At 42.7% G+C, this 129,365-nt stretch overlaps 1 protein-coding gene and 1 long non-coding RNA gene across 3 annotated transcripts; both read left to right on the forward strand.

Moving 5' to 3' along the window:
• Window positions 1-42,649: 42,649 nt before the first annotated feature.
• Window positions 42,650-90,220, forward strand: LOC117054301. 2 transcript variants are annotated; one of them, XR_004427474.1, is made up of 5 exons: window positions 42,650-42,813; window positions 59,916-60,026; window positions 67,095-67,246; window positions 81,262-81,366; window positions 89,558-90,220. It is a non-coding gene; the product is annotated as an uncharacterized LOC117054301 (long non-coding RNA). The 2 variants fall into 2 exon arrangements; XR_004427473.1 differs by lacking the exon at window positions 81,262-81,366 and having other exon boundaries at window positions 89,558-90,218.
• An 8,412-nt stretch (window positions 90,221-98,632) lies between these two features.
• BTG1 (BTG anti-proliferation factor 1) lies at window positions 98,633-102,407 on the forward strand. Its single transcript, XM_033163448.1, has 2 exons — window positions 98,633-99,075; window positions 101,751-102,407. Exons 1-2 carry the CDS (start codon window positions 98,928-98,930, stop codon window positions 102,113-102,115), a joined length of 513 nt encoding a protein of 170 aa, XP_033019339.1. The 5' UTR covers window positions 98,633-98,927; the 3' UTR covers window positions 102,116-102,407.
• Window positions 102,408-129,365: the final 26,958 nt, after the last annotated feature.

Here is a 129,365-nt window from a genome sequence, read left to right on the forward strand (position 1 = left end):
GACCCTGTTCGACAAGACAGAGTAAAAGGAGCTTGACCTACATAGGCTAGCAAACAGAAGCCTGAAAGAAGGCATAATTGGATTCCAGAAATGAATGGGGGAAGCAGAGAGTGGAAGTAGCACATCTATGTCAGTTAAAGGAACTCAGAAGAAGAAGTGTACGTGTGTGTGTGTGTGTGTGTGTGTGTGTGTGTGTGTGTGTGAGCGCGCATGCTGTTTCTTAATACATTCAATTAGGAGGCCAAAGGAAGGATTTTGACCCCTAGCAATGAAATTCTTGAACTGCCTGTTTTCAAAATTCATTAAAAATACCCGAGTTAACAGTTTGGGATTTTTCCACTCTGCTGTTTATATTATTGGGAAGAAAGAAAAATATTCGGTTTTCTGGGCCTGATAATGTAAACTCAAATTACTGTTTAGCTATAGCTGTTCATAACATCAGTGTAAACTAACCAGGGCGGAATGAGGATCAGGAAACCTGTGGGGAGCTAGCACTTATCCTCTTAAAACAGCAACAGTTGCAGGAAAAACAGGATGTTTGGGGTAGCTTTAGGTATGCCCTGGGTTGAAATAGTGTGGTAGCTAGTGAGCTATTTTCTGAGGAAATGCTTCAGAAGCAAATAAGAGTTTAAATGAAAGGTGAAGATCTGTCCTCCAATATATCCAAAACCCAGTAAAACCCAGATTTCTATGTGGTGGCTATGCTTAAAAGAGCAAAGGGTGACATTTTATATGCAAGCAGTGGTTATTATTTCAAACATTTCTATAAAAATCAGCCCATATCATTAAACATACACAAAACAATTCCTTATGATTATGAGAGTATTGCTGATGATTGATAATTATGGGGCTGGATCAAAAGAGATCCTCCCCTTTTCTTTATTCCTGTGCCCAGCTAAATCTGTTCTGAAGGGCTTGAGTGACAGTAGGTCAAGCAGGAGACTGAAGAGGAAAGTGGTGAAAATCACTCCCTGCCTTTCTGGGAGTGGGATTGCTATATTGCCAGCCCTTCTGTGAATGGAAAGCATAAAGGGGGTCAAAGGCAGTGTACTATACAACCATCTAGATTTCATAGACAGGATAATTTCCATCAGGTTTGGAAATAGTTTCTTATACATTCTCAAATATCTCCGCATGGAAATTGCTACATGTTTGTTATTATCAATATTATTATTGTTGGTATTATTTCAATATACTAGCCACTTGAAACAAAAAGGGGTCCCCTTTGGGGGTGGCGCTGTGGGTTAAACCACTGAGCCTAGGGCTTGCCGATCAGAAGGTTGGTGGTTTGAATCCCGCAACGGGGTGAGCTCCCATTGCTCGGTCCCTGCTCCTGACAACCTAGCAGTTTCAAAGCACGTCAAAGTGCAAGTAGATAAATAGGTACCGCTCAGACGGGAAGGTAAACGGCGTTTCTGTACGCTGCTCTGGTTTCGCCAGAAGCGGCTTTGTCATGCTGGCAACATGACCCGGAAGCTGTACGCCGGCTTCCTTGGCCAGTAACGTGAGATGAGCACTGCAACCCCAGAGTCGTCTGCGACTGGACCTAATGGTCAGGAGTCCCTTTACCTTTACCAAAGTACAGCTTCTGTTGGGAACAGGACACTGGACTAGATGGGCCTCTGTCTTGATTCAACAGGAATCTTATTATGTTATTATGTCCTTAATGGAATAATGCCTGAGCAGAATTCAGAGTGCCATAGAGATTATTGGTGGGTTGTGGGTAAAGATTTATCAGCTTTCTAAACCCCATGGAAAGAACATGGGTTTATTGGTCAGATTGTAAATACTAGTTTATTAGCACCACTACCGGGAAGCCACTACAGTTTTAAAGGTACCAGTCATGTTTGACCCCACTTTTAAGCTTGAAGGATGACCTGTACAAGGAGTCTCTATCATCCTACCAGGCCAGACTCTTCTGGTTCAGAAGACTTACTCCTCAGCAGTTTCTGTCTCCCCCACACAGTAAGAGTGAAAAGGAGTGGCTTGCCTTGTTGGGGGTGTAGGGAGCTTCAGTGACTGCCACTTTCCAGGAGTGGGTCAGGTAGTGGTGAGGTTGGGGCTGTGTGGTTGTACCTGCAGAAAGCCAACCCACCACTTCTGCCAGTTTGTATGGGCAGTCCCAATCTCCCTGCTGCCATGTCCTCCCACACTTAGTATGCAACAGAAACACCAGTGCTAGGAGGTTATTACTGCAGCCCCAATCCTCTGGGTGAGCCACTCCTGGTGACCTGTGGCTGCATAACAAGGCAGTGTTCATTAGTATGTGAATGATACCCAGCTCTACCTCTCTTTTAAATCTGAACCAGTGAAGGCAGTGAAGGTCCTGTGTGAGTGCCTGGAGGCAGTTGGAGGGTGGATGGTGTCTAACAGATTGAGGCTGAATTCCGACAAGTCAGAAGTATTGTTTTGGGGGGACGGGACGGGTGGGTATTGAGGACTCCCTGGTCCTGAATGGGGTAACTGTGCTGCTGAAGGAGCAGGTGCACAGCATGGAAGTAATTTTGGACTCACAGCTGTCCATGGAGGCACAGGTCAATTCTGTGTCCAGGGCAGCTGTCTACCAGCTCCATGTGGTATGTAGGCTGAGACCGTACCTGCCCGCAGCCTGTCTCGCTAGAGTGGTGTATGCTCTAATTATCTCCCGCTTGGACTACTGCAACGCGCTCTATGTGGGGCTACCTTTGAAGGTGACCCAGAAACTGTAACTAATCCAGAATACGGCAGCTAGACTGGTGATTGGGAGTGGCCACCGAGACCACATAATACTGGTCCTGAAAGACCTACATTGGCTCTCAGTACGTTGGCTCTCTCCACCTCCATTGTTCAGCCCGGACATTGAGGTCCAGCTTTGAGGGCCTTCTGGTGGTTCCCTCACTGCGAGAAGTGAGGTTACAGGGAACCAGGCAGAGGGCTTTCTCGGTGGTGGCGCCCACCCTGTGGAACGCCCTCCCACCAGATGTCAAGGAAATAAACAACTACCTGAAGGCAGCCCTGTTTAGGGAAGTTTTTAATGTTTGAAGTTTTATTCTGTTTAATATTCTGTTGGGAGCTGCCCAGAGTGGCTGGGGAAACCCATCCACATTTGGGGGTAATAAATAAATAATAATAATTATTATTATTATTAGACCATCAAGTGCACAGGCATATCCTGGCCCACTTCCCTGGAGCTCAAAACCCAGCAGGAGCAGGGCACGCTTGCACCAGTGCAATGAAGACCTATACAGTGGTGCCCCGCTAGACGAAAATAATTCGTTCTGTGAGTTTTTTCGTCTAGCGGGTTTTTCGTCTAGCAAAGCGGCAATGTAAACCGCGGTTTTCACTAGACAAAAAAAAAAAAAAAATGGAAAAAAATTCGTCTTGCGAGGCAGCCCCATAGACTTTTTCGTCTTGCGGGGCAGCCTTCCGCTAGACGAATGCCTTCGTCTAGCGAGTTTTTCGTCTAGCGAGGCATTCGTCTAGCGGGGCACCACTGTATAGTAATATCCTCAAGACACCGACAATACTGAGATACATTCATATATCCTTGTCATAACCCCTTGCAAAATGGTCTTCCTTTTTTTTTCATAGTCATCAAAAATTAAATGAGTTTCCTTTATTTCTTTATTTATAGATGCTTAAGCACATGCATGCCTTAAAGATTCTGTCATACTTGACCTTTCCAGCTAATGCATCCTTTTGCCAAATCATCTTCTTATCACATGCTGTAAACTAAATGGTGGGACAGTAAGGTTAATAGCAATGATTCAGACTATTTAAGTGTTCTGGAACTTGGAAGACATGCTGAACGTTATGTCTCAGAAAAATTTGAATGGACCAGCACGACAGGGGTTGTGGAGTGATGAAATTAACTGAGAGTCCATAATATGAAACCAAAACCATATGCAGAAACTCTCAGACAGGGATCAGCTGAGAGACGGCACTATGGGTCAAGTGGTGCCTCAGTGTGGAGTGTCACAGCTCAGTGACAGAGCATGCAGCAGGGCCCATGATCAATCTCTGGCATCTTCGGTTAAAAGGGTATCAGGTATCAGGACTGGGAAAAGCCTTTGCCTATGACCTTGGAGAATCACTGCCTGTCATAGGCAGTACTGGGCAAAGTGAACCAATGATCTGACCTACTATAGTCTCCTGGACGTATTATTCACAAAATGCATACTTTGCATACATTGTTACTCAAACAATTCATCTTTAGAGGACATTTGGTACATATTTTTTTAGCTGTACTACAAAATTTCAAGAAGTGCAAAAAAAATAAAAATAAAGAATTACTGTGTAGTATTCTGCAAAGTGTGAATTGGGCTGGTCACTTAAAAATAAGAACTAGGCAAAATCTTTGAGGATTCCTAGTACTTTCATATGCTCCAACTGAGGACAAGAGATGCTGCCCTCCAGCTAGAGATGGTGGAGAAATTCAATTCAGTTCATATTCAAAGGCAAACTTACTTAATTCATGCTTTGCAAAACAAGGCACAAACCAAAACACAGTCGTTCCTCAAAATTTACCCTTCACTGAATTTTGCAGTGCAGTTCTCCAGCCTAGTAATGTGTACAAAAATGCACATTGCATAGTCCATGTAAATAACATTTAAAAATGTGTTTTAGTAGGGAAAATTGCTTGGAAGAGATTTGCACTAAACTCTAAACTGCTGATGAATTTTCACAATGACTTCTCTTTTAATTTTTTTTTGGAAACAACAACAACAACAATTATTCCCAGGTTAAAGCTCTTTAGCTCTAAATTAGAGCAAATGTAAATCCACGGAAAACCCGAATTGCCATTTGCTCCAACTGAGCCCTCCAACTGAGCACCTGGTTTTCCCTAGGGGAAAGCAGCGGAACAAGAGGAGGTGTGGCTAAGCCCTTAATGAAAGACCTCTGTCAAACTATATGACAAATGTCAGATTTGTTGGCCTTCAGAGCCAAGCCCCAAACTCGTGTATCTTAAAGGGTGCATATCAATGGCAGGTTTTAATGCCTCCTGTCTTGGTCTTGTTCAGTTCTTCAGGTATGCTTAGCAGGAAGAAACATACTCAGAGAAGTGAGACAGACCTCATACCCAGTGAGACAGATCTAGTCCAGTGCTATCTGCTCTGATTGTCCAAGGCTTTTTCCACCACCCAAGATCCTTTTATGTGGGGGTTTGGGGGACTGATGCAGGGATCTCCTGCTTGCAAAGAATTTGCTCTTCCACTGAGTTAGGTCCACTTTCATTTCACCCTGTTCATGGTAATTGAGTTCTATCTGACACCCACCACACTTTTAGTCTGATTTTTATTTTTATTTAATGGAAGCAGGATGGAACCAGAGGTGGGTAGTGGGTGAGCTGAAATACCACAGCACAGTTCATCACTTTGTTTGGGATCAGGAACCAGCCCTATTTTGCCCCTTGACAGAATGTGTCCTCTTCTCCTCATCTCTGGGGGAGGCTGACAATGCAGGCCGGTCCTTGAAAGCATGGCTTGCAAGATAACTTCTCTTCTGCGTTGTCTTTCTACTGAATTTGCCAGCAGTGAGTCCATTCATCGCTCCCCTGGCACAAGATGTATATTTTCATTGAGGCTGATATCAAGAGTTAAGTAAAGGAACATAATGAGGGAAACAAATCCTTTGAACTCTGCTTTCCTGTTGCGTACTTTGCCCAACACACTGTGGCACGGTATCCCTGGAAGGAGAACTGCCAAGCTCTTTTCATCTTTTAATTGCAACACAGTTGTCCTTTGCGCTGGGGTTGTGCTAATGAGAGAACCATTTATCTCACATTTCATGATAGCCGTGTGTGTGTTTGTGTGTGTTTTATTTGAAGTGTGAAATGGGAACACTAGAGTGTTTATTTAGCAGGGAGAAAATGCCAGACTGTTGGACTTTGCTTAAGATGAACTGGGTTCAGCCTGTGATTGCAGGTCGGAATGCCCTGGGCAAAATACCACCCTGTAATGCTAGCCAGCTCATATTTACAAATATCATGTATTTACCTTCACCCTGACCCGATTCTCTGATTCGCAGTGTGGATGGGAGGGGAGGTCTAATTTGTTTGTTTGCTTTGGCTTGGCTCCCAAAGCCTCTACAACAGGCAATTTGAAAGTCAAACAGAAAAGAGGCCCAGATAAAAATAAAAAGGAATTTCTATTAATGTTTGACCATTAACCATTAAGTGAGCCTTTAATACTGACCACATAATGCCTTCTTTTTTCTGTTCCTCCTTTTTAAGGTCTCTGAAATCCAGTACTGGGTGCCTATAAAGGACAGTAGGTCAATGCGCGTGCGTACACACACACACACACACACACACACACACACACAGATTGAGATTGAGAACATGTGGGCAAGTAGTTAATCTAAGATGCTCCTGAGACTGTGGGTAGTGTTGGTTCTGTCCCAAGAATGCAATTGTTTAAAAAGGAATAACAGTAGTATCATACAACTGAGGCCTGATACCTTGGTTTAAGAACAGCTTATATGTATAGATGGTATGCATAGATGGTATTTAACTCCTGTAAAACTTGCAAAAATGTATCATACATCAGATAATAAATGTTGGAAGTGCAAAGAGAAAGAAGGAAGCTTTTACCATATGTGGTGGACGTGTCCCAAGATAAAGGACTTCTGGGAAAGGATATATAATGAAATGAAAAAGGTGTTGAAAAACACTTTTATTAAGAAACCAGAAGCCTTTCTATTGGGAATTACTGTATAGGGGAAGAAATTCCTAAAAAAGACATTACTTTCTTTCTGTATGCCACGACAACAGCAAGAACATCAATTGCCAAGAATTGGAAAAACCAAGAGATGCCTACGGTAGAAGATTGGCAAATGAAGATGATGGACTTTATGGTGCTTTCCAAACTGATAGCGAGACTACGCAACCAAGAAGAGGAAACGGTGCAGGAAGATTGGAAGAAATTTAGATGTTGTTTGAAAAAATAATTTTTTATATAAATTTTGTTTACCCTAGGGAAGTCGTTATAGGTTTTCGGTAATGATGTTGGAAATGAACTTTTTAAGACAGAAGGTTAGAAGGAAATATTAAGAGGTGATTGTAATTATATGAAATTGCCAATGAAGATTGACATTGAAATTCAGGAGGAGATCAGGGGAAGTCACCTTTAAGATGTGACAGGGAAAATGTTAAGAATATATAAGAAATTTTAGTGTTTGTATTTGTATTTGTTATTTTTTGTTTGTATTTTTCTTGAAATACACACACACACACACACACACACACACAAAACTTGTGGTGTGTGTGTGTGTGTATGCAACTTGTGGTGTCCAGAAAAAGGGCTTCTTCAGTAGTCCTTGGAAAAATTTACTCTCCAGTGAAGCTTGCCCAACACCGTGGCCAATATCTTTTCTTCAGCAAGCAGAGATCTACTTATTTCCCCATGTCTTTTAGATTGTTTGTTTTATGCTGATACTTTCCTTGTTGTTGTTACTTTTTTATTTTATTGGTTCTACCATTCATGGGTTTCTAATCTTTTCCTGTAAGCCACCCGCAGAATTCTTGCTGGATTGAAAATGTCAAATTGCTTCTGTACATAAAATGAACTGAAATGTGAAATGGAGCCGGAGATAGGGAAGAGGAAAATGAAAAGGTAAGTGCATGTGTTTCGAAGTAAGTGTAGTATGTTTTAAAGACTGCAATCCTATATATGCTCACGTGAGCTTAAGTCCCCTGCAACTCAATGAAAGGTACTTCTGAGTAGACATTTTTAGGATTGTGCTGTAATTAAAATTTTAGTGCTTTTTTTTTTTAAATACAGTAAATAACAGGCAAACATAATAATGGACATGTGAGCTAATGAAAGTGCTGTGAAGGTAATTTGTATTTATACCTTGTCTATACAAATAATGGTTTAACTGTGCAATTCTAATCTCCAACAATGAGTGAGTATGATCTTTTTAAATGCTCTGATTGCTTTTTATTTTATGCTAGTTCATAAAGCTCGAATCCCCCAGAGACTTACCCCAGAGTACAGGGGGGTGGGATGAATACTTCTCACATATTTGTTCCTCTTTCTACTCCTCCGAAGCTGAGATTTTAAAGGTATTTATGCACACTAACAATCACTTCTTATTCACCTTGCTTTGGTGGTTGATTTCAGTGTGATTTTCTCTTTTAGCAAGCAATGAAAGCATTAAATCAAACACACCTCTCTGGCAGTGTTATTTTCTCCTTCATCTGCTGATAACCGAGCAAACACAGTTTCGAGGCTGTTTTTTCTCCCCATCTCATTAGAAAGAAAGAGGGCCTCTCCCTCCCCACCCTGATTCCTGGAGTACATTAACTTGACCAACACATCACTATCTTCCCAGCAAATTCCCCAAGAGGCTTCTGAGGATAAAGTTAGCCATTAGTTGTTTCATACTCCCCAGGCTCTCCTTTATGCAGATAGCATGAAAGATCAGTCAGGCATGAAAGCCTTTATCTGTGCACTAAAATTAAATAGTGTTTCACTTCTTGGGGATATAGCAGGCACTGTACATGATGGCTATTTGCTATGCTGCAGTGGTTGGCTTTGAAAGCGTGGTTGTCCCTTCCATCCCCAGCCCGGCCAATGTATATCCTATCTGGCTGGCTGATGCTGTGTCAATCACTTTTTGATAATGAAGGTTTGTCATCAAGTTAGGTCAGGAGGTTGGGTGATAAGTGAGATGCTGCTACAGCCATCTCCTGTTCTTTTAAAGTTTACTCTGCCCATCTCCAAGAGGCCCATCCCCAAGCTCCAAGATGGGAGCTGCTTTCCCTTGGAGTGACCCCATGCTGCTCTGGTAACACTGTGTGTGAGAATTAGACAAGCACATTGTCAGGGCAGGGGCGTTCCTAGCCCCTTGGCTGCCCGGGGCGGGAAGCCAAGAGGCACCCCTGGGGGCGGGCGGGGCGGGGGGCGCGCGCGACGACGCCCCGCCCCCATGGGGCGCCGGGCGGGGGCGGGGGGCGCGCGCGCGTGGCGACGCCCCGCCCCACGGGGCACCGGGTGGGGGCGCGCGTGCGCGCGCGGCGGCGACCCACCCCCACAGGGTGCCGGGCGGGGGCTTTTGGAGCGTTTTTGGGCTGCAAAGAGTCCTGAAGCCGCTGCTGTAGCACCCCATTTGTGCTACAGCAGCGGCTTCGGGACTCTTTGCACCCAAAAAGCCTCCCCAAGCTCCCGTCCGGCATCCCCGGGGGCGGGGCATCGCTGCGTGTGCGTCATGACGCACGCACACACGGCGACGCCCCGCCCCCGGGGGGTGCCGGGCGCGGGCTTTTGGAGCCTTTTTGGGCTGCAAAGAGTCCTGAAGCCGCTGCTGTAGCACAAAGGGGTGCTACAGCAGCGGCTTCGGGACTCTTTGCAGCCCAAAAAGGCTCCCCAAGCTCCCGCCCGGCATCCCCAGGGGCGGGGCATTGCGGCGTGTGCGTCATGACGCACGCACACACGGCGACGCCCCGCCCCCGGGGGGTGCCGGGCGCAGGCTTTTGGAGCCTCTGCAGCCCGCGAAAAGCCGCTGGAGGGCGCGGGGGCTATTTTGGGTGCTGCCGGGGCAGAGCCGCAGGAGCGGCCAGCGAGGGGGGTGACACCCCGACTCGCTGGCGGCCCCTGCGGCTCCACCCCGGCAGTGCCGAAAATAGCCTAAAAAGAATTTTTAAAAAAATGTAGAAAAAAGCCCAGTGGGTGGGGCAGCCCCCCATGGGTCACCCCCAGCAGGGGCGCTGCCCGGGGGCCCCCCGCCCCCTCCGCCCCCCCCTGCGACGCCCCTGTGTCAGGGACATGAGCATGGATCTTTCCCACCCAATCTCAGCACTCTCCAAAAGTATGCTAGTTGGCTGGGAAAGAGTGGCAGGATTATCGTGCTTTGCAGGCAGGAAGTCCCAGGTTCAGTCTCTGGAATCTCCAGTTAAAAGTACTGGATAACAGGAGAACCATTGTCCATCAGAGTAGACAACACTGGACTGGATGGACAAATAGTCTGAGCTAGAATACCACAGTTTCCCGTGCCTGTTCTGTCCATGTGGTCATTTAATTGTGAATGGCAATAAAGGGATGGATGCATGAGTGGATTTAAATGGGACCCAATGTCGTTTAAGATCAATTCACAGTTAACATAGACCAGTGATCAAGGAGAACCCCAACAGTCTCTGTGTCCCAAGGCCTGGTGAGGCTGTCCTGCCGATGGCCCTAAGGGCCCACCTCAACAGAAAATTGTCTCTTTCATGGCAAGCCTGCTCAATTCCAGAATGAGCTGAATGCCAGCCAGAAGAGCAGCTGCCCAGGCACTGTTACCCCAGCAACCACCCTACCAGTCCCTAAGGCGGGTGACTGCCTTGGGAGCTGTCTTAACTTCTAGCCTGCCATTTAGCAAAGTTGTTACCTCCCAGACTCTTATATTGTCTAAATGGCTCCTGCTTGATCACTGGCCTACCTGCCAAGGTGTGGCAGATGAGTGAGTCAATTGAAGCCAGATAACCCCCACCTACCCAATTTCGCAAAACATGCAATAATTCCTTCGTGGCTCCCACAGGGTGACTTAGGGCAACAGCCTTAATTGGAGGGGGCACAAGGTGGAAGATGAGATACCTATCTAGCCCAAGTGACTGAGAACAGGGCCCTACTTAAATACTCAGTTTCCCTTGTCCTAGTCTCATGAAGGACGCTGGTCCTTGCTATATCCAAGTGGTTTCTGTAAACATTAATGCTCATCTGCATGAATGCCATTACTTTTACTGGCTCTCTCTTAGACATTTCAGTGATCTCACATGCTTATAATGACAGAGGTGAGAGTTCATGGAAGAACACAGAGTAGCTTCTGTGAGTGGTAGTGGGTGTTTCTGAATCAAGAAAACTGCTTTGGCTCACGATTCACTTTCCATATATAGTCAGGCTTTCTTGGAAATTGCCATCAGGACTGGTTGTATGAGCCTGGCCAGTGGGGAAGCTTACTTTCTTCATTTTCTTGAAACTGGCTGCCAATTTGGTCCATTTTTAAAACCCCTCTGTGAATATCTGCTCATGCTTAATTGAATAGCTGGAGCTTTCTCTTGTTTGCCCCCACATGTTTTATAGTCCTTGCTGAGAATGTGATTTTGGCACGCGTAGAACAAGAGGGGACCATATGTAGGCGCTCAATGGGGTGCTTGCGTCATCCATTTAAATTAGAAAAGAGATTTGCCCCTGTCATTGTCACTGTAATTCTGTCACTCAGTGGCGCTTTTATCTACAAAAGGGTCTATAATTAAAACGATGAATTAATCATAATGTAGGCATGTGGTCAAGAAGTCTAATCTTTCCCTGACAGCCCCAAAGTGTTTTGACATTAATACACACACACTGTGAGCACAATTCATACAAAGCTTCACTGAAATGAATGGGCTTGCACGATGCCTGCTCATGGCAAGGCTGCTTGGGCAGGGAAAGTTCCAGAAGGAATATGGGAAAAGTCCTTCAGAAAGATGCTGTGTGCCGCCATTCTCGGAAACTCCAGGCCTTTGTATTGGTCCAGATTTCCAAGGGCTTTTCACGCAGCAACCAAGCTGAGTGATCTGCTAATTTCTCTTGGAGAATTACTAAAGCACTCTTTAAAGACTTTCCAAATCAGGGCAGGGTTTTTAAAACATGGTTATTATTAGTTTGGCAATCCAAGTGCATTATACCGAATCTTGCTCAGCCACAGGAGCAGCCCTTTGACTAATCTGCAGATACTTCTGGCACTGGATGGTATGAGTCTAGGTTCCAGAATCATCCTTTGAAGGGCAGAGAGTCAGGCGTAACTGCAAGTGGACTCTGAGGCTGTTTGAGTGCCAGCCCAGAGAACACCTGTGGGTTTGGTGTGATGCCTGAAAAGGGACACCTGCACAGCACACCTACAGCTTGTTAGAAAAACACTGGGGGCTAAAATTAATAGTAGAATGTCTGTCATCTGGTGGGCGGGGCTTTTGTGTTGTGCTCCAGAATCTGCCCCTCCCTTTGGGTGTTCTGCTAAGTTCAGTTAGAGAGGCCAACTGTCATTCTTGCCTCATGATGTTATCTTAGTTTCTCTCAGATAGTGTGATTGTGTAACAGTTTTCTTTATTATTAAAACTTTGTTTGACATGTACATGAGCCGCTTACTTTGCTGGAAAAAAAGAAACTCTGCTGAAGAATGGTGGAATATCCTAAACTGCTGAGTGAGGGGATATTCTCAGTCTGACAAGAGGATTGATTTTTTAAAAAAAATCACCCCACCCTCCACAACACAGCTGTCAGATGTCCATTTCAGATGCTGAGCTGATTGTGTGGACCACAGAAGGGCTGAGGTGGCAGGCATGGAATATGATGTCAGGGGAGGGTCCTACAGGCATGGTCCTGCTACCCCTCCATGGTGTATGTATAAGGTGATCTTCTAAGAAAAAGAGGCTGGTGTCATTGATTCACCTTGTGCCCAACATCCAGATTCAGCCTATAGATCAAGGCAGACATGCTTCCACCATTTTTGTTATTTTGAGATTTGGTTACTGTTTGCTTATTTCTTTATATGATCTCTTACCCAATCTTCACCAGAAGGTCCCTGAATAAAACTATGGTCTCAGGGTGGGTTACAACATTAAAACACAACATTAAAAATAGTTTAAAACAACTTACAGTCACGAAAATAAGGTGGTCTCCTAAAAACATACACCTCAAGTTTCAAAAGCCAGGGTGAAGAGTTGTGTCTTCAACCTTGGCCAGGATCTGTACAATGAAGGTGCCAGACACACCACCTCTAAGTGTGAACAAAATCTAGTGTTTTTGCTTTTTCAGATTGATTTCCAACTTGCTACCATTTTTTCCCTCCTTCTGTGTACTTCTAGTGGCAGTGTGCATGTTACAATGAACAGAAATAGCTCTGCCTTAAGCAAACATTTTACTTCTTATCATGGAGCAAAAAGTATGTGTAGGAAATGGTGTTTGTCAGATAAGAGCTGCTAATTATTAGGAAATGGGTGAGCTCAGGGTTAGTTATCATTGGTATTATCACTTCCAGTTCGCAAGTACATTTTTGAGATATATGTATTTTGACTATCACATTATGTGAAAGCCCCTCTTTAAAAACATTGGTTCAGGGTTTTAAAGCAAATAAATGTGTGACAAGGCCTATCAAAGCGAAAAGGTTCACTGTGATACTTCATGAACAATATAAATATTTTTGTACATTTCTGTATTTAAAAAAAAATTATTTTATTATACAATACAGTCGCAGCAAAGTAAAGATCATAACATTTTGTTTATGGCATCATTTTAAAAGGTCTTAAAACATTGGCAGCCTATATAGGTTCTCCACAGAAAGGTTTGTGAGGCTGGTAGAAGAGCTTTCCTTTCTTTTTCCCTTACGTATGAAAAAAAAGGGAGACCAGATTTCATCAAAGGTATTTTCCTTTATAATTCCATTTGCAACTCTTCCAAGCTCAGTTAGTCATTCTGAACTATGTATATCCCAAGTATTGTTGAACCAAGTCACGAGAGGTAGCTCCACCTTGGCTTTCCAGTGATACGCTACCGCTAGATGTGCGGCTACCAATAAGAATTAAATCTTTACACTGGGTAGTAGGGTTGGAATCTGGGTTTAGTGAAAGCAGGGCTAAGGCTGGGTTCTGCGAGGGAGGTTGTTTAACAATTTTGGAGATAATATTGAAGACTGTGCTCCAAAATATATTTTAAAAATTGCATTCCCGCCAAGCATGAAAATGTGTTCCATATTTAAGTGTTTGTGAAATTTTGTAAGGCAAAACCAGAAGAAAATAGTACTTGCAACTGGGACAAAGTAAATAGGATGTGTAGTTTTCAGCAAATGGGGGAGCAGCTGAGTTTCTACAATATTCTCTTGGAGAACTCAGGCTTATTGGTTGATTATAGATCATCTGCATTGATTGTAAAGTCAGAAGTCCTCTGGTTTAGTCAGTAGTCCAGAGGCAAGAGCTAAGTTTAATTTGCCACAATTATTAGAATTTTGTCTGAAATGATCTGGAGTGAAGGAAAGAAGTGTGGCTTGGCTCACCTACCTGAGGAACCCATTTAACTCCTACACGGTTAGCTTTGTGTAGTGTACCTCATTAGCATGTGTGCACCCTATCCTGAACTGTTGTTTGTAGTTTAATCTGAGTATCAGTTATTTAGAAAATGTATAAACAACTTTAACATTTTGGCAAAAAAACCCCAAGCGGTTTTCAGAAATCATAAAATCAAAAGACAGTGAGTCCAAAGGATCAGAATGCACGGGACTCTCAATCTCAGGGCCATGGACTTGAGCCCCATGTTGGACAGAAAGACGTTGCAGGGTTGGACTAGATGACCCTTGTGACCCCTTCCAACTCTACTGGCCTATGATTCTATGAAATACGTTGCTGCCATTCCACCATTTAAAACAGGAAGTCAGCAACTGAACAGGATAACATTCTCAAGCATCTGTATAATAACAATAACAACAATAACAATTTTATTCTTTATACCCCTTCCATCTGGCTGGGTTTCCCCAGCCACTCTGGGCAGCTTACAGCATATCTAAAGGCGTAATAAAAGTATCAAGCATTAAAAACCTCCCGATACCGGGCTGCCTTCAGATGTGTTCTAAAGTTGTGTAATTCTTTATCTCCTTCACATCTGGAGACACCATAGGCCAGGTTAAACAAAATGAGTTTTTAGGAGACATTTGAAACATCCAACAGATGGAACTTCCCAATTCTCTTTTGGGAGTGTATTCTGTGAGGCTGGTGTTACAACAGAAAAGGCCAATTTATTCTCTTATTATTTTTTATTTGCAGTTGTAAAAAAAAAAAAAAACTCCAATTGATTATTATGGTGGTGGTGGTGGTGGTTGTTGTTGTTGTTGTTGTTTTTTTAAAGCACTATCCTAGGGTTGCCATATTTCAAACAGTGAAAATCTGCACAACTTGCACCAACATGAGCCTGCCTGGGACTCAAGCTCAGCCTCTGTGACTCTGCTCGTAGACTTACAAGGTATACAAAAAAAGTATCAGATGTTATAACGATTATAATACAACAAAACCAAAACACTAAACCGGCTTGCAAATATAAAGAACAATTTTACTCAGTTAAACACACTAAAGTGCAGCGTGCATGTCAAAGCCTGGAGATACTTCTAAACAAATAGACAACTAGTGGCACAACTCTGCCAATAATGTATATAATAATAGTGTCATAAAGGTAAAGGTAAAGGGACCCCTGGCCATTAGGTCCAGTCGTGTCCGACTCTGGGGTTGCGGCGCTCATCTCGCTCTATAGGCCAAGGGAGCCGGCGTTTGTCTGCAGACAGCTTCCGGGTCATGTGGCCAGCATGACAAAGCCGCTTTCTGGCGAACCAGAGCAGCGCACGGAAACGCCGTTTACCTTCCCGTCGGAGCGGTCCCTATTTATCTACTTGCACTTTGACGTCCTTTCGAACTGCTAGGTGGGCAGGAGCTGGGACCGAACAACGGGAGCTCACCCCGTCTCAGGGATTCGAACCGCCAACCTTCTGCTGCAGATAGTTCTTAACTGGACGTGCAAAGTCATATAAGAGGGAACAGTCACAAGAAAGGATTCATCACATAGCCATATGTAGAGGCAGGGGTCATACATGGTGGTGGCTGCAGACAGGCACCTCCTCACCATCCCTCAGTGAAAATGGTACAAAAGATCAGAAGCTTGGGGGTCACATAACTAGTTAGTATGCCAGAGTCTCGCTCATTATCGGAATTAACCAGACAAATCACTCCACCAACTAAGAACAGCCATGCACCACCACCCACAGAATCGAGAAAGAGCTATCAATCTGTCAATCCTTTCCGTGTCTGGGCCGGGTGAGCTTTCCCGTGCTTGTAGACTTGCCACAAGGAAGAATTTGATTGGCCGGCCCAAGACACAATGCCTTTTCAGTGGTGGCCCCATGCACATGAAAGTCCCTCCCTAGATTTGCACGTATTACATAGTTCCTACATTGATGGCTTTTAAATGGACCTTGAAAACTTGCTTTTATATTCCAAATGACGTTTGTTATTTATATTGGTACTGCTGCTAGTCTTTTAATGTGCTGTTTTGCTGTCTGCTTTTACACTTGTATTGTTTTATCTATACTTATGGCGATTAGTCCTTGCTCTAGTTTAAAACTGGTTAAGCGCTGCCGAATGATATTTCCCAAACCAAATGAATGTCTGCTGGGCAACATTTTCATGGGCAGAATTATGAACTGGCATGAGAAAATTTCCCTACTTGAGGTCTGTGTTGCAGTTTTCCACTTTAATCACTTCTCATACAGAATCGTAGATGCTATTGCTCAGTATGCTAAGAGCATTCCTTAATTTCCTCCTAGGTAACTATCACTATATGAGGATGCCCAGGAATGTCCAAATTGCCACTGCTAAAATTGAGGGCTATTAGCTGTATTGTCAATATCAGGAGAAGGACGAGGGAGAGTGGATGCAGCAAATGCAATTAAATGGGAAAAGATAGAAGGGGGGAAATCTCTATCCATTATTTAGTTTTAATGAGACAAGAGAAAAATTGAATATAGAATCTATTATACAATTACAGTAGCTTCTTAAAAACTAGGGGTCCGTGGTCTATATTTGGCCTAATATAATGCTCATTTTTTGCTGTAAGACAGGAGAGATAATTACTTCAAGTTCTATCATATTCCATCTGCACAGATCTGCCTAATTTCTCTATTTCTCTCCCCCCCCCCCCATCGATCCTCTCTATCTTTAAAGACTTTGGAGTGAGATGTGAGGAAAGAGACTCAGGAGTGGGAGGGTGAATGGGTATCAAGGGATGGCTAGGGAAAGCAGCTGGAGGTGACATTTATTGTGATGAAAGTGCTTTACGATGAGACACATCAGTACAGAGACAGTGTGGGATGCATGTGTGCAAACGGAATGGCTGCATATGTGTTGTGTGGGTGGTGTGGCATCAGTAGTCACTAGGGATGTCTGAGAATTCAGATGGAAATGGCAGTAGAAATGGCCGGTGTTCACTTATTTGTCCCACGTCCAGAACAGAAATCCATCCAGCAAATGGTATTCTTAATCACTGCTGCTGCTTTCAATCCAGTAATGATGGCACATAATCAAGCATTTCTCCCTTTGCATTGCATTTCCTTGCACTGAAATGAATGGAGTGGAATAATACAATGACAACATAATTAATTAATTAATTAATTAACACAATTAATGAGCTCCATAATTTCAGTGAGACGAATAGTGCCATTCTTGGTGCAAGATGAACTGCAGGAGAATGGAAACAGTGTTGCATGTGACGAACACGGGCTGGAATAGAGAACTATGCCTTCTTACATGCCTAGTAGTCAGCACTCAATTCAATAGTCACTGACTGAACCATTCAGAATCTATTTTTCAGAAGGAAAAACAGATAAGGTGTTCTCTGGAGGAGGCCGGGCTATTACGGAACATGCACAAGCATATTTATTTATTTTGAAACATCATAGGAGGGGTGTTTCCAGCTACACACCCCTCTGCCTCTGGAAACTTCATAAGAAGCTGCTGCAGGAGAACACCACCATGGGAGGAGTGTTTCTAGGACTAAGATGAAACTGCAAAGCTCCCTTGTTATTTTTGCTATTGGATGTTGCATGTTGTTTCAGTAATCCTGTTATATTTATGGTATCAACATATGGGTTTTTTTTTGGTATGTTACTATAGTTTTGTTTTGCTATGTTATCATGAAATTGTTTCGTAGTGCTTGTTTGAAATGCAAACCTGTTTCTTTGTCGTTAGCCACTTTGAACATTTCTTTTTGGTGGAAAAGCGGCATACAAATAAACTGAACGAATGAATTTTGCTGCTGCGATTGTAGCCATACAACAATCATAGTCAGCTGGCTATTGCCTATGATGCCATTTATGGCATGTCATAGAATCATAGAATTGTAGAGGTGGAAGGGACCCACAGGATCATCTAGTCCAACCTCCTGCAATGCAGGAATTTGCAGCTGTCCCATACAGGGATCGAACCTGCAACCTTGGTGTTATCAACACCATGCTCTTACCAACTGAGCTATGGTACAATGTCCTTCCTCCCAGCGCCACCTGTGAGGTTTGGAGCAGGACACAGGATTGTGTGTGTGTTTTTTTTTAATCCTATCTCAGAAGAAAGTCCTATAGAGTTCTATGGGACTTGCTCCCTGTTAAGTATGTATAGGAGTGTAGCTGAAATGTGTCTTGCTGTGCATCCTCCAGACTACAAAAAAGGTATTGAAGTGCTCAGCTATTTTATTACAAAATATACTTTGGCAAAGAGCCATTGTTGTTTTATTTCCTCTCCTACTGTCCTGGATTTTATTTTAGGCTACACATCCCTCTTCAAGTGTGCTGGAGAACACATCTATCCAGAGTTAGAAAGAAATTAGAAAGGGAAGAAGGGTGAGCCATTACACAGATTCTCTGCTTACACAAGGCTACCCAACCCTCCTCCATTTATCTTTTATGTTAGGGCTGGACCTATCACTACTGATACCAGAATGAGACTTGCAGAAGTATCATTTGGGATTAGTTCCATCTAAAGAAAGCTTTGTTTAGTTTTCCAGAAAGGTCCAGTGTGGCGATATTGCAGATGCTGGCACGGCAAGAGAGATAATATTGTATGTGACAATGCTGAGTCAATGCAAAAGCTAGAGTATATTTGTAGCAGGCTCATCTCTAATGCAGTGCACTTTGTAGGTGAACCCACAAACCCTCTCCTGGTGCCCTTCTGTCTGCCATTTACTATACTACTTAGAGATGAAAAACTGGGCGTTTTAAGAGAACTGTTTGACTTAAAATGGTACCTTTTATCTGTGCCATAAAACACAATAGCAGCTGATAATGGGATTGAAGGGAATGCTTTGTTGCTGATCATTTTTTGTTGTTCAGTCGTTCAGTCGTGTCCGACTCTTCGTGACCCCATGGACCAGAGCACGCCAGGCACGCCTATCCTTCACTGCCTCTCGCAGTTTGGCCAAACTCATGTTAGTAGCTTCTAGAACACTGTCCAACCATCTCATCCTCTGTCGTCCCCTTCTCCTTGTGCCCTCCATCTTTCCCAACATCAGGGTCTTTTCTAGGGAGTCTTCTCTTCTCATGAGGTGGCCAAAGTACTGGAGCCTCAACTTCAGGATCTGTCCTTCTAGTGAGCACTCAGGGCTGATTTCTTTGAGAATGGATAGGTTTGATCTTCTTGCAGTCCATGGGACTCTCAAGAGTCTCCTCCAGTTGCTGATAATACAGTAGATGTATTCCAAAATAATCTCTCTGGTCATGTGATGAAAATGCTTAATTTCAGGGCATTTTTATACTGGATCCCATTTTATCAAATGAGAAGAGTCCACCAGATGACTGTAATGTGACTGACATGTAACTGTAGTTTTACTACAAAAGTATATATTGTTATATCTGATAAAGGCACTCTTATTTCTTTTATTTATATACCACCATTATCTTACAAAGGATTTCAAGGTGGTGTACATGGCTCTCCCCCTCCACATTTAATCCTCACAACAACCCTGTGAGGTAGGTTAGGCTAAGAGATGGCGATTGGTCCATGTTCACTCATGGTTGAGTGGAGATTTAAACCCTGTCCTAGTCCAACCCTCTAACCATTATGCCACACTGGCCCACTTCACACTCACCAGTCCTTAATCCTCAGAGCCTGGTTACTTGGGCCTATTTCAGTGCCTGCCATACAACTGGGGACAGTTTAGCACAAAAATTGGCTTTCCAAAAAGGCACGGTTCAGGTGCAGCAGCCTTCTTCAACCTGGTGCCTATGCTGCCTGGTTGCTGTAGTCCAAAACATCTGGAGGGCCCTAGGCTGGGAAAAGCTGAGATACAGCCTCCTCTCTATACTCAAAGTTTGTGCCTTAGAATAAATCACATAAAGGATACAGGGGTTGCATGGAACATGCTGACATAGTGATAATTGCAAGCAACATTTCTGTCAGACTGCCTTGCTCCTTTCTCCTGGTCGTGATCTTGTGCACAACATCAGTACACAACCAAGGATATGTGAGATTTCCCTGCTGGGTCACAAGAATGGTCCATTCAGCTTTGTTGCTGTTCAGTCGTTCAGTCGTGTCCGACTCTTCGTGACCCCATGGACCAGAGCACGCCAGGCACTCCTAGCCTTCACTGCCTCTCGCAGTTTGGCCAAACTCATGTTAGTAGCTTCAAGAACACTGTCCAACCATCTCATCCTCTGTCGTCCCCTTCTCCTTGTGCCCTCCATCTTTCCCAACATCAGGGTCTTTTCTAGGGAGTCTTCTCTTCTCATGAGGTGGCCAAAGTACTGGAGCCTCAACTTCAGGATCTGTCCTTCTAGTGAGCACTCAGGGCTGATTTCTTTGAGAATGGATAGGTTTGATCTTCTTGCAGTCCATGGGACTCTCAAGAGTCTCCTCCAGCACCATAATTCAAAAGCATCAATTCTTCGGCGATCAGCCTTCTTGATGGTCCAGCTCTCACTTCCGTACATTACTTCCGTACATCAGCTTAGCATTCTCCTTATTGGAGTCCCCTCCTCACCATTTCCTCTTTGTTCCCCCTGAATACAACTGTATTGTTAAGTTGTTGGTTGGTTGGTTTTTCTTTCTTTTAAGAATGATTGAAATTTGGACATTTACTGTAACAGTCCCCCTCCCCTGGTACAGGGGTGGTTTGCAGGTGCCCATTTTACCTCCACCATAAAGTAATGTATGATTTGAGTGCACTTTGTAGAAGACTGAAAGTATGGTTGCCCCATCTCTTTTTTTAAGATCAGAGAGGAAAGAACCATGCAAAACCAGCAGCTGTGCCTACAGAAGTGCTGTGAGCGGATCACCTACAGTATATATCAGTATATATATATTATATACCAACTTTACTTTATCCCTGTGAAACATGGAACACTTATAAACGCCATCTCCAGCTCCTCGAAAGATTCCATCAATGGTGTCTCTGAAAATTTTTACATATCACTTGGGAAGATAGGCAAATTAATGTCAGTGTACTGAAAGAAGCAACGTCACCAGCATCGAAGCAATGATTCTTTAACATCAACTTTGTTGGACTGGTCATGTTGTTTGGATGCCTGATTATTGTCTTCCAAAGCGCAACTACTCTGTGCCCAATTTAAGAATAGAAAGCTAAATGCCAGTAGACAACAAAAGAGGTTTAAAGACGCTCTCAAGGCAAATCTAAAAAAAAAATGCAGTATAGCATGGATAATTGGGAAACACAGGTCTGTGAGCACTCCAGTTGGAGAATAGCCTCTACCAAAGGCATCATGGACTTTGAAGAAGCACAATCTCAGGACGAAAGGGAGAAGCAAGCTAAGAGAAAGGCATGTTTTGCAAATCCTCACTGTGATCAACTCATGCGTGAAAACCTACGTCCCCACTGTGGAAGGATGTGTGGCACCAGAATTGGCTTCCACAGTCGCCTACAGACACACCATTACAACCATATTCAACAAAGACAATCTTACTTGGCCAAGAGTGATTACCAAAGAAAAGAAAAGAAAAGAAAAGAAAAGAAAAGAAAAGAAAAGAAAAGAAAAGAAAAGAAGAGGTGGCCAACAGGGGTGGCCAACACAGCACTCTCTAGATGTTGTTGGATTGTAGCTCTCATCATTCCTGACCATTGACCATGCTGGATCGGGTTGATGGGAGTTGGGAGTCCGACAGCATCAGGATGGTACCACATTGCCTTCCCCAACCTATTTTAAACATTACTTTGAGTCTTGCATAGCAGAGGGAAAGGGTACGTTTGCTACACCTCTACCACACAAAGCTTTTATTGCCTAGTAAAAATCTGAGCCAGGGCTTAGTAATTGGATGGGTTTGTAGCAGCATGAGCTTTTATAGGCAATGTATGTACCCCATAGGGACGTGGGTGGCGCTGTGGTCTAAACCACAGAGCCTAGGGCTTGCTGATCAGAAGGTCGGCAGTTTGAATCCCCGCGACGGGGTGAACTCCCGTTGCTCAGTCCCAGCTCCTGCCAACCTAGCAGTTCGAAGTGCAAGTAGATAAATAGGTACCGCTCTGGCGGGAAGGTAAAAAGTGTTTCTGTGCGCTGCTCTGGTTCGCCAGAAGTGGCTTAGTCATGCTGGCCACATGACCCCGAAGCTGTACGCTGGCTCCCTCAGCCAGTAAAGCTAGATGAGTGCCACAACCCCAGACTCGTTCGCAACTGGACCTAACAGTCAGGGGTCCCTTTACCTTTATGTACCTCATAAGGTACATATATGAAATGCATTCCCCAACCAAATTCCTTTCCTATAAGCAATTATTTTTGCCTACCGTCCATTAGCAATTTGGAGAGTGTAACCTACCAAGGGCATACTGTAATGCAGCTGCATATGCCTTACTTTCAGGACCAAGTGGAGAAGAAGACCTGTGTGGGCTTTCTACATCTTTTAATGCATTTGATTCCACATTTGTTTGAATGAAAATCTGCAGCAGCACAGAAGATCTTTCATTATACAGAGCCAATCAGAGAAGCAGAGAGTGCTCTTAAAGGAAAAGGGGAGAACGGATGTGGTTTAGTCTAAACAGGATTTATTTAAGGTTTAAGCAGACTTTTCTCCCTGGGGGAATTAAGCTGCCATTTAAATGTTTATTTCTGAATATTTTACACATCACTGCAATCACTTTCAGATGACTTAAACATATGCATGGTATTATTGTTTATGCCTTCTGTCATCTCATACATTTCTCTTCAGCTGTTCTTTATTTTGAAAGTACTTTGATGTCTCTTGATTTAGGACTTGCCAAGATGGGAAATCTTAATCAGGGGAGCCACTGCTTCAGAAGGGCTTTTTGGCATTCAATCACAGATTTATTTCTTTTTAAAAATAAGGACGGGTATGAGAATATATACACTGATCTGAGCTGTAGGATTATTTGATCTTTCTAATACTGCACCAATTAACATATATGCATTCTGGTAGATTCACTCCTAGAAATCCCTGATCTTTTGGTGCATTTCTTGCTGTTATCTTCTTCTAACATGTGTCATCCTTCTGAAAACTCATAATGGAGAAGACTCCTTCAACATTCCTTTTCACTAACAATGCATTCTGTATTGCTTTCAAACATATTTATATCATTATATGGAGGTTGCTGAAATCATGCAAATTGTTGGAAACCTGTTTTGCAGACTTCCAGTGAGTCATCAACTTGTATGGGTGGCATGAGAAAATATCACTTCCCTGAAATATATGCAAATGTCCCATTGCTTCTCAGTTATCGTGGCCTTTCTAAACTATGATTTTTTTCCCTACACACTAAAACTGCAGTTGTTATTCATTCATTGCAAGAAAGCCAGATGTATTTACTCACAGAACGATTTATGTTGCTAAGAAATCACATTTCCCCCATACTCCAGCCACAGTATTTTGTCAGTGAAAAAATGTCATTCTTTCTTCACCTTGAAAGTCAATAGAATGCAACCTTTTCAGATGTGGGACGCACCAGTAACAGCAAGCTGCAACAGAGAACTCAGTTGTTTATGTAAAAAAAATATCTATTAATCTACTGAAGACTTTGAAAACAACTATATTACAAATGGTATAACACACCATTGAATATGCCCCCAGAACCACTGGCCACAGCTGCAGGATCATGAGGTGGTATATTGATGTCTTTATCTTTAAGTAAAGATAAAGGTAGTGGAGGCTGGTGCACTGTGGAAGCAGTGCTATTTTTCATAAATAAATAAATAAATAGGTGCCAGAACTCACCACGAACACCTCCCTTGTTCTCTTATACTAGCAATGACACTCACCTGAGAGATGCAGGAACTGATTTCCAGCGAGTTGCAGCTGAAGAAAAGCCCTGAATACAACCAGTCCACGCAGTGGGTCTGACTGCCAGCACTGTCCTCTTTACTCTGTGTTGCCCTTGTAGAACACACCAGGGTTGTTGGCTCTGTCTCTACCTGCCATTGGCTCTGGCTCCATCCAGTTTTGGTCTCCCTGCCTTCTGCCCTTCCAGTCGCAATGGGCACCAACTACCACTGATGCACTGAGGACAAAAAGCAAAGTTTTGCTCTCCTGAGCAAGTTGACGAGGAAATACCACATTTCCATGGAGTCAATATGAGTACAAATGCATAGGAAGCTCAAGGAGTCCCCCCCCTTAAATGGCTGGAGGTCATCCAAGAATGAATTTGAAAACTTTAGCTCTCAAGTAGGACTCCTGTTCTGGTGGGAAGGGAGATGCCATTTTGTGGTTCGCCTCTGTTGCAGTAAGATCATTCAGTGTCAGTTCTGACTGTTATTGGCAGCCATTGTCTTATATGTTTGTGTTGTCTACTGAGATGTAAGTCGCAACTAAATGTGCACATGAATGCAATCTAAGTACACGTTTTGGCACCCTTTCCCTGAGACAAGAATTGTACTCCAAATTTTGGGGTAATGCAAAACAACAACAACAACAACAACAACAACAACACAACAACAACAACAACTGAAAGACCATTCTGATTCATATATTCACTCAGGAAGTATGTATCAGGCTGGTTCATTTTATCTGCAAATTAGACAAAAGTCTCTATCACCCCTAATTTAAGCTCATCACAGCAAGCTTTCACCACTTCTCACCATTGATGAAGTACTTGATAACACACAATGAAAGTGACTATCATGGGCAAGCAAACATGAATGAGATGGAAGCTTCAGATCATAACTGAAATGACCATGGTAAAATTGTTTGTTTTCAAAGAATCACATGAGAGCAAAGGCCTTAGTTTGCCATCAGCCCATTGGTTTATCCAGCACCACAGAATGCTCTCAGCTGGATAAATGGGCAAAGTAAAGACTTATGAAAATCCCATCTGTTAATCTCCCTATGCCTTAATACCCCATCTGTAGAATGGGGGATAGTCTACTCTACCTCACAGTGGGTGTCTGGAGGATAAGCATAATGAAGGATATCCAAACTCACTGTTATCATGATGGTGGAGGGAGCATATAAGTTATTTAGACAAATGCAATGAATGAAATGGATAATGCAGGGAGCATTGGATCTCACATTTTTTATTTCATGAATCTCCAATAAGACTTATAAAAAACCAATGACAGATATCATAGGAGAAAGTCAGCTATTTTTAACCTTGCTCTTCTGAGCAGGTTGAATGGCCCTGCTTTTGACTTGCTTGCCTCATTATAGAGACCCTCTGATATATGGCTTCAATGTGACTTCTCTCTACCTCCATTATTCCAGACTTCACCTTTTGGAAGGAGCAGGTTTCCAGGCTCTTTTGAAATGGGAGTTCAGAGAAGTCTGCTCCAAAAAGCCAGTGTAGGGATTCATTGTTTGCATTAAACATGTATAGAAGCTGCCGGTATCTGAAGATGTCCGTGGATCTCTTTGCACTGCCTTTAGGCAGCTGACAGACTGGATTATGGGAACAAAGTGGTCCATGAGTCAGATTCAGTGGCACACTCCAGTTCTGTTGTGCCACTCCGATATCTTCAAGCACTTTAACTGGTGGTGGAAGCCAAATTTGTAGTTCACAGAAGCAGAAACCAGAAACAAAATTGCCTCACAGGAGTGTAGACAAGCAGCCTGGTCGTACTTGCAGATGTTACAATAATTAAAACCTTAAAATCTTTCCACCAATGGTGCCAGGTTTCTCCTCTTTCCCCCTTTCCCTTCAAACTAAGGTGCTGATAACTCACTCTATTCATACTCTTCCACACGGACCTTTAAATATTATTTCATGCATTCCTTATTCCTGGAAAATATATATTCCCATTGCCTCATAATATTAAATCCTGCCTATATGCAGTTAATTAGCTATATGTGCTTCAACACCTCAGCACCACTGCTGCTCCTTTTCCACCTCCCTAAGGTAGCTGCCTCATTTTGCCTCATGGTAGGGTTACATGCCCTGGGTATTGTGTTCTATGGACATTTCAATCTACAGTATTTTTATTACAGGCAACAACCAATTAACAAGCACCCAAAAGATGAGTGATTGCACTCACACGCATGGAGTTGAACCCAGAAGTGACCCAAAGTGTCACTCAACACATCATGAAATGGGCAGAACAGGGGCAGAATGTGGGTTGGGCATAACATGGTGGGGCATGCTGATACACACTCCAGCGATGCACACAGGGACCAGGATCAGAATCCCTGATCTGGACCTTGTGTCAAAATGAATTCTCTCCACCACAAAAATGAGTTCCAAGGCCTTACTGCCAAACAGTCTTAAATACTAGTTACAATAAGGTAAGTGTTATAAAATAACCAAGTAGCACATTGCAAACAAGCAATGGGGTTCAGTCCTTTATGCTGTTCAGTAAACTTTCCACCCTCTGGCCCCAGAGGGAGATGCTATGTTTGTTAATCATTGCAGAACTTCTGTTCAACAGCTGATGCTGCTATTACTAGCCATCTCCAATAAAGCACAGGCTGGCTTCTCATGTTTCAGCTTCCTGCCGTGAGAGCTCAGCACTTCCTGTTTCTGGTGATGATTCATCAGGTAGTATAGTGCACTGAAATGGCAAAATAGCAGCCTTCATTGACGCTTTTGACAGAGTGCAACTTTTTGCCTAAGGTAAACGCCTTTACAGCATTTTCAATACAATGCATTAAAAAACAGCATTTTATGTACATTAAACTTATAACTTAAGATGGAGCACATGAAGGCCCCACCTTTTAAAGTTTTATTTCAGAGGACAGTTGCAGGTGATGCAAAAGATCTCTGCCCTAGTACCTGAAAAGCTGGAATGAGTCACAGTAGATATTATTGAGCTAGATGGACAAATTGTCTGATGTGGTATATAAGCTTCCTGTGTTCCTGTGTAACAGAGTGGTCACAGCATAGAGACTGGAAGGCTTCCTGCTAATACTGACAGCACCTGAGGCTTGGTGAGATGAATGGATGAGAAGATTGATTCTTAACTTCTAGAAGAAGGTACCTAGGAAACACATTCCCTTCTCTTCTTTGGTCTGATGCAGACACCAGGAAGATTTCTATTTCCAATCGTTTCTTTGCAGGGTGGGGAAGAAGATGAGGAGTGAATGGGTGGGAACTGTGGGTGCTAGTGTTGGGATCCATGGGCTGTGCCACCCTTGTAGACCTACATGAAAAAAATAAATTAAAAATCCAGCTTTGCTTAAAGGATGAACACCTATCAGAGCTATCCAACACCTCATACCAGTAAATGAATAGACTTTGAAAGTGTCTTTGATTCAGGTGTGTGTTTGAAATTTCACACTTCTTGTTCTCTCTCCCATTGCAAAAAAAAGTGGACCTGAAGGAAATTCTTTCAATGTATGTTATTATTTTAAGGTACAGCTGTCAAGTTCTGGCCTGACATAGTTCTCTAAGATCATTTTACTTAGTACAGCAATGTGTTTTTTTTCTTTTTGCCTGAAGGTGACAGATGATACTTTATGAGTTTCAAAAATATTACCAATATTCAGTGTGCTAAACCAGAGAGTAGGCATTAAGCTCCTTGTCTCCTGGTGCAGTGTTTGAAGTCATGTGCTGATATCGCTGGAATGGTGTCAGGTTAGATCTGCAAAACCTTCAGCTACTTGTTGATGCTATGAGGCAGCTCCTCACTGTATTAATGTGCTTCATAGGCTGTAGGTAGTCATTTTGTGTCTCTTTCTCCATCTACCTTGGGCTCTTTGCTTTAAGCATTTTCATGCTGGTGATGACTTAATGCTGGACTTTCCATCAGTTTTCTCTCTGTCTGCCATTGTGACTCTTTTCCATTTTCTGCTCCTGAAGAGCAGACAGATCTAGTCATAAATGTTTAATGCTTGTAGTAAAAACCCCTGAAAGAATTACTATATACAGAAGACACTGCACATAATTTGTGATTTTCTAAAGTGCATTGTGTGTGTGTGTGTGTGTGTGTGTGTGTGACTTATCTTTTTCTGTGAACTGCCCTGAGACTTCCGGGTATAGGGCAGTATATACTTCAATAAATAATAATAATATCTCACCTCCTTTACAAATCTTGCCTTGCGCATCCTATTTGGATTCTAAATGAAATACTGCTGAGACCCTAGTGTGTTCAAATGATTATCTGGTGATAATTTACACAAAATAGAAGCCACAGAGATCTCTGATCCAGCATATGAGGAGGGGGTGTTACTTCCCCCCCCATGCTGTTTTCTTCCCAGAATACCCCAGTCTGCTATTTTTCTCTGACACTTCCATTGCTTCTGAGTGTGGGAGGGTGATGATGCTTCAGATGATGTGTGTGGGAAGAATCTGACCCCTTTCCCACACACCATGGTCCTAATCCAGATCCTTACCTGTGGGTTGCTTAAAGGCAATTAAAACAATCCAGGGCCTAAATCACATGGTAAATATGTCGACCATTTTGGGTCTTAGGTCATTTCATTGGTTGTTGTTTCATATTTGCAACCCCCTTCTACAGCCTAGTTCTGAGGCAGTAAACCTGGAGATGTTCTGGTACCACTTCAGGTGGCAGAGGACAGCTTTTGTGACACAATGTCTTTTCATACAAATAAATAAATTCTCCAGATAGAAAAAAACAAGTCAATGTGGTGGTTCCAGATGTTTTAAGATGCTTTTAAATGTCATTACTGTATCCATTTCATGAGTTACCCAAGAGAGGAAATTCCAGAGTATAGCGAGTGTAACGGCCAGAAAGACCCACTTCTATGTTGTGATTAAGCAACAATCTGCTGGTCATAGAGTGGCCAGCAGAGTCTCCTTAGAAGATCTTAAACAGCAGGTTCTCGTGTGCCAGGGAGAAGCAGTCCATAAGATATTTAATTTTTTGACTTTAATTGCGTGTAGAGGTCCTCAAGCCCACCCCCAAGTGAATCACACCGGACACAGAAATTTGTTAAGGTTAATGGCATAAAAATTTTGGCCACAACTGCTTTATTAAATTACAACATGTGAGTGGTTGCTTAGGCATTGGTTTGACTATAAGTCCCATATAGGGGGACAGGCTGACTTCCAACCGCTGGGTGGAAGACAGCAAAGGGAAAACACTTTGAGGAGAGGATTTGGGACGGGGCGGCCAAGACCCTCCCTCTCCCTTAATGTTCCAGGGGCCCTAGCGTGGCCCTAACCCATGACCAAGGGACGGACAAGCATGGAGAGCCCCTGGATTCCTTTAACGGAATTCCCTGCGCAGCAGCAGCATTGGAGGGGCGGCACGGCCAACCACTTCCCCTCCACCATCCAAATTAAATAACCAATGCCTAACCGCCACCTTACAGTTGTGACTAATTGCTACGCAGTAGGCGAAACCCAATGGCCAAAGCCAATCTGCCAATTGGGAAAATTCCTACCAGGCCCCTGCCACAAAGCAGACGACCCCATGACAGGCATAGCAAGGTCAAAGCACACACCTATACCAAGGGGGGGGACGGGTGGGAGATCCGATGCACGCAGCAAAGAGGGGCAGTTGCTGCGAACGCCCAGAATATATAACCCCTGAGCTGTCTATCAAACTTTGCAACATGCTATTCTCCCCAACAACTCCAACAGCCCCTATCAGTATCCTAGCTAGCTAATTAGATCCCGCCCCACAACTCCAGCAGGGTGTCTTGCTAGGCCCCAACTGCAACACGTGCTCTCTAGGAAGGAGAACACTATATCAGCAACAATACTTTGGACTTGTCCTAGTGTCCTAATATGTAGCCAGTGCCGATCTTTCAACACTGGGATAATATGTGTAAAACTGAATGACCCAACTAAGCACCCTAGCTACTCCAGCTTGTGCAGCTTCCAAACCAGGCCTAAGGGGTAGCACCACATACAGCACACCAGAGTAGTGAGGTTACCAATGTATGGAACACCATGACAAGGCTATTCCTGTCCAGGAACAGCCATAGTTGGCACACCAACCAAAGCTGAGTAATGAACACTCCAAACCACTGAGTTCACCTGGACATTTGGTGACAGTGAGGGATCTAGCTGCAACTCCAAACATTGCACCTACTCCTTCAGAGGATGGAATTCTATGTGAAGGGAATTGTTAATATGGTGGCAGTGATATGGAAAGAAGAAACATACTGTTGCAGTCATGAGCAAAGGCTCCCAGAATGAACACATCATTGTGCAAGTTGAGCCCTCTCCAAGGGAGTACAAGTGAGGTCACTCTGGGATGTCCTATTCTGGACCTGATATCAGGGTACCCACCTCTACCCACATCCTGATACTCTGGAACCCTGTGAGATTGAGGTTCCAACTGCACGGAAAGCCACATGCTACAGCTGTACATGATAGAGGCCTCTTTCATGCATTGAATTGAACACATCATCCTTGGGCAGAGAAGAGATGTTATGACTATTGAATGGCACCCAGTATGGAGAGCATGGCTAGCCAGCCAGTGAAGCTCATGCCTTCTGCTGAGCTGCTTTGTCTGAAGCGGGCTTTAAAGAGTTAAGAAAGCTCCTTTCTTCTGTTTCCCAGAAGGTTTTCTTAGATGCAGTTGATATTGGTATAGGCTTGCCAGGTGTTGTATTTAGACATGTTACAGTTCAGCCTGCACTGATTGTACTTGAAGCAAAGGCCATGTTGCACAACTGTCAGGTGCTGCTCAAATATACCCACTGTTGTGCCAGTGATAGACAGACACATCAGCACACGTGGGTGGGTGTTTTTAATCTATCCCCAGGCAACCTCTTGTTTATGTGTTCTGAGAAAATGTATTAGCATGTTTTCAGTGCACAACAAAGGCACAATATAAAATAACAGGTATGAGCTGTATGCTCGTTGCTGAGGTTGGCACTTCAGTTTTCCTGTTTCCAGGGTTACAGCTGATTTTTTTTTTATGCCAGTTGTTTCTCATCAGTAGTGATTTGGCTTTTTCCAAGGTCCACTGTTTAAGCCTACATTTTTAACTGTCAAGCTCTCTTTCCCTTCAAATAAAGTTCATTATTCATTGTTCTGGGCACTGGCACACCCAGGAAGGAGGCTAATTAGTGGCAGCTCTCTTAACATTTAGCATAAATGTGCAAACCCCCATGAGAGTAGGTGATTCATTTCTCTTAAAAACAAAAAATGGGGTTCTATTCATACAGAGGCATCTTCTGAAACTGCCAACTGGTTTATGCCTTGTGAATTCACAGTGCTTTTGAAAAATCACTTATGTGCTGAGCTAGGAAGTAATCTATTGTTTTAGCACTACTGCAAGACTGAGAAACAAGTGCCAACTGTAGGAAAATGACTGAGTGTCGTCTTAAGACTATAAAATATATGATGCAGTGCAACTGTAGAAAGATAGAAATGCCATTTTGGGAAGAGGCCATAGGTTAACGGCAGATAATGCAAAGGTGGAATATGTATTTCATATGCTTAAGGGCTCACATTTAGCCACTGGGGTCACTAGTTAGAAAGGATATTGAGCATACCTGAAAGATCTCTGAACAATCCCTAATGGATAGTAGCCACCTAGATGCTAGAAGCATGGACAGGTCAAGAAGGACAGGTCATAGTGGAGAGTTTGGACCAAACGTGATCCACCTGGAGAAGGAACTGGCAAGCCACTCCAGTATCCCTGCCAAGAAAACTCCATGGACAAAGACAACAGGCATATAAAAGATATGACGCTGGAAGATGAGCCCCTCAGGTCGGAAGGCGTCCAACATGCTACTGGGGAAGAGCGGAGGACAAGTACAAGTAGATCCAGCTGATGAAGCGGCTGGGCCAAAGCCGAAAGGACGTTCAGTTGCTGATATGCCTGGAAGTGAAAGGAAAGTCCAATGCTGTAAAGAAAAGTATTGCATAGGAACCTGGAATGTAAGAACCATGAACCTTGGAAAGCTGGATGTGGTAAAAAATGAGATGGCAAGAATAAACATTGACATCCTAGGCATCAGTGAACTAAAATGGACAGGAATGGGCGAATTCAGTTCGGATGACTATCATATCTACTACTGTGGGCAGGAATCCCGTAAAAAATGGAGTGGCCCTCATAGTCAACAAAAGAGTGGCAAAACTGTACTGGGATGCAATTTCAAAAATGATAGAATGATCTCGATACGAATCCAAGGCAGACCTTTTAACATCACAGTAATCCAAGTTTATGCACCAACTACCAGTGCTGAAGAAACTGAAATTGATCAGTTCTATGAAGACTTACAACACCTTATAGAACTGACACCAAAGAAGGATGTTCTTCTCATTATAGGGGATTGGAATGCTAAGTAGGGAGTCAAGAGATAAAGGAACAACTGGCAAGTTTGGCCTTGGAGTTCAAAATGAAGCAGGGCAAAGGCTAATAGAGTTCTGTCAAGAGAACAAGCTGGTCATCACAAACACTCTTTTCCAACAACACAAGAGACTCTACACATGGACATCACCAGATGGGCAACATCGAAATCAGATTGATTATATTCTCTGCAGCCAAAGATGGAGAAGCTCTATACACTCAGCAAAAACAAGACCTGGAGCTGACTGTGGCTCAGATCACCAGCTTCTTATAGCAAAATTCCAGCTTAAACTGAAGAAAGTAGGAAAAACCACTGGGCCAGTAAGATTCAATCTAAATCAAATCCCTTATGAATACACAGTTGAAGTGAAGAACAGTTTAAGGATTTAGATTTGGTGGATAGAGTGCCTGAAGAACTGTGGATGGAGGCTCGTAACATTATACAGGAGACAGCACGAAAACCATCCCAATGAAAAAGAAATGCAAGAAAGCAAAGTGGCTGTCCAATGAGGCCTTACAAATAGCGGGGGAGAGAAGGCAAGCAAATGCGAGGGAGATCGTGAAAGATACAGGAAATTGAATGCAGATTTCCAAAGAATAGCAAGGAGAGACAAGAGGCCTTTCTAACGAACAATGCAAAGAAATAGAGGAAAATAACAGAATGGGGAAAACCAGAGATTTGTTCAAGAAAATTGGAGATATGAAAGGAAGATTTCGTACAAAGATTACCACAATTAAGGACAAAAGTGGAAAGGACCTAACAGAAGCAGAAGACATCAAGAAGAGGTGGCAAGAATACACAGAGGAATTATACCAGAAAGATATGGAGGTCTCATACACCCCAGGTAATGTGGTTGCTGACCTTGAGCCAGACATCCTGGAGAGTGAAGTCAAATGGGCCTTAGAAAGCCTGGCTAACAACAAGGCCAGTGGAAGTGATGATATTCCAGCTGAACTATTTAAAATTTTAAAAGATGATGCTGTTAAGGTGCTACACTCAATATGCCAGCAAGTTTGGAAAACTCAGCAGTGGCCAGAGGATTGGAGATCAGTCTACATCCCAATCCCAAAGAAGGGCAGTGCCAAAGAGCTCCAACTACCGCACAATTGCACTCATTTCACACGTTAGCAAGGTTATGCTTAAAATTCTACAAGGCAGGCTTAAGCAGTATGTGGACCGAGAACTCCCAGAAGTGCACGCTGGATTTCGAAGGGGCAGAGGAACCGAGACCAAATTGCAAATGCGCTGGATTATGGAGAAAGCTAGAGAGTTCCAGAAAAACATCTACTTCTGCTTCATTGACTACACAAAAGCATTTGACTGTGTCGACCACAACAAACTATGGCAAGTTCTTAAAGAAATGGGAGTGCCGGATCACCTCATTTGTCTCCTGAGAAATCTCTATGTGGGACAAGAAGCTACAGTTAGAACTGGATATGGAACAACTGATTGGTTCAAAATTGGGAAAGGAGTACGACAAGGCTGTATATTGTCTCCCTGCTTATTTAACTTATATGCAGAATTCATCATGCGAAAGGCTGGACTGGATGAATCCCAAACCGGAATTAAGATTGCCGGAAAAAATATCAACACCTCAGATATGCTGATGACACTACCTTGATGGCAGAAAGTGAGGAGGAATTAAAGAACCTTTTAATGAGGGTGAAGAGGAGAGCGCAAAATATGGTCTGAAGCTCAACATCAAAAAAACTAAGATCATGGCCACTGGTCCCATCACCTCCTGGCAAATAGAAGGGGAAGAAATGGAGGCAGTGAGAGATTTCACTTTTTTGGGTTCCACGATCACTGCAGATGGTGACAGCAGTCACGAAATTAGAAGACGCCTGCTTCTTGGGAGAAAAGCAATGACAAACCTAGACAGCATCTTAAAAAGCAAAGACATCACCTTGCCGACAAAGGTCGTATAGTTAAAGCTATGGTTTTCCAGTAGTAATGTACGGGTGAGAGCTGGACCATCAAGAAGGCTGATCGCCGAAGAATTGATGCTTTTGAATTATGGTGCTGGAGGAGACTCTTGAGAGTCCCATGGACTGCAAGAAGATCAAACCTATCCATTCTCAAAGAAATCAGCCCTGAGTGCTCACTAGAAGGACAGATCCTGAAGTTGAGGCTCCAGTACTTTGGCCACCTCATGAGAAGAGAAGACTCCCTGGAAAAGACCCTGATGTTGGGAAAGATGGAGGGCACAAGGAGAAGGGGACGACAGAGGATGAGATGGTTGGACAGTGTTCTTGAAGCTACTAACATGAGTTTGGCCAAACTGCGAGAGGCAGTGAAGGATAGGCGTGCCTGGCGTGCTCTGGTCCATGGGGTCACGAAGAGTCGGACACGACTGAACGACTGAACAACAACAAAGATGCTTCTGACAATATAGTGGAACTTCATATATTCATATGCAAAATGAATAACTTTGCATACAAATCTGTGTTTGAAAACACTGGGAGAATATGTTGAAGGCAGCAGTTGTTAATAAGACATTCTGAGTGCAAATGGAATCAGCTGAAATTTGATAGGACAGGTGATTTACCATGGAAACGTGTGGTTCTGGAATAAGGTGACCATTTATCTACAGAGAATGGTCCTCTATTTGAAGAGCTCCCCAATCCCAATTAGAGAAGCCTAAGAACAGGGGGAGCCTCAGACTCTCCCATCAACAGCTAGCGTTTGGAGAGCCATCTGAACAGTCACACAGGTCACCTGATAACATTCCTCCTTACCCCACTATGGTGAAACATATTCTATTTCTATTTACATTGTGGCCATCTCTTCAAAATGTCCATCTATGCATACAAATTTAAGACATGCACTACATGAAGGTGCTGAGTTATGCAACTGGCACTTCCATTCAATCCCTGCTAGGTCTGAATGTGTGAACCAGGGCACAAAGTCGAGGAAAGCAGGATCCAGTGAGAAAGTTCGACATGCGGGCTGTGTGCTGGTGGTAGGAAGGGAGCTTTGGATTCCCCAAAAAGGAAGCCAAAGGGAACAAGAAGGTAGTCTTTCTCTCTTTCTCTCTGTCACTCTCTCTGTGATTATTATTTATTAAATTTGTATACCACCTGTTATGTATTGGGTTTAACACGTTATGATTCTAACCAATTGCAGAGCGTAGGTGGATGAAAGTTCTAATGGCAAGCTCTGTCAACTGTCAACTGCCAACTGCCAGTTCTTCTTGTTGGGCTTTCAGAGTGTGTTCTTGTTTTAATATGGAAGTGAGCTGTTGAATAAACGAAGTTATATTGGGCTTCTGACTGTTCCTGAATATTTAATACTGGCGACGAGGATGGGATGCTGGCCCTCCCGGTTTTGAGGCCTGCCACTCACAGTGAGCTTGAGTTGGAGGCCTGGATTTGAGGCCTGAGTTGGCACTGCATCACCGCCCTGCCACTCATAGTGAGTGCGACATCAAGTCACGCTGGACTCTGCGGAGAACTCCGGTAGTGAGGAAGGGCCAGCAGCGCCTTCGCAATCAACCAGCACCAAAACACGTTCAAGGTACGAAAATGGCCACTGGGCAGACTAGGCCACCACCAGACTTCGACTTGAGCCACCCCGAGCAATGGCCACAATGGCTCCGCCGAATAAAGAGCTATGTTCGGCTTCAAGGGTTTACTAGGGAAATTGATAAAGTAGATGTACTTCTCACTGTGCTGGGAAGTTCCGCCATCACTCTACTGGAAGGTCTGATGGCACCCAGGGACATAGAGGCCTGCACTTTCGATGAGCTGACACAGGCTATGACAAGACACCTCGCGCCTCAGCCAACTAAGAACCACTGCCGCTACGACTTGGCGCACAGAGTGCAACAAGCGCAAGAGTCAGCGAGTGAATACATCACCGCGCTCCGGGCAATTGCGATGTATTGCCAATTCACGGACATCGAGGAACGACTTCTCGAAAGATTCATCACTGGCGTGCGAGACAGCCGTCTCCGCCGCAAGCTGCTGGCAAAAGATGACATCACAATGATGGAAGCAATTATGGCCACAGCCTTTGAGAAGGATAACGCCCATGAGGCGGCCTACAGCCTACATGCCGAAGTGAGAACTCACCGCATACAGCGAGACCTGTCACCTTCAGTAGATTCCCACAATGGGGATGTCCACCGAGCTTCGGACAGATCCGACCGACACCACAGCTCTCAAGCTACGAGCACATTGTCGAACCAGCGATCATCTGACGCACCTCAAGGGACCTGCGCCAGCTGCGGAGAAAACCACGAGCGGTGGACATGCAGGTTTCGGAATGCCACATGTCGCCGCTGTGGGAAAACTGGGCACATTGGTCGAGTCTGCCGCTCCAAGACCTTCGGAGCACGACCCAAGCAACGTGTCCATGAGGCCTACATAGAGGAGGAGTTACAGTCCACCTCTTCAGCCAGGGTACTGCAACTTCCGTCCCCGGGGCCCAATAAGCTTAGGGTGCGACTCAAGATAGAGGGATCCCCGTGTACTATGGAGTTGGATACCGGCTCATCCTACTCCATAATATCTGCTAAGACTCTGAAAGAGCTTTGTCCTGACGGCGGTCCCCTCTCCGCCCGGCCCCCATAGTTCTGTGGGACTTCCAGAGGAAAAGAATACAGCTAAAGGGTATGGGCACCTTCAAGGTCCAGTTTAAGAAGTACACCAAGAATTTGAACCTCATCATAACTAAAGGCCCATTCACTAGCCTTCTAGGCCTAGCATGGTTCGGGCCATTAGGCTTAAGCATTTCAGGGCTTAATCAGATTTCCCCAGGGGCAGAATTCGAATCAATCTGCCAGGAGTTTCCATCAGTCTTTGATGGAACCCTGGGCCTGTACAACGGACCCCCGATTTCCCTACGGCTGAACCCCACAGTGCAACCCATCCGGGTCAAGGCCCGTAGAGTCCCATTTGCGCTGAAACCCAGGATCGATGAGGAGCTTGATCGCTTAGTCGCACAAGGGGTCTTAGAGCCGGTAGATTCGGGAACCTGGGAAACCCCAATTGTCACACCGGTTAAGCCAGATGGCTCAGTCCGTATTTGTGGTGATTACAAATGCACCCTGAACCGGGCCTTACAGGACCACGCATACCCGGTTCCAGTAGTGAACCACTTGTTAGCGACCCTGGCTGAGGCCAAGATTTTCGGGAAGTTAGATTTAGCGCAAGCTTATCAGCAGCTGCCCGTTGATGAGGCTACCGCAGACGCCCAGACAATCGTGACTCACAGGGGTGCTTTCAGGGTCAAACGCCTACAGTTTGGAGTTTGCGTGGCCCCAGGGTTATTTCAGAGCCTAATGGATCGTCTCCTTAAAGGCATTCCCGGAGTCACACCGTTTTTCGATGATGTGCTGATTGCCGCATCATCAAAAGAGGACTTTACCGCCAGATTACGGACAGTGCTCCAACGCTTCCAGGCAGCAGGACTTAAAGTAAAGCAGAAAAAGTGCCTGTTGGGAGTTAGCAGTGTGGATTTCCTGGGGTTCCGGGTTGACCGGATGGCCTGCATCCAGCAGAGGACAAAGTGCACGCCATTTGCGATGCCCCAGACCCAAAGAACAAGGCAGAGTTACAAGCCTTCTTGGGACTTCTTAATTTTTATCATGCATTCCTGCCACACAAGGCAGCCGTAGCTGAGCCTTTGCACAGGCTCCTGGACAAAAAAGCACCATGGATCTGGGGCCCTCGACAGGCCAAGGCTTTCGAGGGGTCAAAGACTTGCTTGTGTCCACTCAGTGTTGGCACACTTCGACGAAAAGCTTCCGGTGGTGTTGGCTTGTGATGCTTCCCCTTATGGAGTGGGCGCAGTACTGGGCCACCAGCTCCCAGATGGGAGGGAAGTTCCAGTGGCTTACTTCTCCCAAACTCTCACGTCGGCAGAGCGCAACTACTCCCAGATCGACAAGGAGGGTTTGGCAATAGTTAAAGGAGTCAAAAGTTTCATGACTTCCTTTATGGTCGGCCTTTCACAATCATTACAGACCACAAGCCACTCCTGGGACTCTTTGCGCCCGACCGCCAGACACCCCAGATGCTTTCGCCATGAGTATTGCGCTGGTCCATTTTCCTGGCCGGGTACCAATACTCACTACAGCACCGACCTGGGAAAGCCATGGGTCACGCAGACGCGCTCACCGCTTGCCACTGCCGGAGAGCGGCCCTGACCCTGCTCCTGCCCCCAGATCCTGCGCCTGGAAGACTTACCTGACCAGCCCCTGCATGTGAAGGACATTGCTGCCGCAACCGCGAAGGACAGACTATTGGCCCGTGTCTCGGACTGGGTGGGGAGGGGTGGCCCGGGAAGCCGGGTCCAGAATTTTCATGTTACACAGCCCCAAAGACGAGCTGTCTACTCACCGAGGATGCGTGTTATGGGGTAGCCGTGTTATAGTCCCCACCCCGTTAAGAAAAAAAGTCTTAGAAGGGCTGCATGTGTCTCACCCGGGAATTGTCCGGATGAAGGCATTAGCCCGTAGCTATGTGTGGTGGCCAGGCATAGATGCGGAGATAGAGGGTTGGGTGAAACGTTGCGAGCCCTGCCAGGTCTCCCGGCCGGATCCACCCAAGGCTCCAGTACAGTCCTGGGAGTCCACACAGTCCCCATGGTCCCGGGTGCACGTGGACTTCGCGGGGCCTTTTCAGGGCCAACTCTTCCTAATAGTGGTCGACTCTCAGTCCAAGTGGCTAGAGGTGGTGCCTACCTCAACCGTGTCCACGAGAGCAACTATAAACGCGCTTAGGAAGCTATTTGCAACACATGGCTTGCCAGACACACTGGTGAGTGATAATGGGACTGCTTTTACTTCGGCGGAATTCAAGAATTTGTAACAAAGAATGGAATCCGCCACATTCGTTCCGCTCCTTTTCACCCAGCCACTAATGGCCAAGCTGAACGCATGGTCCGTACTACCAAAGACGCACTGAGGCGCATAGTGCATGGTGACTGGACTCTCCGGTTAGCGGAGTTCTTATTGGCCCAACACACCACTCCAAGCGCAGTGACTGGCCGAGCCCAGCGGAGTTGCTTATGGGAAGGGCTCACTACCCTCCTTGATCGTATGCACCCCGACCGGGCTCTTGAGCAACGGCCATCGACTGTGGTGCGGGGGGCTCCTCGAGGGTTCTTCCCTGGGGACACTGTGTATGTCCGGAACTATGGGCCCGGACAGGGTTGGGTCCCAGGTACCATTGCCCGCTGTACAGGTCCGGTCTCCTACGAGGTAGGGCTGGAGGGGGGTCTGGTTTGGAAGAGACACCTTGACCAGATCAGAACCAGGACACCTCCGAACAGGGAACTTCAAGCGGAACCAAGAGTACAGAGAAATGGGTACTTTGGGAGAATCTGTGCCCAGGCCAGGTGGGAACCAGATGGGTTGCCGGTGACCAGTTACCCCCAGCAAGGTTGACTTCAGGCGGAGTCCTCAATGGTGCCATTGGCCATTACCCCTTCAAGCTGGCCGCCTCCCCACTTAGACCGCAGGTCCCGGAGGAACCTCCTGGGTCACACCCCATTCGGGCACAGGAACCCACGACGGTCCCAGCGGGAGCGGAAAGGCCAGCACACTTTGATGACTAGGTTTTGTTCCTTTTGTTAAGAAGTTTGGGGGAGGAGTGGTATGTATTGGGTAACACACGTTATCTAACAATTGCAGAGCGTAGTGGATGAGTTCTAATGGCAAGCTCTGTCAACTGTCAACTGCCACTGCCAGTTCTTCTTGTGTGCTTTCAGAGTGTGTTCTTGTTTTAATATTGGAAGTGAGCTGTTGAATAAACGAAGTTATATTGGGGCTTCTGACTGTTCCGAATATTTATACCACCCTTCATCCAAAGAAAACAGGGCAATTCACAACATAAAATACAAAATAAGAACATACTGTATTAGCAATCTGACCTAATCAGACAAGCATCTCTAGGTTATAATCTGAAAAATTTCCTCACCATTCATGACGCAGTTCACATTCTATAGTAGGTTTACTACGTATGTTGGAATATTTTGTGCAGAATCGTTTTGAGCATGCATTATTCTGAAAAATAATGAAACATTTTTGCTGAATGCCTTTTGAGTGCCCATTCTACAGAATACTGGGCTGTGTTTTGTAGCACAGTTTGAATGCACAATTGAATATTTTCCTTGGTACATTCTGAGCTACTACTACCACACAGAACATGATAGCATCTTTCTCAGTTTATTGTCGCTGCCACACCTGAAAGTAACAACATAGTATGGGACTCTCTCCTACTGAAACCTGTAAATTGGAATTTTTAAAAACGAGTTTGGCTGATTATTATTATTACATTTTTATGCAAACTTTCCTTCTCTTCCATCCTTACAGTGACCCTGTGAAATAGATTAGGCTGAAAAGAGTGACTGGCTCACAGTCACCCAGCAATCTCCTTGGCCGAATGAAGGTTTGAAACTGGGCCCCCCAGTCCTACATGCTAACCACTACCCGAACAGACCACTTGGCTCTGACCTCACGGCCCACTGCAACAATCTTAGACTACAGGGTCTCCTCGGTACCAAATAATGCAGCTAATTCAGAAAAAGAGACTTCAGGATTGCATCCTCTAGCTAAAAGAAATAAATATAGTTCAACTGTATGAGATAGACTCTTTTATAAACATTGGCTATTCCTGGACTCCCCAGTGGCTAGCTTGGTGAAATAAAATGAAAGCTCTGTTACTTTTAAATATTATTGGGACAGTCCAGAACATTGCTGTTGTAGCAAAACATAACACACACTTTATTTTCTGGGAATGCACAAATTTAAAAAAAGAAACATACACTACTGTGGTTCAGTACATGCTTTGGCATAAGGCAGAATCTTGATGGTTGACCAGCCAGTGAGTCAGGGGCAGAAGGTCATATTTACTGTGGTAGATTTTTTAATTTTTATTTAAATGTGGTTTCTCATCTGATCTGTGCCCCTCCTATTCTCCTTAAAGCAAAAGCCTGAATTTTGATTCCCCTCTTCCAGTGTGAAATTTACATGTGAAGTTTATCCTGTTTTTTACACACAAGGGGCCTGATCCAGACATGCTTGTGAACAGTGTGGTATGCTGCACAGCCATTCTTTGTCCAAATGTCCCCGTTTCCATATTCAGATAGGTGGTGGGGCAAGGAACTTGACAACTTGCTGAAAAGTTCTTTCTTTCTTTCTCTTTCTTTTCTTGTCTCTTTTTTCTTTTTTCTTTTTCTTTCTTTCTTTTCTTTCTTTCTTTCTTTCTTTCTTTCTTTCTTCTCTTTTTCTTTCTTTCTTTCTTTCTTTTTCTTTCTTCTTTCTTCTTTCTTTCTTTCTCCTCCCTCCTCCTATGCTGCATTATTGGGAAACATGCTAGAGTCTGGCTTGCTGTGACAGCTGAACCAGAGCTCATGGTTTGTTTCTCTCCAGACCCACAAACCCAGGTTCAAACATTGCAATAAGCCAGACTCTGTAGCAGGAGTCGGAGCAGGGCCACTGTGGGCCTGTAAACTGATGTTGCCTGCAGTGGCCAGCTTTCCTCTGCTCTTCCTTCACTAGCCACAAAGGACCTTTACTCCATATTTTCCCCACACTCCTTTGAGTAAAATGGAAACTTTATAATACACTATCATTAAAACCACACAATTTATTTTTTCCTGTATTAGCGAAAAGCAAAGGCAACTGTAAGGTATGTATTTATTGGGCAAAAATGATCCAAAGCAAAAGACTTTTCCAGGCACAATTTTATTCACTCATTTCAAATCTTACATTTGGACCAGCTGTGGACCTACATTTCTGGGGCCCTGAAGCTTGAACCGCTATGGGGGCCCTTTCATAAGCAGAATGAGGTCTAGGTAACCACTATTATCTTCTTCAATGGGGCTGTGCCACGACAGATCACCACCCTTTTACAACATTACAACCCAGTGCTATTTTTCTAGAAAAAGGTGTGCCAGAAGTTACCATGAACTCCTCCCTTGTTCTCTGGTACCCACCTGAGAGGTGTCACTCCTGGTGCTACTGACTCTCAAACTTTGAGATTGTTGAAATTTATACAATAAAAATTAATCAATACTAGATGCATTTTTTAAAAGCAGTGTGAACTAAAGTTGCTTTTGGGGCCCCTCTGGTTTAGAGCCCCTGAAGCTTATTAGTTTCATAGCAGATCTGTCCCTCATTTGGACATCTTGTTTGCCATACCAAGAAGGTTCAAAATCCTAGATATCACATTGGTAGGACACATTATGATGTTATCTAAATAATGGTGACTTTTTCCAAACTGTATAGTGGTAAGGTGCTAAAAATTCACTCTGCCTTATGTGGAAAGGTTTTACCCAATGGTCTATGATCACAGAGAGTCCTGTGGATTGCAATGGTTTCCTACATTTCAGGGAATTCACATATAGTTATAAACTAAGTTTAAGCATCTTTCACCAAAGATAATTTAAATATGCAGTGGGTTTGTTTGTTTGTTTGTTTGTTTTAGCCCCAATCACTGTGTTGTTTGTTTTTAAACTATCATAGATCAATTTAATAATGTGTCTTCCTAATGTTTTTGCTGCTTCTGCTTCTTATTAGGTTTTGAAGACATCTCTGGTTACATGTGTACGGACACATGAATCGTATCTCTAAATAGCTCCAATTAGGCTGTGTGGAAATGCCTCAGAGATGCCTTCTTCCTTTCCCACAATAACTTTCCAGAAGACAGAACATCTTGCTGTCTGGACACGTTAAACCTTTGGATGAGGTAATATGAAAATTCTTCTACTGCTCTTATTTCCACTTGTGTATGTTTTTCCTGGCTCAGAATCAGTGACCCAGTTATTGTAGCTCCTTAAGTTCTTGTACTTCTTCCAAAGTATTTTGTTTATCTTTGAGCCTGCGAGCTCATGTGTGCACACACATGTTTTTCCTTTCCTGCCCTTTTGCCTCTTCCTCGCAGTAGATCTGAGAGGTGTGGGAGGTTCACAGCAATTACAGTATGCTAATACTGCACTTTGTGCAAAAGACTGAACTGTGGGAAAGGGCAATGAATGCAAGGAGCGAGGAAACAGGTCCACCAGATATCATGGGCCAATCTCTGTTGCTGTGTTTGGGTCAATATGTGGGAGCTCTTGTACCCAAGACTGAACTTAGGCTTAGGAGGCAGGTAGATTTTAAGGGGTCCCACTACTTCCCCATTTCTCAGACTTGAGGTAGACTCAGTGGTGTAGCGTGGGGGTGTACGGGGGCAGTGGCCCTGGGCACGAAATTGTTAGGAGCACAAGATTTCAACACCTGGTGCTATCTCAGTACAGCTGTGTGCTTCCATCGCTGGGGTCTGTTGAAAATGGCTTTTCCATGCAAGTCAGGAATTAACCTCCACAGACAAAAGAACAACTGTTCTTTTTTTAATCTCTCCAGCAGGGTGACACAGACACTAATAGGCAGTTGAATGTGTGCATGCATACTCCCTCCATTTCCCTCCCACCCACCCCCAACTCTGTGCAGCCTCGGGCGATGGCAACCCAAGCTACACCACTGGGTAGTCTTACTGCAGGAAGCATGCACCATCTGGAGAGGATGTTTGAGCTTCTCTGTGACTTCTCCCAAATTCAATGTTCTGTGTTCCTCTTTTGTGTGGAGTAGGAGGTAGAAGCAATGTGGGCTCTGGTCTCCTTGTGGCATTGGCTGACAACAAAACTAGAGGAAGTCAACTTGTTTATCTGCATTCCTGTTTGTGTTAACAAATAAGCCCTTTGCATCTTACGGACTCTGAGGACATATCATGTGTCCACATCTATGCTTATCATTTCTTGAGGAGCACTGGCAATATTGTGCAGAAGACAAAGCGATACTTTTGCAGCAATGCCCATTTCCCATAATAATTTTTCAGACTCTTTGCTTTGCCTAGCACTTGAAAGCCTGCACTTGAAAGGTTTCTAATAGCCTCTCAGGCACAATTAAAGCTTCTTCTTCTTCTTTAAAGCCTGAGTTTTTGGTCCACTGGCTTCAAAGAGCCAGCATGTCCCATCACGTTCTTGCTGATCCGTTGAGAAGGTCCTCTTGATCATGCCACACATCATATGCACCAAATCCATATGCAGACACAAGTTTTTACACAAATAAGGAATAACCTTTCTTTGGAGACTTGCAAATATTTGGGGAGTGCTTTATGGTCTTTTTTGCAGCATGGGATGGGTAAATAGGTGGCTGACGTTGCAATCACTTAACTAAGAATCCCAGGGAACAGAATGAGCTTACTTCTGAGTAAACGTGCATAGGATTGCACTGAAAGAATATTTGGAAGGACTAGAAAAACATTACATCTATTATATATGAAAGCTGCTAATATGGGCTATCAAAACCAAATCTTGCATGCATACCCTTCCAAGTGTCCCAAAGCCAAAGCTCTAGTACTGTCCATTACCAGCTTTGGTCCCACCAAAAGCTGCCCCACAGCCCCACAATAGATTATCCCTGAAGGAACGTGGCTCCAGGCAGAAAATATTGCCCACCCGAGGCTTCTGTGGGTTGCATAACAGGCATCTTATGCAGATAATAGGTGTAATTGCGCCATTCTCTTCTGACTGGACTCTGGTGTTTTAGCAGCTGCATTAGCATAATTGCAGCACAACGTTCATTTTGCACAGCCAAGGATTCAGCCCCACATCTCTGCTCCCACATCCTCTTTCTTTCTCTCTGCAGCTCCACTGCTGCTACTGCTATGGTCACCACCATTTCCCCCTGTTGTTGATACTGTGCTTGTAACAAACAGCAGTGTGACAGGCAGAAATCTCATGAGAAGACAAGCAGTACTTGTTGAATGTTGGTCTGTCATGCTGTTGCTACAAGCAGAGGAGCTGCTAGGTGTCAGAGGGCGGGGAGTGAGATGGTAACTCTCATAATAACTATATATATTTATATATTTTGCAAGGAAGGAATATCTCAACAGCAGACAAAGACACTGGGTGACTCTTTAGCTGTGTAAAGTATGTGCAGCATGTCATTCCTAAACTTCAGAACTTAATACGGGGTTTTGGTACCCCTGAATTAGATACTCTTGGTGCTAGACAGAAAATTAGCTGGAGACAGCAATCTCTTGGAATGAAGGAAGACTAAAAATTAAAGGTGTTCTGGAGTCCCGCCTTCCTCTTTTCTTTTAAAGAATGCATACCTTAATCTATTCAGTGATGGCAGGAGGGATAGATTTTGACTCTACACAAATATCAGAAAGTTAAAGCTCCCTGTTTTTCATAAGCAAGACATTCCAGGACTAGTAGGTACATGTTGCCCATTCTAAAGCAGAACATGCTTGGGCCAGTAACAGATAGACAAAGGATAATCACGGCAGGGAATTTCCTCCTCTGCCTTTCAATTTTTTTCAATCATTTTGTTCAAGTATATGCATGAGGAAACCTATTGAAATGTATCTGGGTTGTTGTTATTGTTGTTGTTTAAAAACAGACCTCATGGAAAGAGCACATGAATGGTTCATCCACAGATCCCCCAGTGCCACACTGCCGCTCCAGTCATTGCATGATGGGCAGTACAGAGTTTGACAGAAGCAGGGGTTGTGCAGTTCAGCCCCCTTGTTCAGAAGCAGAGTGATCCAGCTACACACACATGCACACCCCATCCAAGCAAGCTGTGCAACCCAAACCACAGTGCGCCACCACAAGCCAAGAGCAGGTCACTGCAGTGAAGTTCAGGCAACCCAAATGGCTCACAAAGCAAGCCAAGACACACAGCTACTGTGTTCCTCTCGCATCAGGACCACTGTGGCATGGAACTGGAAACAACATAGCATGCACAGCTACACTGGTGCTCAGTCTGCCATCTGGATTCTCTGGCTTGCTGACACATATTTGCATTACTGAAGAGGGGAGCTGTTACAGGCGGGTTACAGCCAGTTTTAGGCTTATTCATATACTTGACTAATAACCGGGGAGAAATGAATGCAAAGGCATGCCTGGGTGAACAGCAGCATTTCCATCATACCATAGTGTCTCCATCATTTTGCTTTTTACATTTTGCTGCTGTTGTTCTTTGAGGTTTGTGCTCCCTTTTCTGGGGCTGGGGGACAAATCTATCCTAATTTCTCAATGAGGCCAGCAGCAGCATGACTGCCAATATACTCCCTCCTCACCAGTGTTGCATGTAGACTTGATTATCACACTATAGTCTTTTGAATGTTTTCCCGCCTTGTGATGTTTTATAGGAAAGTGTAGTCTAGAAATGCTGGAATTATGAGCAAAAACTTAAGGTGTAATTGAGGCATGCATTCATTAGTCCTCGGGAGAAGCCTCATCACTTTGCAGCAGCGTGATAAAAGACATTTATTTGTTTATATAAGAGACCCATTGTGGTGTGGTGGTTAGAGGTTGGGCTAGGACCTTGAAGGCCAGAGTTTAAATCCCTGCTCACTGGTTGACCTTGGTCCAGTCACTACGGTATCTGTCAGCCTAAACTGACAGGCTTATTGTGAGTGTAGAATGGGAAAGAGGGGAGAACCATCATGTAAACCACCGTGAGCTCCTTGGAGGAAAGGGGTGATAGAAGTTTAGTAGTAGCAATATATGAAATCACTTCCACCCAATGCATGCTGGCTGGAGCTGATGGGAGCTGGAGTCCGACATCTGGAAGCAGGTTCCCTAATGCTGATGTTCAGTGCAGATGAGTTGCATTGTTAATGTCCTTCTCTTAAAAGAAACAATACCTTTAGACAGAAATAGAGAAGTGCTTTGCAGAAACGAGAATGAAATGGGAGCCTGGAATTTTGCTTGATCACTATATTATAGGCTGTAAAGGAGGATTTTTTTGGGGGGGAGCCCCCCAGTGTAACTGCCCCCACTAGGCTCTTCATCTGAATTTGATTTTGCATTTGTGCACTTCAGCTCTTTCATGCATTGTATAATAGAGAAATGACAAATTAATTGCATGCTTCTCCCTCCCTTTTGTGGATCTATTTATTAAAACATGTGATGCCAACTCAGCTCTTTGGAATAGATGGTGCAAAGGCACTTTAATAATTACTATCATTCTGGGAAGCCAGCCATCTCTTGGTGATTTTAGCTTTCATTTCATCTAGTCCCTTTTGCCACTGAATAATTCCTTTCCCCGAACTCCTAAGAGACCACAGTAAAAAGGATATGTGGTTCCTATTTTCTCACCAAGTATAAAATGACTTTTTAGCACATCCTTTCTGCCCTGGAAAGGTGCATGCATTGTTTAGAGAGCATCAGACCTGTGCTACATTCAGTGGAAACCATAGTAACAGTATTGCCAGAAAATGGCAAATAATTATTTGGGTCATGCTAGTACATCAAGGAACATAGGAGATGCTAGCTGTATTTCTATTAACGTTCATTGATCTATTATATCAATAGTGTTGCCCTAGAGTGGGGGAAAGAGGACAGCGAGTTGACCTTTTTAACAATTGCAGTGCTCTGCCTTCACCCACAGTGCAACGTTCACTGTCATAATAACTTTTTGCCAGTGCAATACTGTCTTTGGGTTGCAGCCACTGGACAAGGACAAGAGGGCCACTCATTTCTCTTGTGTCAGCAGAACACAAAGATATGCTGGCATAGTGGATTTACACAGCTATCGTTGCACCATTGCACTGGCACTCTGATGCCAAGATAAGAAGGGGCAAAACATAAGCAAAGTTTGGGGGGTGGAGAGTGAATTGCATGGTTGCTCAGAGGCTGGCTCCACCTGGAATGCTTGTGTCGCATTTAGCAAACCACAAAAAAGTGCTGGATGGCTCATACCATCAATATATTAATAAGAAGAATTTTACAACAAAATGGACAAAATCATTACAACTGCAATATGTAAATTTCAGCAACGATTACAGAGAATCATATTGCACAACAGCGATTATTATTGCATTAAACGATGCTCTAAGCAGCTGACAACAACAGACAGATTTCCGGGTAAGGTCCTGTTTTGAAGATCTTCCACAGATGATAACACACACACACACACAACACACACACATTCCCATGAGGAACTGACAAACAATCACACTCCCAAATTAGTTTCAAAGGGTGGCATTCACATGTCAACCAAATACTTAGCCCTTTGCATGCATTTTATGGCCTTGATTGCAGTTTTCACAACTGGGAGGGCTTCAGGAACATTTTCTCTCAAAAAGCTTATTAAGCATAACAGAAACAAAACTATGATTATCTTATCCTGAAGTGTATTCAGAGCCCGTCATGACAAACCACAGCAATGGGACAGTCGCAGCATGCTTGTGCTGGCTGGGGCTGGTGAGTTCAAAACATCTAGAGGGTCCCAAGTTGGGGAAGGATGCCCTGCAGGTACCCTGGCACAGGTGGCAGCAGTCTTTCGCAAGTATTCACCTGCCATCCCCTCATCTTCATGTCTCTTGCAGCTGCCAAGCTTGGCTCATCACCACCCCCAGGTTTGTATTGTCTCCCTGCAGCCATTCAGTCTGTGCTACTGCAGGGACCACTGTAACAGCAGGTGTATGAAAATGCTGCATGGCAGACCCAATGAAACAACAGGAAGTAACTTTTCTCATTACCTATTTCCATACTGCTTTGCCTGTTAAATGACTGCCTGTCATGCCCTGTAGAAAGGCACCACTAGAAATGATGATGATGATGATGATGATGGCAGGAACCTTAGTCACCGGTGTTGCTTTCAGAACTCACTCCACTAGTGTTGTTCAATAATATCCTAATTCTTTCTTCTGTGCTTCATCTGATCTAGTTAAAGCTGGGCACAAGTGGCCTGTCAAAATGCACCGCCCTGTTTTTGTGAGCAGAGAAATTGGAGAGACACTTTCCACAAATTTTCAGGGGAAAGGAGATATTCTTCCACAGCTCTTTTGTGTGTTGGGGAGGGGCTCACCGTTAGCAGTGGCGGCAGCAGGGAAGTCCAGTTCTATTGTGTAGTGGGACAGATCTGAGAGTAACTCACATGTGGTGAGGCTTTGTTTTTGTTTTTTTACCTAGCTGGTTTATTGCATTATTTGCAGATAATCTTGCAAGAGATCTAGCTGTTCCCAGAAACACACCCAGAGATCATCGCAGACTCAGAGGTAACTCTGGTCCACTCACATAAAGACATACACAAGCTCTTTCACAAGCTCCTCTGTGACCTTTTCACATCCAGAGTTCATCTTCCAATGTTATAATTTGTGAGGTGGGTGTGAATTGGGGTTGTGTAAATCTGTCATACTGCTGAACATTATGAATTCCAGTGAAATGTTCCATCTTTAATTTCAGACTATTGCAGTTTCATTTGGACAAATGTTTGTTAATTCTACAATGTTACAAAAAAGGATAACCGTTCCTAGGAATTTATCCCAGAAGTTGCCAGTTGTACTTATAGCCCTCAAACGTCACTACTCATTTTCTGCAATCCATTTGTATGTGTGTTTTAATGCCTCATTATGGCTTTCTGAGCCACCTTTGTGCAAGCTACAGCTAGGAGAGGTTGCTAGCTTACCATGAATATTGTGCATTATTTTAGTGTGTAACACAAAAATCCATATAGTTGCGTTCAGATCTTGTGATGTGGCCGACATGCAAGAAAATCCAACCTATTTGTGTTATGTTTTAAACGAATAACGAACAACTACTTGAAGCATGGCAGGATTTTAGTTTTCTAAACCCTTGATGACACACTTTCAAAATCATGCTGCTCTGTGATATTACATTGCAATCACCATTTGATTGATTGATGAGACCCTAATATGCAGGGAGGAGTGAAATGCATGAACCAATCACAGAGAGAGTGCATGGAAAAGGTCAGGTGGAGGAGCCCTTCACTTTGTTTCCTGAAAGATATTGGATATTAAATGTCAGATACAATCTTTGTCATGAAAATGAGGTAACAAGGCACTGGTGTAACCCTACTCTTTGAACGACAGTCGTGTCATTTGCTGTTGTCAGGGCTCAAATAGAGCAGGGGGAGGGGAGAGAAATGTATCACACTTCATTCAAACATTTAAATTAAGACATTAATTTAGGAATGGGAAACAGAGGCATGGAATCCAGCTTAGGGAGACTGCTTACAAATATGGTTTGTAAGCACAAATATGGTTTTACACATATATATGTATTCTTGTTTTTCTCCTAAGCCTTGGAAAGGTGTTTGAGCCATTTTAGGGGGATAGTGGGCATTTACCCCCCCCCGAAAACCTCCAAACCTACAATTAATTAACTTCTGTGGTTTTGCAGGACCAGAAGTTAGTTGCAGAGGAGGTTCAGAAGGGAGGGTCACCTAATTGCTTAGGCAATCTGGCAATTTTCCCTACACATATTCCTAAAATAAAAATAAAAAAAATTGTTAACTTTTCAAAACACCAAAAAACATAAAATGAACCAATACAACAAATACAAACACACCATAAATACTATAACAAAAACTATAAAAAATACAAAATTCAAAAATGCAAAAATGCAAAACAAAAAAATTATTTGTTAAAGAGATTCTTTCCTTAACATTGTTGCTTGACTTCCTCAAGTCTACCCTTCCTGCGTTCATTGTCCTTCATCTTTAGTAATGTCTTTACACTGTCAACCATATTTTGCAAAAAAATCTTTCCCTATACATATTCCTGCACCAAGCTGCCTGCACCAAGCTGCTGAAACACAGAGCCAGGATGGTAGGGAGAGTTGCCTAGTTGTTGTCAAGAGCCGGAGTCAGGAGTAGATCAACAATAAAACACCCAGTGTCAGTGAAGTTAACTGTTTTTTCAAAGAAACCAAAACAGCGAAGGGCTAGTGTGATCACAGCAGCTCTTCCCCATTGAGGTCTGGCCCCAATGAGAGAGTTGCCAGGCTGAAGGCCCCCACTTTCCAACCACTCTCTCAGACTCCTCCTCCCACAGGTGGTTACCAAGCAATTTCAGGCTCCTTTGTCTAGTCCAGGCATCGGCAAACTCTGCCCTCCAGATGTTTTGGGACTACAGCTCCCACCATCCCTGAGCACTGGTCCTGTTAACTAGGGATGGTGGGAGTTGTAGTCCCAAAACATCTGGAGGGCAGAGTTTGCCGATGCCTCGTCTAGTCTTTCTTCATTTCTCTTCATGTTCTGGGAGACCAGGCTTCTTCAGCACACCGCCTCCACTTTGCCTCTCCCCCTCCCCCGCTTCTGCCTCTGCTCTGGACTGCTCTCTGCCATAGCCACTTCCTGCTCACTAAACCCTGTTACCTCTTCAGCTTCCGACACCTTCGTCTCCCATTCTTCTCCCTCCTTCCTCTGACCACTTGTCGTTGTCCCACCACCAATCCCTTGGCTCTGAGACTTCTTCCCATGGGCGTTCCCCAGCTTGTGCCTCCCGCCACTCCTCTGCATCCAGCCAGTCCGTTTCAGTTGTCTAGGCGATTGGGTGACTCCCCCACCCTATTTTCTGATACTACTGTTCATTTCCCACATCTTCCTTTGAGGGTTTTTTTTTTAACGACAACTGTATAAACACTTGCAATTATTCTTTACATATTTTACCCCAAAATATGTATTTTAACGTAAAATACACATTTTGGCATATTGGCTGTTTTGAGCTAAGGATACAAAAACCAGAGTTTAAGAAACAGAAGGGTAACTGTGTTCCAATCCACATATTAGCCCAGACCAGCAAATCAAGTCACTTCACTTCAAAATGCAGACTTGAACAAAATGCTCAAGCATCCCCTACCACAACTAAGCATCAGTGAAAGGCCAGGCGGGGGAGGGGGGGGGGTTCCGTTTTGTAGCCCATGAAATTAGGGGGTTGTGTTTTGGCTCATGCCTAACTATACTGTGCATGAGAAGAATTGGCTTTTCAGTCAAACAAATAGGAGAAATAAAGTTACTTCTGGGAAAGAAAGTGAGGAAAGAGATTTGCTAACCTTTACACACACAAAAAGACAGCCTCTGAATTTGTACATAAATCCACCCACTGTGCTCAGCAACTTTTGTTACCCTCACAGGAGAATCCAGTATGCTTTTTTTTTTTTTTTACTCTGACTGTCACCTTTTCATTGTCTGCTTCTTAAGCATTTCTGGAGGTGAAAAAGGCCCCAATTCTCCCCTGCATTTCTCACCATTCAGACTGTGAAACATTTTGCAGTTATGTCAGAGAGGTGTAAATAACAACTCAAAGAACACTGCAGTCCAGGAGCTACAAACTTTAAAAATAACCATACCAGGGGGCCAAACAGGTTCTGAGCGGCAGCTATCCATACCAAGAGGTAAAAAATAAAATAAAATAAAATGCAAGGAGCAAAACAGTCCTGCTGGCACTACAGGAATCTGTGTGTGAATCTAGGGACACAGCAAAGTTGAAAAACAATTTCCCCTTCCCCTGAAACTGATGCTTTTTTTCAGGCTCTAAAATATCTCCCAAAAAGCCAGTAATAAGAAAATCGAGATTGCTGGGATATGATGTCAACCCCACTTGCCATGCCACCCACCTAAAACCAATTTGCCTTGCAGATGCACATGCAATCAAAAGCAGCTTAGACTTCAGATGTGGAGGGCATAGTAAGCACAAGGGCTTTCCTGTCTCCTCTGCCACATCTTCAACATGAGGGAGGAAAAAGAAGGAAAAGATGAGAGAGAAGCATACAAACAGAAGGCATGAGCCATTTGTGTTTCGTATTCTGCCCCCTCCCACAGGCCTCTGATACTTTCAGACTGTTTCCATAGAACAAGATTCGATGCCCATTTTGGTTGTTTGTCCCTCACGGGTGTCTTGGCATGTACACCGCATGGGGCTACATTATTTATTTCATTTATATCCTGACTTCCCTCTAAGGAGCTCAAGTGAGTTTCATGGTTGAGTGGGGAGTAGAACCCCTGTCTCCCAAGTCTTAGTCCAACACTCTGACCGTACACGAGGAGCCACACTTGCTGTAACTTCAGCAGCTATGGGATCTCCTGAGATAGTTAATGCTAGAACCTTCCTCCGCTGCTGATCCAATCAGTGCCTCACTGTACACCCATTGACTGGCCATGAAAAACTGAAAAATTCAGGTGCTTCCTTCCTTCCCTCCTCCAAAGCTCAACTGTGCCACAGACTTACCCTCAGTCTTTGCTTCTCTTCTCTCCCTCCCTGGAAAGCCTTCAAGAGTTATCCATTTAATTACTATTTTCCTATGTTTCTCAATAAACCTTTGCTTCTGGAAGAGTGTCTTCCTTAAATATTTCACTCTGCCATCCTGCCTATAAAATAAAAATCAGATAGGCATCCTTGGCTTCCCTGTCTTTTGGCTAGAGCGCTAGTTTCAAAGCCAGCTCTACTGGAGAGTTAGCAGCCTGTTCACCAGCAGTCTAGAGCCAGTGGAAAGTGGTTCCTTTAGCACAGCCTACCCCAACCTGGGGTAGTTTTCAACTACAACTCCCATCTGTCCCAGCCAGCACACCCATACTCCCATCAGCCCTATGGTGCTGGGCTTGATAGGAGTTGTAGTTGAAAGCATCTGAAGGTCACCTGGCTGAGGAATGCCACCCCAGGACTTCTTTGAACACCCAGAACACTGAAGTATCCTGCAGACATGTTCAGAGGCACATGTCCTCCTGCTCTTTTTTTTTTTTTAGTGCTCTTGTCTCCTTAAGCAACTTCTGTTAGGAGCTTGGCTTCTTCTTGAAGCAAGGTGGGACCCCTGATCTTTGGGTGGGGATGGTGGAAGCAACCATAACAGTGCTGGGCCTCTAAGAAAGTAAAGGAAAAAGATTACAATGGCCAGATGGGAACACTGGACAGAGCTCCTCCACCTTTAATAACTGTGTGAAAGAGGGAATTTCAGCAGGTGTAGCTTGTCGTTGAATAATTAAAGGTGTAGGAGCCCTGTCTTCTTAACATAAGGAGAGAACTGCTGGATCATCAAGCCAATGGTCTGTCTAGTCCACTGTTTCCCAAGCTTTGTTCTCTAGCTTTTTGGGGGACTACGGTTCCCATCATCCCTGACCACAGGTCCCGCTAGCTAGGGATGACGGGAGTTGGAGAAGAGCTGGGGACCCAAGTTTGGGAAACACTGATCTAGTCCAACACCTGGTTCTCACAATGTCCATCCAGGTGTCTGTGGAAAACTCTCAAGCACGACTCATGCACAAGAACACCCCCCCCCCGATGGCTTCCAACAAGTGGTATTCTTTTCTGAGAGCATTACCTCCCCACCCCACCCTTTATATCCTCACATTGGCATTTATTAGCCAAGTCCAGGTGCTCTGAAAGTGAGTCTTGTGCCTTCTGAATCCCAAGTGAAACCATTTCCAAGAGTTCCCTCCTGGCAGTTATGGGAGACCTGCCAACCCAGACAGTAGCCAAAGTTGGAACACTGAAACAGGCACGGCTGCTGTTCCACTAACTCTCGCCCGTCCTGAATTCCAGCAATCGCTTTCTTATTACTAAGAATTCCTTAGTGCTGCACAAGCATTTGTTTAATGAGAACCAGATTTGGGTCATAAACCTTAAGCGTATCAAGCCTTTTTTGTTAGCTAATGTTTACCTTCTAAGTGAGGGTTCTCTCCCCCCCCTCCCACTGCCGCCTGCTCTCTCCCTGCCCTTTTTTGTTTGAGTAAAAGGGCACTGCTAAAAAGGCATGCATGGAAGCAAAGAAACCAGAAAATACTCTGAACTACATGTGACTTGCAGCTGCAGGGTTTCCCACAATACCGAGGGCTGCCTCAACAAAGTGGCTTATGTGCTTTAACAAATATCAGCTGTTTGTCGGGGTGTAATGAACAAACTCAGGCTAGAGCGACAACTGCTTCAAGTAATTATGAAGACAGCTTGCAAACTATAGCCCCGCTTGTTTTGAGCCCCCAGTGACGGCAGCCTGGATGCTGTTCCTGCCAGCTTGATTTCAAAGCATGCTTCTTTCCATATTTCAAAGGTCAGTGTGCGTGTTGGTGGCCAGCAAGAGGCTGTGGGTGTCAGGGAGACAAAGGAAGCCCTCTGAGAGCGTCCAGAATTCTGCTCCGTTATTAGCAGTCTGATAATGTTAACAGTAACTAGATTGTCTTCATTATGACTAAAGCTGAGAATGGTGTCCCTTGTGCGAGGTGCTGGGCAGATGCACTAGCTTGGTTCAGATATAATAATAAGAAGCCACCATTTCCTGCTATATGAGCCATGGTGAGCCTTGGGTCACACACTCTTCACACACCAGAAGATATTGCAAGCATTTGCTTCCACTTTTAAACTAACCAAAGTTCTCCATGAAATGTCAAAACAAATCAAAAAATCTTTCCAGTAGCACCTTAGAGACCAACTGAGTTTGTTCTTGGTATGAGCTTTCGTGTGCATGCACACTTCTTCAGATACACTGAAACAGAAGTCACCATACCAAGCTCATACCAACAGACCAACATGGCTACCCACCTGTATCCATGAAATGTGAACTTGGGGAACCATAGTTTGTTTGAACGATGGTTTCAGAAAAAGTCAAGATCTGAAAGCACGTGGCGTATTCAACTAAGTTTTACTGAGTGTAGAACCACTGAAATTAATTAACCTAATGAATACCACTCATGGGCTGGATACGACTACTTCTCACTAACTATAGTTTAAACAAACAACAGTTCCCTGAGTCTGGACTACAGGTGAACTGTGGTTTATGATCACCTTCCAATGTCCTCTTCTGGGGTGAAAAGAGGAGAGGGGGGAGCATGCAAACCTGAGACTTGTTACAACTTATTCACATGGTTTTCCTGTTACGTTTCAACTCTGTCACTGAGTTGTAGGGCTCACAATCTAAACAAACAAACAATAGGCTACATTGCATATGAAATGGGAACAGTATTTCTTTCCTTGGGCAAAGTAACATGCAATCCCCAATGAATTCATCCTTTGAAACTATCTCCTTCCAAGCTGTTCCAAACATAAAAGCCAATACAGTAATAGTGAACAGTTATAGAGTTAAGGTAGAAAGACAAAATAAGGGTTGACCAAGGGGCTCCATATATTGTGGGACTTCACTCCCATCCACCTCAGTCAGTCTGGCCAATGGTCAGGGGGAGTTGTAGTCCCCAATCACATATGGAGAACCACAAGTTCCCCACCCTGAAGTAAATGAAATGCAGATGTAAGACATGGCAGAACAAAGGCTTTTCCTGAGTAGAGAATGGTGGACAGTTGACACTCAGGAGATGGAGACTTAACCGTGAAGCATATGAAAACTAAGAAAATAGTTGATAGCTTAAGTTTGCTAAGCGGCGTCAAGGCAGATCATCACAGCCCCACCTGAAGTCTTTGCAAGACACCCCACAAGAATGCTGCTGTGCTTACAGTTGCTTACCAAATGTCTGACCTTACCAAAGTTTCTCTTATGTACTGTTATCTGCTGGGTCACTTGGCTAAATGGCCAGGCAATGCTTTCAAAGCTGCTCTAACCCTGCCTGCCTCCCTTCCTAGTGCAAAGACTTATTCCCGACCTCCTGCTGGAAGGAAACACACATATGCGCCATGAAAAGAACACAATGCCCAAAGCATGCCACAAAATGACAGCGGGGAACAATACATGAAAGGCCATGCCAGATGTTGCAAAGAAATAACTGTGCAGAACGGCTGCCATGTGTCCTCGCAGTGAAGACTAAGGGCTGATGGGGAGGATGCATATTTGCAAACACATGGCAAACATGTGACCGGAAATCTCAGTCGGTTGCTTGCATCCATGTTGTTAAAGTAGAGGATGTTCTTTAAGTACTGGTTGTCTAATGAAGCTTCCAGGTGCCACTTCTGGTGGCAACAGCCCCAAGCCAGATGTGGGGGAAGTAAAACAGCCAAAGAAGAGGAACTTCCTAGTGTGAGGCTTTTGCTCTGCGATTATTTTGCTTCCCTGTCCTCCATCTCTGCTCATCCATGCTGATTTGCTGTTAGTCTGAATGGACAACATTGCCTCTGTGTGGTTAATTCAGTGTACCCAACGGTTACAAAAGGCTCTGTTTAAAGAAATATTCTACTAATGATTCTTCTTTAGGAATTTTATAATTCCCTTTGAGGCGAAGATCACTCTGGCTAAATCTGTTGCTAGTCTTCTTCATATTGTTACAGTTAAGTATTGCCATCTCTTTAGGCTTATCTTGCTGCTGCGCTATTTAGAAATATTTATGAGAAGCAAGTGAGCATTGGCTTAATTTTCAGCATTCACTAGCCATGTACAACTACCGCACAGAGAAATCTAATGCAATATGAATTTAATCACTTTCATTAACTTTAATGGGAAAAGCCAGCTTGGTTTTCTGGTTATGGAAGTCATTTTGTGCTGACTGCTTTCAGGCTCTTGGCTGAAATTGAAATCTATATCTGGATAGGAATTTCATATATTAATTTTCAACCATGGACATCTCAAGCTTCCATGAGGGAAGCAGCATTAATTTAGACCACTAACAATGGGGGAACTGTTGGAGACTCTGTGTTGAATTAGCAGAGCGGTAGGAATCAAAGGAACTGTTTTGTAGAAGCCTATGCAATTCTATGGTGCTTGTTAGAGATCTATGGAGAGATCCATTATGTTTAATGAAGTGTGCATGCATGAAACTCTTATAAATATAGAATAGCTATCTGTTGGTAAAAGGGGGGGGGTTAAAAGAGCTATGTCTCCTTTTTCTAAGGCTGGCTGCATTCTGTACATTTAAAGCTTATTTCCCCCTCACCCCATCCTGAGAATTATGGGAACTGTAGTTTAGCCCCTCAAGTTACAATTCCATGCACACACATAACAAACTACGGTAGCATTTCCAGGATTCGTTTTTTATGGGTGGGAGGAATGCTTTAAATTCATGGGTGCACACAGCCGAGGGCAAAGGGCTTTCTGTTTGATGGGTTCATGTTCAGTTTGACCTTGATATTAACGTTTTTGGTTTATCTACATGTCTTCATACAATTATGCTCTGCTTAGGCCTACACATTGCTTTCAACCCATCTAGGTTTCCCTCCTGGTCTGTATCTTATTTGCCAACTCACTCAGGGCCAAACTGAAATACACATAAATATATCTCAGCCTCTTAAAAATAGATAGCAGGTGCAGAAAAGGCCCAGGCTAGATCTGGACTGCAGGAGAGATGTGTGAGAGTTAACCCTTCCCTCCATTTGCCTCAATGAAAATCACTCTCCCACCCAAGCTGCTGTTTGCTCCAGGAGAAAAGACATATGTAAACAAATAGCAACCAACTGGTGGGAAGGGAGGCAGATTTTCATTGGGCAAAATAACCCAGGTAGAAGGGTTAATCCCTTCTTTCCCCACACCATCATGATTGTGCCTGTCCACAGGCAGGTGCTGTGATACAGAGATGGAGATAGATTCCCATTATTCCATCATTGTGTCTAGATTACTGGTAATCCTTCCATATAATATGTTCATAAAAGAGAGGAAATCAGTTTGATACCATGTTCTTGTGAGACAGTGAATTAGTGTGCAAGTGAATGAGGAAGCATCGGTTTGGGAAATGGAAAAAATCAAAGCGATTTGGCCTCTCATCCAAAGGTCTCTTTGGTAATTAGGCAGAAACCTATTTTATGTCCAGTTTCTTAACTTCAGTTTTACCATGACCAAACTGTCTCTTTTTAAATTTACAATGCATTTTACTGACATTTTTATCATCTTCTCACTTCAGTCTTGAAATGAATTCATAAATAATGCAATAAATACCTAGAGATCACGCCAGTATATTAAGCTATAGGTGAGATATATTAAATGTGTTATTACAAGAAAATTGTTTTGTTTTTGCACCACTTTCATCAGGTTTCCTTGATGTAAATTTCACTGAGATCAAAGAGATTTGCCTCCATATAAATATGGTTTCAAGATTCACTAAGAAAATGTTATTATCCTATCATCCCATCCCATCATTATTCTATAAATAAATTTATTTCCATATGTTTATAGAAGAATGGTTAGCTATGTAGGTTGTTAATGCATCTGTTTGGCTCAAATTTCTGTTTCTATGGGTGGCATCAGGCTTATGCAAAATAGACCCACTGAAATCAATAGTCTGAGTCAGATCCCATCCTATGAATTTTGGACCACTTTTTTCATACCTCACTAAAATAAATAAACAAGAGGTGCAAGGGAGGAAGAGGCTAAAAAGTGGTTAAATCAATTTGCCAAATTGAAGAGTATTTCCTTGTAAGTTTTCAGATACTTGCTTTCTTGTGCGCTAGCAAAAATTCATATGCCTGCTTCATTTCTCTTTGGATCTCACTGATATAATTGGGACTGACGAGCACCATAAATATGACCAACCTGAATGCAAGGCTGCAAAAAGGAAGGAAAGAGGGAAGGAAAATGATAAGGTTCCGGCACACCAAAAAACATCCACAACAAACTACCATATTGGCCTGAATATAAGCCTCACTTTCCCCCAAAATTCCAACCATGGAAAGTTAAAGTGCGGCTTATATTCGCGACCTTGCGGTATGCAGCCAGGAGCCTGGGGCAAACAGTGTCAGGAGCACAGCAAAGCAGCGCCTGCCCTGCGCATAGTCTCCTGGAAGGGACAGAGTGAGGAAGGGGAAAGGCCGCCAGCAACACAGCGTGTCTCTCCCCCCCCCCCCGTATGTAGCCAGGAGCAGATAAATAGAGCAGCTTATATTTGGGTATTTTTTTCCTCCCCCCCCTTCAATTTTAAAGGTGCAGCTTATATCTGGGTGCGGCTTATATTCAGGCCAATACGGTATGTTATGTGAATCACTGAACTCATAAGCATTTCATGTTTTCAGGATGAATTTTTCAATTTGATTTTTGTGCTGCAAGATAAGGCAGCACAAGACATATTTGGACACCTTTGTCTTGTGTCTTAAACATGTTTTCTGTAACATTAATTCAAAGGAAATGTTTCTTGGAAGGTAACCATGCTACCATTTTTTTTCTGGTTTTCAGGTCATTTTTCTCTTCTATTCAGAATAGGTTGGCAAGATCCAGAAGACAATGAACTGGCCAAAACTCTGAATGATATTCCAGTTTCCCCTCCATTATGATGTCTGGTTGATGATTCAATACTGCCATTTAAGAGGTATGGGTAGACAGAATTCAGAAATGCTGAGCATTGGATACGTCTGGTGGACATGGAAAGCTACATTGACAGCGTAAATACTTATTTCACTGTACTATAATTAAAGATGTCACTCAGTGTAATTAGTTAATCCTGGTATTTTATAAATAAAGGGATTAAATCCTAGTTCCGGATTCTGCAATCAACATTTTGAACATATACCATCCAGTAGGAAAACGCTGTCCAACAAGCAACAGTCTAATGTTTCTCTCCTGTGTCTTAACTGTGTTAATTAGATTGCAGAGGTCCTTAAATAGGATTTATTTATTAGGCTGATCACAATGCACCATGCTCCTTTTCATTCAGTAAATGCCTTTATGTAATTATGGTCCTCCCAAGCGACTGTGGAAAGGAGTAATCTTAAATATCCCACATGGAGAAGAGACAGCATAGACAATGTGGGTCTTCTGTAGAACCTGTTGCCTCATTCCTTTGAAACCCACCCCCCATAAAATTCTCTCACTGAGTGAAAAGGAATGGCAGAAAGGGTGGGGCCCAGTGAGCATGGTCTCACTGTGTCCCTATGCAACTGAAGTCACGATTGGAATTGTGTGTAGGCAAGGAAGGCCAAATATGGCTACTGTCGTTATGTTATTTGGCCGAATCAGTGGTGTTAAGCTTGCCCTTTGGTTAAGCTGAATATTGCAGGTGGTCTGACACCACAAACAGGTTTTACTTAGGGCAACCATCATGCAGAAACCTTTCAAGCTGCTTCCTGTGGGGTTCTTGAAATATAAACATTAGCTATGAATAGTCCTGTCTTTGTTGTCAAACATCAGTGGAAGCACTGTATGTGAAAACCTTCCAGTGCCTACTGCTGCCATTCGTGTTTATGAAATGCAATATGTGAGTACAGCTGAATAGGGTTGTATTTTCCAGTTGGAAGCCTTTCAAGTAGCCTCTTATGTGGTGCCATAAAGGTAAGAAAATAAGGTAGTTTTAAAAATCCTAGCCAAGGAAACCAGAATAGTGGTCCAAAAGAAAGCAGGGTGCTTTAATCACTTAATAAAAATCATATATGCGCCTTCAGTTGTGAAGGGCACAATGAACAGACTGCTTTGGTTTCTTATTAGGTGGCAGCAAGATTCTTTTGAGGTTACACCTTAACAAAAGGCGTAACAAAGTTTACCTGTAATGCTTCTGTTGGACTATGGGCATATTTTATTAAGCCGCAGGAAGATGAGGAATCACGCCTATCAGATTTCCTGATCATGAATTGCTGTGAATAGTTAAAATGTGTAGAAGAATTCTGTTTTCTCCATCTGATCAATATGCTTGCTTGTCTTCAGCACATACAGCGCAGAGGCTCAAGAGTGGGAGGTGTGGCATTTTTCAGCTCCTCAGAAACCACATAAGAGAAACAGGAAATACAGACGGCAAACTGTTAAAAATAACCGTAGTACGTAAATTGACCTTCTAAACAGAGCTGCAGAGATCTGCTTTATAAGTCCAAAGACAGACAAACACACATCTCTGAGGAAAATTCTGGGCTGTACAAGATTGTAAGTCACATGGAGCCATTTTATGAGTGAAGCGACTAAAACATATAAATAACAACAACAGACGAGTCGAGATACAGGGCTGCTGTGTGAAGGGCATTGGAGTGGCTAATGTTCAGTTGCGTCTTCTTAATCCCTAATCATCCAACTTTTGGTAGATTTTAAGTTGTGTTTCAAATCCTTGGGAATTAAAAACAAACAAACACCACAGTCTGAACTGCTGGAGAAATGTTGTAAGGCTTCAAGAGGCCATGGATGTATGCTGATTTTTGCATTCCTATCTACTAAATGGCTAACTATAGACAGTGAAATGGGGTTGGATATGCAGGAGCACTAATACCTTTACTGGGCTTATGTTTTATTTGTGTTGCTATAGTTGCAGGTAGGTAGCCGTGTTGGTCTGCCATAGTCAAAACAAAATTTTAAAAAATTCCTTCCAGTAGCACATAGAGACCAGCTAAGTTTGTTCTTGGTATGAGATTTCATGTGCATGCACACTTTTTCAAATACCTTGATAGTGTTGCTATATGTGGGATATAATAATTTTCAAGGAGAAATTTAAAAAGTAACAAATGCTCTTTAAATGTGTTTGGGTGGTGTGGTTGTGTGTAGTTTGCCTCTCAGAGCCAATGCACACCCTTGGCATTTATTCAGAGAATAGCTAGCTTGCACTGATTTGTTATGTGGGAACCCGGCTGTTGAAGAATTAAACAGGAACCTTGTAAATATTAGGTGTGGAATTCAACATTTCTGATTGCCCGATGGAATGATCTCCTCACTCCTCCATGCATGCTGTTCTGGGAGGTTCTCTTGGCGTTCCAGAGCAGATTTGGACGAGAATAGAATGTCAGAAAAGAAATTAAAGCACTGAGGAAGAGGTGAGCATGGAAAGGGGAGTAGCAGAAACTGACTTTTGATCCACCCTAAATCACTGAAACGAATAGTATGTGACCTCCAAGTGAAACAGATCAAATCAGATCAAATCAAACTTTATTCACGTAGCCAACAGGCCATTGCGACTAAAAAATACAGATAAAACAGATAAAAATACTGGAGAAAGACCAGTCAGGTACACAAATATATAAAAATACTGATAAATCATATGAAACCCCCAGGCTAAAAGGCCGTTCAAAGGTGGCCTCGTTCGAGTTATCTGTCAAATTGTGGCCCTTAGTCTCATTGCCCTCTCAATAAATCTGGCGACCTTCTCTGTTGTCTGGATGTTCTGGTCCGCTAACAAATAAAACATTGCGGCCGCTGATGAGCGACCTGGGATGGAAAGTAGGAGGGGAGTAATGATCTCGCTCCTCAGGTCTTTGTACAGGGGGCAGGTCAGAAGAACATGTGACACTGTCTCCAAGTTTCCGTCTCCACATGGGCAGAGTCGTTTCTCCCTGGGGAGTTTCTGATATCGGCCTTCGAGCACGGCAGAGGGTAATACGTCCAATCTTGCCAACGTAAAAGCACGTCTATACTTTGGGATATTTAAATTATGCAGATAAGATGCCGGGGCATCGAAGTGCGAGGGGGGCAGGTGGGCAAACCATGCACAAAATTTCTTTGTTTTGGCCAAGTTGTTTTGCTGCTCGATATCCATCAGGCGCTGATCAATTAAGCTTTTTGCTTTAGAGGGGCCCAACATTAACAAATGCTGAGCATGTAGACCGCATGATAGAAGTTTGAGTCTCACCATTTTGAACCATGCGCTTTCGTGGGCATCCTGTATCACCTGGGGCAAGAGTCCTGTTGGATTTTGGTTTAAGCGGAGCCAATAATTAAGAGTTCTTTTCCAGATCTGTGTTTCCACAGATGGGAGACCAGCTTCAAGGCGTAATGCTGCAGTTGGTACACATGATGGAACGGCAAAGATTTGTCTTAAAAAGTTAGATTGAACCGTTTCAAGAAGATTGCATTGGGTCCCCGTCCAGATTTGGGCCCCATATGTTAGCTGCGCTAGAGGTTTTGCCTTGAAAACTTCTATGGCTGCTGGAATGTACTTGCCTCCCTTGGTATAGAAAAAGCGGGACAATGTCTTGGCGCTTTGGGTTGCTTTCTCTCTGGCATATTTATACTGTGCGACCCACGACCCCGTAGACTGGAAGACGATGCCCAGGTATTTAAAGGCTTTGACTTGTTCAATTGGTTGATTGTCCATTCTCCAGCTGTGTATGTTTTGTGTTTTCTCGCGAAAACCACAACCTTGGTTTTCTGGTGGTTCACCACCAACTGCTCTCTCTTGCAGTATGCTGAAAAATCTCTTATCAACCTTTTAAGGCCTATTTTTGTTCGTGATAGTAAAACCGCATCATCTGCGTATAGAAGCGTTGTGATTGGTTTTGCGGCTAAATTGGGGGCATGATATTCCGGGGCTGCTAGGCATTTGATCACATCGTTAATGTATAGGTTAAATAAGGCTGGGGCCAAAATGCATCCTTGTCTAACCCCTCTGGAAACTGGGATTGGGCCTGTGAGTTGTCCATTCGGAGCAGTTCTAACGTACAGCTTGGAGTCTTCATATAGGCCACTAATTAGAAATAATAGCCTTTTATCCATGTTAGTTTTATTTAGTTTTGCCCAAAGTTTGACTCGTGAGATTGAGTCGAACGCGGCCTTCAGATCGATGAAGGCTGCATATAACACCCCCCGCGTTTTCTTAGCATAATCTATTAGATGTGCTAAGATAAAACAATGGTCTATAGTCGATCTGTGTTGTCTGAATCCCGCTTGTTCCTCCGCCAGGATCGCCTCAGACTCCATCCAACTAGTAAGTTTGATCTCGAGATGTTTGGCATAATTTGCTGGGTATGGGAAGCAGGCTGATGGGTCTATAGTTCATCGGGTTGGACGTGGGACCCTTCTTATAGATTGGAATAATTATTGCCTCAGCCCAGCAATCTGGATATGAGCCTGTTAAGTCGATATGTGAGAATATCGCCGCCAGTAGGGGAGCCCACCAGCCGATGTTATTCTTCAGAAGTTCTGGCGGAATGTATTCCTATCTACTAAATGGCTAACTATAGACAGTGAAATGGGGTTGGATATGCAGGAGCACTAATACCTTTACTGGGCTTATGTTTTATTTGTGTTGCTATAGTTGCAGGTAGGTAGCCGTGTTGGTCTGCCATAGTCAAAACAAAATTTTAAAAAATTCCTTCCAGTAGCACCTTAGAGACCAGCTAAGTTTGTTCTTGGTATGAGATTTCGTGTGCATGCACATTTTCAAATACCTTGATAGTGTTGCTATATGTGGGATATAATAATTTTCAAGGAGAAATTTAAAAAGTAACAAATGCTCTTTAAATGTGTTTGGGTGTGTGGTTGTGTGTGTAGTTTGCCTCTCAGAGCCAATGCACACCCTTGGCATTTATTCAGAGAATAGCTAGCTTGCACTGATTTGTTATGTGGGAACCCGGCTGTTGAAGAATTAAACAGGAACCTTGTAAATATTAGGTGTGGAATTCAACATTTCTGATTGCCCGATGGAATGATCTCCTCACTCTCCTCCATGCATGTGTCTGGGAGGTTCTCTTGGCGTTCCAGAGCAGATTTGGACGAGAATAGAATGTCAGAAAAGAAATTAAAGCACTGAGGAAGAGGTGAGCATGGAAAGGGGAGTAGCAGAAACTGACTTTTGATCCCTCCTAAATCACTGAAACGAATAGTATGTGACCTCCAAGTGAAACAGTTTGGAGCCTGTTTTCCCCCCAATGTATTGGATTATCCCTGTATCAGGCAAACCCAAGTTTTTAGGGGGAAAGCGTTGAAACTGGTGTTGTTTGAGGTTAACATCATGTGAACTGCACAATTTAAATGGAAATGAAAAGACTATTACCGGTTTGGGCAAGGCATCTATGACATACCCTTGTACTAGATAGATAGATAGATAGATAGATAGATAGATTTCATCTTTTCTCTGTTCTGTGCTTTGGGACACCATCTGCTCCCACAGTTTTCAAGTCTATAAGTATAGAATAATAATCTAGGCCAGGAAATGAGTTTACAAAGCACCATAAATGTTTAAGACAAGTACCATTGTCTGCCACTAGACTTCTTAATATATTTGTACTAGAACAAAGCACCTGCTTAGACCTATATTGGTTTGCACAGTCACACTTTTGTGCATTCAAACAAAATCAAGAGTAGTCAATCAGTAGTGTATGTGATACTCAGATTAGTATGTAAGACCTTCTGCTGGGTAGACATATGGATAAACTAAGCAGAGATTAACCAGGTCTGAGTTGGCATTAAAACCCTGATGTCAAATTCTAGTGCTTAATGATATAGAAACAAAACAAGACTAGGACAAAAGTAATCCAGTCTGATTGTGGTTTCATTTTTCAAGATTACAATATTGTGGCCCTCCAGGAATGGCTGCAGTGATTTACCCAGAAATGATACCTAATTGTCTACAGATGAAGTGGGGGTCCCTCCACTGCTTTCCTTTCTTCTTTGTGGTTAGATTTGCATTTGTCTGTGGATTCCAAGCAAGAAAGCAACATTTGAACACATAGGAATTTACTTCTGAGTAAACATGCATAGGATTATGCTGAAGTGGTATTTTGGGCACACAAGCATATGATGCACACACCTTGCTAAATCTAAGCAGATCTGACTGGTGCCTGGATCTCCATATATGCCACCCCGATAGCCTCCTCATGAAAGAAAGGTGGTGTATAAAATAAATAAATAAATAAATAAATAAATAAATAATAAATAAATAAAGTTAAATAAAACATCTGACATATAAATTGCCTCTCCTCTAAATTTGTTGGATTTGCAATCTTAACTGCTTCTTCAGGGAGAGCCCCAAAGTGATAAACCTCTTTTCGTGACAAATTTCACCAACTCGTTTATTTGTGAGGAGGACCCTCAATCATGTGACACTTGGGCCGCACTAACCTATTTGAAACACAAAAAATGTGGTTCTCAATCCAGTATTTTTCATGCCCATCCTCAACATGCTGCTTTCAATCTAGATTGATTCTAGATCCCACTGTCCACAAAACTGGGTGTGGTTACTTGATACATGTCTGAAAATCCTCTCCTTGACTAGGGTTATCCATGCCTTTTCCTTCCTGCACATGCCCCAGGTGAATGAAGGAGGAAGTGGTGATCGTGATCTTGGTCTGTGCCCACCCACAACACCATTGGGAAGGTGTGGATACACTCAATCCATTGCCAGGACTGCCTACACCTGTTTTTTTAAACTCTTATCAGATGGATGCACTATAGGGTAATGTGGAATCCATCTGCAATTAGCATTTGTTTTAGAGTATTTTTTTATGAGCAGAAAACATGCAACAGTCTTTTGAAGCCTGAGCATTTGCACAGGACCAACTGCATTTGAAGACGGAGGCGTTGGTGGATTACCTTGGATCTCACATCACACATATTGTTGCAGGGATGAACAAGCTAAATACAATACTTTTTTAAAAAAGAAAAAGCATATAATTAATAATACTATGCACTCGGAAGAGCTCTTTCTGACATCATATTCCAATTCATTTCCATTTTACTCTCTTCAGCATAGGACATCACAGCAGGTCCAGACCTTTGGTACATGTGCTTAGCCAAGAAGCCAATGGGGGGAAATGACATGGGATCTTCAGAGGTTTCAATGTGGATCTGATGATTTCAGGCATTCAGGCAAACGGCTTCCCATCTGAAACTGAGCTCTATGAGGTATATCCTACCCTGAAAAAATTACTGTGTGAATTGGCTGTACTGTATATCTTCCTTCTTATTTTCCTTTACATTCATCTCTCCCTTTCTCCACTTCCCTAAAATATAATCGTTCTCTCCATCTATGGTTCAGAAGCAAAACCCCTAAAGTGTGTGGCAGGGAAGCAAGGTGGCATGTCAGGGGAAATTTCAGAGGACTGAAGTCAATGGCAAAATATTTGCATTTCGTTTAAGGGAAGTGATCATGGGCTTGCTTGTTATCTGCCTCAGGTTCCACTAATTGTGTTATTCTGCTAACACAGGAACAACAACATATGTTTCAGATTCTACAGGGCTGAACACCCAGCATCTTCCCCATCCCCACCCCCTATGAGATATAAACAGTAAAAAAAACCTTGCGTATCAGACATCTCTAATCCAAATACTTTATTTTCTGAACATACGTTTGGTTCACTCATATGTGTTCCATATACATGCCATCCCCCATTAAGTAAATATTTTTCCACAGTGTCAGTACTTTCATTCCGCCACTTCAACAGGGATATAGTTATTCAGGGTGCTCCAAACGACACGAAACTGGCTGGCAGTTTTTCCTTTACAAACAGGGCACCAGCTTGCCGAAAAGCAAGATCGTATAAATCTTTTTTTCCCTGTGGCATAAACTATACAATGAAATTGCCCTCCTGCTCTCACTTTGGCAGACAGGAGCAGTGAGCAGGGAAGGACAATTTGAACATTAGGGGGAATGCAATGTACACCATGACAATTACAGGTGGGTAGCCGTGCTGGTCTGCATAGTCGAAACAAAATAGAAAATTCTTTCCAGTAGCACCTTAGAGACCCAACTGAGTTTGTTCTTGGTATGAGCTTTCGTGTGCATGCACACTTCTTCAGATACACTGAAACAGAAGTCACCAGATCCTTAAATATAGTGAGCGAGTGGGGAGGGGTATTACTCAGAAGGGTGGTGGGAATGGGTGATCAGCTGATAGGTGTGGAAAACCTGTTGAGGACTCTAACAGCTGCAATTAGTCTTGCAGGGGAAGGCAAGGGGTGAGATGGCTAAAGATAGCTTTGTATGCATAATGAGATAAGAATCCAATGTCTTTGTTCAGACCAGGTTTCTCCATGGTTTTAAGTTTGGGGATTAGTTGCAATTCAGCCACTTATCTTTCCAGTCTATTTCTGAAATTTCTTTGTATTAAGACAGCTACTTTGAGATTTTTTTATAGAATGTGCTGGGAGATTGAAGTGTTCTCCTACTGGTTTTCTCTGTCTTGTGATTCCTGATATCAGATTATGTCCATTTATCCTTTGGCGTAGGGTTTGGGCTGTTGTCCAATATAGAGAGCTGAAGGGCACTGTTGGCATTTGATTGCATACACAATGTTGGAAGATGAGCAATTAAATAGTCCTGAGATGGTATGTTTGATGTTGTTGGGACATACGTTGTCATTGGTCCACAGTGTGTTTGTTTTCTATATCTGAAGAAGTGTGCATGCACACGAAAGCTCATACCAAGAACTACCTTAGTTGGTCTCTAAGGTGCTACTGGAAGGAATTTTTATTTTATTTTGTTTTGACTATGGCAGGCCAACACTGCTACCTACCTGTAACTGTTTTCTATATGTTTATTAAAGCTTTAAATGCACAACATTGAAAAATTGTAACAACAAAGAGATTACTGAGTGCAAGTTAAATTCACGAATGTTTTTGTGCTTTTTGTTCTGGAGCGTCCAAGCAAAATACAACATCTGCAAGGCAGGTCTAGGAACAGAGGGACAATTATTCATAAAGGGATACTGAGTTGTACAGAAGTCATCAGGGTGTGTTACATTTCTTGATGAGTTCAATAAAGTTAAATCCCATGCACAAGTCTATCACTTCTCCAAAGAGCCTATGTTAGAGTCCTTACAACAGCGCAGCTTCTAATCAAGCTATGGCCATCAAGGAAATTATCTTTATTTTTTTAAAAAAAAACATATTTGTGCTAATCAGTGAATAGCATTAACACCATTAATCTGGGTTCAAGCTCAACGATCTGCCTAGTAATCCAAGATATCTCATGAAATCCCCCCATTCCCTCCAAAAATGTCTCATATATTCCCATGACATGTGCCACCAGCACAGTGGAGACATCCCTCTGTGACTGATTCTTGCACAATTATTTTGTTTATTAAAACCTCATTCACTGAGATTGCAGTCCTATGGCGATTTACCTGGTGGTAGACCATATTGTTTATTGGTTATTAACACCGCTTAGAGAGTTTGTGATTAAGTGATCTAGAATTTTTTCTAAATAAATAAATAAATGTAATAAACGAATAGGCCCAATTCATTTACATTTTCCACATTCACTATTAAACAAGAATGTAGCATATTTAGGGCTCATTCTGTAGCCAATCTGGAAGATTAATTACAATGGTTAGTAGTATTGAAGACACAATGGAGTGAATCTGAAGTACATATGAGTTCTTTTCCAAGGCCACTGCAACTTGCTGGCATCACGCATTGAATTGGGCAGATTTTGAAGGTCTTATTGCTGACTGATCAGAGTGACTCCAAGTGAGTAGCAGTGCACACAGAAAGTATTTCAAATTTGCCTTGATCATAGAGAATGAGGCAATATGAAAAAGGGGGAAAGTTTGATGCAGTAATAAAGCCAGGCAAATAAACTGCATAATCAAATCAGAACCATAAATTGTTAAGGAAAATGAGCTCAGTCTTATTAGATTCTTATGGCAAATTCAATCAGTGATTTATAATCTCACCTGCTCCACATTCAAAATGCTGAGTTATGTTACTGTATCTGTAGGGAAAATTACTTCACATAAAATAAGGCTCCATCTATTTCAAGTATCAACTTGATTAAAGTAACATCTGGGAAAGACGGAAAAAAATAAGCTGCTGAGCATCTCACTCTGCAAATTTGTTATATTTGATAGCCCTCATAAATGTACTGTTAGTAACATTATCTTTTTATTTGAATCCAAGGCCTTGCCTTATATCTTTTTCAATACGTTGTATTATGCTTTTAAACTTTGTGATAAAAGCAATTTGTGATGCACTACTTCTAAAAGAGGTTTATTTACTTAAAAGGCAGATTGCCACAGGCTAGGGTAGAAATCTCTCTCTCCCCCTCGCCACGTGCAATCCGAAATGATTTCTGCTTCATAATAGCAAAGCTACTGTTAAATGAGTTCTGCTGAAGAAAAAATGGCTTTAATCTCAGAGTCAACATTCAGAATATGGAGGGAAAAATCAATGAAGGTGAAGGTTATAGAAAGGAATGATTTGAATGTACAATGAGGCAGTCTCGCACACAATAAAGGTAGAAAATAATTAGGTCTATCGGAATATACAAAGCACAAACACCCTAGTAAGTGTGTTCTGAAACCACCGCATCATTTTATTGACTTCAGTTGTGTAAATGACTGTGGTAGATAAGTGGGTGATGGGGAAAGAGACCCATAAATTCAGAAGTGCTAAGAATATCTTTCTCGGCACAGCGCTAGGCATTTTTACTTAGATGTGAGGATCGCTACGTTCAATGGGGCTTACTCCCTTTCAAGTATGTTCTTGATGATATGAAATGTGTAAAATACGCTGAATTCGAGGACAATGTTAATATATTCCAGTTTGGATAAAGAAACCATATACCCAGAATAAATCCCAGCTGAAGCACTGCTTTTGTTAAGTGTGGCAAATGTTTAGAGTGCTGATGACTGAAAACTAGGGATTAATTACCAGATGGGGTTAATGGACTAGGGTGATTAACTGATTCTAGCCAGTTGTTAATCCCAAGGAAATACACTGCTTTCAATGTTATCAGTTAAAAACGACACCCTGGAGTCCTGCTATTATTCTTTGCTCATTTATTTTCAAAAAATATTTGTCAAAAGCAGAGGCAGGGTAATCAAAATGAATGCAAGCAATAAAATGTCATCTTCGTGACTTTGACTATTTATAATTTAAGATTATTCAAAAGAGATTTGCTGGGCCTCAGGCTTCAAAGAGGGATATGTCAAGTTAGGCCTTGGACTCCTCAACGCTAAAGACGTGTGTAACTGTGACAATGGAACACACACCTGTGCTGATAGTAGAACAGTAACAATACTTCACACATTACTACATGCAGAGCAATGGCATGTTGACTTGTGCATTGCATGTGGTTGTCTGTAAGGAAACCCCAACAACAGAAATCCTGCTTGCGTAGTCAGGTCACCTGGTCTTGTGGATGCCCCACAAATCCCTAAACAATGGGGGCCCAAAGTACTTTAGGGACCACCTGATTCCTTCTGCTTCACCTCAGTAGCTGAGGTCTTCTGATGGGGCACTTTTAGTGGTCCCACATGCCCCAACTATTTGGCTGGTCAAGCCATTAGTGTGGCAACCCTGCCCTGTGGATCTCCTCACCAACAGAGGTTCAGCAAAAGTCAGCCCTGCTCATTTTTAGGTGTCTTCAAAAAACTCTATTATTCAGGCAGGCCTTTCAAACCCAATATTCTTTGCCAGTCAGCTTTTACTGATGATGTGTTGGAAATTTTATATTGTTTTTACTGTGATACCGTGTTTTTAGTTTGTATACCACCTTATGATTTTATACAACAGTGCAGGTCAGAAATATTTAAATATAGGCTGACATAATCACACAACAGCAAAGAACAGTAGTGGTGCCATAGTGTAAGGCTTGGGTGGTCCATAGCACTATACAGGCACTTCAGAATATTTATTCAGGGTCAACACATTTTCTAGTAGGTTTCCCAGACCTGGAAGGACAGCCATCACTCTCCAAATGCATGCAGAGTTCAGGGACATGAACCTCAAATGCTGTGTGTATATCATAGCTGTCAACTTTTTCCTTTTCTTGCGAGGAATCCTATTCGGAATAAGGGAATTTCCCTTAAAAAAAGGAAAAGTTGACAGCTATGGTGTATATGTCAAGATGATGAATGTGTGGAGACGTTTGCCATGTGATTAGTGAGGAATGTGTGTTGAGCCAATGTAAATCTGTTTATCTTTAGTTCACATCACACCGTTTTAGAAAAGGGTACAGCAATAGGTCTATATAAAACCTGGTTTCACCTTTTATGCTGAGTTTACTGAATGAATAGAATGAAAAGCAGGATCGTATCTGTATCCACTGCCCTTTGCCACAAACTCCGTAAGTGCGCAGAAGCTGTGACAGGGCTCTACACAAAAGTCTAGGCATTGGATCATAAGCTTCCAATTTCCATCAGCCCCAGCCAACATAACTAATAGTCAGGGATGATGACAGTTGCAGTTCAACAACATCTGGAGGGCCACAAGTTCCCCACCTTTGACCTACGCACACAGTAATCTCTCTCAACTGTATATACATAAGGTAGGAATTTGTTTAGTGATTTGGTTTAGAAGCTGCAGGGCTGAAGTCTGGTTTCACATCAAAACTTGGTTGATCAAGTGAAATTAAGAGGCAGCCTGTTATTACAGAAATCCTTTGCAAATTTGGCCAACATATTCCATGTAATGCATGGCAGTGACGCAGCCTTTCCCCCTGTTAGCTTATGGGTGATAGTTTTCAAGGATCAGTGTTTCTTTCTGTTGTCTATTATATGATCTGATTTGCTTTTCACATACATGCTCTAGTTATATAGGCATTATTTTTAGCACCTTAAAAACTTTGTAAGGTTTGGTTTAAGAGAAATGGCAGCAAAACTATATAGTTCATCTTGCCAAACATCTGAATTGTTTTGGTATGACGTCTCACGGGAGTGTTTTGTGACTTTCCTATCCTTCATGGGGTACAATGGGTAAACATCACACAGCTGATGAAAGCACCACAATTATAGAGCCCACCGCAGTGCTTCTTGCAGTATGTTAAATCGGGTTCTCCCTTAAAGAGGGCATGTATTGCAGTGAGACTTGGCAACCAAACCCTGTGTTGTGGGTGGGTATGATTGGCAGCCACAACACCCAATCGGTAGGTCCCTCGATGCAGGGTTCAATCAGGCCAATGGGACACAAGCTAAACGGATCGAGGGACCTAAATACCCATGCACGTGACCCTGAGCTTCCTCTTTCGGTGTGTGCATCGGAACATCCGCCCCCTATGTTAGGGCTTGTGTGCTTGATCTTGCTATGCCGTCGTGTGTCATCTGTTGTTGGGACAGGGGCATGGCAGGAATTTTCCGCACTTGGCTGATTGGCTGTTTCCATTTGGGTTTCGCCTGCCGCGTAGCAAATCATCATAACTTGTAAGGTTGCGGATAGGCTCTGGTTCAGGTGATAGGGATGGGAGAACGCTCTCGCCATCCCTATGCGTAGGGTATTCTGTTAAAGGAATCCAGGGACTCGATGGTTTGGTCAACCCCTGAGAGGGGGTTGTGCCCATGCCTGAGTCCAGGGGGACATTTGGGTGGCGGATAGAGCATGTTTTCGGCTTTCCACTTATCCAGGTGTTCACCCTTGGCTGAGCTATGCTGGAACCCTGGGTCAGCGCTACGTGTGGAGCAGGGAGCTAGTCGAACCAGAGCCTATGCAACCAATCACTTCCTATAATCAATAAAGTTGTGGCCTAAATTCTGCCAAAAACCAAAGCAAAATTTGAGTCTTGTCTGAATTTATTTGGGGTGAGGTTAAAAGGGTTGAACATGCAAATATACTGATACGAAATCTAAGTGCTACAAATATATTTACTGTTTATATAAAATCCATGGTAATGTACTTTGCCTGAAAGTTTAAACTGCACAATAATGGCCTTTCCCTCAGCAGTTTCGTTTTTTAAAATTATTTTACCGATGTTGTAAAATAACAATGCACTTTCTCTTCTAGATAGCAAAAGATACATCATTTATGGTCCTGCTCTGACTGTGTAAATGACCTCACAGATAAATGGAAAGGGATATTTCAATCCTCCAGTTTATTATTGGTTGATGGCATGCTGGTCTTATCGTTCAAGACAGCATTTAACTTTGAATAATGTATTATGCTGTCTTTCTGAAATGGTCATTATGAGGTTTTAATGCACCATAAAACAGACCTTATGATCTCCAACTCACTAAGATGTCAGTCTAACATATTAATGCAACATATATCTTGGAAAGAAATAGTTTGGCAACAGCAGTCTTTGCTTCTTAATATTTATTTTAGTATATTGGGATTTTTTTAAAAAAATTGTTGGATTATTTTCAATTACAACCAGTTAGTAGACATTAAATTGGATTTTTGGCAGGAGCTACAGGAACACTGTCTGGGAAACACAGGGGATGTTGGTCTCAGAGTTCCTGGTCTTTAGGAAGTGCGCCTTCCTCAGTAGGTGGTGTTGCAGACAGACCTCGGAGCACGCAAGTGATTGTGAATTGCTGGCCGGATTGTTTAAGCCCAAACCCAATATGCTGTTGTTATTCATTTCCCTAGGGAACTGTGGAGTCACAGGGCCTTGGCACGCAGCTTCTGATTTGGCCCTTAGTATGCCAGATTGTCATAGAATCAAAACTTGTGAAACACACCAAGGGTGGATCTACACACAGGAAAAAATACCCACTATAAATAAGTCAGAAATTAAATCATTATAACAAAAGAACAAAAAACACTAGGGAAAATAGCAAATAATTTTTTTGCTCTCTAGTGCCATCTGGTGTTGCATGTTTACAATGCATTCAAAACGCTGTTTTGTTTTGTTTTTTACTAATGTAGCTGAGTCACAAGTTGATTCTCTGACCAATGTTACGAGAAACAAAAAGTAGGACCACAGTGTGGTCAGCTTGAAAGCAGAAATAGTCTTTTTAGTATCTTTTCCCCTCTACAACACCACACACACACCAGCAATTCATATAGGGTAAGAAATATGAAAAAGATTATGTTATCTTCAAACTCTTTTAAGACCATTTTTGCTATTTCAGTCACAAAGTGAACAGTCTCTGCACTTCAGACAAACCTTCCTAGTTTATTCCCTCAGCTTGAACCTCCTAGAATCACAGTTCCTCAAACTGTGAGCTTGACCTATCTCAGATGTGCCTAGTGATCTCTTTCAGCAAACTTTCACACAAATCAGGAAAACTGTGTAAGTTATTTCACTTAAAGTTTGTTTTGTTTCCTTCTGTTTTTTTTCGTAAAGGACCCCACTAAAGCCGAATCATTTCTGGCAATCTCTTTAATCTGCAACCTGTCTTTCTGCAAGATTCAGGATGCGAGTAATCAGGAATAGAGAAATTATTCATAGCTTGCTCAGTTGTGTTTTGTTTTAAAATCAGAGCTGGCCTGCCATGAAGCATGATGGGATGACCTGCTTCAGGCAAGCATCATGGCAAGAAGGGGAATAGATGTGGGTAAGGATTTAAATTACTTATTTGCGTGGACAGGCAGAGACCCCACAAACCCCAGGTGGCCCCTGAGCAGAATAATGACACAAGACAACGTGTTATGGGATTAAAATTGGCCACAACTTTATTAAGATTCAGATGTAGGGAGACCTTAGCTCAGGCATTGGGCGTTTATCCTTCCCAACCCCAGCCAGGGATCTGGGCAACGTCAGGGTTCTCCAGAATGTGTGGGGATTGGGCTGGCTCAGGAGAACATATGTTCAAGCAGAGAGCCCCCCCCATTTGCTGCCACTGGTGGGGGAGAGCAATGACAACCTCTGGGCGTATGGCCAATGCCTACCCCTAAGACCCCTTTAACGGTGAACCCTGTTATCACGCCACACTGGGTCGTGGAGTCACTGCCCCCCCCATTTAGGAAGATGACTAAAGGATTCCACCTAAGGCCTGAAACCGCCAAAGTTGTGATGAATTGCTATGGGAAAGGCAAAACCTGCCAATGCAGGGAAATTTCTTTCCAGCCCTTCAACAGCGGCCTTGACATAGCAGTGCCTGTGTACCTGTGAAGAAGAGGTTGACCAGCAAAATAAGCGTTAATTGAGGGAGTGGAGAGTGGGAGAAGCTCTGGAGTCGACAGCTGCTTCCAGGTAAGATACACCCTCTATTGTGTGGGCTGGGTAGTCCCTCCCCTTACCTGGCCAATCCTTAGAAATGCCTCCCCCAGGCGGGATTGGACAGTTAACTGGGGTAGGCGGAGACCCCAGGTATCCCTTCTGGGGGAGGGTGCAGCCAGCCAAACTTCCAGGTGTTGCCCAGGAATTGAGGGGGCTGCGCGTGACCACAAATGTCACCCCCCCATTTGATGTGGGGAGCGGTCATTATAAAAGTGTTCCAGACACAAGTTAGGGATGGGAGAGAAATTCAATTCAGTTTGCATTTAAAGGCAAATTACCTAATTCACACTTTCCAAAGCAGATGCAAACTGAAACAGAGTCATGTGAAATTTGCACTTCGCAAAATTCACAGAAATTAAAGTGTGGATTCAATTTATGTATTCATAAATATGGAAGACAAAAGGCATTATATGGTGGGGAATGCTTTGCAAAAATGTGTCTGTTAGGCAAAAATGCATACAAAAATGTGTACAGTATATTGGAAGAAATTAACATTAAAACGCTGCTGAATATTCATGAGAATTTTTCTTTTTTAAAATAAATGGTCACAAACTGATAGAAAAAAGAAACAGAGAGAAATTGACATGTCCATCCGTTCTGAGCACCACCTCATGTAAAATATTACCGTAATGTGGTACAAAACAGATAAAATTAAAAATGGAATAGTATAAAATAATCACCAAAATAACTGGCTATTTCAGAAAATGTAAGCAACTGCATAGGTCTGTTGGCATAAAAAAGGTCTTCAAGAGACACCCACTGCCACACCCCACCCACCTTGCTACTTCTGCCACCGCCAGAATGCCACCCTCTTGCCGAACTCAGTGAGTGGGGGGGGGGGTCCAAGGTCTTGCCATTCATCTTCTCCTTCCCTGGGGTTGGGAACATGAGCAGCCACACTGTGTGCCAGAACGCCTCCTTGGTGAGAGTGGGGGGGGCATTCTGCAAGGTCTGGCTGCTTGTCTTCTCAGCCCTAGGAGCAAGGAAGACAAGCAACCATGTTGTGCATCAGAAGCTGTGGGGCGGGTGGGACGCCTGCTCCTGTGCTTCCACTGCCTGGCAGCTGCTTCAATGCATCTAATGGGTGGGCCGGCCAGCTCTGGCAACCATAACCTTTCCGGTGTTTATGGGGCCACTACCCTTCTTTCAGAAGTCATTTTAAGTTGTCGGGTATAGGTGGCAGGTAGAACAAAATTCAAGATTCATTTGAGGAGGTTAGAAAATACCCCACCCTGCAGGTGATAAAATGAAGCCTATGAACAATTGCTCTCTGTTTCTTTCAGTTACCTCTCTTCTACAATAAAGGTCAAGCCAAATGGCTTTTTCATCTCCTGGTATTTGTAGATAAGGACATGCTTAGCAATCTATCTCCCTCAAACATCAAGCAATTATTGAGGATGACACCTGCATTTATGCACTAAAGCCTAAAGGAGCAGCTACTTGACAAATACATTAGGCACAATCCTTTGGCATTTTCTTTTGTAATTACCTGCCTTGAGAAAAGTGTGGATGACTTGATCCATGATAGGGCCATTTGCACTGTCATAATTACTTCTACTCTTTTTCACAGAAGAGACACAACGTTTGGGGGCATAGTGGTCCTCAGCCTGCTGCTTATAAAAAGTGCATTCAGTACGTCAACTGCCCATTCTGGCTTGGTTCTCCAAGGTTTTTGATTGGAGCCTCAGTGCACAGGGCCTAATGCGGGGCCCACCAACCTTTGGGGGCTACAGGGCACATTTCATAATGAGCCTTCATAAGGGAGCTGTTTCCAGAGGAAGATCTCTGAAGGCAGAGAGACTCTGTTTGCCATCATGGGGTGGTAGGTTTCACTTATGGTGCCTCACCTCAAGCCCAAGGAACCTTCAGAAAGGTATAATGTATGGGTATTTTAATGAGCTAAATAGAGTGAAAGATTATGAGTCATGGGTGTGTGCATGGACTTAACAGTGGACCCATCAGTGGGGGGGCCACTCACAAATACAGGCTCTTTGCACCTGTCCTCTGAGATGTAGCTGGCCTCCTGTCAGTGCAGGGAGGTGACTGGGAGTTAATTGGAGGCTGAGCTGGCGCTGCGGATATGGAGATGGCAGTGTTGGCACAAGCAAACCTTGATGATCCAACCCACTCCAAAGAGTGCCTGCTTGCTTGCCTAGTCCTGGGACTGCAGCCCCTTGCTGTGCTAAAGCTGGGCCTGCCCCACTCTTCGTAAGGAAGGTACAGGGGATGTGCCACTTGTTGGATCAATGTATTAACTTGTGCATTATCTCAGTTGAAAGATGCATCATCTTCTTCTTCCAGCCAGACAAAAACACTTGAACAGTGTCAATGAGGGTCATGGCTTAGGGAGGAGTAAGCCATGCCGAGAGCAAATGGGGGCAACCCAGCCAGATGGCGTGGCATAAATAATAAAATTATTGTTACTATTATGGCCTGCGGGAAGTTCCAAGGGCTAGCTAGAGAGGCTTGGAGGGCTGCATTTGACCCATAAGCTGAGGTTTCCCCACTGCTGGTTTAACTGGTGTGAGACTTTAATGTATATCTTTATTTCTGTTTGATGTGACATTATGCATGTTTTACTTCTGAATTGTGACCTACCATGTACACTAAGAACAGAAGTGGAACTGATTCAATGAGCACTTCTGTTTCCCCTGCTGTTCCTAGGACTGGCTGTCTGCACATAAAGAATACAGTCCTCTAGAAAATAAATATGAGATTCACCCACCTACCCCACACATGTGTAGTTTTGTTTTTGTTGTTGCTCCTATTATAATTCTCGTAAGAGGAAAAATGAACAATGCAGTGGTGGAATTTATCCAGTATGGACTGTGGAGGAGAAAGGTCAAATTATCACAGCAAGCCCACATAAGTGACTTCTCATTGTTGTATTTACATTTTCACACACTGCTGACGAGGGCAAATGGAAGCCCAGAAGCAATAAATTCCACAGCACACAACAGTGTGATGTTGGCTATTCATTCTGCTGTTGCTAGCTTGGACTCTTTAAAAAATAAATAATATAATATAATAAATAATATAATATAATTATCTGACATTCTGTCATTATGATCCCGAAACCCCACCATTGCAGCAAAGTGGAATATATCTTATGCTACCCCCTAATATTATCTCATCCCTGAAGGTGATCTCTTTATTTCACAGCAGCACAGATTCATGAAAAGAATAGAACTAAGAAAGGGTTTTGTCCTTCAATCTTCTCTCTGTGTCAATTGTTCAAGAATTTGGATTCATCTCTGAAATTAGGAGGTACTGGAGAGTCTCTAGTCAAGGATAAATCCATGTCCTCGTGCAAGTTGACAGGCTGGCTCCCTTCAGCATAATCTGTAATAGGGAAGGAGGATACTTGGCTGCACAAAACAAGTCTGACCTGAGTAGCAGCTTAAGCTTCTTGAAATGGGGTCATGTAGACTGGAAGGTTAATTAACAAAAATTAATTAGTCTGTTCTGCTACATCATCATGGTTCTGGTTCTCTATGTCAAAAACAGGCTTTCCACACCCTAGCTCTCCTCCTCTGAAACAAAGCTCCATTCAAAAGATTGTTGTAAAAGTATATGTGTATGAGAGAGACAGAGACTTCCGGAAACATGTTCTAAACTGTAAACAATACAAAATACTTGTGAAATGTCAGAAGAACTGTGTGCATATAGGGACCTTTCTGCAATTTTCAGGGCAGGACTTGCTAAAATGAAAAGGCAACAAATGTGTGGAAACTTTGTACTGCAAAAAAACAACAACGCAAAGCCGTTAAAATTAGTTTAACTAAACTTGCAAGAAAAGAACAGGATACCAAAGGGAGATGGTTTATTAATAAACTATGGTTTATTAGCTTTGGGTAGTACAAACCATGGTTTTCTACGTTCAGACAAGATGGGAAACTGTGGTTTGTCCCAAACCACAAATAGAAGCTTCACATTTCCTCCCCACATGTGCAGAAAGTGGGAGGGAGGTACATAAACATGAGATTTGCTCTAGGGTGTTCTCATCAATAAAAGAAACCAAGGCTTGTTGTGACATTTGAATGCAACCAATGTGTGACAGTGTCAGGGTGGAGCTTGGGAGGGTATGATATAGCAAATGCACACTCCAGCTTGCTGCTGCCACACAGTTCTCTTCATAGTAAGAGCACACATACAGTAGACATAAGCACTGCATATGCAGCTTTGGTTAAAATCCAAAGGAATCAATTTGCTTCACTGCAAGAACTGTTTTGAAGCCCCAAACTGCTTGAAAAGCAAATTTTAGCTCTGGAAATCCCACTTCCAGACACCACCACCTCTGCCTGCTTCAGCAAGGTGGATTAACAGGAAGCCAAGCTGTAGTTGAGCATGTAAGTCTACAATCCTAAACATACTTAGTTGGGAGTAAATATCATTGAATTTAGCAGGTATTATTTCTGAGTAAATGTGCATAGGATAATTGATGTGCATTGTGACTCAAGTGCAAATATACAGTCCTAGTAAAAATTAATCCTAGATTGACCTGACCTGGTTTAATAATTTGCTCTGAGCATACCTTTCTGGAGATGACATGGTAGTCCTGTGAGGGAGCCAGTCACATATGGATTGGTGTACAGGTGGTTTTGCCTTTTAGTCCAAATTTAACATCTTAACCTTATCATCTCTGATCTCTGTGCCCTTTGTTAACTGAACATCACAGTAATAGGATCTGATCTCCCTGTCCCAGAGTACCTCTGTTCACCACAGACATTGTGGCTATTATTTGCACTGTGAAAGCTTTGAGAAATGCCTATGACTTCGCCGAGTGTGATCCTTGCGGCATGGCAATGGGGGGGCAGAGTTTTAAATGCTTGTTATGAAAATGTGTATGTAGTAAAGCATGCCTCCTTGGATTTTCCAGTAGTAATTTTGCTTTCTTATTTGTCTGCTGCAAAAATAAATCGGGCCTTAAGTTGCTTACTAGAACTTCAGAATTGCCCATACTTGTCTGAGAGGGTAGGGCAGCTTAATCAAAGAGAAGTGATACAACAATGGATATAAGTAGTTTAAATCTACATTTCAGACTGGCTGTCTGGACTACATAACCTCTTGGCCAGATGCCGGCAGAGTAAGAAATGCGCAAACTCAGTCAAGGTGGCAATCATTGGATCAACACCACACAAAACAAGTAAGAATAACTACAACTATGGCTTCATCTCCATCTCCATTGCACTCCTTGCAAGCTCAAACTGCAAGATAAAAGTGTATTTTGTATAGAATCATCCCAGAAGATGAATTTTGATTACTTTTGTATGGTAGAACATTTCAGTTGTTAATCAAGCCTGCTGCATGAACGGTTGGTTTTGCTTTCTCTGTAACTGACTGGAAATATGACTGTAAAAGTGTGTTGGGGGTGTTCAAACACAGTGGTGTTATTATTACAGTAATATGAAGCTGTATCCGAGGTCTGACAGCTTTCTCTCTGTACAATGAAATTCCTGGGCATGCTAATTCATTTGACATGCAGTATTTCTTTTACAAAGGCACCAGGAAATGCCTGGCAAACATGGCTGCATTTTCTTTTTGCCATTCCAATCTTAACAGCTGAGGAATCCAAGAATTATCTATATTCTGGGTAGGACCATGTGCACTTTTTAAAAATGTAAATGGCCAAATAACCTCCTGTTCTAGGAGTACACTGTGGTTCCAAAATGGAATCTAAACAAGTAAGAACATATTCCTTTGCACATTTGCTCTAAACAGCAACAGATGAAGTAAGTCCTTGATCTAAGAGCAATGAGCCAGACAGCTTATTCAAAACCAGTGGATCTAGTCAGAAGCCATTCTGCCTGTGTGTTTGTGCTGTGATTCTATAGTCTTGTTGAATTATGTGGGGCTTATTCTTGATGAAAAAGGTTGGTCTGTTAGCTTATATGTATGAATCAGCTGGAGTGGCAGCCTCACTGTAGCTGTCAACTTTTCCCTTTTCTTGCGAGGAATCCTATTTGGAATATGGAAATTTCCCTTTAAAAAAAGGGAAAAGTTGACAGCTATGGTCCTGGGTCTTCTATTTTGAATGGTCTTTTGAGATAGTTGTTTCCTACTGTTATAGCTGGGGTACTAGAGTCTGTTAATGAATACTAGAAACTAATAAGGGTAGCATTTAGATAATATTTAGGATATGAAGGGAAAATAAACCTGCAGAACTGTACCAGACAAGAAGTTTCTGGGTTAGCTTATGCAAACCAGCCTGGCTGGCCTAGCTTAGTGCAGAGACATTGTGGGGTGATAAGGAACCAAGCACTGATCCATTAAGGGCATTGGCAATGCTTTATTTCTCCCCAAAGAGACAAAGACCCTGGCTGAGAGCCAGGACCCCTGGAGTCTTGTTCACTGCTTGGCAGAAATTGGGGGGCTACTAACACTATTTTGAACAGACTTCAGACTTCAAAGTGGGGGAGTGAAATAATTGAAATTGGGAGTTTTGTCCTATGTAACTGTTAAGTTCTGCAATACTCTTGTGTAACATATAAGCTGATTAGCAGGTATACGAGTTTTCCTTTGGGGCTAATCTAGATGTAACTTTAAATGTGCACAAGCATGCTCAACTTTTGTTCTTTTAATAGCAGCTGCTGAGGGACAGACGAGGCTGACCAGGATTTGAACCATAGTGTGCAGGAGGCTTGAAACTCCCCCCCTCCTCCCGCCACAAACATACCATGATCCCAATGAAAATCCCCCTTGAGATTTCCCCCCAGAGGAATGTTTCCACAGGAGTCAAAGAACACTTTCCAAATTTTCATTGGGAGGATTATATTCCCCCACAACGCACCAAGGCCCTGATTCTGATTGTTCCCTACACCCAGCTGCTATTTAAAAAACAACAATCTGATGCATTATCATGAAGTCTAGTGTGGGCCTTTGATAAGTTGCCCATTATATTAACAACTGGAGTAGTTCCAGAACACCAACTTTGATTAATCCAAGGGATAAAATCCAATAGGAGCTTAAATTTCATGAAAGTGTGTGTGTGTGTGTGTGTGTGTGTGCGTGTGCTTGTGAGTCATATAAATATATGAATAAGCTAAAACATTTACCAGTGTTTGTATAAATGACAGGCAGGTTACCATGCTTCTCTGTTTTTTCATGTTGGCATATTGTGGCTGTCAATGGTTTATCTGGAATAAGACTAACTGAATTCATTGTTCTGAAAGCACCTGAGGATTAAGATGATCTCCTGTGGTTTTAGCATCTGTGCATCCAATGGGAGGTGGAGGAGCACATACTCGTAATGTGTAATCGAGTAATGGAAAAAGGGATTAAGAAACAATAGCTGTCCTTTGTAACCAATTATTGGCTACACTGTTAATTCTCACTCTTTTTCCAAGTGGGATGTTGTCAGCATTGAGTCAAATGTGCATGAGACAGGATTCATGCTGGTTTATTGTAATAGGCGACATTTCCTCATTTTCACACTCCATCCCCCTTAATATGAACCGATGAGTAGATTTCTTTTTCTTTGTTTATACCTCCTGCTTTCTAATAGCACACTGTATATTTATGATCAGGAAAGTCCAGTGTTTTTGACAGGCAGAATAAACATGTACCCATATCCTGAGCCTGACCATACCTACGAGGAAGTTAATGCCATGAATTACTAGGAATTACTTGTACTGGGACTGGTGTACAAGTGAATGGGTTTAGGACTGATGCATAAGTCTACATAATTACTGGCCGCCTCCTATATTGCAGGGATAGCTAATGTAGTGCCTTTCAGACGCTGCTGGCCTACAATTCCCATCAGCTCTACTCAGCAAGGCCAGAGATGATGGGAGCTATAGTCCACTAGCATCTCAAGGGCACTTCTGAGTCCTGACTTACTGTGTTATAGCAGCAGCTTGTAGGATCCTGGTGATCCTAGCCCTGGGCAGATAGGGAGTTTTCATCCTTGTGCTGATGCAGATTCCAGAAGTATTGTGTTATACTTCCCTTTCTGACCCATATGTAGGGGCCATACCTCAGCGAGGTTCTGATTTTTCTTTCTTTTGTTCAGAACATTCCGATGTATTCTAAATGGTTAGAATGTGTTTCCTTTCTGTGCTTTCCTCTTCTTAACTGTTTCCCATGCTTCTGCACTGCCCATGCATGCCAGAAATAAACAGCTAATTTCATTATCACTTTATTGGGCTATATTGTCGAAAGAAATGGTCACCAGTGGTGTGATTCTCATTAAGTATTTCAATCTCCTCTCCAAGTACGTTAATTTTCTAATAGCTAGGAACATCAGAGATATCAGCTCTCGAAAGCAACAAAAACTAGCAGCATTAGACTGAAAATTAAACTCTGTGCATTTTAAAAAGAAAAGGTAAAGCTCAAGTTCTGCATTTTACATGTTTTTTTCAACAGCTAAATAATACTAACAACAAATGCCTGTACCTCCCATTTATCTCTCCATCTCATTCCATAGTATTACTCTCTTGTTATTACAACCGTTTCTCAATGGTGCCATTTCAGATTTTAGTGAGAGAAGGGGAGAGATTTCAGGAGAAGGCGGAAAACTGTAGAGGTAGGATCAAAAGCTTTTTCTAGGGCATATCCAAGATTAATCTGTGGCAGCACATGCAGAGGCAGGGATTGCCCCCCTCCCTTTCAGTGACGCTGGTGGTGGTCATACAAACTCCTCTAATATTGGGAAATAAAAATATACCAGGTGATATCAATCATTGGGATATCTCAGTAAGCTGTGTACAGGTAGTTTAAACTGGAATGGCTGTACCTGGCTCAGAACCTATGTTTTCAAGCTGTGAATGTAATGCTTTAGAAAGATCTGAACTGCCAACCTGATAAACATGCACCTGGCCCCAAGATGTGGATCAATTTTGATTAGCAAAAGTAAACTTACAGTCTAGAAATGGAAAACATAGATCGGGGCAAGGCTACTTATTTATAGAACTACTCTTTTTTTTTTTTTTAAAGCCGGACTGTTGGAAACCTTATTACTGGTAACAGTAATATTTGCTTTGCTGGAGTATACAGTTGCCTTTTATTAGTAACACAAACGGGCCTCCTTTCAATCTGCCTGGAAAAATGAACCTACAGATGGCTGACATTTGTACTGTTTTGCTTTAACTTCTTTTCAACAAGTTAGAATAACGGAAGGAAAGTCAAAAAAAGAGGGTTTGCAGACTAAGGCCTTTTAAAACCCTCTTTTCAACTGCCTCCCTGCTCCTCTGCTGTTATGAGAACTTTGGATCGTTATAAATATACAGGAGGAAATAATTTGTAATGAATGAGCTGCCTGGTCATTGTAGGATGATGTTTGTATTTTGAAATGCTTGAATAAAATAGTGCTTTAAGCTTTACGTTCTAAAATTCCCCTGTTCCTGCTGTGGCCAGGGCAGAAGGGAATCATGCTTATGAAACTTTCAAGAATCTAAGGAATAGTTGGTGAAAGCAGATTCCTAAATGCCAGTATGGCGTAGTGTATAGAGAATGTTGGACTTGGATCAGCAACATTTGCTTTTCAAGTCTCTACTAATTCACAAAGCTCGCAGGGGACCTTTGGATGTCAGTATTCTTCAGCATAGCCCAAAGACAAAATGGGGGAGGGGGACAATGTGTACAATCCTTACTTAGGGAACTGAGAGACCCACCTTATTTATTTGATTGTAAGTTGTTTTAAACTGGTTTTAATATAGTGTTTTAATTGTTGTAACCCTGTGCTGGGACCTTAAAAGTGAAGGGCAGGCAAATAATAATACATATATGATTTGTAGTCATCTGAATCTGTGTATGCACCATACATTTAAAGTATGACTTTGCCCAAAGGATCCTGGGATAGTGAAAGTTGTAGCTCAAGGAAGGACTTCGGTACCCAGGATTTGTTGGGTGGGGGGAGTCATGTGCTTTACGTGTGTGCTACGGATGCTGCCAAGGGCAAACCGATATGAATGCAGAGAACTACCCTTGACTTGTTCAACTTGCAGTTAATGTGCACTTATACAATTCAGACTTAAGTGGTATTCTCTGCTATCTGAAGCTTGCAGGGATATGATCATCATTCATTAGATCAGCATCAGAAAGGTCGGTGTTGGCAGGATTACAAACCAACTGAGACACCATCCCAGAACTCCAGCCAAGATCTGTTGGCTGGCCTTCTTGGTAGCTTCTTCATTCATAATGGGTTGCTATGAATCTGGGGGCAATAAGATTGAAGCAGCTGCAGTAGTTCCAGAAATGAGGATCAACTGTTAACACAACATTCCTTGAACCAAGGCTGCTAGTCTGTCTGTCCCCCATATATGGTGGTTCTGTTCTTTTCCTGTCCTATTAGATGCATGGCACGAATTGGGGGAGGGGGTGCATGAACCAAACCTGCTATCCTGGGAAATATCCAGCAATAGTCATTCACAATTCAGTACGTTTATTGTGCTAGACAATTATGCTATAAAACACCTAAACACAAACACAGTAATAACATAACAACTGTGAATAATATAAAAGAAGAAAAAATAGAAGAACCTTCAGTATCTTACTGTACCACCAGCACCTTAGCGTCTCAAATTTCAGTAGCATCCTGTGTGTTGCCAAAATCCAGCACCCCCGCCTCTCACCTTCTGTTAGACTTCATAGCTGTGGCGCCTGCTGCGGTGCCCCAGAATTTCGCGCCTGGTGCGACTGAACAACTCACACTCTCCTATATCTGCCAGCTAACTCAGCTTCAGATTAAACCTCAGAGTTCCCAAAACAATTTGCAGCAATATTATCTAACACACACACACACACACACATATGCAGCCAGTGCAAAAAAGAGACACTTTATGTGTCACAAAGCCGTTAGTGTCACTCAAAAGAAATGGTACTGTTTCTTCCAAGGTGTTCCTGCTTCCGTATGTCAACAAACATTTCAGAAATGTTGGATCACTATATAAAGGAGAGATTAACAAATAGTGAATAATATCTTCCACCTGAAATTGGCCACAAACACAGAATAAGCGACCTTGTTGCAGTGACCACCCAGAACTTCAGTAGCACTTGAAATTGCAGCTCAGTGAAGGCATTTCTTAAAAAATCCGTTCATTTCAATAGGTCTACTCGGTATGTGACAAATGTTGGCTATCACCCACTGTCTCTAACTTTAAAAGGACCTCAAGAGCAAGCTGACATAACCACATTCCAGAAAACATCAAAAGGCATAGCAGGGAATCACCACACATCTATTGCCTTCCCAGAAACCTGAGAAACTTTTTCTCCAAGTAATAGGCAGATTTAAGTGTCCATTAATTGGCCATAACTTAGGCCATCAGCTCTGACCTGCTGTCAATTCCTTTTCTGATTTCCTCTGCCTTCAGTAATTAACGCCAAGACCTGGCAGAGTCTGGCATTCAAAATAAATTCACCCGCTGGCTAGTCGAAATTTGCAAGGGGTGCTCTGCTCAAACCTCCCATGTGACTGGTCCCAAAGGAAGACTCTTCCCTGCAACAGTGTCATCTTGAAAGAAGAAGGCTAATGTGATGATGGTGGTGGAATGGAGAGGGATTGTCCAGCAGTGGGAAGGGCACAAAGAGAAGTCTGTTCTTCCGGCCTTCATTAGGCCCAGAAGTCTTACTAACAAGAAATTCCCAGTGCAAATGTACTGGAGGTAAAGGCCCAGAAGCCCAAGCAAATTGCAGTTGCTATAGATCTGTGTTCCTGGAATTTCCAGTTAGTTGTTGCTTGACCATCCACCCTCCTTTGACTTTCCCCATTGCTACAGCTGAGGGTAGAAGAGAAGGAGAAATGAAACTGATTGTAGGGGATTTGGAATTGAGTTGAATTTCTTTGGAAAATCCTGGGCTTTTGTGTATGAGTTCTCAGTAATCTGCAAAGAACAAAAACCTGAAACAACAGCCCTTTTCTAAATTGGAAGTGCGGGTGTGAAACTTACCCATGTTTACAGAGAATTTAGAATGAATTTTTATCTCTGTGTTTTCCTTTCTGCATTGCTTGACTATGGATGCCCCCTGTATAAAATCTTTCTCGATTTAGTGCTCATCCACACTTTTGCTTGATCCATATTTTCATTGTATTGTGTAGCGGTTCATTCCACCAGGTCCAAGAGCTTTTCCTGTTGCTCCATGGCTGTGCCTTGAGAAAATCTGACCTTACTCGCTGAGTCAGATCTTATCAGATGCATGGAAAATCTGAAGAGAGATTTGCTTAACGGAGCTTCAATTCAGCGGGTAAAATCAGATTTCCGCAAGGCACAGCTGCAGAACAACAAGAAAAGCTCTCAGACCCAGGGGAATTAATCAGAACACAATGTGATCAAAATATGGGTCAAGTAAAAGTGTGGATGAGCTCTTATTTTAAATGCTCCCTAGAGTCAGTTAGGTCCAGCCTGAGATGTCTTGCTACCCGAGGCAATGGACCCGACATCTTTCTCATTTCATGAACAGAAGCCAGCTAAATTGGCAGTTAGAAATGCTTGTCCTGGAAGCCATGCATCTAATAAAATGTCAAAAAGGATGCTACCCTGCTCAAAGTATGCAGCTCACATCATTTTGAACTCAAGGTTATGACTTCTACTGGTTTAAATGGATCTGGATAAGCCTTCAGTGTGTGCTTTTCAGAAAGCCAACGTTAAAAATTAAATATAGGCTGCAATCCTATACCCACTGATCTGCGGAGTATGTCTCATTGAATTCAATGGTACTTACTTCTAAGTAGACATGCATTGGGTTGTGCTGTAAGGCTATGATTCTCTGTACACTTACATAAGAGTAAGCCCCATTGAACTAAGTGAGACTTACATCCAATACATGTGCATAGGACTGCACTGCATTTCATGAACTATAGCAGTAATAAGTAGTTATACTTTAAAAATGATGAATAAACATGTGATGTTAGGTCATCATTGTATCAAGCTGTGTCTGTTTTTAAAGTACTGTATAGCACATTCAATTTGCTGTTTTCATGAGAACCATGTTTGTTCTGTTGATGGGAACATGGCTAACAAGTTTAGGCTATGCCAATTTTGTGCTCTCAGTTTGTGAAATGTTAATGAAAATAACTACCATCAGTATTCTTACGTACAGCAGTGGACAATCTGAATAGACTCACACATGGCAGAGTTGCCTGTAACAGGCCTATCAGGGTGTGGCAAGACCTGGATTATGATGAGCTTGCTGACATCTTTGTCCACCAGCTTAGAAAAAATTGGATGGGGCTGTTATATATATATATATATTGACAGAATATTTACTCAATCCTAAGTCTTATTGAGACAGTCCAGCACCGTTTCCTTCAGTATTTTGCCACTTATGAAAATCTTTGAAAGAAATTCTGTCTAAGAATGTTCAACTCTCATTAACTGACTCTATTTTGCTTCTGTATTCAGAAAGGAATTTGATACAGAACTTCAAGGCAACCTGATAGAAAGGAGCAACTAATTGACTTGAGAGAGTCATCAATATGAGGAATCGGCTACAGAATTTTCAACATCAGAAGGACTGATCTGGATACTGTTGCAAAGTGTATTGCAGATGTGAGAATCACTCCTGCTTCTCATAATGAAATAACACTGGAATGAAGATTATTGGATCTTGGTGAGAGTGGATGACATCTACATGTCATCACATCATTTGTTACTTTGTTAGTGGGGACAAAATATAATTCAGGGGCATCATGTTGAGTAGATTGCAAATTGTTAGGAACGAAAAGTGGTGCATGGCCGGGATTTGTATGTTTAAAACTGTATTTTTATATGGTGCTATATTTTTAGCAGAAGAGTGGAAGATAATTCATTCTTTTAATTGCACGTATGTACGTGCGGGTGTGGAGTTGAAGCAAAATATTAAGCACAAGCTCAGGTGCCAGATGCTGCCTCTGGTTCCAATTTTTCAATCCAGTGTGTCATATACATGGGATCAAAATACACAAGAAACGAAGATGTGGCAAGTCTCCTATTTCAGATACTGCTTTGGCAGGGTGGGCTTCACATGGTGTGCGCGCTTGACAATGGTGGTCTGTAGGCACACCCTTAATGAGTGTGGTGCGTCTGTAGCGCACATATGGAATGTTGCTTTATCTGCATATGCAGAGAAGGTATTGGAGAAGCATTCAGACAACCCAGCAATGGGTGCACTATAAATGCCTAAACTGATTAGGCAGAAGGGAAAAAAAAGCATGCCTCAACTGGCCCCAGGCAGCTTTTAAGATCTGCTGCTGGAATAGATGTATGGCACATATCTGTGAAATGCCAGATTTAATGAGGTCGGGTAGTGTATACAGAACAGACCTGTGGAGAAACAGGCAGGTCCAACCATCAAGATTTGAGTTGGAGACGAAATACTGCCTTTGGGGCAATGTCCACTGGACGAAGAATCTATGTGAGAGCAGATCAGAACAATGAGCTTATCCTATGACATCCTGAAACTGACAAATAGATGAGTTCACATGTGCATCAGTCTTTGAAATGCATTTTGCCCCAAGTGGTGGGATTTTTAGGCTGTTGTATTTTCTTGTCTCTCTGTTTAATCACAAGGGTAATTATTTTTCCACAATCCAAGTTGACTGTGCTGATAGGGTACTGTTTTCATACAGGTGCTTGTAATGAGATAACCCTGGATCCTTGTCTTCTCAAAATAATTCAACCTCTTTGGAGAGATAAAATTGTATTTAGTTACCCATGTCTGGTTGCATAAAATGCATTTTCCTCCCCTTTCCTGATCACCTGTGCACAATCCTGAATAATCCACATATAAATTGAGAGCTTGGGTGCCACCAGGGAGGCCTGCCTATGAGTTACTGCAATGATGGGACAGCCTCACCCGCACATCTTAACTCATGGGCTGAGAAAAATTGGGAGAGGTGCTCCTGACAAGTATTTACAATATTTCAAGTATAGATCAAGGACACAAAAACCAACTACAATAAATAATCAAGAGAACCAATATCTGCATAATTGGGTGGCCGGGATGTATATAGTTCACAACAATCAAATACTTTTTCACTCAGAGTAAAAGGGTTACCACTATAGAATGCATATGCATGTGCCTGCATTATTATCATTATTATCATTATCATTATTATTATTATTATTATTTTGTAGTTTGCCTTGTGATCAGTGAAAGTTTCATTGGGAACAAAGAGGTTGATTTGGAAGAACGTTGGCAAATGCTCTTGTAAAACAGCCCTTTCAGCCCCAGGACAGACTATGAATGCGCAGAATCACATTTAACATTTGAAGGTGGAGGAGAACTTCTTGGGGTGTGTGTGTGTGTGTGTGGAAATGATGCTCAATTCATAACACAAATTCAGTATTCTGAACCAGGTCATTATGGATTTCAGTGGCATATCTACTGAAATCACTCCCAGCTGCTTTGGCTCCCCGTAGTCTCATTCATGCGCCTTGCTTTTTGTTGATACACAGTAGTAAGGAAACCATGAGCTCTAACAGTCTCAGTCTACACCTGGTCTCCCTATTGTCCCGCTCGTTCCTTTCAGAGTCTATCCAGAATTTCTATCAGTATAGCTAGAATTATTTACTTATTTATTTAGTCAGTCAGTCAGTCAGTCATTTTAAATTTCCGTCTTGTGTTGCTTTTCACCTTCGCATCTTTTTGAGTTTGTGCAAGCAAGTGCTAGTAGTTTTCAATGGGCAAAGATGTTTGTGTGCACAGTCAACGTTCAGCTTGTCACATGAAAATAATTATGTGAGGTTATCTGAATCTACCTTTAGGTCTTCCAAAGCAATACTCTTAAGCAGCTGAGCTACGCCAGACCTTGAGTAGACAGAGAGACTTTGTTAACTGATTCTCTGAGTTCCCAAATACTTTTTTCAAAGCGAGCAAAATCAGAGTGCATCAAATGCAGAACAGTTCTGGATACTGGACTAAAATCCTGGATACCTGGATTCTTTTTTTCTATGAGACAGCAAATGACATCTCCACCATGCAAGACCAGCAGTAAAGGGCTAAAAATACCAAGAAGTTCCTTCCCTACATTATCCTTGATAATGGGTCTTTCAGTATTTCTTTTTGTCGGACTGAGCTTGATCTGCTTTCCAAAATGTCAGCCACTGCTGTGACTTCATTCATTGTCTAAAAACCCAGGTGTTCCCAACAAAACAAATGAAAAGAGCAATGTTTGTGCATTTTGCTTCCTATATTGGGTTCTACAAGAACAAAGACTTACATTTTTTACATGAAAACTGGGAATCAGGGGTTTATGGCTCACTTGGGAGGGGAACTGGCCTCCTTGCACTCCTCAGCAGATGCCCAGGCTTTTTCATTCTGAGTGGGACCTGGAAAATTTGTCCCCAAAGCTCTCCCCACAGTACACTACTATGCACTGGTAGCCTGAAATGACTAGTGAGGGAACAGACCAGGGATCTGAAACATTTCATCCAGTGCCACATATAATACCCATTTAAATACTGCATCTAGAATGATATCATTCTTTTTCTTATTCTGCTTGTGTACATGAGTGGGGTTGTTCTTCTTTTGCTACATCCATAAATACACCAGAGGCAAGCTGAGAAAATTGGTCATTGTTTGAAAGAGACTGGAGAATAATCAAATGGTTTCATTTTTTGGGTTTGTTTCTTTAAAGATAAACAGCAAAGATACGGAAATGCAGTTTCTCCCTTTTTCCAGTACAGCCACTATTGAGATATGCAGTTGATTGAAAGGGAATGGTGATTTCCCCACTAAGTGGTAATGCTGGGGCAATTATAGGAGATGGGCGGCATATTTATTCATTTACTGCATTGATTTTCCACCTTTTCCTACAGGGAATTTAAGGTGGCATACATGGTTCCCCACCTCCCTATGTTCTACTCACAACCTACCCCTGTGAGGTAGGTAGGAGAGAGGTCCAAAGTCACCCAGTAAGCTTCATGCCTGAGTGGGAATTTCAGCCCTGGTCCAACTCTCTAACGACTACACCAAACTGGCTGTCCATTTTTGTTCCCATCACATATTGATCTCTGGGTAGCAGGAGTGGTGTATAATAGCAATGCAAGTAAAAGTTGAACAGCAAGCAAGCAATGGTTGAAGTAGCATGAGGCGAAGTAGGAAGGAGCCTACATCCCAGGTAGAATGGCCACCTCAGAACTTCATTGTCTCCTGAGACAGTTCAAGAACAGCAGATACCTAACATGATGTTCAGTGTTGGCTTTGGGGTAACATGCACAAGGACCATTTGCTAGATTACAAAGTCTTCCTGAGTGAACATTAACAAGTTCTGACGAAAACAACGCACACTCACACAAAATCAAATATGTGATCTATAAACCTCTTAATTAGGTCCTGTTGCAGTTAATCAAATGGCGCCAATGTAAATGCAGATCCACCAGTCTAATTGATTTATGGTAATTAACAAGCCATTTGTCTTTCAAATAATCTTGGTGCTAACAGTTCACAAATGCTCATTTTTGTGCATTTAAAGCTTTCTTGTCCATAACCAGGTGCAAATGTATTGAATTAAAGTAATGATGTTGAAAGAACAAGAAATGCCAATTTGAGTTGGGTCAGCTAGAAGAAATCTCTGTAGTCCTCTTAAATAATCAATATGTGCTGTGCTTCTAATGCCTCCTCAGATTATTGTAAGCAAACAAAAACTATTCCTTGTATGAGCCACCTCATTTGTGATTGAAGCTAAGAAAGTGAAGTAAAACCATTGTTTTTCTTTTTTTTTATTCATTGCCTAGAATACTGCATAAAATTACAAATGAATGACATTTACAAAACAATCCTATAGATGTTTATTCACAAGTAAACCCCACTGAATTTAATGAAACTTTAGGTTGCAATCTTCGGGCTTATTCACATTTACCTTTTGCCTCATTCTTTCCACACACAGGTCTGTGCTTAAAAGTCCTATGTCCAAATATGTGGGGTTTTTGTTTTGCTTCAGACCTCTCTTCATGAAAATGTGCTCTTTAGTGCTCAACTGGAGCAAATGTCAATTCAGGTTTGCTGCAGATTGCTGTTTGCTCCCATTGAGCTTGAAAGAGCGGTGTTTGCAGGCAAAACTCTGGAGCAAAAAAATAAAAATAATGCTTGGATATGGAGCTTTTTAAGCCTGGAAAGAGCAGGGCAAAAGGTAAGTGTGGATAAGCCCCGATACTGCTTTCCTAGGAGTAAATCCCTTTGAACTCAATGGGGCTTACTTTTGAATAGATGTCTAGGGTTTGTACTGTTAATCGCTTTCAGTCCTGATTCTATTGATTTGTAGCTAGTCATACTCCTCATCCATTACTGACCTGTCCTTTCCTCAACACAGTTATATTACAGTTGATGATTAAAACATCCAGCGATAGGGAGTTCTAAAGGTCAGGAGTGTTCTTTGTAAACCTATTTTCTTTGTTCAGCCATCACAGAATATATCTGTTCTGTGATGTAGCAGCAGGCTTTCGATCTAGGAGTATGACCCAGGGAAAATTAATCACTTTTAAGTCTTATTGATTTCAAGGGCAGAGTTGCTCAGGTTACCTTTCGTTGGACTGCTAGCATTCTAGCTTTGTGTGTTCATGACTTAAAAAATAATAATGGACTAGCAGCCTGTCTCTAAAGAGTTGGCTGATAAAATTCCAATCAACGTAAAGTTCAGCCTCCTTGGGTTCCACATGGAATCTCCAAGATGGAACCTGAGGCTGTATCCCATGACAGACAGATTGGTTGCAGAGGAGCAGCAACAGTGGGAGAGGGCTTCTGCCTTCATGCCCCGCATGTAGGCTTGTGGAGGTAGCCAGTTAGCCACTGTGGGCAGTAGGATGCTGGAGTAAGATGCTGGCCGCAAATTCCCAATGAAAAGGCCGCCCCTGGACGTCAGCACGCCTCATGGCGTGCACGCATGACATCAACATGCCTCGTGGATGCTGACGTGTCATGCAGAGGCCCATGTGATGTTAGCATGGCCCATGGCATGTGACATGGCCCTGCCTTTGGGGGGGGTACGGCCCTTTCATTGGGAATTGGGGGGATGGTCCCCTGCCCCCCCAGTGTCCCTGCTGCCATTGAACCCAACGTGTTTTGATTATACACAATTTTGGCTTTAGACGCGATCCACAGAATGTAACCCCCACATAAGTTGCAGGCTTACTGTATTTTAGGGCATGGTCTGACCCCACCTGTCCAAAGCATAATCAAAGATGTCTACATGCCAGAGCTCAGGAATGCCCTGCTGCTCAAGCAAGGTTCAACTGCAATAATAATTAAAAAATTGCCTGAAGGTACTTCACTGAGAGGCTGCAGTTCAGCAGTTCACCACGAGGCACTGCACCCAGATGCAGCAGCTCATGCTGCTGCTCTTTATTTGCCTTACCTCCAACTGTCTTGTGTCTCATTCTCACACCCACCCTCTCTTGGCAGAGAGATTAGGTAACCAGCACACTGTAGCAAGCAAAGCCATGCATGTTCCAAATGGCCTCTCCCTATAGCGGCAGCCTTCCCGATGTATAACACACCCCTTTCCTCCTCGCACCGTTCCTGCTGCTGGAGCTTCACCGCCTCGAGCACCCTACAATACAAGATGCTCGGCTCTTCCCTTAGTTCAAAGCAGCTTGTGAAATTAAAAAGATACGTACTCTAAAAGCAAGTGATCTAAAAAAAGATTCCAAAAACCATTCAACTCTCCCCAAAGTCAAGCAGCAGCAACTGAACTTGACACAGCAGACAAGCAGCAGCAAAAGATTAAGGCATACTCTGGCAGGCGTGTCGGAACAGGGAAGCTTATAAAGCCTAAGTGCCAGGATTCAGCACTGGCAAATATTCCCAGGGAAACCGATCTGGAATGCCAGGTCCATCAGGGCTGAAGATTTAGAAGGCCCTGCTTGGACAGTGCACACCAGGCTAGAGGCCTCTATGATGACCTTAACACATGGAAGGAAACAGATAGCGGGAAACAATATTTGAGGTATGGAGGACCTTGGACAGAGATGAGGAAACCGTATCCCTCTTTGGCTCCAACCTCCAGCAGCTCTAGCCAGGAAGGCCAGTGAATTGTGTTGTCCTGCAACATCTGGAGGTCTACAGGTTCTCAATCCATGACAAGACATATTGAGCTTTATAGATGTAAACCTGCACCTTAAATTGGCTCTGGAAGTGAGTAGATAGCCATCATAGTCCAGGTTTTAATATGCTCACTCCGCGGTAGTTATAAGGCTTTAGAAATCCACAATGAAGGGGTCATGCTACCAATCCTTTGGTAGGGCATTCCAAGGATGTGGCACCCCTACCTTAGATCTGATAAAGATCCAGCCCCTGCCCTGTTCCCAGCATTACAAAGGGCTGCTTGCCAAGGTACGTGGAATTCATTTGGAGGCAGGCTAGGATTATATATAACAAGGCGAGCGCAAAATCCTAAATTAATTGGTTTTCCAACTCCATTGAGTTCAGTTTTAAAGCATTATGTATATGGTACCTCCTTTGTGAATAAAAAAATTATAGAGATCAAATAGGCCTATAGTGGGGTTTAAAATACTTTTCTACATTGTCATCTGCTTTCAAAAATCTGATGACACACAAGATTTGGCAAGAATGTAGTCTTCCTGGCTATATCATAAGGTTCTGAGAGGTAATTCATCCTGGATTGTGTTCAGTCTGTTTTTTGCTGCTTTCCCCCCCTCCTCCCTCCATACAAAGGCGATTTCTCAGCTGACAGCCACCGAGGAGTTCAGATGAAGAAAAGCCTAATAAGGCCTGTGACACTTTCCTATCTGCAGACAACACGACACATTTCTGCTTGAGGAAAAGCAAGATGAAGATTGAAAATATGTTGCCCTTTGACCAGCAGAAATTAGTCCAATGAAAGAACCAATAAATGTCTCTCATATTGTCCAAAACCAAATGCAGCAACAATAACAAGCAGTCACTACTGCTGAGCTGTTTCAGGGACAATACAGAGTGGTTGATTTTTTGTTTTTCTTTATGTAAAGCAACTGTATCTTTTCTATGCTGTAATGCAGCATGATAACATAAAGCTGGGATGAGTATTATGAAGCCCTTAGAAAGGGATAAGAATCTCTGAATCCTAAGTCTGACCAGCCTCAGCCAGTGTGGCCAATGGTCAAGGATGATGGGAATTATACTTGCAACATCTGGAGGGCCATAGGTTCTCAGCCCTGGCTTAGAGAGAGACCAGGCACCTATTCTTGGGTGATTTTCTTTTACACAGTGTGTGTGTGTGTGTGTGTGGTGTGTGTTGTGTAACTTTACAAAGAAGAATGGCTGAATGAAGTCTGAGAAAACGAACAATTCATAAAATTTCTGTCCCGTATAACTTACTGTGCTGACACCAAGACACAGCCTATTTTCTAATTTTTGTGGTGTGCAAAAATGATTTGTTTAGGCTACTGCTGTGAAAGCATTAGATGACAACATGATCATTGATAGTTTCTCGAATACTATGATTCTATGATCTGGAGCAGTTCCCCCCCTCCCCTTGTTATGAGAAAGGGTACCAAGCCCACAAATGAATGGTGAAGCAGACAGAAAGGATGCCTCTTCAGTTCAAGGTTGGTTAACCTTTGATCCACCAGATGTTGCTGGATTACAACTCCCATCGCCCCTGACATCTGACCGTGCTGTCTGGAGCTGATGGTGGTGGGAGTGAGTTCCTGTCCTGCAAGCTGCAATCAGACTGGGAGAATTATTATTATTATTATTTTATCCGACGGGATTCATGTATTGGAACGATGCCCCGCCCGTCTCACCTCTATCCATCTACCGGTTAGTTAAGAGCACCAAAAGACACCGCACTTGTTTGCAATGATGCTGTCTGTGATATGGCTGTAGGCGCCTGAAACTTCCTGAGCCCTTTCTCTCCCACGCCTCACCACTTTCGTGACTGCTGCGGCTTAACGAAAGCGGCTGGTTTGCGAGCTACCAGCTGGAGGGGGCGGGGGCGGGATGAGAAGGCAGCAGGTTTCTGAAAAGGTCCGGCCGCGCCAGGTTTTGCCTCCGAGCAAACCCGGGGTCCTCCTCCGCCTTCTCCCAGGTTCCGCGAAACCCTTCCAGCGCTAGCTATGGATTCGCGTTGAACCAGGGCGCAGATCAGTTGGACGTGAGCGGGAGCATGTGCGAGCAAGCAGGCAGCAGAGGACTGCAGATGCGCAGTCGGGGTGAAGAGGAGAGGCGGCCGGAGAAAGGCGGCTCGCATCGTTTCTCCGCCGCGCTCCATTCCGCACTGGCTTAGGCGAGCGAGGCCGGCAGCTTTCCGCTCGCTGCCTTGCGGGTCTCGAGGGCCAGACGCGCCGCGCTCTCGAGCAGCTGCTCCCGTCGCTGCTGTTTTCCAGCCCGACGACGCATCTCTTCTTTCTTCTGGTTCTGTTTGTTTACAACCGGGTGACATCACTCCTCCCCCGCGCCCCTCCGCTCCGAACGCGACGTCACAATGGTGCGATCCCCGGATTGCCGCGGCGGGTTCTCAGCCGCCATTGCCGCCCGGACGTAGTTATAAAAGGCGGCGCACGCACAGGCACTTCCTTCGTGCCTCGTAGAAGGAGATGCTGGAAGTGCCTGTTTGTGCAGCCGCCGCTGCCGCCAGCCTACGTCACAGGGAGGCGGCTGAGGAGGGGGGCCTGCTAACTTAAAAGTCCCTCGAACTCCGATCGCTCCGTCCCCCTTCTTACCCGCTTCTTTTCCGCCTGCTCTCTCGCCTCCTCCTCCGCTTCGCTTCCCACCCTCCTTTGAGGCGGGCCCCGTGTGCGCCCACCGTGCCCCTTTCTACTCAACGCCCGGAGCTGGCTACCCCTTGTCGCCTCCATGCATCCTGCCCTTTACACCCGGGCCAGCATGATACGCGAGATCGCCGCGGCCGTGGGCTTCATCTCCAAGTTCCTGCGCACCAAGGGGCTGATGAACGAGCGGCAGCTGCAGACGTTCAGCCAGAGCCTGCAGGAGCTGCTGGCAGGTATGGGGCGGCGGGGGGGCAACAGGGGTGGTGGGAAGGGGTCGATTTTAAGTATTAATCTTCTCCGCGACCCGCCTCCTCATCTCCTCACTTTTCTAATGCTGCCGCCTCCTCCCTCTCCTGGTTTTGTTTTTCTTTCCATTGCAGCGGGGATCGCTGCCTCTACTGCATACTTTTTCTTTGGTGGTGGTGGGGAGGGTGTTGTGGAGTTAATGACCTATAAAATGTGCCGCAGAAAGAGATGCATTTCGCATAAGGCCAGGAAATGGCTCCCCCACCCCACCCCCACGCGCTTTCAAAATTCCGGATTCACGAGATTGTAGTGCGTTGTTTTTTTACAGTACTATCGCAGTAACGGTTCCTTCGTGCTGTCCCGTCCAGTGGGGCGCGGGGGGTGGCACGTTTTCCCTGGTATGTTCAGCTGCGTGCCTGGAAAGTCCCTTCCTTCCTTCCCTGCCTTCCTCTGTTCCTCCTTCAGTGTTTGTACTCAAGTTCACGTCATGCAGATTAGTTCTCCCCTCCCCACCCCCGGCCACGCATACGCGCGCGCGCACACACACACAAAAACCCCCAGACGCCAATCGCACTTTTACACAGTTATGGAAATAAAGGCGGGGCGGCGCTATTCCCCGCCCACCACTGTGGTTATTTGTTTTACACGATGATTCGAATCCACATGAAGGTGATTTGGGTTGAGGTTCGGTAGTTACTGGACTAATTAGGTGCATAGGAATTACTTTGCACAGCTGTTAGTATAAACGCGTGAAGGTTTGTTTATCCCGCTCATCTGCATCCTTTGCTCTCGGGGACAGACACAAGTGGCCATAAGCTGCCTGTTTGTCTCTTTAGGGAAGAAAAGCTCCTTTGCAGAAGGAATCGGTTTACTACTCTGGTCTGAACTGGGTCCGAAGATGGTCCTGCCAGCTCTTCATATGTTCTGTGCCCCCCATTTGCAGTCCAAGGGGGTTGCTGTAGCCTTAATCTTTAAACTTTTGAAGACTAAGCATCCTATTTATTTTTCCTCCTGGTTTCTCAGGGAAGGGATTTTTGTCGACACTTCATCTCTGTGGCAAGGCTGTGGTAGTGAATAGTACCGTTTACCCTTTTCTGCTCATATGGGGGTGTTCTTAGCTGCAATCTTAACACACGTTACATGGAAGAAAGACCCAGAGAACAGAAAGGGGACTTGTTTCCACGTAAACATGTGTGGGATTGTGCTGCTAATGTCCCTTTTCTACCTCAGCTGTTCTCCAAGATGTAGTGGTAGCCCTTTTTCCGTCTCTCCCTTTGGTGGCTGCTGCAGGGTACTGCTGCTACTTACCCCACAACACACAGCTGCCCCTCTTTTCGCTTTGTCTTAGTGTGCTTTCCCTTCATTGTACTAAGACAAAGAAATGCCAGCAAGGAGATTGTAAAGTAGTAATTCAGTATGATGTGGTTAGGTTCTGTGTGTACATTATAAGACTGGCTCCAAGATGCTCTTTGAAGTGCATTTATCATAACAATAAAACAACCTACATGGGACTTGGTTGTTACTGTTTTGCATATTTTTTAAAAATAAATAAATAACCCCACTGTTTCTAAACAGTAAAAAATGGTTCGGAGGAAGAAACAGCCCTTCTAAAGAAAACAGCCGTCTTATTAATGGATTAAATAAGATTAAATGAGTTGGTTACTTGGAAAGGCTCCTAAGCACAGTTCTGGAAATAATAGATAAATAAAATGATGGGTAGCATTGGAAGTTTTTAGTTAAAGCAGTTTAACCTACTGTAACAAGATTCCTGTGTTAATGTAAGAGCAAATGTCGTCCAACTGAGTAAATACATAATCCATACATGTAAACATATAAGGAGGAGTCCAAATTTGAGCAAAACATTAAGATTATTGAGGAAAATGTCAAAAACAATTTTTCAAAAATCAGTCATCCAGTGTGTTTCAGTAATAATAGACTCAAGAGATAGCAAACCAATTCTAAAAATGAAATATGCATAACTTGCCTGTCCCAATAGTTAGGAATCCAGAATTCTGGAAAACGTATAGCCAAACATATAGGCGGTGTGACACAGTACTTAGGGCACCTCTCTTTGTTTAGCACTGCAGGCAAGGTTCCACTTCTCATGTTAGAATTTCATATGCGCATATCCTTATTTGCTTATGGAGAAGGTTGCACAAGTCTGTGATATGTTGCACACATCAGGAAATAGATTTCGTGCTTCTTTCAGATGTGTATTTATGGTACAACTGAAAATTTTTTGGGAGAATATTACTGCATTACAAACTACACATAATGAAACTGTGAAAGAGGCCTTTGGATTCTCAAGATTCCCCCGCCCCCCAAACTAATTTTATCGCCCTACTTTGAGAGGTGTCTAGGTGCCCAATTACATGTTTTTCTCACCCCCATTTGTGGAGGGTATCATTCAGCACTGATTTTATACATGCATAGGTAGTTAAATGTGCCTTTAGCTACAATGATCGAAATACTTAAGCCTGCCAATATTTTCCAGGCCATCAAATATTACTCTACATTTTTGCATCTGTGTTGTACTTCTCCCCCCCCCCCCCCCAGTGCTCTTGTTCTAAGCTACCATTTTCAAGCATAATAACACGATTGCACACATTGGTTATCTGAAGAGCAAAGTATGATCTTTTGTTGCTTTCATTTTGTTATGTAGAACACTATAAACACCACTGGTTCCCTGAAAAGCCATGCAAAGGATCGGGCTATCGCTGCATCCGGATCAACCATAAAATGGATCCCTTGATTGGGCAGGCAGCACAACGAATTGGACTCAGCGGCCAAGAACTGTTCCGGCTTCTTCCAAGTGAACTCACTCTCTGGGTCGACCCTTACGAGGTATCCTATCGCATCGGAGAGGATGGCTCAATCTGTGTGCTGTATGAAGCCACGCCAGCAGGAGCTAGCCAAAACGGCACCAGCATGCAAATGGTAGACAGCAGAATAAGCTGTAAGGAAGAACTCCTCTTGGGCAGAACCAGTCCCTCCAAGAGCTACAATATGATGACTGTATCAGGTTAAATAATAGCCTATGGATGGATCATCTTATAATGGATGGATAAAATTTGGTTTTTACTTTGGGTGGGCTCCTCTGGGGATGGATTATGGAATTTAAACCATGTCACACCTGTGAAGACCTGGCACAAGATAGAATGGTAAACTTTTATTTTATAGTGGCAGTGCCATAGTTTTGACAGTACCTTTCAGTGATTTAAATAGCCTGTGAGTAAAGATGATTGCTTTATTTCCTAAGGTGTGAAGTTGTCCAAGGAAGGCTGCAGTTTTCTCCCAGATGTCTTGCTTAATTTTTTTCCTTCTGTTAAAAAAATAAACAAACATCAGTTTTCAGCCTAAAGCTATAGCTATAAAAATTTATTCTCTGCAAGTAAATGTTGCAGAGTAAATTTGCACTATTGACATTTATAGAAAAAAAAATTGTTAACATTTTTGGCAGCTCAGTAACAAGACTTGTTATGAACATGGTAGTACTGGAAATTTTATCCGACAAGACTTTTACCTAGCACTTAACAATATGTATAAACTGTACATAAGTCACACTTGGTGAGCATGAACTGGGGAAAATGGTCAGATCTCTGTATATTGGCCTTCAAAGTAGCAAGTGAGCAGGATCTGCTATGCCAACAGGCTTGAGAGAGACCATATAAAGACACTGTCTGAACTGTGGTGTGTTTTACCAGCCAGCTATCTGTACATTTGCTAGCTTGTAGTTTTCTAAGACTGAGTAAACCTCTTATTTTTAGAAAGTGGAGGTCTGGTTTGTAATTTCCTTGTACTTAATTGGGTAAAAGTCTTTTCCACAAACCACCATCTATTTTGTGAACTTTGTTAGTCATCATTTTTTTTGGGGTAAATTATGAACTGGTGTAAATTTGTACAGTTCATGTATATTGATTGTGGCAAAGTTGTACAGATTTCTATATTTTGGATGAGAAACTTTTCTTCTCTCTATAATAAATTGTTTCCTATCTTGGCATTTTAATTTAATCTCTTGTCGTGCTTGCATAGGATCAGTTTAAATTATTTTTAGTCCTAGTGGGCTCTCGTGTTTTGTAAAGGATGGGAGCACTTGAGGTAGGGGAGAGCTTGATAAGTTTTGGATGGAAGAAGAGGATCATTGGGTATAAATGTTTGAGGAGCCCAGACCATACATTAATGTATCACTTTTAACACCTTTAAAAATGGGCCATAACTTGGAAATAATGCAAGGGTCCAATTATTCCTAAATATGAGGAAAACATGCAGAACAACCAACAGACATGCAGAACAACCAACAAACAAGAGCTGTGAATAAATCCAGCGGATCAATGTTTACATGGTTTCCTGATGAACGAGGAGCTAGCAAACCATTAAAACAAGAAAAATAAATAAAAGTAAACCTCATTTCCAACTTGACGGATGCGCAGCTCAATTGGTATTTACTAGGATCAATGTCACACAGCCCTTAGGAGCAGGTTAACAGTTCAACAGAAAGGTTGATTGCCTTTTGCTTTTCTTCAAACACAAGATTCTCTTAGAGTTCAGTGAGATGGGATCCAGCAAAAGGTATGTATGTGTATGTTTTTATTTCCCAACGTTAGCAGGTGTTCTGGTGATGGCCTGATGACACTAAGGCAGACATCTTAGGTACTTTGCTTGGAGGTAAGCAGGAACTCTTCCCAGTAAGTGTGTGTAGGATTGGGCCAAAAGTCCAATTTATAAACTTGTAAATAGAGCTTGTATTCTGCAAGTTAATATCCTTTTCCTGGCTGCTGATGCAAATGGCCCTTCCCCCAATCCACGGCTGGTTTCAGTACCTGTCTTATCCATCTGCGTCCATCCTATATGGCTTGGCACACTGCTAAAGTATTTCCTATTGTGGGAGGTTCATGTTGTATGGTGTGCCCGTTAGATCTAAAAAATGTCCCATTTTAGAGCTAGTAATCTTTGATTACCTCCATACCAAATTGTTACTTTATTATTTATGATTTTTAGATGAGGAATGGGGGTGAATCTGTCTCTCCAGATGTTGTACTACCACTGATAATGCTTGTAGATGATGATGGGAGTTACATCATCTGGAGGACCAGAAGTTTTGTTCCTCTTTCAGACGTACCCTAACAATATTGATCATAACACTCTGGGGAAGTCCAAGGTTGTTTACATTAGGAAGTCTATTAGCTTGGATTCTGTAAGCAATAGGCATAGTCCAAGCGTCTGAAATTATCCACCCTCTCCCAAATTTTTTTTTATAAAAAAAATCAAACGCTGAAGGGTGCTCTGAACGCCCAACAGCTCATCATTTGATATCATATGTAACTTGCTTTCCTCAACTTTGAGTTCTTGCCTCTGAGGTAAACTAAATGTCCTGCTTCAAGTGAGATTTCTAGTAAGTAATCTGGGTTTCTTGGACCCAGTGTATACCACACTTCAGTTTCTAAGTGGTGGAGAATGTGTAGCCCTCCATACGTCGCTGGACTAAAATTCCCATCGTCCTGATTATTGGTCATGCTGGCTGTGGCTGATGGGAAGTGCAGTCTAGCAACATCTGAAGGGCCACATGTTCCTGAACCTATTCTAAGTTTTGAGGAAATGCCATAGCCATCTGTAGAGATGATTCACTTAAGCTTCTTGGCTGAGGGTTATTGTTCACTTAAGCACTACATGAATGCCAATTATCCATGGCCAAGCTACGCTGGAAAGCAAGTTCCTAAGTACCTGTAGAAGCTGAATTATGACATGAGCTTGAAAGAGTTTCATTTTCATGATCTCGCACACAACTTTTCATTAGCTTTAAAATGCCTACACAGCCTGGTCCTTTCCAGTAGTGTATTATTTCTATAAAGCTCTACTGATTTTAATTGTAGGCAACAGTGAGTGCCACTCTTTCCTAAGCAATTAATAAATCAATTTCACTTTATCTGAAGGTCATAGTAAAATTGGGCTAGAGCATTACAAACTTTTCATATAGGGAATGAACACTGTCGCATACTTGAGCCTTTTGGCCTTCACAGGTCCGGTTTCCTACGTGCTTCTTGTTTTTGTAGTTATTGCCTATATATATATAACATTTTTTAAATACGTTGGCATTCGTCTTGGCAACCCTTTTTTTATTTGTGCGTGGGTTTTAGTTGCTAAGCAGGTCAGCTGCTAGGAGGAAAAGGTGCTTTTCTGATAACACTGAAGACAGCTGCTTTATGTAAACAGTTTGCATCTTCGGTGAGCCAACGCTTGCTCTGAAACCTTATTTATTTGAAACAGCTTGAAAGAGTGCAAATATGTGGTTGCACTTAAGCAGAACACATAACCCCTTTTGGAAAAAAGTAGTAATTGAAAGTACATTGACAGTGGTTTCCTGTGACTGAAATACTATTTTGTTTTGCAGCTTCCTTTTTTTGCGCATGAAAGACTTGCAGATGCAGCTCTGCTTGATCTAGCATGCTTATGCTTTTCTCTCTGCTTTTTAACCAGGCTTTGGAACCTGAAGCATTTGGTTGCCTTCATGATGTCAGTTCTGGCAGTCATGGAAGCAATATAGGTCTCATCTTTAGTCAGGTTGGCTGCTTGCACACAGTGGCTGCTACACCTGCTGCAGGAGGCTTATTTGTGATACTGAATTTGGAGCAGGCCCTGTGTGATGGCTAACATTCTGAATCCTTTTAAGGCTTGGGTGACTTCGTTCATGACCCTTGTTAAGAGCTTTTGCATAACTCGTAGAGCTGACCCTCACTTGGTGTCTCTCGCAGCTTGAGTAAACATTCCTCTTGACTACAGATCTTACTAGCAGCATTTTAAAAAACCAGTAGAAAGGCATTTGCATTTAAAACAAACAGCTTTTGATACTGTCAAACTGTGTGGTGTATAGTTGCACAGAACCTAGTCAACCACAGGAAAAGCTCATCTGTTATGCTGAAGAGTGGTGTCACCACTATAAAACTGACTTTTGGACCAAACATTAGCAGAATAGTATAATTCAAATACAGCTTCTAACCTGCAAAGTTTGTTGCCGTGCAGTCTTAAATTGATCATTCTCACAGGAACACTGAGAGGTAGACTGCTGTTAACTTCTCTCAGATGCAGAAATTCATTCGGAGGAAGCTTATTAACACAAGGTGACCCAGTGACTTCAGAGCTGAGGGAAAGTGTGAAATTAAGTTGTGCAGGGATAGGTAACATGGAGCCCTCCAGGTGTTGTTAGGCTATGACTCCCATAAACCACAGCTGGCATAAGTTTTACTTGGCCAGATGACTATACATGCATAAATCTTTAAACGAGTACAATAGCTCTAAAGGAAAAGTCATACCGGTACTTTATTTCTAGGTGATGGGCATATATATGGCAGCAGGCCTAGCCTTAGAGGTTCTGATTTTCTCACATAGGAGAGTGTTCTAAGGTGACACCAACTGTAGTTTTTATATATCTGCTTATAGTAAAAAATAAATAGGTGACTGATAAATTGGACCTTGTTTTCAGATCAAATAAAAACCCTTTGATCAATTGGCTAATCAAACATGGCAGTCCTAATAACAATCTATAATTCAGTGATGATCTACCCCCTAGTTGTTTCTTGATTGACTTCAGAGTCAGTTTAAGGGTGCAATCCTATATACACTTAACCTGGGAGTGAGTTGCATTATATTCTGTGCAGATGTGTACAGGATTGAACTGCATATGTTTTTGGCAGAATAAATAAAGCATCCTGTTATGCTTTTGAAGCCATTGCTGCTCTAGCTCAGTCTAGGTGAGACAGTTGCTTGTTTTGCTGCCTCTTAAACATAAGAGACAATATTTGGTTTTTTTAAAAGAAAAAATGGATCAGTATTTAGTTTCTAAATGGTAGCCTTTAAAGCAGAATTGGGTGTCCTCCATATGTTGTTAGAGCCCAACGATATAGATATCAAGACATAATCAAATTTTATTGTTTTTCAGTATCAATAAAAACTCCACAGATAAAGAAAAAGAATAAAACCCAACTGCTATCTGCTTCGTCCAGCATGTGCAATGTTCAGAAATGATAAGTTTTGTAGGGCCTTAAAGTATTAGAACGCTCATTCCACCTAACATCTGTTTGGAAAATGATATTAAATATGTCTTTGTGTGGCAGCAGTGGATATTTAGACCACAGAATGTTAGATGACCCAGTCTTACCAGACTTTGCATGGCTAGAGGACAAATTATGATACTTATGAAATGTCCATTATGAAGGGAGGTGACCTTCCTTAGCCACTCTCAGCTAAAAGCTGTGGTCAAGTTTTTTTTCCACTGCTAAAACTTCAGTAATAGCCTATCCTTTCTCATAAACACAGGTAACTGCCAGAAACAAGTCAGTTTTAGCATCTGTATCTTTGGATGTGTAATACGTCTCTTGCCAACTGAGACTTCCTGGCAGTTGAGGTAACTAAGAGGCCTGCTGTTTCTGATGCCAGTGCTCAAAATGGTGACTCACCTCTTCAAACGAGAGTTGGGCTTAGAAACGGTTTGAAAGTAAAAGGCATTTTTTTTTTAGTTTCGTTTACAAAACACTCGCTTTAGTTTATCAGTCTTTGAAATACACTGCCTGCTTTTGTTTTCTTTTGATCTGAGCCCTAAATTTTAGGGTTCTAGTGAAAGTCTCTCTATGTGTTCAGCTCAGCCTACTCTGATTTTGGTCTTGAGGGAGTTTTTTTTCCTCCCTGACCCCCCTTTATGGCCAAACAGCTTGCGTAGAAAATGAGGCTTAATGCATGTGGAAGGACAAGTAGTCACCGTAAGTGATTGAGAATTCATTTGATAGCATGGAATATGTATCTTGATTTGTAATCTCTGGAAACTGATCCAGCAGTTGCTCTTTATCCGGAATGAATTAATCCTGAATAATAAGCATTTAGAGTTTTTATAAATGCCCTCTTGACAGCACACAAAATAATATTTTATCTAAATAATACCTTTCAAATCTGTGGTGTGTGAACTATTCCTTTTTTATGTATTTTATGGGACGCGGGTGGCGCTGTGGGTTAAACCACAGAGCCTAGGGCTTACTGATCAGAAGGTTGGCGGTTCGAATCCCCGCAACGGGATGAGCTCCCGTTGCTCGGTCCCTGCTCCTGCCAACCTAGCAGTTTGAAAGCACGTCAAAGTGCAAGTAGATAAATAGGTACCGCTCTGGCGGGAAGGTAAACGGCATTTCTGTGCACTGCTCTGGTTCTCCAGACGCAGCTTAGTCATGCTGGCCACATGACCCGGAAGCTGTACGCCAGCTCCCTTGGCCAGTAAAGCGAGATGAGTGTCGCAACCCCAGAGTCGGACACGACTGGACCTAATGGTCAGGGGTCCCTTTACCTTAACGATGTATTTTATATAGAAGTAACTGGGAGATTAGCTCCTCCATATTCACGCAATTGTGAAAGTGAATGTGAATCCTGAGGAACGACGTCACCATGTAGTGACTAGTTCATTCCAAAAAAATAGTTGTTGGCCTTTCTGGACACAGCAGGAACAACTGTACATTGACCATTTCCCCAGGTCTGCCGTCCACAGTCGTTTGTTTGCTTTGTAGGACTTTTGTTCACTCATCATTCCTGCAGTTCATAGTTGCAGGTTATTTGGTGTATAAAACTTGGCCTCTAATGAACTGGCAATGTTATCGACGCAGCATGAATAACTTATCAGAACTACCAGAGTTGGTAATGAGGAATTAATAGGAACTCTATGAAGAAAGTACCGTGTTTCCTGACTGTTCCACTCCCACAAATGTGATACTTCATAAAAACATCAAGGCAGAAGGGCAAGACTTGCAAAATCAATGAAATGGACAAGCATACAAATGGGTTCTAGGTGAATTCTCTCTTTGCCGTGGTTTCTTGAAACTAATCAAATTTCCACTTTATGTCACTCTCTTAGGACGCTAGGGAAAAGTTTAAAAGCATGTTAAGTGCACAGTTAAGAGTTTGTGATTTACAAAAATAGATTGTAGGCATAAATAGCCAGACCAAAAGCAATAGGAAATTGCTATTTATTAATGTTTTAACTTGTGACAGAAGGTTTTTTTGTTTTTTGTTTTTGTTTTGTTATACCTACATTCCAGGGTGGTAGCAAGGTTGTGTGAGAAGTAGGATATTAAACTAGCAGCTTTAAAATATTATTTATTTATTTATTTTATGAATTGCTTCCCGTAAAACATCCCAAAGCGATTTGACAATTAAAATGTCAACAATAAAAACACACATAAAAACAATTTGAAGTCCAATACAGATACAAACATTGGATTTATACCCTAATTAGTAATGTAGCAACCACACTGTATACACGGGATCTTGGGGCGCTTGGGTGCAAGGTGACTTTCACAGCCAATAAGGTCAGATACTGTTTAGTGTAGTAGAAACAGCTTGCTTTGTTAGCTATGGAAACAGAGAGCAAGCTGCAACTGCACACATATAAACAGTTACCCATTGCTAGACCTCTGTTCAGGCAGACCCATCTGCTCAAAACATACAGTTGGAAAATGTCTGCATGGAATGCTCTTAAATTTAGGACAAAGCTAATTTGGCTTTGGATTGTGCTCATTGCATCTTAACAGATTTTAGTTCCAGTGCTACTATCTTCCTCGGGCCCAGCCCACACATAAGGTGACTGCCTCAGGCGGCAGGATCCACATGGGCAGCAGATCTTGATAGAGAGCTTTATTCAAGGCTGGCCCACCAATGAGGCAAGGTGAGGTGACTGCCTCAGGTGGCAGGATTCATCAGGACAGCAGATCCCAATGTCAATCTTTCTTCCCCCTCCCCTTGTTCCTGATGTAGCTCTTCCCTGGCAGGGAGGGGGTGTTATTATGAATGGTTTTGAATGGTTTATGTCTAGTGGGCACAGTCCAAGAACTGTCTGAGGCATGCACTATTGCTGGTAAAGCAAGTCAGGTATATTGTATCTGGCTTCTCATATCATTGGTCAAATATAATATCTAGACAAAAATAAGTTTAAGGGAGATGTTGAAGTTTTAAGCAGCTTATTTCTGTGCAGTAGCTTCTTGGGTTCTTGTTAATCATGGCTCTCTTTTGGGTGCATAGATGTCTTTAAAAAATAGTTGTTCCTCTTCCTGTGGAACTCTGAACGCAAGTAAGAATAGTGCATCTGTGACATTATACCATTGCACATGCATTAGATCAGGGGTCGGCAAGGTTTATCTCCCCCCCCTCCAAATAATATTTATTCTTTTTCAAAATAAACATACAAAAATATAACATACAAAAACATAAAAAACATAAAAATATTCTTTTTTCTCCTCTAACTTTAACAGTGTTAGCTGACTTCCCTCGGTCCTTCCCATCTGATTTTCATTGTTAAATCATCATTAGCAGTTTGGTAATAATAATTACAATTTAGCTATTATTGACCTATATTATTACTTAACCATAAAAAACAAAACAAAAGTTGTATACTAAAGTCAACCTTCATGCTGTAAGTCTATAACTCCTCCTCTACGAGTCCATAGTTCTATATATTGCAATACTTTTTCAAATAAGCTTTGAATTTCTTCCAATCTTCTTCCACCGCATCTTCTGTCTGATTGCGCAGTCTCCCCGTTAGTTCATCAAGTTCCATAAAGTCCATCATCTTCATTTGCCATGCATCTATGGTTGGTATCTCATGTGTCTTCCAGTTTTTGGCAAGAAGTAGTCTAGCAGCTGTTGTGGCATACAAAAAGAATGTAATGTCCTTTTTTGGGATTTTTCCTCCAATAATTCCAAGTAAAAAGGCTTCTGGTTTTTTTAGCAAATGTGTTTTTCAACACCTTTTTCATTACATTATAAATCTTTTCCCAGTAGTTTTTTTACTTGTGAGTCCCCACGCCGGTTTAGCGCAGTGTGCGAGCAGGCGGCTCAGTTTGGGGGCAGCTCATGGGCTGGTCAAACGACCTCTGCGGGCCGCTTCCGGCCCTTGGGCCTTAGTTTGCAGACCCCTGCATTAGATTTTTGACTTTGCAGAATCAGCAAGACATATGGGTTTAGGTATAGTGTATGGGCAACCATCACACATTCAATAGGTATTCCTTGCCAGTGTTTGAATTAGGCCTCAGCAAGTGAACAGCAGGGCATTTTATAAAAGGTGAACTTCAGCAGCAGTATAAGGTTGGGACATTGTGTGTGCTTGTTCACAGTGAAAGAAAGTTCTGTCTTCTAGTAATCATCCACTTGACCTCTAATCCTTCAACTTGTTTGTGTACCCTTTTACAGGTATTTGTCTTTCTGTTTGGGTCATGGCTTTTCTTAACACTTTTTCCTCTCAAATGTCAGCATTTGACTTGTCGTCTCAGCTTGTTTGACGTTTCTTTCAAGCAGCCTAGAATCTGAATTGTTTTATTCTTATGATGCTCTGTTTTTATTATAATATTGAATCAAAGCAATTATTTATAGTGTACTTACTATAGATAATACTTTACATTCATCCAGTTCATCCGGGGAAATGGGCAACTATTATTTCCCAGTTTGCATAATGGCAACAGAACAGAATATGATGAGTGTGAGTTTGTGGCTCAGCAGAGATTTGTACTTCGATGTATTTACAACTTCTATCACAATCCTTCACAGGTTCTTGACAAGTTGGTAATAAAATGGGCATTTGTACTACATCGTATTTTAACTTGGTTTGCACTTGTCCTTTCTGACTGGTCATGGAAATAGTTTTACCACAAACTCAGATAATTAAATATGTTTGTTAAAATGCTTTTGTTCTGTCTTCCCACCAATAACAGAAAGTCTAAGGTAGCTAACAACAAATCAGTAATAAAGTACTTCAAGATAAGAATACAAAATAGAATGCCAAGCAATAAAAACAAACAATCATAAAGTGATAGCTCATAGGACAATTCAGTTGCCATGTAACTTGAATTCGTGTTGCAATGGCAGTGTTTTAGTCAGGCATCTGAAGATGGGTAGGGGAGAAGTGACAAACCCTCCTGGGTTAGGGAGTTCCACAGCTTGGCTCTACCACCAAGAAGGCCCTGCCAAACATATCAGCTCAACACACCTTAGTTCACAAGGGGGGGGGGCAGATACAGAGCAGGAACTCAGTTGAAGGGGAATGGAAGGTTCCTGTGCAAGGAGTCACTTCTTAAGATACTGTGCATAGCACTTTAAAGAGTACAAGATCCCGGGTTCCTGCCCTGAGGACCTTACAGTCTATAATTTGAGACAGGAAACCACAGAGGCACAGGATGGAAGCTGAAGGGGGATCAATAGGAGAAGAAAATATTGTTTACTTTATTATTATAGTTGGATCACACCTTTCTACAAGAAGCTTAAGGTGCCATCCACGTTTCTCTCCCTATTTCATCCTTACAACAACCTTTTTAAGGCAGGTTGGACTGAGAGATGGTGATTGGCTCAAAGTTACTCAGTGAGCTTCATGGCTGAGTATTTGATCCCTGGTGTCCCAGATCCTAGTCCAACATTCTAGCACTACACCATATTGGCTTTAAGTTAAATATACAAAGACTAGATTTGGTAAGTAGGGCCTGGGAAACTACTATTGCAATGTGTTCTGTGTCCATAGGGCTGTCTTTAAAGTGTTTGGAAGCTTCAACTGAAGCAGAAATATTACCACCAGATTGCTGATAGGAATTGATTGACCAATACCAGACTAATACGCCTCAGTCAATCTGCACTGGTTCCCTGCTCAGTTTAAGGTGCTAGGTCTTACCTTTAAATATCTAATCCGCTTGGGACTTGGGTACCTTAAGGATGCCCTCCTTTATGCTCTCTAGGTACAATATCTGAGATCCTTCTCCGTGTGCTTCCACAGTCTGGGGCCAATGATGTCATCTTGCATTGGCAGCAGCCTTAAGGATTCACATTTACAGGGAGGCCCATTAGCCCCAACTTTGGGTGTTTTCATGAATCAGGCAGCAACCTGGCTTTAAGAAGGCTCTTTTGGATCCAGCTAATCTATATTTCCTGGTTTTCTGCTGATTGAAATAGCGACTAGTCTCCCTTGCATTATTGATTACTGCTGCTTTATTCTGCTAGCTGCTGCCAGTTTATTTCTTTGTAGTTTGATATTTGCTATTGCTATGATTTGTTACAAGCTGCCTCGAGAGAGCGAGAATGTGTGTTAGTAGTTCTTTTTAAGGAACAGGCAACGTGTAAGTTTAGAAACAAGACAGAATATTTCAGAAATGGAAACCATCAAGGGCATGGAAACTTCATTATGGTACTGGCATAGGTAGATGGGCTCAAGAAGGCACTGGCTTGGTACTTCACAGTCCAACTTAGTGCTGTGCCGAAGTCTGTCTTCCAGTTTCTCAAAAGTGTTCTTCCTCTCCTGGAGAGGTGTTTGTTTTTCTGTGTTTGAGAACCGTTTTACAGTTGCTGTCATTGCAGGGTTGTGAGCTTACCATGATGGCTGCAAGGTGGCCAAAAGCAATGCATGCATTTTTCTTCCCAGTAAACATTTCTGCAGCAATCTACAGCCCCCCCCCCCCGACTTGCTCACTCTTCCTCATCTAAAAAGGCCCCATAAATTTTCAGTTCAGTAGTAGCACTAGTCCAAGTAGCCATGCATTGCCCACGGAGATTGATCTGATTTGTAAGAGGAGGTTCAAGAACTACAGATCAAGGTGGTGCAAACTTGGGGGGTTTCCTCTAATTCTGTGAAAGCTAATCACAAATACTGCTGGCAAAATGTGTGTCCTGGCTCTCAGGTATTTATGGGTCTCAAGTGCCTAAACTGGAAATTGAGAGTTGTATCCAATATTTGTCCTAGTCAGAGTAGACACATTCAAATTAATGGACATAAAAGGGTTGTGTCCATTATTTTCAATGGGTCTACTGTGCTGGGACAAGCATTGAACACAACCTTGAGGTATGGAAGAATCAGTGCTACTGTCCATGGATCCGTGGTCTCAAATGTTTTTTTCAAGGCTACTACACTACTCTGATTATTTTCTTCAAAAGAGTCCCTTATTACAGATGAATGCCTTCAAATTCTTTTTATCTACACAGGTCTTTCAGGAATATTTTAGAAGGTCTGTCAGTCTTCGTAATATGTTTGTGGAACTCTTCCTACAGCTTAATCTTTTTTTTTTTTTAATTTTATTAAAGGCAACAGTCATCCCAGATGTCAATTGGTGCCTGGAATTTAATAGGTGTTAATGAAAACAAATGCTTATGAAAGTCCAAGTAGAGTCTGCTCCCTCACATCATTAACTTTCTCTCCCTTGTAATGCAGCTGTTTCCTCAGCTCCCTTTGGAGGTAAACATTCTATTTAAAAGGGGAAGGGTGCAAAGCACATTTGATCTATGTGGAGGAGGAAAAACAGTAAGTGCTCTGGGTAAATTTCAAGGAATTATTATTATTATTACTATACAAAACTAAACCTCAAAGACAACCATCAAAATGTTTCTGTTTTAAAAAGATAAAGTAAAAATACAGTTGCATAATATGGCTAATATTTGTTACCTTTATACTTGCCACTTTTTGTTTAGCCATGTCGTCTGCCCTTATCTGTCCCTGTTTCTTGGGATGGTTTCTGCTGTGGTATCACAGCTGTCCTGTAAAGCTGTCCCTTTTCCCAATAAACATTCAGTCATTTCAAGGCTGGCCTCAACGAATAGCAGTATGGGCAGCTGCCTTGGGTTTCAGAATTCAGGTGACACATGGCTGCTCTGCAAAGTTCTCTCTCGCCTTAAAAACTCAGAAACTTGGAATAAGCCACAATATTCCCCTCCCTCAAAGGACAATTAGCATACCGTTTTTGTATGTTTCATATGTCACTTTTAGAAATAATTATTACAATTTAAATAGAGCTACAGTTTATCTAGTTGATGGGCAAGTTCAAGGTCCTAGCTGCTCTCCTTTCTTATGGTTCTTTAAGCTGGCTTTAGGTTGGACAGCCTTTTAAAATAAAATAAAAAGGTAGCCAAGCAAGTTCCACAGATGGAAGAGGAGGCCCACTAGATGTTATGTTTCCCAAAGCACACCCCCCCCCCAAAAACCTGGAGCCTGCTCTGAATATAAGTTTTCCCCACAGACCTTTATTTTACTTCTCCTCAAATGATGTCAGATGCAGCTTTATGTGGGATCTGAAAAGCTGAGAAACACAAACATTTATAACTTCATGTTCCAGTTTAACCCATGTAAACTGTGCTAAGCAACAGATTTTAGCTGTTCCCCACAGAGCTACCAATCTTGGCAGTTAATTCAGCCATCAGTAAATGAGTCATGGCAGTTGTACAAGGAAGGGGCTCCATCTTGTTGCCAGATTCTCTGTTTGGGGACTACAGGTGCAGGTGAGCACTTATTTATTTATTTATTTATTATTCGAAAAGCCCATCTGAAGGAAGGAAATGGAAGAAAGCTGTATGTTGTAAATGTAGGGCATTACTGTTTCCAGCTTGGGCTGCTATTCAATTCAAAACTTTCAAAACAGATGCTTAGAGCGCTACAAACTAATTAATAACTCAAGGGAAGCAGAAACGAGTTTTTTTAAATGAATATACAATTCTGTATAATAACACATATTGTGTACTCAATGCCATCATTTTAACAGATGCAATACAGATGCAATTTGTGGAGGCCACCTATGCAAGTCTTACTGATGATGTGCAGTTGTGACAGCACTAATTAGCTTCACTCATTTCACACACATGCTGAAACTTTTTTGATACAGCTATTAAGAATTCTCCTGGGTGGGGGTCAGACATTTGTCAGGACTCTACCATGAGTTCCTCTTGCCAATTTATCAGTGAGTGCACATATCAGGGCTGGGGATTTCCCATACACACAATATTAAAAAGAATTTTGTTTTCTACAAGCAAATATTTAACAAATGTGTAAAATAAGAGGTGCTACTTGGAAGCAAGCTTGCTGTAGCTGTGGAAGCTCCTCCTAATTTTAGATGTTTTGAGACTGGATTTGATTAAGCATTGAAAATGGAAAACACTAGGTACATTATTAAGTGCATTGCCATTGTCATCATCATCTTTACGTGCTTTTGGGGGAAATGAGGAAAAGCAGAACGATCATCTCGGATGCAAGGACCCCACAAGAACTTGGAGATATTTCAAAAATGGCTGGATGCATCATCTTCATAAATACTGAAATTTCAGATGTGGACACTTGTAACAATTGTGTGTGAGCAGTGGATATATGTTTTAATATTCCCCTGGGTTCTTGTGCAGCTTGATTCTCTCTTAAGAGATGTGGGAGCAAACTAACCTTGTCCCCGTACTCACGGTGTCTGTATTAAACAGGGCTGCTATGATATCTTGATCCATCTACAGTTACCGGTACCTGGGTTGAGATCCTGTTGCTGTGGAATAAGCAACGAACTGGAATAAGGCAAAACATTTCCTGCAGCAAGTGCCTCTTAAGACTGTTTTCCATTTAGTGATGCCAACCAAATTATACAGGCCCTTTCTCTTGTGTTTATCATACATGTGATCTGATTGACCTCTCGCTAGCCAGTTCCAGCCTTAGTGTGTGTGTTTGTTTGCTCTGGTCTGTGCTGGACTTTCACAAGAGCTGCTCAGTTCGCTTTTCTTCAGCTTGTTTTTTAGGCTTTGTATCTGATTTCAGTTGCAGTTGCACAATAATTAAGCTACCAAGCTTGCTTATGAACTAAGGAGTGACTGTTACATTTCCTTCTCATGCCTTCTCGTTGCTGTTTCACAGAGCTCTTTCAATGTTGAGATGTGAGGCAATGGTTTCTTTTCCTGCCCTGTCTCAAATCAATCTCAGTTTCTCATGGTACTTCACAAATGCTGTTCTATTTGCTTGATCCAAAATGCAGGCATTAAACAGCAACAAATAACACACTTTTAAAAAAATGTATTAAATTTAATTCCTCTGAAGTGCCTCTTATTGCTGCTTTTCTAGTTCATGGGTGAGATTTTTTCTTTAGCTGGATAGTAGAGGAGAATAAGTTTGCAAAAGAAAAAATGCTAAAACTAATTAGGCTGGCCCCTTAATGTATGCCCCAAAAAGACAGCTATATTTTACATAGCATTTGTTCAGATGCAAATTTAGAAACAATCACTATGACTTAAATAGAAATACACAGCATTTGGAGAAGATGTGAATGGATGACCTGAGTGCCTGTTCAGTTTGCTATTCAGATGCTAGTTGTTGATAAGCAAGTTCAAGGCCCCTGCTAGTCTCCCATGTTAGGAATTTGAACCAGGCAGCCATTCAGATAGAGACCTGTCCTTAGTAACATAGGCCATATGGACATCCTAGAAGTAATCCTACCTCCAAGATGGCAGCATCACTTTCTCAAGGATATAAGTAGCTGCCATATTGAATTGCATCTATGGCCGCTCAAATCCACAACAATGTGAGCTCTGGGAAGGCTTGCCTTAGCCTTGCTACATGAGATTTTAAACTGGGAGTGCCGGGAAGTAAACTTGGCGTTAGAAGCATGAAAGTCAGATCAACCACAGATTTAGAAAGCACTACATAAAAACGTAGAGTTGTGAGTACTTTTAAAACGTCTAAATCGCCATTCTCTGTGGTCACTTAAACACTAGGGCCAATTAAATTGACAATTACTGTGAATGATCATATTTAGAGGTTCCTCTTACCACTGCTTACCAGAACTGTAATTCCCAGGACCCTTAACAAACTACAGTTCTCAGGATTGGGTGGGGGAGGACAAGCCATGACTGTTAATGTAGCATAAGAGTGATTTAAATGTATAATATGGATGTAATATATGCTGTCCTGATTTACAATGGTAGTTCATGTTACCTATGGCTATTTTAAACCAACTTAAACTTAATTATGACAGATTTAAACAAGTCAGCTTCATAAAATTATGGTTTGAAGTTGACTTGCTTGAAACAAACTATAGTTAAGATAAACCATGGTTTGTTTGCTAGTTCCAGAGGACATGACAAGGTTTTGTTGAGCAAAATTGGAATTAAAAGCTTCCAAACTGCTCCTTGTGACTGTACTGAAGGAAAGGGAAGCAGGGAGTGTGTGAATCTTAAAGTTCACTCCAGCACACATGGACATGGTCATTATCTTTTAAGGAGACACTTTCCTAAGTAGTACCTCACTCAGAAGTTGGACTCCCCAATGCAGTACTCATCATGGGTACCACCAGTGTGGCTGCCAGTACCTCTCATTACATCTCAGCAAATATCCCCTCAAAAATCTATGGTGTATGAGATATTATTTCTGTCTCTTTCTCTGTTCTTGTTTACACTGGCTGAGCCTCTTCCACACTCAATATGCCTCCTTAAACATGCCCACATTTCATTGACTGTTCTCCCTTCAATTCTGAACAGAGGAGGGGTACAAAGAGCTTTTTCGTGAGTGAGCATTCTTCCATGGGAGGGGGATGACTGATGGGGGAACATGCCCACACCATTTTGTGGCCCTGCCTCTTTTTGCTGTTTTAGATGTGGCAGTCATTTTATGTTGTCTCCACCCCCATGGCAGCCATTTTGTGATTGTCACCCAGGGCACTTTCTCAAATTCCAAATGTGTCCACTGGGCCAAAAGCCATTGTCGACCCCTGTCTTATCACACTCTTATCACATGGCATCTTGTCAAAAATAGTCATGCAAATTGCTTGAAGACCCTTTGACACAGAGCACTAAACTGCTCACTCCTTGAGGCATACATTCCACATTTCTGCTGAGGTGATAAAACTGCTGCTTCAATGGAGGTAGCCCAGCCTGTTTGAGTTTGTCCTTGACATGCTTTTATGAAAATGAAAGCATAGCCAGAATAAGGAAGGTCTTTGGAATTTGTTTATTGCCCAACAACATCAAGGACCAGTGGCATCAGTTCCCACGTCCAGCTGGGTGATATTAAGTAAAGCCATTGGGTGGTGAGAGCATGTGAGAATCAGATCTAAGCATTTGCAACATTGTTGGAAAGGGAACATTTAAGTTGTTGCTTATGTTGCCTCTGGGCTTTATGGTTTTCCTTTTGAGGGTTGGTAAGATAATTAAGGCTGCCAGTCCTATATATTCTTACCTAGGAATTAGTCCCATTGAACTCATTGCTTCTAGGTTGGCATAGGATTTCAATATTAATTCTTTGTTTGAAATGAGTTAATGTCCCAGCAATGAAAAAGTGATGAAAAGCGTGTCATCCTATACAATGGTAAATAAATGGGCTTTGTGCCTAAGGAGCCAAATAGCATATTAAAACAAAAGGAAACATTAATCCTTTTCTCCTAAATTACAGTATTCTTGAGGCTAGAGTATTTGTTGTGGGCATCTTTTTGTTCTGCACAAAAGGCTTATTATTCTGTTGTGTTTTGGAAATCTTAATGGATATTAGTAAGTGAGCATTTAGATAATTTTTTGGCAATTTGTCTTAGCGAGATTTGTGTGAATTTAAAAATAGCTTTTAATGGCTACTGCATTTCATGAGGTTGAGCAGCAAGACAGCCTGACCCAATCACTTAGTGCCCCATCTCCCAGGTGGCATCCTTGAATGGAGCTTATGAGGAATGGCTTCAAAACTGAACAAGCTGTTCCTAAATACTCAAAATGGACCACAGCCATGTGATTTTAATAGACGCATCCTGCGTATGCAACCTATAAATGTCAGTTTCAACATATTTTTTTTAAAAAAGGTTTTAATTGCTTCTTTTATTTCTATCCTACTATGTGTCCTAAGTATTTTCAATTATTTGTCCTTCCAAACAAAACCTTGAGTTAGATTGCCATTACTGACATTTTGCAAACTTGAAACTGATGAATGCTTGCTAAAGGCCACAGTGGGAAGTTATGGAGGGGGGTCTAAAACTATATTTGGTGCTATGGGGTGGGTCTAAGTTCTGCACTCTATTCCAGGGCCACAATGATTTTCAAGTGTACACCTCAATCCAAAATCAACCTAGCTGAATGTAGCCTGGTGCCAGCATCTCGTCATTCAACATGAAAAAGGTTACGTTTTTGTGAGCATTCTTTGTGGGTCCTTGCAGTAGACTCAAAGGCACTTGCCTTGAGTGCTCGCCATTTCCATTTCCAGCCCCCTTTTTGAGTGCTGCTGCACCTGCCACCACTTGAAAGGTAAGAAAAGAGGAAGGTGGGGTTTGTTTCGAGAAACAGAGACTAGAATGGACGAATTTGTAAAGATTGCTGGAATGATCCAATAATTCATTTCTGACATGGATTTTAATTCAAGCCAGGAAACCTATTTCATGGTGAGCTTTACCAGCCCTGAAAGTTCATTTTCTTTTTTTAAAAAGGGAAACAGGGAGAAAGCTGTGCATGCCAGTGACCTTCAAAATACTGTGAGCTTGATAATGCATTGAATAAATGTTTGCCCACCCTGAACCTACAGGCCAAAACACTTAAGAAATGAACTTTACACTAAAAGTACGGAACTGCCTATACTGAGTCAGTCTAATGGTCCATCTAGCTCAGTACTGTCAACACGGACTGGCAGCATCTCTCCAGAGTTTCATGCAGTAATCTCTCCAATCCCTATCTGGAGATGCTGGGGATTGAAGCTGGAACCTTCTGCATGCAAAGCAGATGTTCTACTCTTGAGCTACAGCCCTTCCCCCAACCCTTCTCTATCATTTCCCTGCTTGGTCATTAAAAAACAAACAAAACACCTAAGCCCCAAAGATCCAAATTCCGAAGTCTCCCACATAAGGAAGATGTTCTGCTTCCTCTGTTTTAGTTGTTTTCTGTGCTCTCTGTTTCAAGTTTAGACATGAATTTGCCTTGTGACCCTTTACAAAAGAGGCAAAATCTCTGCATGCAGCATTAGCACAGTGAGCATAAAGCCCTTCTTGTCTTTTGTGTCTTTTGTCTGAAGGCGACTGTGCACGTGACAAAAGCCACACAGATCTTGAGCAAATGTTTGAAGAGCTTCTTGCACAACAGAGCTGAGCAAACATTCGGGCATGCCATTTTTAAGCAGTGAGGGAACACATGGCAGCAAATGTGCTGGCACCAAGTACATTAAATGACGTTCGTACTGCAGAGAATAAATGGCACCAGAATTTGGTTCCTGTGCCCGTTTTTGCAAGGAAGAGGTGCTGTGCCTTTTAGATGTCATTCAAAACTAACAGAATAGTCCCATTGTAAGACTGCAGTAACAATCTGCAATCCTCCAATCCTGCAATCCATTCCTCTAAAACAGGTATGGGGAACTTGTAACCCTCCAGATGTTTGTTGAACTCCAACTCCCATTAGCCCCAGACAGCCTGGCAAATAGTCAAGAGTGATGTGAACAGGAGTCCAGCATAATCTGGAAGGCCACAGCTTCCCCAGCGTTGGTCAAAAATTTGAGAGCCAGTGCTGATTAGTGGCTCATATTCTCAAACTGTCCCTATTTCTTGCACGTGTCTCTGGTAAAACACTGCCACTTGCATGTCCTTATTTGCTCTTGGGATGGGAAATTCTTGGGAATTTGGATATTTGTTTTGTAAGCGGACTCAAATACACTGAATGGAGAGGGGCCATAGCTAAGGGGTACAAAGTTCATGTTTCATATATGAAAAGCCCTAAATTCATCCCTGGCCTGTCCGGTTAAAAGGCCGCAGAACACTGGAGAGATTCTGTCACTCAGGGCGTACAAAACGGGTTAAATTATTTGACCTTGCAGAAGCCAGTTTCCTATTTCTCTGTGGTTGTTCAGGTTTCAGCTCCTTCTACTGGCTCCTTGGATGATAATTCTCTTAATTGGAACTGGAGGCATGTTGATCTCAGTGCACTTTCATATAAATGTGCGCTCACAAACAATGTGGCAGAAAGTACTCTGCAGCATGACATATATATCACATGTTGCCACTTACAAGGCTCATTTAGGATTATTGCAAATAATGAGCATGTATCAGTCACAAGGGCTGAATGTGATCCTCTAAGCCCATCTACCCAGCCCTTGGGAGTCTCCACAGACCATGCCCCCTCTCTCAAACCTAGGGCTGCCATATGTACTGGATTTTCCTGGACATCACTGGATTAGACCCCCCGGGGGGAATTTCCTGGTTTGTAGGCAAGTCAATTTTGGGGTGCCCTGGTTTATACTTTTTGAAATATGGCAACCCTACAAACCACTCCCTTCGCCATCCTTCCTTGAATGCTTTTGTTAACCAGAATGTGGCCTTGAAATGTGGTTATGCTTCTTGTTTGTCTAGACGGAAGTGTTTTATTTAAAAGCATTTATAAACTGCACAAAATTTCAAAAATCTCCAAGTGGCACCCAGTTTAAAAAGAGCAAGCAATATTTCATTGAAACATTAAAACACAATGCAAACCAGTAAAACGGCAGTAAAAACACACACTCACACCCAAAGCCATATAAAAGGGGGGAGAGAAGCAAATCCAGAAGATTCAAACATGTAAAACAAAGTCCAGTCTTCTGGGTCAGGGAAAACCCAGGCAAAGAAACAAGTCTTTGTAAGACGTCTGAAGTAACTGTTGGGTGCTGCTTCACTAAGGGCACAGAAAATACATTCCACAGTACAGGGGCAAAATGGCCAATGATACTCACTAGGTTGTGGTGCTGTAAGGGAAAAACCCCCCCCCCAGATTATCTAAGTGATTTTATGGACCTATACAGGCAACCTGAGTTGTTCAGGGCTTTAACAACAAGACCAGTAGCTTATATATATATATATATATATATATATATATATATATATATATATATATATATAATTTTTTAAATAAAAAAATCCTCTAATATTGTGCACCAAAGAGCTTTAAATCATAGGCAATTTAATGTGAAATGGTTTAAAATTGCAGTCTGCAAAATCACGAGGCAAAAAAGCATTGCTTAAGAGAGGTTCAAGTAGAAGTAGAAAACAGAGCAAAGGGAAATCTTGGAACAACAACAAAGGAAACAGGAAGGGGACACAAATGTGAAGTCATTTCAGAAACAAAGGCTTGCAAAGACTGTTCACACTAAAGAAATTTTTGACTGAAATGCTAAAGTACACAGTATGGAACAAAAGCTGTATTGAGGCTGTTCCTGCTTTCAGCTGCCCCACCAGCAAAACCAAGTCCATGGAGTAGCTTACCACATTAAGTGCACCATCCATGCCATCAAAATGTTATGCATTTATTATATTCATTTGAAATATTCCTGTCCCATCTTTCTTACAGGAAGGAAATCTGAAGCAGCTTAAAATAATGTATTTAATTACTTAAGTGGGGAAAATATTTAGCAGCAGTTTGAGGCTTGCTTCTGCCTTCTGAACCGTTTGATTTATTTAGTTCTGTGGAAAGTTATACTTGCTATTTTGTGTCAGATGGCACATCAAGCCAGATTTTTTCTTTTAAAAAAGAATGGAGGTGGGGAGTATTGCACAAGAGATAAATGGGGGGCATGTTTTTGGGTAGAAAGTTTCTTAACCTTTTCCCCTTTAGGAATTTGAATGTTCCTCCATATGATAACAAACCTTCTTCTCTCCTCTGGGTATAAGACATGTCTAATGTGGCACCGGCCTGGAATCTACCACAAGGAAGTGCCAAGTATGTGAAACTGATGATTGCCATGCTGTTTTCCCCATGTTCTTTGCTGCTGAATCAATTCAGTGTCCGCTATTGTTGTTCCAAAAGAGTAGAACTGTTAGTGTGATGTGACAAAAAAAAAACCCTCAACAAATTCTGTGACATCTTAAAGCAAAGGTGGGGAACCCGCCAACCTCCAGATGTTGCTAGATGACAATTCCACTGTCCCCAACCATTAGCCATGCTAGCTGAAGCTGACATCAACATCTGGAGAGTCTTGCCTTAAGACATTTGTTGTGGCATGAGCTTCCAAGGCAAAGGTATTGGAGGTGAGCTTCATGCGTCTGTTGGAAGTGGGCTTTTGCTTATGAAAGATCATGCTGCAGTTCATCTTTTAGTCCCTAAGGGGCCATGGGGATTTTTTTACAGTGCAGACCTATACATGTCTACACCATTGTGTTTAATGGGTCTTATTCCCTGAGTATAGGACTGCAACCCTAGTTGCAAGCAATACATGAGGTCAATCAGCTGAATTTGAGGTGTGCATTCCTTACTTAAGCAGTTGTCAGTGTGGTGTCTGTGGGCACACACATGCGCTTAGAGACCCTCCTTGGTGCCCCAAGTGACACAACAATAACAACAACATGCAACACATTCTGCTAAGGTCAGGGGCAACTAATGGATGTGCTTTAGATTTATAGCATGCCTCATACAAAAAGAACCTCCCTCTTATCACCATAGCAAAATAACGCCAAATTAAGCATTCATTGGGATGTCTCATGCTTTCCTGACTTATGTTTGAGCCACAAAAGGCAACTTAAAGAGATGCTACTGAAAGGGGCTTGGGCTTGACTTTCATGTGTGTATGAATGTCAGGGATCAGGCACAGAGGGCTGTGTTCCCTCATGGGCAATCTTCAGGAACCACATGTCATGGTGGATGAGGGAAACAGATGTGGCTCTGATATTTTACAGCAAGCTGCCCTCCAGCCATGCAGAAGTGAGAGGTTTCTACATGAGTATCTGTCCATCCAGGCAAGATAGAAGTATTATCATAGTTCAATGATATCTTCCAACCAAGCAAAAGTACCAAAACACTGAGCAGGACCAGTGTTGGATATAGTCTGGGTAGTTGGGGTGTGATGTGGTCTGGAGAGAGCACTGAGGGCCAAATAGAAAGGCCTGAGGGCTGCATTAGGCCCCTGGTCCGAAGGTTATCCACTCTTGGTGTACGGAATAGCTGCATAAGGTGTTGACCTTCTTGTTAATTCGGTTGTTGTGATAACACATTTGGGAGATACATGGTGTAAGAAGTGGTTGCATCCTGCCATTTACTACCCAATAGAGCCCAGATCCTGAAAGTTAATGAAAGCCCAGTAGATATAAAATCCTCAAATGCTGAGAAAATAGAAACAAAAACATATCAGTAGTGAGCAGAGACTGAGACTGCTGGAGGTGGTGTGGAGGGAGGAGAGAAGGACCCTGTTAAGTAAGAGACATACTGGAATGATTGGCCAGGCTTCAGTAGGCCCTGGCTTCACATCATATCACACCATGCTCCAGCTCCAGACAGTATGGAACTACTTGGGCATTTGACGTCCAGTCTCCTGGAATGGCAGCCTAAGTCGATTAGGTAGTTCAGCCAATTTAGAGAAGCTTCTGGTTTAAATACAAAACCTGAAGCTTACTAAGTACTTCAGCTGTCTTCAGAATACATATGGTGGAGGAGCACACTGGGCAGTCACCAGGAATTCTCTGTGCATCCTATAATTCTGAATCCATTCATAAGAGTGACGTCTATTGTCATCACCTATTATTACATTATACCAAATACTTGTCCTTTAAGTCAGACCGTTCAAAACAAATGGAGGTGGTGGTGGATAGGATTCATCTGCATTTTCTACCTCGAATTAGTTATATTAAAGCCTCACAGTCAGATGGGAGTTGGTGTGCGGTTCTCCCCTGTGCTACATGATTCTCTATGAAGTGGAAGGGAATGGCAGCCCATAAGGCCAAATCGGAATGATAACTCTTTGTGCCAATGCCATTTGGATACCAAAGTGGAAGCCTGAAGGGGAAGAGTGTCCCTAAGAAATACTTAATATTGTCTGCTGTTGGGTGGAGTCCTCCTGAAACCTTTGGCCTGGTGGGATTGGAAGCAGTGGAATCAATTTCTAAAAAACACACCATTTGGGTATGGCTGATGTTTTAAAAGTGTGTATGTGTGTATGTAGAAGTTGAATGTTAAAGGACCCAGAAAATAATAATACATAATAATAATAATGTAATATAGAATTTATTATTATTAGTTCACAGCTTTTAATAAAATGTCTCAAACTGGCTTACAAAATATGGCATTAGGCAAATTACTATGAAGGAGGATTTCCCCCCCCCCCACTAAGGAGTGGGTGCTTGAGCCGCTGACAGAATGTTTGGCTCAGAAAACAATACACTGTGAACTCTTTGCCTAATTTCTATATACATTAAAACTAAAATGGCTTGAGGAAATCGGTGTGGTGTGTAGAGTGTTTGTCAAATAATTCACATCCTTTCATTTCATTTTGTTTCCTTGTATTGTGGTATCACAGCTCTATGTCTTTACTCATTAACTGCTAATCATTAAAAGTGTTGTTTTAACACTGACCTTGACTTTAACATAGTTGGTGCTTTTCTACAAAGGCTAGGAATTTGCAGTGGCATCTAGTGAGCTGGAAAACAATCAGACCTGAAAGTTTGGTGTGTGTGTGTGTGTGTGTTTTTTAACATCACTCCACCTGAAACAATACAACGGAGACAATTAGTTTCCTTTGCCTCTCTCTGTCACGCACCATTTGATTTCCAAGGGCACGTGCATTTTGCACAACTTTGTTCTTGAATTTTGTAAAACTCAGTTTAAACTAAAGGGAGAAAAAATATTAAATGGGAACATAGGTGAGCTGCTTTAGTGCCTTATACCAGGTCAGACATTTTGTTCATTAGAAGAAGAAGAAGAGTTTGGATTTGATATCCCGCCGTTTCACTACCCGAAGGAGTCTCAAAGTGGCTAAATTCTCCTTTCCCTTCCTCCCCCAACAAAACACTCTGTGAGGTGAGTGGGGCTGAGAGACTTCAGAGAAGTGTGACTAGCCCAGGTCACCCAGCCAGCTGCGTGTGAGGAGCAGAGACGTGAACCCAATTCCCCAGATTACAAGTCTACTCCCACCGCTCTTAACCACTACCACACTGCCCTTCTGCATTCAAAAAAGGTGCTACTGGCTTTGGATTCTTCTACTGCTGAACCCTGAGCTTGAATACACAGAATCTTATTTTGCATTCTCAGCAGGAGAGAGACCTTCTAGGGAGAAACAGCAGGCATAGCAAATGAGTCTTTCTAATATAGCAAACATTACAAATGAAGAAGTGTCCATACAGAATAAGGCAGATTACGCCATGGGTGACATCATCGCTTTCTCTCTGCCATGGTTTTCTCTGACATGAGCAGGAAAAGCAGAAGTCTGATAACAGTCAAGGGAACCAACAGTTATGGGGATCATCAGAGTCTCCATCACTTCCAGTTCAATATTCACAGTGTACAGGAGAACAGAAGAGCCCTGCTAGATCAGACCAAAGTGCAATCTGGTGCAACATCCTGCATTTAAACACGTGCAGAAGGATCTTGGAACTGCAGTTTTATCCCAAGCCAAGCAGTGTAGTGTTGCTGCAAAGAAGAAGAAGAAAGAGTTTGGATTTGATATCCCGCTTTTCACTACCCAAAGGAGTCTCAAAGGCGGCTAACATTCGCCTTCCCCTTCCTCCCCCACAACAAACACTCTGTGAGGTGAGTGGGGCTGAGAGACTTCAGAGAAGTGTGACTAGCCCAAGGTCACCCAGTAGCTGCATGTTGGAGGAGTGGAGACACGAACCCGTTCCCCCAGATAACGAGTCTACCGCTCTTAACCACTACACCACACTGGCTCTCCACACTGCAAAAAATAGAAAATGCCATTTCAAGCTGCATTAATAGAACCAGAGTTTCCAAGTTAATGAGAAGTAATAGTTCCACTTTATTTTGAACTGTTCAGACCACAGAGCCTAGGGCTTGCCGATCAGAAGGTTGGTGGTTCGAATCCCCGCCACGGGGTGAGCTCCCGTTGCTAGGTCCCAGCCTCTGCAGTTCGAAAGCATGTCATAGTGCAAGTAGATAAATAGGTACCACCCCAAGCAGGAAGGTAAACGGTGTTTCCGGTGCACTGCTCTGGTTCGCCAGAAGCGCTTTGTCATGCTGGCCACATGACCCGGAAGGTGTACGCCGGCTCCCTCGGCCAGTAACGCAAGATGAGCACCGCAACCCTAGAGTCGGAAACGACTGGAACCTAATGGTCAGGGGTCCGTTACCTTTACTTTTAATAGTTCCCCTTTATTCTGCATTGTTCAGACCACATCCTGAGCATTATGCTCAGTTCTAGGAATGACACTTTCAGAAGGATGCAGATTGGAATGGCTAAGTTATGTTAATGATTAAGAGACTAGGGAATAAGAAGATTTACTCTACTTTATTTCCCCTTGTTTGCTTCAATGTTTCTGAGACCTGCCCTTCTGCCAATTTCTTTTTTTTTTCTGTGCAAAGTCCAGATCTGTGATTTAATTGGCATGAATGGATTCTGCTCACAGTCTGCAGGTACCTCCTAATAATAGCGCTAGGCAGACATCAGCCTGGACATGTCCATTAAGATCAGTTTTTAATCTGAATTTTATCACTAATGACTAATGGGGAAGGAAAGGTGTGATTGGATTTTTGGCTCATTTCTAATCGCTGGCTGACTCAATAGAATTTTTACCAGTTCTCTCTCTCTTGTAACTTCTTTATTATCTGTGGAAAAAAACACCACCAGCAACCATCAACACATAGTTCCTGACCTTTGCAAACGTTCTGAAACCAACAGGCACATTTTGCATATATTAGCTGTAATTTATTGATGTCCATGAGAGGTAAGAACAACATTTATTTCCTAGCCAAATTGTTGCTTAAGAAAAGCATTAGAGAAAGTTGATAGGGCTGTTCCTCTTGAGGGAATTTTTATGCATACATCATATTGCACTTGTAGGTGAACCAGGGAAATCTCTCCATATGGAACTGTACTCTCAAAACAAACAAAAACCCCTGCTCTATCAGTTAGATTTTTGTACTAGAACCATGGGAATTGTAGAGCTGGAAGGGACTACAAGGATCATCTAGTCCAACCTTCTGTAATGCAGGAATCTTTTGTATGTTATGCTAAGAGTGCAATCCTGCACTTATTTATCTGCAAGCCAATCCCATTGAACTCAGGCTCACTTCTGAGTAGACATGTATAGAATGGCACTGGTAGTGTCATACAAGTGGCATATCTTCTGCCTGGAAATGTTTATGTCCTGGGCAGAGAAGCCTGCCCAGATGGTTAGAAGTTGATGCAAATCTTAATATGTTTTTAGTCCATTTTGTTCTAACTTTTTGAACATCTTAAATTATTGTTAATTTTCTTTGTGATAATTTTCTCTTTTTTTGTATACCACTCTAAGGTTTTTTTTTAAAACAACAAAGCAGTGTATACAATTTATGTATGTATGTAAGTGTGTGTGTGTGTGCGTGTGCTGTGTGTAACAGCATACAGATCATGTTCTTGAGATTTTGTTTTCTTTACTTACAACAGGTTAAACCCTGTTCAAATGAATTTTGAGGCTGATCTTATTAATCGCATGGTTGGGACATTAATAATGGGATAAAGATTGCAGCAAGAAGGAAAGGGACCCAAAGCCACACAGGAGTTAGCAAAAGAACTTAAGGAAGAATCATTCTGGATTGGTCATGATTGAAGAGTCAGGGCAGAGAAGCTTGGACATAAGGGATGGAC

The sequence above is a fragment of the Lacerta agilis genome, chromosome 10 (genome assembly GCF_009819535.1).
Source record: "Lacerta agilis isolate rLacAgi1 chromosome 10, rLacAgi1.pri, whole genome shotgun sequence".
Lineage (NCBI taxonomy): Eukaryota > Metazoa > Chordata > Lepidosauria > Squamata > Lacertidae > Lacerta > Lacerta agilis.

What these genes read in the sequence shown, in the direction of transcription:
- BTG1 (XM_033163448.1), top strand. Translation starts at nt 98,928, where the DNA reads ATGCATCCTGCCCTTTACACCCGGGCCAGCATGATACGCGAGATCGCC. An exon ending in CCTGCAGGAGCTGCTGGCAG is followed by an intron (nt 99,076 to 101,750) that starts GTATGGGGCGGC and finishes TTTGTTATGTAG; the next exon opens with AACACTATAAACACCACTGG.